We start from the raw sequence: 131,573 nt of genomic DNA, 5'->3' as shown, positions 1-131,573 counted from the left end.
ACACAGAGCTACTAACCATTAAACACACAGAGCTACTAACCATTAAACACACAGAGCTACTAACCATTAAACACACACAGAGCTGCAACCATTAAACACACAGAACTACTAACCATTAAACACACAGAGCTGCAACAAGTAAACACACAGAGCTACTAACCATTAAACACACAGAGCTACTAACCATTAAACACACAGAGCTACTAAACCACAAAACACACAGAGCTACTAACCATTAAACACAGAGCAGAGAGCTACTAACCATTAAACATAGAGCACAGAGCTACTAACCATTAAACACATAACTCTGAGACAGAGCTACTAACCATTAAACACACAGAGCTACTAACCATTAAACAGAGCTACAACCATTAAACACACCAGAGCTAACCATAACCACAGAGCTACTAACCATTAAGCACAGAGCTACTAACCATTAAACGCACAGAGCTACTAACCATTAAGAGCTAACCGTGGCGCACAGAGCTACTAACCATTAAACCAGAGCTACTAACCATTAAACGCACAGAGCTACCCCAGCCATTAAACAGAGCTACTAACCATTAAACACAGAGCAGAGCTACTAACCATTAAAAACACAGAGCTACTAATCATTAAACACACAGAGCTACTAACCATTAAACACAGAGCTACTAACCATTAAGGTATGTGGACACATGCTCGTCGGACATCTCATTCTAAAATCATGGACGTTAATATGGAGTTGGTCCCCCCTTTGCTGCTATTACAGCCTCCTCTTCTGGGAAGGCTTTCCACTAGATGTAGGAATATTGCTGCTATAACAGCCTCACTCCTCTGGGAAGGCTTTCCACTAGATGTAGGAACATTGCTGCTATAACAGCCTCCACTCTTCTGGGAAGGCTTTCCACTAGATGTAGGAACATTGCTGCTATTACAGCCTCCTCTTCTGGGAAGACTTTCCACTAGATGTAGGAATATTGCTGCTATAACAGCCTCCACTCCTCTGGGAAGGCTTTCCACTAGATGTAGGAACATTGCTGCTATAACAGCCTCCACTCTTCTGGGAAGGCTTTCCACTAGATGTAGGAACATTGCTGCTATAACAGCCTCCACTCTTCTGGGAAGGCTTTCCACTAGATGTAGGAACATTGCTGCTATAACAGCCTCCACTCTTCTGGGAAGGCTTTTACACTAGATGTAGGAACATTGCTGTGGGACTTGCTTCCATTCAGCCAAAGAGCATCAGTGAGTCGGGTACTGATGTTGAGCGATTGGGCCTGGCTCGTAGTCAGCGTTCCAATTCATACTAAAGGTGTTTGATGGGGCTTAGGTCACTCAGCAGGCCAGTCAAGTTCTTCCACACCGATCTCGACAAACCTTTTCTGTAAGGACCTCGCTTTTTGTGCATGGGGGCGTTGTCATGCTGAAAGAGGCCTAGCCCAAACCGTATTAAAACAGACCCAGACCATTATTCCTCCTCCACCAAACTTTACAGTGGGCACTATGCATTTCGGATAGGTAGTTCTCCTGGCATCCGCCAATCCCAGATTTGTCTATGGAGATTGCATGGCTCTGTATTATACACCTGTCAGCAACGGCTGTGGCTGATGTAGTGTGGCTCCACTCATGTGAAGGGTCTTCACATACTGCTGTAGATACAGTGTATCTTTAGTACAACATTGGTTACGTTTAGAGAGCAACTGCAGTTTCAAAACAAAACACGATATTGTACAATTTGGACGTAACTTCACCCATAGATCTTGGAGGATTGCATGATATTGTATATGAAACGTATGCACCTAGTTTAACCCAGAAGAAGCCACGTGCACAACGCAGACAGAGGAGCTCAGAATGTTCCTGGAACAGAGACTTGTTCAGGTTCAGTCGTCATGAAGCACCTCACCTGTCTGCGTGTTAGTCCATGATCCTCTGTCCGGTTACATCAACATCATAGAAACGTATTATTACCATGGCATTATAGCAGACTAGCCTCCCTGGGCTCGTAACACACGAGACTAATCATGTCAAATCTTTCTGTTCCATATATGTAAAGGGATCTGATTCCATCTGTTGATGTAGCCTAGGACATTTCACAAGGCTCATATATCTTGTGTAAAAACACTGGTTTAAGTGTTTAAAAGAAGGTTAAAACATCATATTTATGCATACATGTCTCAAAGTTAACATTTACGGAGGTTTAGAATATGTTTCATTTTAATTTTTGTCGATCTGGCAAAGGGACTGGGAAGGTATTGACGCTGGAACCGCCTGTGCTCCTAACCCTGGGTGTGTGTTTTGTCACTGCTCTGTTGTAATCTACAGGACTACCGGGTAACCAAGACAACCAGTTATCCCATGTAAACAACGGCTCTCTGCACGTCTCACATGTACAACTCGTTATGCTGTGGGGTTTCTACAGGGCCACTGAGCTGGAGGGATGAGGGGAGGGGAGGAGGAGGAAGAGTGTGTGGAGGGAGATAATAAACTGGGTTCAACTCTGACTCCTGCCCCCTCCCAGAGGGGAGTATGTTTTAATGGTTGTGCTACGTGTCGTGTGGAGCGTGCTGCAGCGTGAGGGAGGCTGGCCAGCCACTAGTCATTGGGATGTTCCTCCAGATAGAGAATAACTTACACTGAAGCCATGCGTGTAGGAAAGAGCCATTTCGTAGAACGGTCAACCTGAGCATCTACAAATAACAAAGTGTGTGGTTTCCAAATGAAACCATGTTCATAATTATACTTTAGGTCTAAATGTTGGAGTTCAGACTTTGTTTTAGAAAGTCTATGTAAGAAATGGTATGAATTCTGACCATTACAGAGTAGGATACACAGTCTCAAAGGCTTTTCAGTCAATCATGTTTCATTTATTTAAGAAAGGGTTCACAGAGCTTGTTTTCAGCTCACAGCAGCCCCCATGTTTCATTTATTTAAGAAATTAGGTACGGTGCTTTGTTTATTAGGTACGGTGCTTTGTTTATTTACGGTGCTTTGTTTTTATTAGGTACGGTGCTTTGTTTATTAGGCACGGTGCTTTGTTTATTAGGCACGGTGCTTTGTTTATTAGGCACGGTGCTTTGTTTATTAGGCACGGTGCTTTGTTTATTAGGCACGGTGCTTTGTTTATTAGGCACGGTGCTTTGTTTGTTAGGCACGGTGCTTTGTTTATTAGGCACGGTGCTTTGTTTATTAGGTACGGTGCTTTGTTTATTAGGCACGGTGCTTTGTTTATTAGGCACGGTGCTTTGTTTATTAGGCACGGTGCTTTGTTTATTAGGCACGGTGCTTTGTTTATTAGGCACGGTGCTTTGTTTATTAGGGTACGGTGCTGTTGTTTATTAGGTACGGTGCTTTGTTTATTAGGCACGGTGCTTTGTTTATTAGGCACGGTGCTTTGTTTATTAGGGCACGGTGCTTTGTTTATTAGGCACGGTGCTTTGTTTATTAGGCACGGTGCTTTGTTTATTAGGCACGGCTTTCAGAAAGTATTCAGCCCCCTTGACTTTTTCCACATTTTGTTACATTACGGACTTATTTTAAAATAAAACCCCATAATGACAAAGCAAAAATAATATAAGTATTCAGACCCTTTACTCAGTACTTTTGTTGAAGCACCTTTGGCAGCGATTACAGCCTCGACTCTTCTTGGGTATGATGCTACAAACTTGGCACACCTGTATTTGGGGAGTTTCTCCCATTGTTCTGCAGATCCTCTCAAGCTCTGTCAGGTTGGATGGGGAGCGTCAATGCAAAAAATAAAGAACGCCTTTCAGCCTGTTTTCAGCACACAGCATGACATCACAATCTGATCTGATTATTCTGACCAATGACCAGTTATCTTTTTTTGCATATGTATCCTCCTACTCTTACCCTACGGCAGTGTTTTTTTAACTAGGGGTCGCCTGATTTGAAAATGGGGATTGATTGCCCTCGGTTCATAGAACCGGGGGTTAAGTCCGTAACCTTCAGTAGCCGCTAGATGCGGTTGTCATGAACAAAGCCGTTTCTGTTTTCTTCCTACATATGTGGCTCTATCTTTTATAAAAGGTTTAAGTTACAAAATATTATGAGCCCATCACTGAAAGATCAGACTCTAAGGAACATGTGTGTGTCTGTCTCCCTCTACGAGCCACGCAGGACTCATTAGAACAGAGGACAAGACCTACATCAGACTGGGAAGGAAGTACAATCATCTTCCCAACGCCTTTCTGGTTCATTTCAGTCACTTAGTTCAAACCATACTTCCTTCAGTTGTAAATACTATCAATAGTACTGTCGGACTCATTTGTAATAGACTGTCATAGCTGTTGAGCACATCACTCTTTCACATGGTGGGGGTTATGAATTATATTACAATTGGGATTGTGAAAGCGGCTAATTATATTACAATTGGGATGTGAAACGGCTAGCTTAGTGTAACGGATGTGAAACGGCTTAGCTTAGTTAGCGGTGGTGCTGGTGTAACGGATGTGAAACGGCTAGCTTAGTTAGCGGTGGTGCTGGTGTAACGGATGTGAAACGGTGGTGCTGGTGTAGCTTAGTTAGCGGTGGTGCTGGTGTAACGGATGTGAAACGGCTAGCTTAGTTAGCGGTGGTGCTGGTGTAACGGATGTGAAACGGCTAGCTTAGTTAGCAGTGGTGCTGGTGTAACGGATGTGAAACGGCTAGCTTAGTTAGCGGTGGTGCTGGTGTAACGGATGTGAAACGGCTAGCTTAGTTAGCGGTGGTGCTGGTGTAACGGATGTGAAACGGCTAGCTTAGTTAGCGGTGTTCGCGCTAAATAGCGTTTCAATCGGTGACGTTACTTGCTCTGAGACCTTGAAGCCACGGCTTTTGTGGAGCGATGGGTAACGATGCTTCGTGGGTGACTGTTGTTGATGTGTGCAGAGGGTCCCTGGTTCGCGCCCGGGTATGGGCGAGGGGACGGTCTAAAGTTATACTGTTACACAGGCATCAACATCCAGAGTTGAGTTTCTGGGCTCTAGAGTCTAGACCACTCAACTCAGAACCTCCAAACCAGTTCCGCTGTGTGTTTTCATTGTTCTCTTATCAGGGACTCATTTAGACCTGGGACACCAGGAAGGTGATTCCCCTTTAATCAGGGACTCATTTAGACCTGGGACACCAGGAAGGTTTCATTTAGACCTGGGACACCAGGAAGGTGATTCCCCTTTAATCAGGGACTCATTTAGACCTGGGACACCAGGAAGGTGATTCCCCTTTAATCAGGGACTCATTTAGACCTGGGACACCAGGAAGGTGATTCCCCAGGGACTTTTTGAATCAGGGACTCATTTAGACCTGGGACACCAGGAAGGTGATTCCCCTTTTAATCAGGGACTCATTTAGACCTGGGACACCAGGAAGGTGATTCCCCTTTAATCAGGGACTTTTAATCAGGGACTCATTTAGACCTGGGAAACCAGGAAGGTGATTCCCCTTTTAATCAGGAAGACCCCTCATTTAGACCTGGGACACCAGGTAGGTGATTCCCCTTTAATCAGAGACTCATTTAGACCTGGGACACCAGGAAGGTGATTCCCCTTTAATCAGGGACTCATTTAGACCTGGGACACCAGGAAGGTGATTCCCCTTTAATCAGGGACTCATTTAGACCTGGGACACCAGGAAGGTGCAATGAATTACCAGGTAGAACAGAAGAGCAGCAGGCTCTGGACCCCTGGTCTAGATGATCCTATCTGCCATCATGGCTGTGTAGGTAAATATATTTAAATGTGTATCATCAAGCCCACATGATCAGACTGAGCATGGCCAAAGGAGGCTCAGGGAAAATAAATGATAAAACATATATTTGGAGTTATTTTCACACAGTGAGCTTTTAAATCTACAATTAAAAGACTGCATGGGGGCATGTACTAGAAAAACATATTTGTGCATCAATAGGTTCATTTAGGGTGTGTGGTGTCTGGCTTGTCTTGTCTACTATTCAGGCTTCCTGTTAGGGTGTGGTGTCTGGCTTGTCTACTATTCAGGCTTCCTGTTAGGGTGTGGTGTCTTCCTGTTAGGGTGTGGTGTCTACCTGTCAGGGTGTGGTGTCTGGCTTGTCTACTATTCAGGCTTCCTGTTAGGGTGTGGTGTCTACCTGTCAGGGTGTGGTGTCTACCTGTCAGGGTGTGGTGTCTACCTGTCAGGGGTGGTGTCTACCTGTCAGGGGTGGTGTCTACCTGTCAGGGGTGGTGTCTACCTGTCAGGGGTGGTGTCTACCTGTCAGGGGGTGGTGTCTACCTGTCAGGGGGTGGTGTCTACCTGTCAGGGGGTGGTGTCTACCTATAATTATGCAATTCTAAGGTTCTGCAACTTCCGTTGACATTTTTTTTTTTTAACATTCCAAATGATTTTTATTTGAATGTCTATTTTAGACTGTAACATCAATAACGGAGGGTGTAATAACGGGAGTGTGTGTGGGTCACCTTCCTAGGTCTAATCGTGAGGGACAGTTAATGTTGGCATGAGTAATGGTATCACGTTCTTAAGTGTCAGGACTAATCATCTCCTTCCAAGGCAATCATCATAATGTTTCTGTTCTGTTGTCTAGGCGATGGTGGCGTGTTACCCAGGCAACGGGACCGGATACGTACGCCATGTGGACAATCCGAACGGAGATGGGCGATGTGTCACCTGTATATACTACCTAAATAAAGACTGGGACACCAAGGTACATTACTGTCTCCAGTTATACTGAAATGAACCCTCTAGCACAGAGACTGAGATACCACTTCCGGCGCCGACAGAGATGGCCGCCTCGCTTCGTTCCTAGGAAACTATGCAGTGTTTTGTTTTTTTACGTGTTATTTCTTACATTGGTACCCCAGGTCATCTTAGGTTTCATTACATACAGTCGAGAAGAGCTACTGAATATAAGATCAGCGTCAACTCACCATCAGTACGACCAAGAATATGTTTTTCGCGACGCGGATCCTGTGTTCTGCCTTTCAAACAGGACAGCGGAATGGTTCCCATGCAGCGACCCAAAAAAACGACACCGAAAAAGAGGGAAACGAGGCGGTCTTCTGGTCAGACTCCGGAGACGGGCACATCGTGCACCACTCCCTAGCATTCTTCTCGCCAATGTCCAGTCTCTTGACAACAAGGTTGATGAAATCCGAGCAAGGGTAGCATTCCAGAGGGACATCAGAGACTGTAACGTTCTTTGCTTCACGGAAACATGGCTCACTGGAGAGACGCTATCGGAGGCGGTGCAGCCAGCGGGTTTCTCCACGCATCGCGCCGACAGAAACAAACATCTTTCTGGTAAGAAGAGGGGCGGGGGCGTATGCCTTATGGCTAACGAGACATGGTGTGATGAAAGAAACATACAGGAACTCAAATCCTTCTGTTCACCTGATTTAGAATTCCTCACAATCAAATGTAGACCGCATTATCTACCAAGAGAATTCTTTTCGATTATAATCACAGCCGTATATATCCCCCCCCAAGCAGACACATCGATGGCTCTGAACGAACTTTATTTGACTCTTTGCAAACTGGAATCCATTTATCCGGAGGCTGCATTCATTGTAGCTGGGGATTTTAACAAGGCTAATCTGAAAACAAGACTCCCTAAATTTTATCAGCATATCGATTGCGCAACCAGGGGTGGAAAAACCTTGGATCATTGTTACTCTAACTTCCGCGACGCATATAAGGCCCTGCCCCGCCCTCCTTTCGGAAAAGCTGACCACGACTCCATTTTGTTGATCCCTGCCTACAGACAGAAACTAAAACAAGAGGCTCCCACGCTGAGGTCTGTCCAACGCTGGTCCGACCAAGCTGACTCCACACTCCAAGACTGCTTCCATCACGTGGACTGGGATATGTTTCGTATTGCGTCAGATAACAATATTGACGAATACGCTGATTCGGTGTGCGAGTTCATTAGAACGTGCGTTGAAGATGTCGTTCCCATAGCAACGATTAAAACATTCCCTAACCAGAAACCGTGGATTGATGGCAGCGTTCGTGTGAAACTGAAAGCGCGAACCACTGCTTTTAATCAGGGCAAGGTGACTGGTAACATGACCGAATACAAACAGTGCAGCTATTCCCTCCGCAAGGCTATCAAACAAGCTAAGCGTCAGTACAGAGACAAAGTAGAATCTCAATTCAATGGCTCAGACACAAGAAGCATGTGGCAGGGTCTACAGTCAATCACGGACTACAAGAAGAATTCCAGCCCAGTCACGGACCAGGATGTCTTGCTCCCAGGCAGACCAAATAACTTTTTTGCCCGCTTTGAGGACAATACAGTGCCACTGACACGGCCTGCAACGAAAACATGCAGACTCTCCTTCACTGCAGCCGAGGTGAGTAAGACATTTAAACGCGTTAACCCTCGCAAGGCTGCAGGCCCAGACGGCATCCCCAGCCGCGCCCTCAGAGCATGCGCAGACCAGCTGGCCGGTGTGTTTACGGACATATTCAATCAATCCCTATACCAGTCTGCTGTTCCCACATGCTTCAAGAGGGCCACCATTGTTCCTGTTCCCAAGAAAGCTAAGGTAACTGAGCTAAACGACTACCGCCCCCGTAGCACTCACTTCCGTCATCATGAAGTGCTTTGAGAGACTAGTCAAGGACCATATCACCTCCACCCTACCTGACACCCTAGACCCACTCCAATTTGCTTACCGCCCAAATAGGTCCACAGACGATGCAATCTCAACCACACTCCACACTGCCTAACCCATCTGGACAAGAGGAATACCTACGTGAGAATGCTGTTCATCGACTACAGCTCGGCATTCAACACCATAGTACCCTCCAAGCTCGTCATCAAGCTCGAGACCCTGGGTCTCGACCCCGCCCTGTGCAACTGGGTACTGGACTTCCTGACGGGCCGCCCCAGGTGGGGAGGGTAGGCAACAACATCTCCACCCCGCTGATCCTCAACACTGGGGCCCCACAAGGGTGCGTTCTGAGCCCTCTCCTGTACTCCCTGTTCACCCACGACTGCGTGGCCACGCACGCCTCCAACTCAATCATCAAGTTTGCGGACGACACAACAGTGGTAGGCTTGATTACCAACAACGACGAGACGGCCTACAGGGAGGAGGTGAGGGCCCTCGGAGTGTGGTGTCAGGAAAATAACCTCACACTCAACGTCAACAAAACTAAGGAGATGATTGTGGACTTCAGGAAACAGCAGAGGGAACACCCCCCTATTCACTTCGATGGTACAGTAGTGGAGAGGGAAGTAAGTTTTAAGTTCCTCGGCGTACACATCACAGACAAACTGAATTGGTCCACCCACACAGACAGCATCGTGAAGAAGGCGCAGCAGCCCAGAAATTCGGCTTGTCACCAAAAGTACTCTTCTACTTCTTCTAAAAGCAAACTTCTACAGATGCACAATCGAGAGCATCCTGGCGGGCTGTATCACCGCCTGGTACGGCAACTGCTCCGCCCACAACCGTAAGGCTCTCCAGAGGGTAGTGAGGTCTGCACAACGCATCACCGGGGGCAAACTACCTGCCCTCCAGGACACCTACACCACCCGATGTTACAGGAAGGCCATAAAGATCATCAAGGACATCAACCACCCGAGCCACTGCCTGTTCACCCCGCTATCATCCAGAAGGCAAGGTCAGTACAGGTGCATCAAAGCTGGGACCGAGAGACTGAAAAACAGCTTCTATCTCAAGGCCATCAGACTGTTAAACAGCCACCACTAACATTGAGTGGCTCCTGCCAACAACACACTGACACTGACACTGACTCAACTCCAGCCACTTTAATAATGGGAATTGATGGGAAATTATGTAAATATATCACTAGCCACTTTAAACAATGCTACAATACCTTATATAATGTTACTTACCCTACATTATTCATCTCATATGCATACGTATATACTGTACTCTATATAATCGACTGCATCCTTATGTAATACATGTATCACTAGCCACTTTAACTATGCCACTTTGTTTACATACTCATCTCATATATATATACTGTACTTGATACCATCTACTGTATCTTGCCTATGCTGCTCTGTACCATCACTCATTCATATATCCTTATGTACATATTCTTTATCCCCTTACACTGTGTATAAGACAGTAGTTTTGGAATTGTTAGTTAGATTACTTGTTGGTTATTACTGCATTGTCAGAACTAGAAGCACAAGCATTTCGCTACACTCGCATTAACATCTGCTAACCATGTGTATGTGACAAATAAAATTTGATTTGATTTGACCAAGGTATTAAATATTACTGTCTACAGTTATACTGAAATGAACACTAGCACAGAGACTGAGATACCAAGGTATTAAATATTACTGTCTACAGTTATACTGAAATGAACCCTCTAGCACAGAGACTGAGATACCAAGGTATTAAATATTACTGTCTACAGTTATACTGAAATGAACCCTCTAGCACAGAGTGTGAACAAGATCCTTTGGGTTTGACCAGAGCCAAGTAGGGAATAGGGTGAGCTAGGACACATGCCCGGCATCCTGAATGGGACTGGTGTTTATTGATCTCTAGTTTGTGGTCAGGTGTCTGGTGTTTATTGATCTGTAGTTTGTGGTCAGGTGTCTGGTGTTTATAGATCTGTAGTTTGTGGTCCGGTGTCTGGTGTTTATTGATCTCTAGTTTGTGGTCAGGTGTCTGGTGTTTATAGATCTGTAGTTTGTGGTCAGGTGTCTGGTGTTTTATTGATCTCTAGTTTGTGGTCAGGTGTCTGGTGTTTTATTGATCTCTAGTTTGGTCAGGTGTCTGGTGTTTATTGATCTCTAGATGTGTGTAGAGAACAGCCTATCATATCGTAGTATTAACATGTGTGTAGAGAACAGCCTATCATATCGTAGTATTAACATGTGTGTAGAGAACAGCCTATCATATCGTAGTATTAACATGTGTGTAGAGAACAGCCTATCATATCGTAGTATTAACATGTGTAGAGAACAGCCTATCATATCGTAGTATTAACATGTGTAGAGAACAGCCTATCATATCGTAGTATTAACATGTGTGTAGAGAACAGCCTACCATATCGTAGTATTAACATGTGTGTAGAGAACAGCCTATCATATCGTAGTATTAACATGTGTGTAGAGAACAGCCTATCATATCGTAGTATTAACATATGTAGAGAACAGCCTATCATATCGTAGTATTAACATGTGTGTAGAGAACAGCCTATCATATCGTAGATGTGAAAGGTTGAATGCGAGTCTCTGGGTTCTTTTATCCAAACTAACTCTTTTCCTGTTAGATTATTCTTCTGATTGCTCAGCAGGAAAGACCGTTCCCACGCCGCTTCCTATCCACAGCTCTCCTCCCTAAGTCCTCCACCACTTGAGTGTCCCAAATGGCACCCTATTCCCTAGACTGTCACTTCTTGGTCAACAGTAGTTCATTCTTAAGGGACTAGGGAGCCATTTGGAACACAGACCCAGAAGGTGGAACGGTCTTTTTTCTCTTTTCTAGTTCCATGTTTGTAACTGATTCAGCCGTAGGTCCTTTAAATGGCCTTCTCATCCTTTCAAACAGTTTGTTGCTCTTAGTGCTGCTATGATCTGTCTGTAGTCAAACCCATTTATTTTAACTTGTAGTCAAACCCATTTATTTCTATAGCAGAGTACTAAATACATGTGTCATCTGTCATTCTATTGTTGTGGTCTGTTCTAGGAACATGGGGATATTTTGATTGATTGTTTGATTGATTGATATGTTCTGTTCCAGGATCATGGGGGTGTTCTGCGTATCTTCCCAGAGGGTAAAGCTCAGTTTGCCGTATATCGAGCCTAAGTTTGACCGGTTGCTGTTTTCTGGTCAGACAGACGGAACCCACACGAGGTCCAGCCCGCCCACGCTATCAGGTTAGTACCTTACCTGGTCAAGTTAAACTAACTAAAATAACAACCTGGTCAAGTTAAACTAACTAAAATGTAACTAACTAAAACACCTTTATAACACATCTTATAACACACCTTTATAACACACCTATATAACACACTTTTATAACGCATCTTATAACACACCTTTATAACATACCTTTATAACACACCTTTATAACACACCTGTATAACACACCTTTATAACACCTTTATAACTTTTCTTATAACACACATTTAACACACCTTTATAACTTTTCTTATAACACACCTTTATAACTTTTCTTATAACACACCTTTATAACACACCTTTATAACACACCTTTATAACACACCTTTATAACACACCTGTATAACACACCTGTATAACACACCTTTATAACACACCTTTATAACTTTTCTTATAACACACATTTAACACACCTTTAACTTCTTATAACACACCTTTATTACACACATTTATAACACACCTTTATAACTTTTCTTAACACACCTGTATAACACAACTTTATAACACACCTTTATAACTTTTCTTATAACACACCTCTATAACACACCTGTATAACACACCTTATAACTCATCTTATAACACACCTTTATATCTTTTCTTATAACAACTTTATAACTCACCTGTATAACACCCGCTCAACCCTCAGCCACCCTCAACTCACAAACAGCTTATAACACACCCTCACCTGTATCACCTGTCCAGAACTTGGTCTATTATCTCTGGTGTCTCCCTCCCAGAGATGTCAATTCTGACCTCTTCTTCTCCAGGTATGCCATCACAGTGTGGTATTTTGATGCTGATGAGCGAGCCAGGGCTAAAGAGAAATACCTAACAGGTAAACCTCTTACTATGAGGATATCACTGTATGTACCGTAAAACTTTCATTAATTGCCCAGGCATTTATTTAATTCAATGATTGAACACAACAGGCGCTTATTAGAGACAGGCTTCTATTTGAGACCAGCGCTTATTAGAGACAGGCTTCTATTTAGAGACAGGCTTCTATTTAGAGACAGGCTTCTATTTAGAGACGGGCTTCTATTTAGAGACGGGCTTCTATTTAGAGACAGGCTTCTATTTAGAGACCGGCTTCTATTTAGAGACCGGCTTCGATTTAGAGACCGGCTTCGATTTAGAGACCGGCTTCGATTTAGAGACCGGCTTCGATTTAGAGACCGGCTTCGATTTAGAGACCGGCTTCGATTTAGAGACCGGCTTCGATTTAGAGACCGGCTTCGATTTAGAGACAGGCTTCGATTTAGAGACAGGCTTCTATTTCCTTAAAGCACATAACTTTTTCTCAATAAAATGTTGAAAAGACCAACCTACTGTTTATTGTTACCAGTATAAACATTATAATAACACTATTATTATCTATCGCAGATCAGACTTACAAAGACTAGGCTGTCTATCATACACCCATGAATTTAATGTTGCGTTTTCTTTTTGGTGGCGCCATGGCAACGATGACATAAAAAAAAATTACAAATGTTTTTAATGCACATGCCTGTGGAAATATAATAATTGTGTCCATGGTAACCTGGTAAACACTTTATTTCGACCCTGTGTTTATTTGAAACAGCCGTTTATTGCTGAAATGTGTGCCGATGCCCAGCTTTTAAAAGGGACAGGCGGCTGTTTGAGACTCTGCGTTTAATTCAAGTTTTATGTTAAACACCTTTCCACAAACCTGACAAGTGAGAATCATCTCACTGTCAGCCCCTACTCTAAGTCTGACTCTCTGACTCTCTGTCTGTCTCTGTGTGTGTCTGTCTGTCTCTGTGTGTGTCTGTCTGTCTCTGTGTGTGTCTGTCTGTCTCTGTGTGTGTCTGTCTGTCTCTGTGTGTGTCTGTCTGTCTCTGTGTGTTTCCAGGAGCTGGAGAGAAAGGAGTGAAGGTGGAACTGAACAAACCATCAGACCCCAGCTAGTGAGAGAGGAGAGCGGAGAAAAAGAGAGAAGAGAGGAGGGGAGGAGACCAGAGGAGGGAGGGGAGAGAGGAGGAGACAGGAGGAGAGGGGAGAGGAGACACCCCATCTACCAGCCAAGACCCCCCTCCAGCCATGAAGTGCTAATCCCTGAGAAAGGGAGAGGCCTAAACCAAGAGAGAGGGTGTAAGCGTAAGAGAGAGGATTTCTTTACGTTTTCTGGAGCTCTACGGGTGGACTGATTCCACAACTGACCTTGAATGTCATGACGTCACAGTACTGCAAGGAGAGACTGTCCCTTCTCTGCTTGTGGCCCAAAGGGGACCCTATTTCCTACGTAGTGCACTAGTGACCAAAAAATAGTTGCTCAATGGAGAATATCCATTGAACTAGCTTTTTATTCCAGGACTAAGCTATGGGCCCTGGTCAAATGTAGTGCACTCTGTAGGGATCACGGTTCCATTTGGGACAGAGGCGGTGGCTTTTTGTTGAAGAGAATGCTGAGAAAAAAGAAGCTGCCATTTAGAGAACGCTTTGAGCTTCAGGATCCAACTGACCCCTGAGAGACTGTTATTCTGTTGTCTTTTACCATGTTCTGGTATTGAGCATCAGGATCCAACTGACCCGTGAGAGACTGTTATTCTGTTGTCTTTTACCATGTTCTGGTTTTGAGCTTCAGGATCCAACTGACCCCTGAGAGACTCTGTTGTCTTTTACCATGTTCTGGTTTTGAGCATCAGGATCCAACTGACCCCTGAGAGACTCTGTTGTCTTTTACCATGTTCTGGTTTTGTGGTTGATTCCTTAAAGGTACAGAGTCCATACTGACGAACTCTGAGTTAACCGTATTGCGAGTGCGTCTCGGAAGCAAGGCTTCTAATTGGGACAGCTAACTTAGTTTTAAAAGGTTTAAGGGTTCATTCAGAGTTCGTAAGTATGGACCCACTGTGTTTTGCTTGTTGTGTTGATGCTGTTTACAAGGAATAAGCTGTTTTAAGCTTTTTGTTCAATGAGCTTGTGGAGGTTTTTTAATTAAATGAGGAGAGATCTCAATTAAAATAGTTTTTGGTAACATGAGAGATCTCAATTAAAATAGTTTTCGATAACATGAGGAGAGATCTCAATTAAAAAAGTTTTTGATAACATGAGGAGATCTCATTTTTAAAGGTTTTTGATAACATGAGGAGAGACCTCAATAAAAAAATTTGGAAACGTATTTTTGTCATGTTTTATGTATCTTTAGTCACTGCACAGTGAAGTGCCTCTCTCCCTCTTCCCTCCCTCTCCCTCTCTCCCCCTCCTCTCTCACTCTCCCTCCTCTCTCGCTCTTCTCTCGCTCCTCTCTCCCTCTTCTCACCTCTCCCTCCTCTCACGCTCTTCTCTCGCTCCTCTCCCTCCCTCTTCTCCACGCTCTCTCCCTCCTCTCCTCCCTCGTCTCGCTCTCTCCCTCTCGCTCTTCTATAAGCTCCTCCCCCTCTTCTCACGCTCTCTCCCTCTCTCCTCGTCTCTCGCTCTCTCCCTCCTCTCACTCTCCCTCCTCTCTCGCTCTTCTCTCTCTCTCCCCTCTTCTCCCTCTCTCCCTCTCTTCACGCTCTCTCCCTCCTCTCCCTCCTCTCTCCCTCCTCTCTCCCTCGTCTCTCGCTCTCTCCCTCCTCTCACTCTCCCCCTCCTCTCGCCTTCTCTCGCTCCTCTCTCCCTTCTCACGCTCTCTCCTCCTCTCCCTCCTCTCCCCTCTTCTCTCGCTCTCTCCCCTCGTCTCTCGCTCTCTCCCTCGTCTCTCGCTCTCTCCCTCTTTCTCTCTCTTTGATATGCAACAAATGATGCTTGGTTGATGACATACTGTACCAGTAGGAGTTCCTCAGTTGTCCCGTTCTGCCCCTTCAAAGGTAGAATCAAGAACTTGAGCTCACTGACTTTCTGGGAACATACTGTAGTCAGCTCCATCACAATCATGGAATGAAAGATGTCATTTGTTCAGAGAAGTGAAATGATGTTCATGTGAACTAATCGAGTCCACCAATACCAGCTAACAGTTTTAATGTAGTTTAATGTACTGAGGATAATAGCGGACGATATTGCCACTCCCCTTTTTTGCCATATTTTCAATTTAAGCCTACCAAAAGTGTGTCCCCTCAGGCCTGGAGGGAAGCAAAATTAATTATGCTACCTGAGAATAGTAAAGCCCCTTTACTAGCTCAAATAGCCAACCAATCAGCCTGTTACCAACCCTTAGTAAACTTTTGGAAAAAATTGTGTTTGACCAGATACAATGCTATTTTACAGTAAACAAATTAACAAACTTTCAGCACGCTTATAGGGAAGGACACTCAACAAGTACCTACACAAATAAAAATAAGCTTTTTTTAAAAATCTGTATTTAACCATGCAAGTCAGTTAGAAAAAAAATCTTATTTACAATGACGGCCGACCCCAGCCAAACCCTATCCACGCTGTGCCCTCCTATGGGACTCCCAATCACGGACGGTTGTGATACAGCCTGGAATCGAACCAGGATCTGTAGTGACGCCTCTAGCACTGCGATGCAGTGCCTTAGACCGCTGCACCACTCAGAAGCCCCTTGACAATTACTGTGGGGGCTGTCTTGTTAGACTTCGGTGCGGCTTTTGACATTATTAATCAGTCTACTGCTGGAAAACGTATGTGTTATGGCTTTACACCCCCTGCTATAATGTGGATAAAGAGTTACCTGTCTAACAGAACACAGAGGGTGTTCTTTAATGGAAGCCTCTCAACATAACTGGTAAAATCAGGAATTCCTCAGGGCAGCTGTCTAGGCCCCTTCCTTTTTCCCATCTGGCTCAAATTGGAGGAGAGATTGACTTCATAACTACTGGTATTTGTGAGAGGTATTGACATGTTGAATGAACCGAGCTGCCTGTTTAAACTACTAGCACACAGCTCGGACACCCATGCATACCCCACAAGACATGCCACCAGAGGTCTCTTCACAGTCCCCAAGTCCAGAAGAGACGATGGGAGGCACACAGTACTACATAGAGCCATGACTACATGGAACTCTATTCCACAGTACTACATAGAGCCATGACTACATGGAACTCTATTCCACAGTACTACATAGAGCCATGACTACATGGAACTCTATTCCACAGTACTACATAGAGCCATGACTACATGGAACTCTATTCCACAGTACTACATAGAGCCATGACTACATGGAACTCTATTCCACATCAGGTAACTGATGCAGCAGTAGAATCATGTTTAAAAAAAACATAAAAATACACCTTATGTAACAGCGGGGACTGTGAAGCAACACAAACATAGGCATAGACACATGTATACACACACATGATAACATACACACTATACACATACGTACACATGGATGTTGTGTTGTAGATATGTGGTAGTGGAGTAGGGGCATCAGGGCACACACTTACTGTGTTGTGAAATCTGTTATGAATGTTTTTTTAAATGTATACCTGACTTAATTTTGTCGGACCCCAGGAAGAGAAGCTACTGCCTTGGCAGGAACTAATGGGGATCCATAATAAACCCCAGGAAGATTAGCTGCTGCCTTGGCAGGAACTAATGGGGATCCATAATAAACCCCAGGAAGATTAGCTGCTGCCTTGGCAGGAACTAATGGGGATCCATAATAAACCCAGGAAGATTAGCTGCTGCCTTGGCAGGAACTAATGGGGATCCATAATAACCCCCAGGAAGAGTAGCTGCTGCCTTGGCAGAAACTAATGGGGATCCATAATAAACCCCAGGAAGATTAGCTGCTGCCTTGGCAGGAACTAATGGGGATCCATAATAAACCCAGGAAGAGTAGCTACTGCCTTGGCAGAAACTAATGGGGATCCATAATAAACTCAGGAAGAGAAGCTGCTGCCTTGGCAGGAACTAATGGGGATCTTTAATAAATACAATTACAAAGTATATATTAATTACAAAGTATATCTTAATTACAAATGTGAAACCATTTTGAGTTCCAGAGAGGCACAGTCAAATAGTGTAAAATAAGTGTAAAATAAGTACTTTAATATTATACAATACAATATTTTTATGAAGCACAAAATGTGATTTTAAAGTAAAAAAGAAGCACTTAATATAATACATGTTCTGTCCATATCTCATTTCTAGTATAGTTAATACAGTATAATTATAAGGGCACAGGGTGGGACCCAGATACAGACACGGAAGGTAGATGGTTTGAGTCTCTGATATTTATTATAATCCAAGGGGCAGGCAAGAGAATGGTCGTGGACAGGCAAAATTATCATAACAAGGTCAGAGTCCAGGAGATACAGAGTGGCAGGCACGCTCAAAGTCAGGGCAGGCTTGAGGTCAGGGCAGGCAGTATGGTCAGGCAGGTGGGTTCAGAGTCAAGGCTGGCAAGGGTCAAAACTGGGAGAACTAGCAAAAGAGAGATAAGAAAAAGCAGGAGCACGGAAATAACACGCTGGTTGACTTGACAAAACTAGACAGACAAACAGGGAACACAGGAATAAATACCCAGGGACTAATGAGGAAACAGGTGACACCTGGAGGTGGGTTGAGACAATCACAAAGACTGGAGAAACAGATCAGGGTGACTGGGGTGTCGGCGGTGAAAATCAGCTATGAGGTCTGGGTCCAGGATGTCTTTAGCGGGAACCCAGCACCTCTCCACCTCTCCTCCGGGCCATAACACTCCCAGTCAACCAGGTACTGGAAACCCCTGCCCCCTGGTCGAACCCTCAGGAGGCGTCTCACCGTGTACGCTGGCTGGCCATCGATGACACGGGGAGGGATGGGCCTAGAAACAGAAGACACATGAATGTGAGACAAGAGCTTAATCCTGGACACGTGAAAAGTAGGGTGAACACGGTAGGGTGAACACGGAGGGTACGGTTTAACAGCAGTGGGACTAAGGACTCTAGAAATGGGGAAGGTCCCAAGTGGACAACCATACCCTCTGCCCGATACGATAGCAGGGAGCCGGAGTCCGGTGGTGATCCGCTTGTCGAAGAGCCGACCGAGCTCTTTTCCAGGTACGCCGACAGCAGCGGACGAACATATGGGCTGAAGGTATGTTGACCTCAACTTCTTGCTCTGGGAAGAGTGGAGGCTAATACCCCATGGGGCATACGAAGGGGAGAGTCCAGTAGCTGAGCAGTAGCTGAGCAGGGGAGAGTGTATATTCCAACCAGACCAGTTGCTGACTCCAGGTGGTGGAGTTACTGGAAACCAGACACCGGAGTGCCGTCTCCATATCTTGATTGGCTCGCTCCTTCTGGCCGTTGGATTAAGGACAGGCTGGCAGAACCCCTGATTACTGAATGTAACAATAGTGGTCCTAAAACGGAACCTTGAGGAACACCTAAATTTACAGTTGATTTGTCAGAGGACAAACCATTCACAGAGACAAACTGAGATCTTTCCGACAGAAGCTTTTTTTTTGTGTTGTATTTTGAGACATGCTTGAGTAAGATAAGTAGCCAATAGGTAGAGGGTAGCATAATTTGTCTGATTCTCTGTAATAATGGTATGGGAATAATAATGCATTTTATTTTGTAAAGTGGTTTCTTGTCAAACACATTTTAAGTCACCTCCTTGACAAGTTGATAAACAGGTTCATGTCAAGCCCTGCATGTTTTTTCCAAAAGTCTCATGGAATGTTGGCCTACATTGAACACCACACATTGGCTGCTGATGTAGGCTGAATGATAGAACAGCTATTACCATGTTAAAATTACCATGTTATGTAATGCATTTTCTCCATTGTTTTTGATGGTAGGCATTATGATCAAATAGTCACAGTAGCCTACTTGGCCACAGTTAAAACTAATTTAAAGTGGGTACAGCCTCAGCGTTCACAGTAAATGCTGGAAACAACATTCAAGGTTGTGCTCAGCAGACCTGAAATGTGTTCAGTGACAGAAAACAATTTGAGGGAACAATGGTTGAGCTGAAGGACTAAAAACAAACAACAGATAACTCATGTAAAACTATCTGTAAAATGTATATAGTATGTATAAACTGGAAGTAGAAATCTAAATATTGTTGTCCGTTAGTTTAACCCAATTAAGTGATGGGTGGTAGGGATAGGGTGGTAGGGATAGGGGTGGTAGGGATATGGGTGGTAGGGATAGGGGTGGTAGGTTATAGGGGTGGTAGGTTATGGGTGGTAGGGATAGGGGTGGTAGGATAGGGGTGGTAGGTTATAGGGGTGGTAGGTTAGGGGTGGTAGTATAGGGGTGGTAGGATAGGGGTGGTAGGATAGGGGTGGTAGGATAGGGAAAATAATAAATAAGAGAAATATATTTAATTAGTTTACTCCAATTAGGATAGGGGTGGTAGGATACGGGAAAATAATAAATAAGGAAAATATATTTAAATATATATATATATATTTAATATATATTAAAAATAATATTACAAATACTTACAAAAAATATATACGGGAGTTTGGAAATTATGCAGACATTTACATTGATAGAAGCCACAATCTATCTGCAATATTAAAGCTGACTGTCACGCCCTGGTCTTAGTATTTTGTGTTTTCTTTATTTATTTGGTCAGGCCAGGGTGTGACATGGGTTTATTTTGTGCTGTGTTTATGTATGGGGGTTTTCGTAGGTTTTGGGATTGTGGCTTGGTGGGGTGTTCTAGCAAAAGTCTATGGTTGTCAGGCGGTTCTCAATCAGAGGCAGGTGATTCTCGTTGTCTCTGATTGGGAACCATATTTAGGCAGCCATATTCTTTGAGTGTTTCATGGGTGATTGTTCATGTCTCTGTGTGTGTTAGCACAAGATAGACTGTTTAGGTTTTCACGTTCCGTTTGTTGTTTTTTTGTTTTGTTCGTTTTTTCTTCGCTATTAAACATGTATCTAAATTACCACGCTGCATTTTGGTCCGACTCTCTTTCGACGGAAGAAAACCGTAACAGAATCACCCACCACAACAGGACCAAGCAGCGTGGTGACAGGCAGCGGCAGCAGGAGCTACAAAGTTTAGAGTATACGACTTGGGAGGAAATAGACAGGTGGGCGGTCGACCCAGAGAGAGTGCCGGAGCCCGCCTGGGATTCGCTGGAGCAGTGCGAAGAGGGCTATAGGAGAATGGAGTCGAAGAGACATGCACGGTGGCGCAGAAGGAAGCCCGAGAGTCAGCCCCAAAAATGTCTTGGGGGGCTCAGGAGAGTGTGGCAGAGTCAGGGTTCAAACCTGAGCCAACTCCCCTGTTTATCGTGAGGAGCAGCGATCACAGGACTTCTGGACGTGGGAGGAGATATTGGACGGAAAAGGACCCTGGGCACAGCCTGGAGAATATCGCCGCCCCAAAGAAGAACTGGAGGCGGCGAAAGCGGAGAGGCGCTGGTATGAAGAGGCAGCACGGCGACGCGGATGGAAGCCCGCGAGTCAGCCCCATAAATTTATTGGGGGGCTCAGGGAGAGTGTGGCAGAGTCAGGGTTCAGACCTGAGCCAACTCCCCCTGTTTATCGTGAGGAGCCAAGGAGGAGACCAGAACCAGTGCCGGTGTTGGAGGTGAGTGAAGCAGAGACTGTGAAGGAGTTAATGGGGAAAGTGGAGGAGAGAGTTATGAGGGAGTTGCTAGGTTGGTGCTTTAGATACAATATTCGCCCGACGGAGCTTGTCGGGGATTTGATGGCACCTGGGTCAGCGCTCCATACTCGTCCTGAGGTGCGTGTTAGTCGGCTGGTGAAGAGTGTGCCAGCCTCACGCACTAGGCCTCCTGTGTACCTACCTAGCCTTGCACGTCCTGTGCCAGTCCTGCTCTCAGGCTCTCCAGTACACCTTCACGGTCCGGTCCATCCGGTCCATCCTTCACACACCAGTCATCCGGTGGCAGCTCCTCGCACCAGGCTTCCTGTGCGTGTCCTCAGCCCAGTACCACCAGTGCCAGCACCATGCACCAAGCCTTCAGTGCGCCTCGCCTGTTCAGCGCTGCCAGAGCCTTTCTCCTCTCCAGCGCTGTCGGAGTCTCCCGCCTGTTTAGCGCTACCAGATCCTTCCTCCTCTCCAGCGCTGCCGGAGTCTCCCACCTGTTTAGCGCTGCCAGAGCCTTCCTCCTCTCCAGCCCTGCCGGAGTCTCCCGCCTGTCTAGCGCTATCAGAGCCTTCCTCCTCTCCAGCGCTGCCGGAGTCTCCCGCCTGTTTAGCGCTGCCAGAGCCTTCCTTCTCTCCAGCGCTGCCGGAGTCTCCTGCCTGTTCAACGCAGCCAGAGCTGCTAATCTGCATGGAGAAGCCAGAGCTGCCAGTCTGCATGGAGAAGCCAGAGCTGCCAGTCTGCATGGAGCAGCCAGAGCTGCCAGTCTGCATGGAGCAGCCAGAGCTGCCAGTCTGCATGGAGCAGCCAGAGCTGCCAGTCTGCATGGAGCAGCCAGAGCTGACAGTCTGCATGGAGCAGCCAGAGCTGACAGTCTGCATGGAGCAGCCAGAGCTGCTAGTCTGCATGGAGCAGCCAGAGCTGCTAGTCTGCATGGAGCAGCCAGAGCTGCTAGTCTGCATGGAGCAGCCAGAGCTGCCAGTCTGCATGGAGCAGCCAGATCCACCAGTCAGCCATGATCTTCCAGATCCGCCAGCCAGCCAGGATCTTCCAGATCCGCCATTCAGCCAGGATCCGCCATTCAGCCAGGATCCACCATTCAGCCAGGATCCGCCAGTCAGCCATGATCTTCCAGATCCGCCAGTCAGCCAGGATCCGCCAGTCAGCCATGATCTTCCAGATCCGCCAGTCAGTCAGGATCTTCCAGATCCGCCAGATCTGCCACCACCAGCTAGCCAGGATCTGCCAGAGCCTACTACCACCAGCTGCCTCTGAGTTTCCTCTCAATACTGGGCTTCCTCTCGGTACTAGGCATCCTCTCAGTGCTGAGCTTCCCTCAGTGCCGAGCTACCCCTCAGTCCCGAGCTTCCCCTTAGTCCCGAGCTTCCCCTTAGTCCCGAGCTTCCCCTCAGTCCCGAGCTTCTACCTCAGTCCCGAGCTGCCCCTCAGTCCAGTGGGGTCCTTGGTGAGGGTTATTAGGCCAAGGTCGGCGGCGAGGGTCGCCAATCAAAGGACGCGTTACAGGGGGACTAAGACTTGGTTGGAGTGGGGTCCACGTCCCGAGCCGGAGCCACCACCGTGGACAGACGCCCACCCGGACCCTCCCCTATGGGTTTTACTGTGCGGCCGGGAGTCCGCACCTTGGGGGGGGGGTTCTGTCACACCCTGGTCTTAGTATTTTGTGTTTTCTTTATTTATTTGGTCAGGCCAGGGTGTGACATGGATTTATTTTGTGTTGTGTTTATGTATGGGGTTTTTCGTAGGTTTTGGGATTGTGGCTTAGTGGGTGTTCTAGCAAAGTCTATGGTTGCCTGAGGCGGTTCTCAATCAGAGGCAGGTGATTCTCGTTGTCTCTGATTGGGAACCATATTTAGCAGCCATATTCTTTGAGTGTTTCGTGGGTGATTGTTCCTGTCTTTGTGTTAGTTGTCACCAGATAGGCTGTATAGGTTTTCACGTTCCGTTTGTTGTTTTTGTTTTGTTTGTTTTTCTTCGCTATTAAACATGTATCTAACTTACCACGCTGCATTTAGGTCCGACTCTCCTTCGACGGAAGAAAACCGTAACACTGACCTACCCCTAAAAATTACACCAGCTGGGTCAGCCCCGTGGAGGAGTCCCAGGTCCAGCAGGCCAGGGGGGCAGGCAAGCCCCAGAAGTCAGCTCCCTGGTGCCCTGTGTGGACGTCCAGAAATGTACGCATGCATGATTGTACATATATGACACAGCAGGTGTTCAAACTCTAGAACCCAGTTCATACATTTTAATATAAAAAAGGATTTTATTAAACAAAACTATGCTACATTTTTATCTCTGAGACCTGAAGGATGACAAATCAGAGCAAGATTACTGAATGTAAGTACATTATTTACCTTCAGAGGTGAATGTATCAAACCAGTTGCCATGATAAAGGTTTTTGTTGTCGTGCACTCTCCTCAAATAGCATGGTATTTTTTCACTGTAATAGCTACTATACATTGGACAGTGTAGTTAGATTAACAAGAATGTAAGCTTTCAGCCCATATAAGACATGTCTATGTCCTGAGAAATGTTCTTGTTACTTACAACCTCATGCTAATCACATTAGCCTACGTTAGCTCAACCGTCCGGGGGGCACCGATCCCATAGAGGTTAAAGAAGGATTTTTAAGCATTGAGACAATAGAGGCCTGGATTGTGTATGTGTGCCATTTATAATTAGTTGTATTATACATTATTACTATTATTAACAATTATTATAATTATATATTAGTATATTATTATTATTATATTACCTGTCAAGAAAAAAGATTTCAGTGCCTTTGAACAGGGTATGGTAGTAGGTGCTTTGTGTTAGAGTGTGTCAAGAACTGCAACGCTGCTGTGGGAAGCATTGTTGTCAACTTGGGCCAGCATTCATGTGGAACGCTTTTGACACCTTGTGGAGTCCATGCCCTCTTGAATTGAGGCTGTTCTAGGGGCAAAAGGGGTGCAACTCAATATTAAGGTGTTCCTAATGTTTTGTATACTCAATGTATTTTACTATAATATTATTATTATTATTGTTATATATTCTATGCATTATTATTAATACATTATATATTATAATTATTAATATTAGTATTACTATTCTTATTATTATATTACTATGATAATGATTACTATTATCATTATTTATATTATATTAAGTATTATTATTACTATTATTATAATTATTACTATTATTATTTATTTATTTACTATATGCAGTACCATGTAATTATTATTATTATTACCATTATTATTATTATTATTAATTTTATATTATTATTATGATAATGATTACTATTATTATTATATTATTATGTGTCACGCCCTGGCCTTAGTATTCTGTGTTTTCTTTGTTATTCTGGTTAGGCCAGGGTGTGACGAGGGTGATTTATTGTGTTCGTGTTGTCTAGGGGTTTATTAGATTAATGGAGTTGTGTTCAGTTTAGTTGTCTAGGTAAGTCTATGGTTGCCTAGAGTGGTTCTCAGTCAGAGGCAGGTGTTTATCGTTGTCTCTGATTGGGAACCATATTTAGGCAGCCATATTCTTTGGGTATTTTGTGGGTGATTGTTTCCTGTCTTTGTGTTTACTGCACCCGATAGGGCTGTTTCGGGTTTTCATGTGTCTTGTTTTGTATATGTGTTCATGTTTGAGTTTTCCTATTAAAACCATCGACACTTACCACGCCGCATATTGGTCCTCTGATCCTTCTCGCCTCTCTTCTTCAGACGAAGAGGAGGAAAACCGTGACATTATGATAATGATTACTATAATGATTATTGTTTATATTATATATTATTTATATTATATATATATATATATATATATATTATTATTACTATTATCTATTATCATTCTATTATCATCTATTATTATAATTATATTACCTGTCTCCCACTCTGGGCTTATACTGGATGAAGTCATCACTGTGGGCTCTGGTAGCCATAAAGAAGAGGGACTGGGTCTTACTGAGGTCAGAGAAGAACCGGAGACACAGAGTCATGTTGAAGAGGATCTTGTTGTGAAGAGGACTCCGATGTAATTACTTTGGATGTAATGTAAGTCACCTTAGTTGTAATGTAATGACTGATATGTGGTTGTTTATCCTACCTTAGTTGTAATGTAATGACTGATATGTGGTTGTTTATCCTACCTTAGTTGTAATGTAATGACTGATATGTGGTTGTTTATCCTACCTTAGTTATAATATAATGACTGATATGTGGTTGTCTATCCTACCTTAGTTGTAATGTAATGACTGATATGTGGTTGTCTATCCTACCTTAGTTGTAATGACATATGTGGTTGTCTATCCTACCTTAGTTATAATGTAATGACATATGTGGTTGTCTATCCTACCTTAGTTATAATGTAATGACATATGTGGTTGTCTATCCTACCTTAGTTATAATGTAATGACTGATATGTGGTTGTCTATCCTACCTTAGTTATAATGTAATGACTGATATGTGGTTGTCTGTCCTACCTTAGTTGTAATGACATATGTGGTTGTCTATAATTGTAATATAATGACTGATATGTGGTTGTCTATCCTACCTTAGTTGTAATGTAATGACTGATATGTGGTTGTTTATCCTACCTTAGTTGTAATATAATGACTGATATGTGGTAGTCTATCCTACCTTAGTTATAATATAATGACACATGATCCTATGTTGTAATGACATATGTGGTTGTCTATCCTACCTTAGTTATAATGTAATGACTGATATGTGGTTGTCTATCCTACCTTAGTTATAATGTAATGACATATGTGGTTGTCTATCCTACCTTAGTTATAATGTAATGACATATGTGGTTGTCTATCCTACCTTAGTTATAATGTAATGACATATGTGGTTGTCTATCCTACCTTAGTTATAATGTAATGACTGATATGTGGTTGTCTGTCCTACCTTAGTTGTAATGACATATGTGGTTGTCTATCCTACCTTAGTTATAATATAATGACTGATATGTGGTTGTCTATCCTACCTTAGTTATAATGTAATGACTGATATGTGGTTGTCTATCCTACCTTAGTTATAATGTAATGACTGATATGTGGTTGTCTATCCTACCTTAGTTATAATGTAATGACTGCTATGTGGTTGTCTATCCTACCTTAGTTGTAATACAATGACTGATATGTGGTTGTCTGTCCTACCTTAGTTATAATGTAATGACTGATATGTGGTTGTCTATCCTACCTTAGTTATAATGTAATGACTGATATGTGGTTGTCTATCCTACCTTAGTTATAATGTAATGACTGCTATGTGGTTGTCTATCCTACCTTAGTTGTAATACAATGACTGATATGTGGTTGTCTGTCCTACCTTAGTTGTAATATAATGACTGATATGTGGTTGTCTGTCCTCCCTTAGTTGTAATATAATGACTGATATGTGGTTGTCTGTCCTACCTTAGTTATAATATAATGACTGATATGTGGTTGTCTGTCCTCCCTTAGTTGTAATATAATGACTGATATGTGGTTGTCTGTCCTCCCTTAGTTGTAATATAATGACTGATATGTGGTTGTCTGTCCTACCTTAGTTATAATATAATGACTGATATGTGGTTGTCTGTCCTCCCTTAGTTGTAATATAATGACTGATATGTGGTTGTCTGTCCTACCTTAGTTATAATATAATGACTGATATGTGGTTGTCTGTCCTCCCTTAGTTATAATATAATGACTGATATGTGGTTGTCTATCCTACCTTAGTTATAATATAATGACTGATATGTGGTTGTCTGTCCTCCCTTAGTTGTAATATAATGACTGATATGTGGTTGTCTATCCTACCTTAGTTATAATGTAATGACTGATATGTGGTTGTCTATCCTACCTTAGTTATAATATAATGACTGATATGTGGTTGTCTATCCTACCCTTAGTTATAATATAATGACTGATATGTGGTTGTCTATCCTACCTTAGTTATAATATAATGACTGATATGTGGTTGACTGTCCTCCCTTAGTTGTAATATAATGACTGATATGTGGTTGTCTATCCTACCTTAGTTATAATGTAATGACTGATATGCGGTTGTCTATCCTACCTTAGTTGTAATGTAATGACACATGTGGTTGTCTATCCTACCTTAGTTATAATATAATGACTGATATGTGGTTGTCTATCCTACCTTAGTTATAATATAATGACTGATATGTGGTTGTCTGTCCTACCTTAGTTATAATATAATGACTGATATGTGGTTGTCTATCCTACCTTAGTTATAATATAATGACTGATATGTGGTTGTCTATCCTACCTTAGTTGTAATGACACATGTGGTTGTCTATCCTACCTTAGTTGTAATGACATATGTGGTTGTCTATCCTACCTTAGTTATAATATAATGACTGATATGTGGTTGTCTATCCTACCTTAGTTATAATATAATGACTGATATGTGGTTGTCTATCCTACCTTAGTTGTAATGACATATGTGGTTGTCTATCCTACCTTAGTTATAATATAATGACTGATATGTGGTTGTCTATCCTACCTTAGTTATAATGTAATGACTGATATGTGGTTGTCTATCCTACCTTAGTTGTAATGACACATGTGGTTGTCTATCCTACCTTAGTTGTAATGACACATGTGGTTGTCTATCCTACCTTAGTTGTAATATAATGACTGATATGTGGTTGTCTGTCCTACCTTAGTTATAGTATAATGACTGATATGTGGTTGTCTGTCCTCCCTTAGTTATAATATAATGACTGATATGTGGTTGTCTATCCTACCTTAGTTGTAATGACACATGTGGTTGTCTATCCTACCTTAGTTATAATATAATGACTGATATGTGGTTGTCTGTCCTCCCTTAGTTATAATATAATGACTGATATGTGGTTGTCTATCCTACCTTAGTTGTAATGACACATGTGGTTGTCTATCCTACCTTAGTTATAATATAATGACTGATATGTGGTTGTCTGTCCTCCCTTAGTTATAATATAATGACTGATATGTGGTTGTCTATCCTACCTTAGTTGTAATGACACATGTGGTTGTCTATCCTACCTTAGTTATAATATAATGACTGATATGTGGTTGTCTATCCTACCTTAGTTATAATGTAATGACTGATATGTGGTTGTCTATCCTACCTTAGTTATAATATAATGACTGATATGTGGTTGTCTATCCTACCTTAGTTATAATATAATGACTGATATGTGGTTGTCTATCCTACCTTAGTTATAATGTAATGACTGATATGTGGTTGTCTATCCTACCTTAGTTGTAATATAATGACTGATATGTGGTTGTCTATCCTACCTTAGTTATAATATAATGACTGATATGTGGTTGTCTATCCTACCTTAGTTGTAATATAATGACTGATATGTGGTTGTCTGTCCTCCCTTAGTTATAATATAATGACTGATATGTGGTTGTCTATCCTACCTTAGTTGTAATGACACATGTGGTTGTCTATCCTACCTTAGTTATAATATAATGACACATGTGGTTGTCTATCCTACCTTAGTTGTAATGACACATGTGGTTGTCTATCCTACCTTAGTTGTAATGACACATGTGGTTGTCTATCCTACCTTAGTTGTAATGACACATGTGGTTGTCTATCCTACCTTAGTTGTAATGACACATGTGGTTGTCTATCCTACCTTAGTTGTAATGACACATGTGGTTGTCTATCCTACCTTAGTTGTAATGACACATGTGGTTGTCTATCCTACCTTAGTTGTAATGACACATGTGGTTGTCTATCCTACCTTAGTTGTAATATAATGACTGATATGTGGTTGTCTGTCCTACCTTAGTTGAATATAATGACTGATATGTGGTTGTCTATCCTACCTTAGTTATAATATAATGACTGATATGTGGTTGTCTATCCTACCTTAGTTATAATATAATGACTGATATGTGGTTGTCTATCCTACCTTAGTTATAATATAATGACTGATATGTGGTTGTCTATCCTACCTTAGTTGAATATAGTGACTGATATGTGGTTGTCTATCCTACCTTAGTTATAATATAATGACACATGTGGTTGTCTATCCTACCTTAGTTATAATATAATGACACATGTGGTTGTCTATCCTACCTTAGTTGTAATGACATGTGGTTGTCTATCCTACCTTAGTTGTAATGACACATGTGGTTGTCTATCCTACCTTAGTTGTAATGACACATGTGGTTGTCTATCCTACCTTAGTTGTAATGACACATGTGGTTGTCTATCCTACCTTAGTTGTTATACACATGTGGTTGTCTATCCTACCTTAGTTGTAATGACACATGTGGTTGTCTGTCCTACCTTAGTTATAATATAATGACTGATATGTGGTTGTCTGTCCTACCTTAGTTGTAATATAATGACTGATATGTGGTTGTCTGTCCTACCTTAGTTAAATATAATGACTGATATGTGGTTGTCTATCCTACCTTAGTTATAATATAATGACTGATATGTGGTTGTCTATCCTACCTTAGTTATAATATAATGACTGATATGTGAATGTCTATCCTACCTTAGTTATAATATAATGACTGATATGTGGTTGTCTGTCCTACCTTAGTTAAATATAGTGACTTGATACCCTCTGGATAAGAGTATAGTGAATTGAATATATCTTACCCTCTGGATAAGAGTATAGTGAATTGAATATATCTTACCCTCTGGATAAGAGCGTCTGCCAAATGACCAGAATGTAAATGTATTTCTCTATCCACAGGTCTTACTGCATCCTCCGTTATTCCACCTCTTTGGGGTCTTTGGCTGCCGCTGTATTGTTAATGATCACGACCCCTTCTTCTTCTTACCTTCTTGGTGACTGGGGGGCTGTATTGTTAATGATCACGTGTGCCCATGGACTTCTTAACTTCTTGGTGACTGGGGGGGGCAGTATTGAGTAGCTTGGATGAATAAGGTGCCCAGAGTAAACTGCCTGCTACTCAGCCATTAAAGCTGGAATATGCATCTAAACCTGTTTGAATGATGTCTGTGAATATAACAGATCTCATATGGCAGGCGAAAACCTGAGAAAAAATCCAACCAGGAAAAGGAAAATCTGAGGCTGGTCGTTTTTCAACTCATTACCTATTGAAGATACAGTGGGATATTGGTCATGTTGCACTTTCTAAGGCTTCCACTAGATGTCAACAGTCTTTAGAAACTTGTTTGAGGCTTCTATTGTAAAGGAGGGGCTCATAAGGGCTCTTTGAGTCAGTTATTGTGGAACTGGGATTCCTGGGAGTGCATTCTGATGAAGATCATCAAAGGTAAGTGAATATTTAAAATGCTATTTCTGACTAATGTTGACTACACAACATGGCGGATATTTCTTTGGCTGGTTTGGTCTCTGAGTGCCGTACTCAGATTATTGCATGGTTTGTTTTTCCGTAAAGTTTTTTCAAATCTGACACAGCGGTTGCATTAAGGAGAAGTTTATCTAAAGTTCCATGTATAATAGTTGTATCTTTTATTCATGTTTATTTTGAGTGTTTCTGTGAATTGATGTGGCTCTCTGCAAAATCACTGCATGTTTTAGAACTACTGAACATAACACGCCAATGTAAAATTAGATTTTTGGATATAAATATGCACTTTATCGAACAAGACATACATGTATTGTGTAACATGAAGTCCTATGAGTGTCATCTGATGAAGATCATCAAAGGTTAGTGATTAATTTTATCTATATTTCTGCTTTTTGTCACTCCTCTCTTTGGATGGAAAAATGGCTGTGTTTTTCTATGACTTGGTGGTGACCTAACATAATCGTTTGAGGTGCTTTCGCTGGAAAGCCTTTTTAAAATCAGATACAGTGGCTGGATTAACGAGAATTGTATCTTTAAAATGGTATAAAATACTTGTATGATTGAGGAATTTTAATTATGAGATTTTTGTTGTTTTGAATTTGGCGCCCTGCACTTTCACTGGCTGTTGGCGTGGTGGGACGCTACCGTCCCGAATATCCCAGTTAACATACTTATGTTAATATGTACTAGAGGTCACCTCTTCCCTTCAGTTTATCTTAATATGTACTAGAAGTCAACTCTTCCCTCTCTCTCTCTATCCCTCCCTGCCCCTCCATCTATCCCTCCCTGCCCCTCCCTCTATCCCTCCCTCCCACTCTCTATCCCTCCCTCTCTCTATCCCTCCCTCTCTCTATCCCTGCCTCCCCCTCCTCGCCCTACCCCCTCTCTATCCCTCCCTATCCCCTCTTTCTCTCTCTCTATCCCTCCCTATCCCCTCTTTCTCTCTATCCATCCCTCCCTCCCCCTCCTTCCCTCTCTGTCCCTCCTTCCTTCTCTTTCTCTCCCTTTCACCCCTTCTCTCTATTCCTCCCTACCCCCTCCCTCTCCCTACCCACTCCCTCTCTCTTTCTCTCCTCCTCCTCCCTCTCTCTATCCCTCCCCCTCCCTCTCTCTATCCCTCCCTCTCTCTATCCCTCCTCCTCCTTCCCTCTCTCTCTCCCTCCCTCCCCCTTCTTCCCTCTCTATCCCTCCCTCTCTCTATCCCTCCTCCTCCTCCATCTCTCTCTCCCTCCCTCCCCCTTCTTCCCTCTCTCTATCCTTCCCTTCTTGCCAGGATTTACAATAATTGTTTGTACAATATCAAAGTACAATAAATATTAAATGATTATGAGACATTTTATGAAACATATGTTATGTTGAATTTGACTGATAGACAGGTGGCAGCACTGCTCTGGGCTGACAGTCATCTTTAACTGACTGATAGACTCTGGGCTGACATAGTCATCTTTAACTGACTGATAGACTCTGGGCTGACATAGTCATCTTTAACTGACTGATGGACTCTGGGCTGACATAGTCATCTTTAACTGACTGATGGACTCTGGGCTGACATAGTCATCTTTAACTGACTGATGGACTCTGGGCTGACATAGTCATCTTTAACTGACTGATAGACTCTGGGCTGACATAGTCATCTTTAACTGACTGATAGACTCTGGGCTGACATAGTCATCTTTAACTGACTGATAGACTCTGGGCTGACATAGTCATCTTTAACTGACTGATCGACTCTGGGCTGACATAGATCTTTAACTGATAGACTCTGGGCTGACATAGTCATCTTTAACTGACTGATAGACTCTGGGCTGACATAGTCATCTTTAACTGACTGATTTGGGCTGAATAGTCTCTTTAACTGACTGATAGACTCTGGGCTGACATAGTCATCTTTAACTGACTGATAGACTCTGGGCTGACATAGTCATCTTTAACTGACTGATAGGCTCTGGGCTGACATAGTCATCTTTAACTGACTGATAGACTCTGGGCTGACATAGTCATCTTTAACTGACTGATAGACTCTGGGCTGACATAGTCATCTTTAACTGACTGATAGACTCTGGGCTGACATAGTCATCTTTAACTGACATAGAGTCATCTTTTAACTGACTGATAGACTCTGGGCTGACATAGTCATCTTTAACTGACTGATAGGCTCTGGGCTGACATAGTCATCTTTAACTGACTGATAGGCTCTGGGCTGACATAGTCATCTTTAACTGACTGATAGACTCTGGGCTGACATAGTCATCTTTAACTGACTGATAGACTCTGGGCTGACATAGTCATCTTTAACTGACTGATAGACTCTGGGCTGACATAGTCATCTTTAACTGACTGATAGACTCTGGGCTGACATAGTCATCTTTAACTGACTGATAGACTCTGGGCTGACATCTTTAGTCATCTTTAACTGACTGATAGGCTCTGGGCTGACATAGTCATCTTTAACTGACTGATAGACTCTGGGCTGACATAGTCATCTTTAACTGACTGATAGACTCTGGTCATCTTTAACTGACTGATAGACTCTGGGCTAGTCATCTTTAACTGACTGATAGACTCTGGGCATGACATAGTCATCTTTTAACTGACTGATAGGCTCTGGGACTCTGACATAGTCATCTTTAACTGACTGATAGACTCTGGGCTGACATAGTCATCTTTAACTGACTGATAGACTCTGGGCTGACATAGTCATCTTTAACTGACTGATAGACTCTGGGCTGACATAGTCATCTTTAACTGACTGATAGACTCTGGGCTGACATAGTCATCTTTAACTGACTGATCGACTCTGGGCTGACATAGTCATCTTTAACTGACTGAACGACTCCAGCCTGCAGATGGCAGCACTGCTCTGGGCTGACATAGTCATCTTTAACTGACTGATAACTCTGGGCTGACATAGTCATCTTTAACTGACTGAACGACTCCAGCCTGCAGATGGCAGCACTGCTCTGGGCTGACATAGTCATCTTTAACTGACTGATAGACTCTAGCCTGCAGATGGCAGCACTGACATAGTCACTTTAACTGATTGATAGACTCTGGGCTGACATAGTCAACTTTAACTGACTGATGGACTCTGGGCTGACATAGTCATCTTTAACTGACTGATAACTCTGGGCTGACATAGTCATCTTTAACTGACTGATAGACTCTGGGCTGCAGATGGCAGCACTGCTCTGGGCTGACATAGTCATCTTTAACTGACTGATAACTCTGGGCTGACATAGTCATCTTTAACTGACTGATAGACTCTAGCTTGCAGATGGCAGCACTGCTCTGGGCTGACATAGTCATCTTTAACTGACTGATAGACTCTGGGCTGACATAGTCAACAGGGAGCTGTTGTATACTGTTACTGTTGTCATTTGTGTGCAGCCAGTCCTCTGTGTTGGTCTGTCATCTAACTGCAGGCTCTTCACAGTGGAGACATGTGCTGTCGTATTCCACATCAGGCTTGTTGTTCAGGGTTGTTGCTAGGTGAAACAATAATACTCTATTTATCCACCAGACTTAACAGTTAACCATCTCACACATTACGGTTAATGTCATTACTGCAAGCACTATTTACTACAACCATTCAAAGTATTCTCAATCTGAACTTTTCATGTATTGTTAATGCCAATTACATCTGTATTGTTAATGCCAATTACATCTGTATTGTTAATGCCAATTACATCTGTATCGTTAATGCCAATTACATCTGTATTGTTAATGCCAATTACATCTCTATTGTTAATGCCAATTACATCTGTATTGTTAATGCCAATTACAACTATATTTTCAATGCCAATTACATCTCTATTGTTAATGCCAATTACAACTATATTGTTAATGCTAATTACAACTATATTGTTAATGCCAATTACAACTATATTTTTAATGCCAATTATATCTGTATTGTTAATGCCAATTACAACTATATTTTTAATGCCAATTATATCTGTATTGTTAATGCAAATTATATCTGTATTGTTAATGCCAATTACAACTATATTTTTAATGCCAATTACATCTGTATTGTTAATGCCAATTACATCTGTATTGTTAATGCAAATTATATCTGTATTGTTAATGCCAATTACAACTATATTTTCAATGCCAATTACATCTCTATTGTTAATGCCAATTACAACTATATTGTTAATGCTAATTACATCTGTATTGTTAATGCTAATTATATCTGTATTGTTAATGCTAATTACAACTATATTGTTAATGCTAATTACAACTATATTGTTAATGCTAATTACAACTATATTGTTAATGCTAATTACATCCTTATTGTTAATGCTAATTATATCTGTATTGTTAAGGCCAATCACAATTCCAGACTAGTATGAATGTTGTACTTCTGTAAAGGACTTGGATTGATTGGATTGATGGATTGATTGTCGTTACACTTGATCCATGTTTCATGGTCTGTTTCTGCTCAGACATCAAGCAGAAATGTGGCGACAATATGCTGACTCTGTCAGGACTAAATGTCTTTTCAAACAGGCTATGATCCTTGGGAAAGGGCTGAAGAGACAGATTCCTGTCTGACCACATGTATGGACTGTATTCAGTGGCTTTCTTTACGAGTGGTTCTCAGAGTGCAGGTTCCCAGCAGTGGCTATCACAGACTGTTGCTGGTAGGGTCTTGAAGACAGACAAAAACATCTTCAACCTATAGATTTAGAATGTGTTACATCTATAGATTTAGAATGTGTTACATCTATAGATTTAGAATGTGTTACATCTATAGATTTAGAATGTGTTACATCTATAGATTTAGAATGTGTTACATCTATAGATTTAGAATGTGTTACATCTATAGATTTAGAATGTGTTACATCTATAGATTTAGAATGTGTTACATCTATAGATTTAGAATGTGTTCCACCTATAGATTTAGAATGTGTTCCACCTATAGATTTAGAATGTGTTCCACCTATAGATTTAGAATGTGTTCCACCTATAGATTTAGAATGTGTTCCACCTATAGATTTAGAATGTGTTCCACCTATAGATTTAGAATGTGTTCCACCTATAGATTTAGAATGTGTTCCACCTATAGATTTAGAATGTGTTCCACCTATAGATTTAGAATGTGTTACATCTATAGATTTAGAATGTGTTCCACCTATAGATTTAGAATGTGTTACATCTATAGAATCAGATTTTGTTCCACCCATGTAATGTGTTCCATTTTTAGAACCTTTATTTAACTAGGCAAGTCAGTTAAGAACAAATTCTTATTTACAATGATGGCCTACCCGGGCCAAACCCGGACGATGCTGGGCCAATTGTGCAGCGCCCTAAGGGACTCCCAGTCACGGCTGGATGTGGTGCAGCACTGGATTTGAAACAGGAACGGCAGTGACAGCTCTTGCACTGAGAGGCAGTGCCTTAGACCGCTGCGCCACTCAGGAGTCCCATCTATAGAATTAGAATGTGTTCCACCTATAGAATTAGAATGTGTTCCACCTATAGAATTAGAATGTGTTCCACCTATAGAATTAGAATGTTCCACCAATAGAATTAGAATGTGTTCTACCTACAGAATTAGATTGTTCCACCTATAGAATTAGAATGTGTTCCACCTATAGAATTAGAATGTGTTCCACCTATAGAATTAGAATGTGTTCCACCTATAGAATTAGATTGTTCCACCTATAGAATTAGAATGTGTTCCACCTATAGAATTAGAATGTGTTCCACCTATAGAATTAGAATGTGTTCCACCACACTGTCCTAAAGCACAATCAAGGTGTTTTATAAAATAGTTTTTTATTATGGAGACTCCAATGTGAGAGAGGATTGTAAAGACCAGAACACATGTACAGTACATCTCCTCCCTCAGCAAAGATAACTAATGCCTATGAACCATTTTAGCTGCTTGTGTTAAAAACATGAAAAGGAGACATTGGGAATATAAATGGATACAGATTAGGAAATAGCTGTAAATGAATTATTGCATACGTCATACTTCTAAACAGTCAACATGTTTTTAACACAGTGAATTCAGGTAATATTCTGATGGACTGTACAGTGCAATTCAGCTCTTAGCTGCCAATGTTGTACACCTTGATTATAAACCTTTTTACATATTCATATTTCTTTGTGCAAGTTATGTATGCCCCCTAAGACCATCATCTCAATACTTACTGCCCTTTAGAAAATATGTTGACTTTATTTATCAAAACAGTAGAAAATAGAATGAATAAAGTCCTTGATGATATTCACCCCCGTGTCTCGACCCGAGGCCCTCGGGTGTGAGGTCATCAGTGTAGGCGTGTGCAAAAAAGAGACAGGGCCAACAGGAAGACTTCAAAAAGAGCTCCGGACCAATCAATAGGAGCTCTTGTAAAAGTTCCGGACCAATCAGAGCTCTTAAATAAGGTTCAGGGCCAATAGAAAGTCTTCAATAAGGGTTGAGCTCCTCTGGGGGCAGGGCTGTGCTGCTGCTGCAATCATAGCTGTCTGCTGTCAAACTGAGGACAAAGACAAAACAAGCATTACATTCCTGGGCCCATATTCACAAAGTCTCACGGTAGGAGTTCTGATCTAGGATCAGTTTTGCCCTGTAAGATGAAAAAGATGGACAGGGAGATCTGATCCTAGATCAGAACTTCTACTAATTGAGATGCGGTGTCAGTATGTATCTAAGCTCTATTGGAAAGCCCGGTCCTTGCTTCTCCACAGTCACGGTCCTCACTTCGATATTAAAACGTGTAATACCTGACAGCAGCATGTGTGTATTTGTGTTCACCTGGTTGTCTGTGTTTTTAATGTCCCTGGTGTGTGACTGTGTGATCACACGCTGCATAGCCAATGTGAGTAAGACCTTTAAACATTCACTAGGCCACAGAGTCAGACGGATTACCAGGATGTGTACTCAGAGCATGTGCTGATCAACTGGCTGACAGAGTCTGTAATTCCTACATGTTGCAAGTAGAACAAGAACACTAAGGTAACCTGGCTAAATGACAACCGTCCGGTAGCACTCACATCTGTAGTCATGAAGTCCTTTGAAAGGCTGGTCATGGCTCATGGCATTATCCCAGAAACCCTAGACTCACTCCCTACACTCTAACCACTAGGCTACCTGCCGCCTCTACACTCTAACCACTAGGCTACCTGCCGTCCCTACACTCTAACCACTAGGCTACCTGCCGTCCCTACACTCTAACCACTAGGCTACCTGCCCCCCCTACACTCTAACCACTAGGCTACCTGCCGCCTCTACACTCTAACCACTAGGCTACCTGCCGTCCCTACACTCTAACCACTAGGCTACCTGCTGACCCTACACTCTAACCACTATGCTACCTGCCGTCCCTACACTCTAACCACTAGGCTACCTGCTGACCCTACACTCTAACCACAAGGCTACCTGCCGTCCCTACACTCTAACCACTGTAGGCTACAGTCCAAGCTATGTCTTCCAATGGTGCGACTGCTGTCGGCATCCATTTTTGGACTAACAAATGATCTATATATACAGTATATCACAAAAGTGAGTACACCCCTCACATTTTTGTAAATATTTGAGTATATATTTTCTTGTGACAACACTGAAGAAATGACACTTTGCTACAATGTAAAGTAGTGAGTGTACAGCTTGTTTAACAGTGTACATTTGCTGTCCCCTCAAAATAACTCAACACACAGCCATTAATGTCTAAACCTGTTGTATTCAGCATTTCACTGTAAGGTCTACTACACCTGTTGTATTCAGCATTTCACTGTGAGGTCTACTACACCTGTTGTATTCAGCATTTCACTGTGAGGTCTACTACACCTGTTGTATTCAGCATTTCACTGTTAGGTCTACTACATCTGTTGTATTCAGCATTTCACTGTGTTGTATTCAGCATTTCACTGTGAGGTCTACTACACCTGTTGTATTCAGCATTTCACTGTGAGGTCTACTACACCTGTTGTATTCAGCATTTCACTGTGAGGTCTACTACACCTGTTGTATTCAGCATTTCACTGTGAGGTCTACTACACCTGTTGTATTCAGCATTTCACTGTGAGGTCTACTACACCTGTTGTATTCAGCATTTCACTGTGAGGTCTACTACACCTGTTGTATTCAGCATTTCACTGTAAGGTCTACTACACCTGTTGTATTCAGCATTTCACTGTGAGGTCTACTACACCTGTTGTATTCAGCATTTCACTGTAAGGTCTACTACACCTGTTGTATTCAGCATTTCACTGTGAGGTCTACTACACCTGTTGTATTCAGCATTTCACTGTGAGGTCTACTACACCTGTTGTATTCAGCATTTCACTGTGAGGTCTACTACACCTGTTGTATTTAGCATTTCACTGTGAGGTCTACTACACCTGTTGTATTCAGCATTTCACTGTAAGGTCTACTACACCTGTTGTATTCAGCATTTCACTGTAAGGTCTACTACACCTGTTGTATTCAGCATTTCACTGTGAGGTCTACTACACCTGTTGTATTCAGCATTTCACTGTGAGGTCTACTACACCTGTTGTATTCAGCATTTCACTGTGAGGTCTACTACACTTGTTGTATTCAGCATTTCACTGTAAGGTCTACTACACCTGTTGTATTCAGCATTTCACTGTGAGGTCTACTACACCTGTTGTATTCAGCATTTCACTGTGAGGTCTACTACACCTGTTGTATTCAGCATTTCACTGTGAGGTCTACTACACTTGTTGTATTCAGCATTTCACTGTAAGGTCTACTACACCTGTTGTATTCGGCGCACGTGACAAATACAATTTGATTGTCTGTTGTTCATGTACCTGGCCTGTACGTCCTGAGGGATGATGCTCCATACCAGGTCGTCATCACTGTCATAACGTCGAGGGTTGTCAAAGAAATAGGCCCTGGACGAGAAGACGTGTCCTGGGAGTCCCGTCCCACTCTGGAGAACAACAAAACCAGATATCCGTCAAATTCTTATCATACTAAACCCACTCTGTCCCAGACACAAATCACACCTTGTCACGCCCTGACCAATGAGAGCCCTTGGTTCTCTATGGTGTCGTAGGTCAGGGTGTGGCTAGGGGTGTTCTAGTTCAAGATTTCTATGATACTAAACCCACTCTGTCCCAGACACAAATCACACCTAGTATTAGACTAAAATCACACTAAATGAATAATTTCCATTGAACAAACAAGAAGCTTTTTAGTCTAACTAGGATTAATCTGTGTCCAGGAAACCAGCCTGTAGGGTCAGTGGATAGTACCAGGGTTAGGGGTCAACCTATTTCAATTCCATGTTTCCCTTATTGAAAAGCATTGAAGAACTTTGGAATGAGAGTTTCAGTGCGCTTCCTGACTGGCATTCAGCTGTACTTGACCCTGTATAGAACAGTAAACCCTCTCCTGCCATCGTGCCCTTGAGCAAAGCAGTTGCAAGGAGATCAAGAAAATTGCTGTCCATCCAGGGGCCTTACACTGCTGCTTATCCTGGTCCTCTGTGTGTGTGTGTGTGTGTGTGTGTGTGTGTGTGTGTGTGTGTGTGTGTGTGTGTGTGTGTGTGTGTGTGTGTGTGTGTGTGTGTGTGTGTGTGTGTGTGTGTGTGTGTGTGTGTGTGTGTGTGTGTGTGTACGTGTGTGTACGTGTGTGTACGTGTGTGTACGTGTGTGTGTGTGTATTGGGAAAGACAGAACACGTTTTAACCAATGAACAGTACAGTGTATTGGGAAAGGGGAAACCTACTCAGTTGAACCCATACGTGTCTTCCACATTTAACCCAACGGGGATCTGCCTAATCAACGTCCATGTCATCGGCACACATGCGCACACACACTCCTCACCTTGTCCTGGTGAGGCTGTCGGACCCTGAAGAAGTAGACGACCAGAGAGGTTGGCAGCAGCTCCCAGACAAACAGAATCACCCCAAACACAATGTACCCCGCGTCTCCCAGGGTCGACTGCAGGTCTGCCTGAGACACCACACAGACAGCATGTAGTGTTAGAGTCTGAAGTCAGATAAGCTCAGTATAAACACAGTCAACCACAACATCCTATATAAACTAAGGGCTTCCTCAGTCTGGATCCTCTAGTCTGGATCCTATATAAACTAAGGGCTTCCTCTATTCAGACTGGATCCTATATAAACTAAGGGCTTCCTCTATTCAGTCTGGATCCTATATAAACTAAGGGCTTCCTCTATTCAGTCTGGATCCTATATAAACTAAGGGCTTCCTCTATTCAGTCTGGATCCTATATAAACTAAGGGCTTCCTCTATTCAGTCTGGATCCTATATAAACTAAGGGCTTCCTCTATTCAGTCTGGATCAGGGCTTCTGTCTGGATCCTATATAAACTAAGGGCTTCCTCTATTCAGTCTGGATCCTATATAAACTAAGGGCTTCCTCTATTCAGTCTGGATCCTATATAAACTAAGGGCTTCCTCTATTCAGTCTGGATCCTATATAAACTAAGGGCTTCCTCTATTCAGTCTGGATCCTATATAAACTAAGGGCTTCCTCTATTCAGTCTGGATCCTCTAGGGCTTCCTCTATTCAGTCTGGATCCTATATAAACTAAGGGCTTCCTCTATTCAGTCTGGATCCTATATAAACTAAGGGCTTCCTCTATTCAGTCTGGATTCAGTCTGGATATAAACTAAGGGCTTCCTCTATTCAGTCTGGATCCTATATAAACTAAGGGCTTCTGTCTGGATCCTATATAAACTAAGGGCTTCCTCTATTCAGTCTGGATCCTATATAAACTAAGGGCTTCCTCTATTCAGTCTGGATCTTCTAAGGGCTTCCTCTATTCAGTCTGGATCCTATATAAACTAAGGGCTTCCTCTATTGGATCAGATTCTGGATCCTATATAAACTAAGGGCTTCCTCTATTCAGTCTGGATCCTATATAAACTAAGGGCTTCCTCTATTCAGTCTGGATCCTATATAAACTAAGGGCTTCCTCTATTCAGTCTGGATCCTATATAAACTAAGGGCTTCCTCTATTCAGTCTGGATCCTATATAAACTAAGGGCTTCCTCTATTCAGTCTGGATCCTATATAAACTAAGGGCTTCCTCTATTCAGTGGATCCTATATAAACTAAGGGCTTCCTCTATTCAGTCTGGATCCTATAAAAACTAAGGGCTTCCTCTATTCAGTCTGGATCCTATATAAACTAAGGGCTTCCTCTATTCAGTCTGGATCCTATATAAACTAAGGGCTTCCTCTATTCAGTCTGGATCCTATATAAACTAAGGGCTTCCTCTATTCAGTCTGGATCCTATATAAACTAAGGGCTTCCTCTATTCAGTCTGGATCCTATATAAACTAAGGGCTTCCTCTATTCAGTCTGGATCCTATATAAACTAAGGGCTTCCTCTATTCAGTCTGGATCCTATATAAACTAAGGGCTTCCTCTATTCAGTCTGGATCCTATATAAACTAAGGGCTTCCTCTATTCAGTCTGGATCTAAAACTAAGGGCTTCCTCTATTCAGTCTGGATCCTATATAAACTAAGGGCTTCCTCTATTCAGTCTGGATCCTATATAAACTAATTCAGTCTGGATCTTCTAAGGGCTTCCTCTATTCAGTCTGGATCCTATATAAACTAAGGGCTTCCTCTATTCAGTCTGGATCCTATATAAACTAAGGGCTTCCTCTATTCAGTCTGGATCCTATATTCAAATATAAACTAAGGGCTTCCTCTATTCAGTCTGGATCCTATATAAACTAAGGGCTTCCTCTATTCAGTCTGGATCCTATATAAACTAAGGGCTTCCTCTATTCATTGGATCCTAGTTCTGTCTGGATCCTATATAAACTAAGGGCTTCCTCTATTCAGTCTGGATCCTATATAAACTAAGGGCTTCCTCTATTCAGTCTGGATCCTATATAAACTAAGGGCTTCCTCTATTCAGTCTGGATCCTATATAAACTAAGGGCTTCCTCTATTCAGTCTGGATCCTATATAAACTAAGGGCTTCCTCTATTCAGTCTGGATCCTATATAAACTAAGGGCTTCCTCTATTCAGTCTGGATCTATATAAACTAAGGGCTTCCTCTATTCCTGGATATATAAACTAAGGGCTTCCTCTATTCAGTCTGGATCCTATATAAACTAAGGGCTTCCTCTATTCAGTCTGGATCCTATATAAACTAAGGGCTTCCTCTATTCAGACTGGATCCTATATAAACAGGGCTTCTTCAGGATCCTATATAAACTAAGGGCTTCCTCTATTCAGTCTGGATCCTATATAAACTAAGGGCTTCCTCTATTCAGTCTGGATCCTATATAAACTAAGGGCTTCCTCTATTCAGTCTGGATCCTATATAAACTAAGGGCTTCCTCTATTCTAGTTCTGGATCCTATATAAACTAAGGGCTTCCTCTATTCAGTCTGGATCCTATATAAACTAAGGGCTTCCTCTCTATTCAGTCTGGATCCTATATAAACTAAGGGCTTCCTCTATTCATCTGGATCAGTTCTGGATCCTATATAAACTAAGGGCTTCCTCTATTCAGTCTGGATCCTATATAAACTAAGGGCTTCCTCTATTCAGTCTGGATCCTATATAAACTAAGGGCTTCCTCTATTCAGTCTGGATCCTATATAAACTAAGGGCTTCCTCTATTCAGTCTGGATCCTATATAAACTAAGGGCTTCCTCTATTCAGTCTGGATCCTATATAAACTAAGGGCTTCCTCTATTCAGTCTGGATCCTATATAAACTAAGGGCTTCCTCTATTCAGTCTGGATCCTATATAAACTAAGGGCTTCCTCTATTCAGTCTGGATCCTATATAAACTAAGGGCTTCCTCTATTCAGTCTGGATCCTATATAAACTAAGGGCTTCCTCTATTCAGTCTGGATCCTATATAAACTAAGGGCTTCCTCTATTCAGTCTGGATCCTATATAAACTAAGGGCTTCCTCTATTCAGTCTGGATCCTATATAAACTAAGGGCTTCCTCTATTCAGTCTGGATCCTATATAAACTAAGGGCTTCCTCTATTCAGTCTGGATCCTATATAAACTAAGGGCTTCCTCTATTCTGGATCCTCTATTCAGTCTGGATCCTATATAAACTAAGGGCTTCCTCTATTCAGTCTGGATCATAAACTAAGTTCTGGGATCCTATATAAACTAAGGGCTTCCTCTATTCAGTCTGGATCCTATATAAACTAAGGGCTTCCTCTATTCAGTCTGGAGTCTGGGATCCTATATAAACTAAGGGCTTCCTCTATTCAGTGGATCTATATAAACTAAGGGCTTCCTCTATTCAGTCTGGATCCTATATAAACTAAGGGCTTCCTCTATTCCTATATAAAACTAAGGGCTTCCTCTATTCAGTCTGGATCCTATATAAACTAAGGGCTTCCTCTATTCAGTCTGGATCCTATATAAACTAAGGGCTTCCTCTATTCAGTCTGGATCCTATATAAACTAAGGGCTTCCTCTATTCAGTCTGGATCCTATATAAACTAAGGGCTTCCTCTATTCAGTCTGGATTCAGTCTGGATCCTATATAAACTTCCTCTATTCAGTCTGGATCTTCTAAGGGCTTCCTCTATTCAGTCTGGATCCTATATAAACTAAGGGCTTCCTCTATTCAGTCTGGATCCTATATAAACTAAGGGCTTCCTCTATTCAGTCTGGATCCTATATAAACTAAGGGCTTCCTCTATTCAGTCTGGATCCTATATAAACTAAGGGCTTCCTCTATTCAGTCTGGATCCTATATAAACTAAGGGCTTCCTCTATTCAGTCTGGATCCTATATAAACTAAGGGCTTCCTCTATTCAGTCTGGATCCTATATAAACTAAGGGCTTCCTCTATTCAGTCTGGATCCTATATAAACTAAGGGCTTCCTCTATTCAGTCTGGATCCTATATAAACTAAGGGCTTCCTCTATTCAGTCTGGATCCTATATAAACTAAGGGCTTCCTCTATTCAGTCTGGATCCTATATAAACTACTTCCTCTATTCAGGGATCTTCCTAAGGGCTTCCTCTATTCAGTCTGGATCCTATATAAACTAAGGGCTTCCTCTATTCAGTCTGGATCTATATAAACTAAGGGCTTCCTCTATTCAGTCTGGATCCTATATAAACTAAGGGCTTCCTCTATTCAGTCTGGATCCTATATAAACTAAGGGCTTCCTCTATTCAGTCTGGATCCTATATAAACTAAGGGCTTCCTCTATTCAGTCTGGATCCTATATAAACTAAGGGCTTCCTCTATTCAGGGATCTTCTAAGGGCTTCTCTATTCAGTCTGGATCCTATATAAACTAAGGGCTTCCTCTATTCAGACTGGATCCTATATAAACTAAGGGCTTCCTCTATTCAGCTTCCTCTATTCAGTCTGGATCCTATATAAACTAAGGGCTTCCTCTATTCAGTCTGGATCCTATATAAACTAAGGGCTTCCTCTATTCAGTCTGGATCTGGATTCCTATATAAACTAAGGGCTTCCTCTATTCAGTCTGGATCCTATATAAACTAAGGGCTTCTAAGGGCTTCTATTCAGTCTGGATCCTATATAAAGGGCTTCCTCTAAGGGATCTTCTAAGGGCTTCCTCTATTCAGTCTGGATCCTATATAAACTATTCAGTCTGGCTTCCTCTATTCAGTCTGGATCCTATATAAACTAAGGGCTTCCTCTATTCAGTCTGGATCCTATATAAACTAAGGGCTTCCTCTATTCAGTCTGGATCCTATATAAACTAAGGGCTTCCTCTATTCAGTCTGGATCCTATATAAACTAAGGGCTTCCTCTATTCAGTCTGGATCCTATATAAACTAAGGGCTTCCTTCCTATTCAGTCTGGATCCTATATAAACTAAGGGCTTCCTCTATTCAGTCTGGATCCTATATAAACTATTCAGTCTGGATCCTATATAAACTAAGGGCTTCCTCTATTCAGTCTGGATCCTATATAAACTAAGGGCTTCCTCTATTCAGTCTGGATCCTATATAAACTAAGGGCTTCCTCTATTCAGTCTGGATCCTATATAAACTAAGGGCTTCCTCTATTCAGTCTGGATCCTATATAAACTAAGGGCTTCCTCTATGGATCAGTCTGTCTGGATCCTATATAAACTAAGGGCTTCCTCTATTCAGTCTGGATCCTATATAAACTAAGGGCTTCCTCTATTCAGTCTGGATCCTATATAAACTAAGGGCTTCCTCTATTCAGTCTGGATCCTATATAAACTAAGGGCTTCCTCTATTCAGTCTGGATCCTATATAAACTAAGGGCTTCCTCTATTCAGTCTGGATCCTATATAAACTAAGGGCTTCCTCTATTCAGTCTGGATCCTATATAAACTAAGGGCTTCCTCTATTCAGTCTGGATCCTATATAAACTAAGGGCTTCCTCTATTCAGTCTGGATCCTATATAAACTAAGGGCTTCCTCTATTCAGTCTGGATCCTATATAAACTAAGGGCTTCCTCTATTCAGTCTGGATCCTATATAAACTAAGGGCTTCCTCTATTCAGTCTGGATCCTATATAAACTAAGGGCTTCTATTCAGTCTGGATCCTATATAAACTAAGGGCTTCCTCTATTCAGTCTGGATCCTATATAAACTAAGGGCTTCCTCTATTCAGTGGATCTGGATTCAGTCTGGATCCTATAAAACTAAGGGCTTCCTCTATTCAGTCTGGATCCTATATAAACTAAGGGCTTCCTCTATTCAGTCTATTCAGTCTGGATCCTATATAAACTAAGGGCTTCCTCTATTCAGACTGGATCCTATATAAACTAAGGGCTTCCTCTATTCAGTCTGGATCCTATATAAACTAAGGGCTTCCTCTATTCAGTCTGGATCCTATATAAACTAAGGGCTTCCTCTATTCAGTCTGGATCCTATATAAACTAAGGGCTTCCTCTATTCAGTCTGGATCCTATATAAACTAAGGGCTTCCTCTATTCAGTCTGGATCCTATATAAACTAAGGGCTTCCTCTATTCAGTCTGGATCCTATATAAACTAAGGGCTTCCTCTATTCAGTCTGGATCCTATATAAACTAAGGGCTTCCTCTATTCAGTCTGGATCCTATATAAACTAAGGGCTTCCTCTATTCAGTCTGGATCCTATATAAACTAAGGGCTTCCTCTATTCAGTCTGGATCCTATATAAACTAAGGGCTTCCTCTATTCAGTCTGGATCCTATATAAACTAAGGGCTTCCTCTATTCAGTCTGGATCCTATATAAACTAAAGTCTGGATCCTATATAAACTAAGGGCTTCCTCTATTCAGTCTGGATCTATATAAACTAAGGGCTTCCTCTATTCAGTCTGGATCCTATATAAACAGTCTGGATCCTATATAAACTAAGGGCTTCCTCTATTCAGTCTGGATCCTATATAAACTAAGGGCTTCCTCTATTCAGTCTGGATCCTATATAAACTAAGGGCTTCCTCTATTCAGTCTGGATCTTCTAAGGGCTTCTCTATTCAGTCTGGATCCTATATAAACTAAGGGCTTCCTCTATTCAGTCTGGATCCTATATAAACTAAGGGCTTCCTCTATTCAGTCTGGATCCTATATAAACTAAGGGCTTCCTCTATTCAGTCTGGATCCTATATAAACTAAGGGCTTCCTCTATTCAGTCTGGATCCTATATAAACTAAGGGCTTCCTCTATTCAGTCTGGATCCTATATAAACTAAGGGCTTCCTCTATTCAGTCTGGATCCTATATAAACTAAGGGCTTCCTCTATTCAGTCTGGATCCTATATAAACTAAGGGCTTCCTCTATTCAGTCTGGATCCTATATAAACTAAGGGCTTCCTCTATTCAGTCTGGATCCTATATAAACTAAGGGCTTCCTCTATTCAGTCTGGATCCTATATAAACTTCCTCTAAGTCTGGATCCTATATAAACTAAGGGCTCTCTATTCAGTCTGGATCTATATAAACTAAGGGCTTCCTCTATTCAGTCTGGATCCTATATAAACTAAGGGCTTCCTCTATTCAGTCTGGATCCTATATAAACTAAGGGCTTCCTCTATTCAGTCTGGATCCTATATAAACTAAGGGCTTCCTCTATTCAGTCTGGATCCTATATAAACTAAGGGCTTCCTCTATTCAGTCTGGATCCTATATAAACTAAGGGCTTCCTCTATTCAGTCTGGATCCTATATAAACTAAGGGCTTCCTCTATTCAGTCTGGATCCTATATAAACTAAGGGCTTCCTCTATTCAGTCTGGATCCTATATAAACTAAGGGCTTCCTCTATTCAGTCTGGATCCTATATAAACTAAGGGCTTCCTCTATTCAGTCTGGATCCTATATAAACTAAGGGCTTCCTCTATTCAGTCTGGATCCTATATAAAAACTAAGGGCTTCCTCTATTCAGTCTGGATCCTATATAAACTAAGGGCTTCCTCTATTCAGTCTGGATCCTATATAAACTAAGGGCTTCCTCTATTCAGTCTGGATCCTATATAAACTAAGGGCTTCCTCTATTCAGTCTGGATCCTATATAAACTAAGGGCTTCCTCTATTCAGTCTGGATCCTATATAAACTAAGGGCTTCCTCTATTCAGTCTGGATCCTATATAAACTAAGGGCTTCCTCTATTCAGTCTGGATCCTATATAAACTAAGGGCTTCCTCTATTCAGACTGGATCCTATATAAACTAAGGGCTTCCTCTATTCAGTCTGGATCTATATAAACTAAGGGCTTCTCTATTCAGTCTGGATCCTATATAAACTAAGGGCTTCCTCTATTCAGTCTGGATCCTATATAAACTAAGGGCTTCCTCTATTCAGTCTGGATCCTATATAAACTAAGGGCTTCCTCTCTGGATTCAGGGCTTCTGGATCCTATATAAACTAAGGGCTTCCTCTATTCAGTCTGGATCCTATATTCAAACTAAGGGCTTCCTCTATTCAGTCTGGATCCTATATAAACTAAGGGCTTCCTCTATTCAGTCTGGATCCTATATAAACTAAGGGCTTCCTCTATTCAGTCTGGATCCTATATAAACTAAGGGCTTCCTCTATTCAGTCTGGATCCTATATAAACTAAGGGCTTCCTCTATTCAGTCTGGATCCTATATAAACTAGGGCTTCCTCTATTCAGTCTGGATCCTATATAAACTAACTAAGGGCTTCCTCTATTCAGTCTGGATCCTATATAAACTAAGGGCTTCCTCTATTCAGTCTGGATCCTATATAAACTAAGGGCTTCCTCTATTCAGTCTGGATCCTATATAAACTAAGGGCTTCCTCTATTCAGTCTGGATCCTATAAACTAAGGGCTTCCTCTATTCAGTCTGGATCCTATATAAACTTCCTTCCTCTATTCAGTCTGGATCCTATATAAACTAAGGGCTTCCTCTATTCAGTCTGGATCCTTATAAACTTCCTCTATTCAGTCTCTATTCAGTCTGGATCCTATATAAACTAAGGGCTTCCTCTATTCAGTCTGGATCCTATATAAACTAAGGGCTTCCTCTATTCAGTCTGGATCCTATAAACTAAGGGCTTCCTCTAAATCCTATATAAACTAAGGGCTTCCTCTATTCAGTCTGGATCCTATATAAACTAAGGGCTTCCTCTATTCAGTCTGGATCTGGATTCTAGGGCTTCCTCTATTCAGTCTGGATCCTATATAAACTAAGGGCTTCCTCTATTCAGTCTGGATCCTATATAAACTAAGGGCTTCCTCTATTCAGTCTGGATCCTATATAAACTAAGGGCTTCCTCTATTCAGTCTGGATCCTATATAAACTAAGGGCTTCCTCTATTCAGTCTGGATCCTATATAAACTAAGGGCTTCCTCTATTCAGTCTGGATCCTATATAAACTAAGGGCTTCCTCTATTCAGTCTGGATCCTATATAAACTAAGGGCTTCCTCTATTCAGTCTGGATCCTATATAAACTAAGGGCTTCCTCTATTCAGTGGATCTGGATTCAGTCTGGATATAAACTAAGGGCTTCCTCTATTCAGTCTGGATCCTATATAAACTTCCTCTATTCAGTCTGGATCCTATATAAACTAAGGGCTTCCTCTATTCAGTCTGGATCCTATATAAACTAAGGGCTTCCTCTATTCAGTCTGGATCCTATATAAACTAAGGGCTTCCTCTATTCAGTCTGGATCCTATATAAACTAAGGGCTTCCTCTATTCAGTCTGGATCCTATATAAACTAAGGGCTTCCTCTATTCAGTCTGGATCCTATATAAACTAAGGGCTTCCTCTATTCAGTCTGGATCCTATATAAACTAAGGGCTTCCTCTATTCAGTCTGGATCCTATATAAACTAAGGGCTTCCTCTATTCAGTCTGGATCCTATATAAACTAAGGGCTTCCTCTATTCAGTCTGGATCCTATATAAACTAAGGGCTTCCTCTATTCAGTCTGGATCCTATATAAACTAAGGGCTTCCTCTATTCAGTCTGGATCCTATATAAACTAAGGGCTTCCTCTATTCAGTCTGGATCCTATATAAACTAAGGGCTTCCTCTATTCAGTCTGGATCCTATATAAACTAAGGGCTTCCTCTATTCAGTCTGGGCTTCCTCTATTCCTATATAAACTAAGGGCTTCCTCAGTCTGGATTCTAGGGCTTCTGGAGTCTGGATCCTATATAAACTAAGGGCTTCCTCTATTCAGTCTGGATCCTATATAAACTAAGGGCTTCCTCTATTCAGTCTGGATCCTATATAAACTAAGGGCTTCCTCTATTCAGTCTGGATTCCTATATAAACTAAGGGCTTCCTCTATTCAGTCTGGATCCTATATAAACTAAGGGCTTCCTCTATTCAGTCTGGATCCTATCCTATAAAACTAAGGGCTTCCTCTATTCAGTCTGGATTCAGTCTGGATCCTATAAAACTAAGGGCTTCCTCTATTCAGTCTGGATCCTATATAAACTAAGGGCTTCCTCTATTCAGTCTGGATCCTATATAAACTAAGGGCTTCCTCTATTCAGTCTGGATCCTATATAAACTAAGGGCTTCCTCTATTCAGTCTGGATCCTATATAAACTAAGGGCTTCCTCTATTCAGTCTGGATCCTATATAAACTAAGGGCTTCCTCTATTCAGTCTGGATCCTATATAAACTAAGGGCTTCCTCTATTCAGACTGGATCCTATATAAACTAAGGGCTTCCTCTATTCAGTCTGGAATATAAACTAATTCAGTCTGGATCCTATATAAACTAAGGCTTCCTCTATTCAGTCTGGATCCTATATAAACTAAGGGCTTCCTCTATTCAGTCTGGATCCTATATAAACTAAGGGCTTCCTCTATTCAGTCTGGATCCTATATAAACTAAGGGCTTCCTCTATTCAGTCTGGATCCTATATAAACTAAGGGCTTCCTCTATTCAGTCTGGATCCTATATAAACTAAGGGCTTCCTCTATTCAGTCTGGATCCTATATAAACTAAGGGCTTCCTCTATTCAGTCTGGATCCTATATAAACTAAGGGCTTCCTCTATTCAGTCTGGATCCTATATAAACTAAGGGCTTCCTCTATTCAGTCTGGATCCTATATAAACTAAGGGCTTCCTCTCTGGATTCAGTCTGGATCCTATATAAACTAAGGGCTTCCTCTATTCAGTCTGGATCCTATAAACTAAGGGCTATTCAGTCTGGATCCTATATAAACTAAGGGCTTCCTCTATTCAGTCTGGATCCTAAGGGCTATATAAACTAAGGGCTTCCTCTATTCAGTCTGGATCCTATATAAACTAAGGGCTTCCTCAGTCTGGATCCTCAGTCTGGATGGATCCTATATAAACTAAGGGCTTCCTCTATTCAGTCTGGATCCTATATAAACTAAGGGCTTCCTCTATTCAGTCTGGATCCTATATAAACTAAGGGCTTCCTCTATTCAGTCTGGATCCTATATAAACTAAGGGCTTCCTCTATTCAGTCTGGATCCTATATAAACTAAGGGCTTCCTCTATTCAGTCTGGATCCTATATAAACTAAGGGCTTCCTCTATTCAGTCTGGATCCTATATAAACTAAGGGCTTCCAGTCTGGATCTATTCAGGCTCTGGGATCCTATATAAACTAAGGGCTTCCTCTATTCAGTCTGGATCCTATATAAACTAAGGGCTTCCTCTATTCAGTCTGGATCCTATATAAACTAAGGGCTTCCTCTTCCTCTATTCAGTCTGGATCCTATATAAACTAAGGGCTTCCTCTATTCAGTCTGGATCCTATATAAACTAAGGGCTTCCTCTATTCAGTCTGGATCCTATATAAACTAAGGGCTTCCTCTATTCAGTCTGGATCCTATATAAACTAAGGGCTTCCTCTATTCAGTCTGGATCCTAATAAACTAAGGGCTTCCTCTATTCAGTCTGGATCCTATATAAACTAAGGGCTTCCTCTATTCAGTCTGGATCCTATATAAACTAAGGGCTTCCTCTATTCAGTCTGGATCCTATATAAACTAAGGGCTTCCTCTATTCAGTCTGGATCCTATATAAACTAAGGGCTTCCTCTATTCAGTCTGGATCCTATATAAACTAAGGGCTTCCTCTATTCAGTCTGGATCCTATATAAACTAAGGGCTTCTCTATTCAGTCTGGATCCTATATAAACTAAGGGCTTCCTCTATTCAGTCTGGATCCTATATAAACTAAGGGCTTCCTCTATTCAGTCTGGATCCTATATAAACTAAGGGCTTCCTCTATTCAGTCTGGATCCTATATAAACTAAGGGCTTCCTCTATTCAGTCTGGATCCTATATAAACTAAGGGCTTCCTCTATTCAGTCTGGATCCTATATAAACTAAGGGCTTCTTCCTCTATTCAGTCTGGATCCTATATAAACTAAGGGCTTCCTCTATTCAGTCTGGATCCTATATAAACTAAGGGCTTCCTCTATTCAGTCTGGATCCTATATAAACTAAGGGCTTCCTCTATTCAGTCTGGATCCTATATAAACTAAGGGCTTCCTCTATTCAGTCTGGATCCTATATAAACTAAGGGCTTCCTCTATTCAGTCTGGATCCTATATAAACTAAGGGCTTCCTCTATTCAGTCTGGATCTGGGCTTCCTCTATTCAGTCTGGATCCTATAAACTAAGGGCTTCCTCTATTCAGTCTGGATCCTATATAAACTAAGGGCTTCCTCTATTCAGTCTGGATCCTATATAAACTAAGGGCTTCCTCTATTCAGTCTGGATCCTATATAAACTAAGGGCTTCCTCTATTCAGTCTGGATCCTATATAAACTAAGGGCTTCCTCTATTCAGTCTGGATCCTATATAAACTAAGGGCTTCCTCTATTCAGTCTGGATCCTATATAAACTAAGGGCTTCCTCTATTCAGTCTGGATCCTATATAAACTAAGGGCTTCCTCTATTCAGTCTGGATCCTATATAAACTAAGGGCTTCCTCTATTCAGTCTGGATCCTATATAAACTAAGGGCTTCCTCTATTCAGTCTGGATCCTATATAAACTAAGGGCTTCCTCTATTCAGTCTGGATCCTATATAAACTAAGGGCTTCCTCTATTCAGTCTGGATCCTATATAAACTAAGGGCTTCCTCTATTCAGTCTGGATCCTATATAAACTAAGGGCTTCCTCTATTCAGTCTGGATCCTATATAAACTAAGGGCTTCCTCTATTCAGACTGGATCCTATATAAACTAAGGGCTTCCTCTATTCAGTCTGGATCCTATATAAACTAAGGGCTTCCTCTATTCAGTCTGGATCCTATATAAACTAAGGGCTTCCTCTATTCAGTCTGGATCCTATATAAACTAAGGGCTTCCTCTATTCAGTCTGGATCCTATATAAACTAAGGGCTTCCTCTATTCAGTCTGGATCCTATATAAACTAAGGGCTTCCTCTATTCAGTCTGGATCCTATATAAACTAAGGGCCTATATAAACTAAGGGCTTCCTCTATTCAGTCTGGATCCTATATAAACTAAGGGCTTCCTCTATTCAGTCTGGATCCTATATAAACTAAGGGCTTCCTGGATCTATATAAACTATTCAGTCTGGATCCTATATAAACTAAGGGCTTCCTCTATTCAGTCTGGATCCTATATAAACTAAGGGCTTCCTCTATTCAGTCTGGATCCTATATAAACTAAGGGCTTCTCTATTCAGTCTGGATCCTATATAAACTAAGGGCTTCCTCTATTCAGTCTGGATCCTATATAAACTAAGGGCTTCCTCTATTCAGTCTGGATCCTATATAAACTAAGGGCTTCCTCTATTCAGTCTGGATCCTATATAAACTAAGGGCTTCCTCTATTCAGTCTGGATCCTATATAAACTAAGGGCTTCCTCTATTCAGTCTGGATCCTATATAAACTAAGGGCTTCCTCTATTCAGTCTGGATCCTATATAAACTAAGGGCTTCCTCTATTCAGTCTGGATCCTATATAAACTAAGGGCTTCCTCTATTCAGTCTGGATCCTATATAAACTAAGGGCTGGATCCTCTAAGGGCTTCAGTCTGGATCCTATATAAACTAAGGGCTTCCTCTATTCAGTCTGGATCCTATATAAACTAAGGGCTTCCTCTATTCAGTCTGGATCCTATATAAACTAAGGGCTTCCTCTATTCAGTCTGGATCCTATATAAAAACTAAGGGCTTCCTCTATTCAGTCTGGATCCTATATAAACTAAGGGCTTCCTCTATTCAGTCTGGATCCTATATAAACTAAGGGCTTCCTCTATTCAGTCTGGATCCTATATAAACTAAGGGCTTCCTGTCTGGATCCTATATAAACTAAGGGCTTCCTCTATTCAGTCTGGATCCTATATAAACTAAGGGCTTCCTCTATTCAGTCTGGATCCTATATAAACTAAGGGCTTCCTCTATTCAGTCTGGATCCTATATAAACTAAGGGCTTCCTCTATTCAGTCTGGATCCTATATAAACTAAGGGCTTCCTCTATTCAGTCTGGATCCTATATAAACTAAGGGCTTCCTCTATTCAGTCTGGATCCTATATAAACTAAGGGCTTCCTCTATTCAGTCTGGATCCTATTAAACTAAGGGCTTCTGTCTGATCCTATATAAACTAAGGGCTTCCTCTATTCAGTCTGGATCCTATATAAACTAAGGGCTTCCTCTATTCAGTCTGGATCCTATATAAACTAAGGGCTTCCTCTATTCAGTCTGGATCCTATATAAACTAAGGGCTTCCTCTATTCAGTCTGGATCCTATATAAACTAAGGGCTTCCTCTATTCAGTCTGGATCCTATATAAACTAAGGGCTTCCTATCCTATATAAACTAAGGGCTTCCTCTATTCAGTCTGGATCCTATATAAACTAAGGGCTTCCTCTATTCAGTCTGGATCCTATATAAACTAAGGGCTTCCTCTATTCAGTCTGGATCCTATATAAACTAAGGGCTTCCTCTATTCAGTCTGGATCCTATATAAACTAAGGGCTTCCTCTATTCAGTCTGGATCCTATATAAACTAAGTCTGGATCCTAAGGGGCTTCCTCTATTCAGTCTGGATCCTATATAAACTAAGGGCTTCCTCTATTCAGTCTGGATCCTATATAAACTAAGGGCTTCCTCTATTCAGTCTGGATCCTATATAAACTAAGGGCTTCCTCTATTCAGTCTGGATCCTATATAAACTAAGGGCTTCCTCTATTCAGTCTGGATCCTATATAAACTAAGGGCTTCCTCTATTCAGTCTGGATCCTATATAAACTAAGGGCTTCCTCTATTCAGTCTGGATCCTATATAAACTAAGGGCTTCCTCTATTCAGTCTGGATCCTATATAAACTAAGGGCTTCCTCTATTCAGTCTGGATCCTATATAAACTAAGGGCTTCCTCTATTCAGTCTGGATCCTATATAAACTAAGGGCTTCCTCTATTCAGTCTGGATCCTATATAAACTAAGGGCTTCCTCTATTCAGTCTGGATCCTATATAAACTAAGGGCTTCCTCTATTCAGTCTGGATCCTATATAAAAGGGCTAAGGGCTTCCTCTATTCAGTCTGGATCCTATATAAACTAAGGGCTTCCTCTATTCAGTCTGGATCCTATATAAACTAAGGGCTTCCTCTATTCAGTCTGGATCCTATATAAACTAAGGGCTTCCTCTATTCAGTCTGGATCCTATATAAACTAAGGGCTTCAGTCTGGATCCTATATAAACTAAGGGCTTCCTCTATTCAGTCTGGATCCTATATAAACTAAGGGCTTCCTCTATTCAGTCTGGATCCTATATAAACTAAGGGCTTCCTCTATTCAGTCTGGATCCTATATAAACTAAGGGCTTCCTCTATTCAGTCTGGACCTATAAAACTAAGGGCTTCCTCTATTCAGTCTGGATCCTATATAAACTAAGGGCTTCCTCTATTCAGTCTGGATCCTATATAAACTAAGGGCTTCCTCTATTCAGTCTGGATCCTATATAAACTAAGGGCTTCCTCTATTCAGTCTGGATCCTATATAAACTAAGGGCTTCCTCTATTCAGTCTGGATCCTATATAAACTAAGGGCTTCCTCTATTCAGTCTGGATCCTATATAAACTAAGGGCTTCCTCTATTCAGTCTGGATCCTATATAAACAGTCTGGATCTGGATCTATATAAACTAAGGGCTTCCTCTATTCAGTCTGGATCCTATATAAACTAAGGGCTTCCTCTATTCAGTCTGGATCCTATATAAACTAAGGGCTTCCTCTATTCAGTTGGATCCTAGTAAACTAAGGGCTTCCTCTATTCAGTCTGGATCCTATATAAACTAAGGGCTTCCTCTATTCAGTCTGGATCCTATATAAACTAAGGGCTTCCTCTATTCAGACTGGATCCTATATAAACTAAGGGCTTCCTCTATTCAGTCTGGATCCTATATAAACTAAGGGCTTCCTCTATTCAGACTGGATCCTATATAAACTAAGGGCTTCCTCTATTCAGTCTGGATCCTATATAAAAGGGCTTCCTCTATTCAGTCTGGATCCTATATAAACTAAGGGCTTCTCTATTCAGTCTGGATCCTATATAAACTAAGGGCTTCCTCTATTCAGTCTGGATCCTATATAAACTAAGGGCTTCCTCTATTCAGTCTGGATCCTATATAAACTAAGGGCTTCCTCTATTCAGTCTGGATCCTGGATCCTATAAACTAAGGGCTTCCTCTATTCAGTCTGGATCCTATATAAACTAAGGGCTTCCTCTATTCAGTCTGGATCCTATATAAACTATAGACATATGCAGCGTTTAACATGAATTACATATGTTGATAGATAGGGAGAGATGTTGAAGGATGTGGGGACAGGGAGAGATGTTGAAGGATGTGGGGACAGGGAGAGATGTTGAAGGATGTGGGGACAGGGAGAGATGTTGAAGGATGTGGGGACAGGGAGAGATGTTGAAGGATGTGGGGACAGGGAGAGATGTTGAAGGATGTGGGGACAGGGAGAGATGTTGAAGGATGTGGGGACAGGGAGAGATGTTGAAGGATGTGGGGACAGGGAGAGATGTTGAAGGATGTGGGGACAGGGAGAGATGTTGAAGGATGTGGGGACAGGGAGAGATGTTGAAGCATGTGGGGACAGCAGACTGGGACAGGGAGAGATGTTGAAGCATGTGGGGACAGGGAGAGATGTTGAAGGATGTGGGGACAGCAGACTGGGACAGGGAGAGATGTTGAAGCATGTGGGGACAGGGAGAGATGTTGAAGGATGTGGGGACAGGGAGAGATGTTGAAGCATGTGGGGACAGGGAGAGATGTTGAAGGATGTGGGGACAGGGAGAGATGTTGAAGCATGTGGGGACAGGGAGAGATGTTGAAGGATGTGGGGACAGCAGACTGGGACAGGGAGAGATGTTGAAGCATGTGGGGACAGGGAGAGATGTTGAAGGATGTGGGGACAGCAGACTGGGACAGGGGAGATGTTGAAGCATGTGGGGACAGGGAGAGATGTTGAAGGATGTGGGGACAGCAGACTGGGACAGGGAGAGATGTTGAAGCATGTGGGGACAGGGAGAGATGTAATCTGTCCGTAAACACTCCAGCCAGCTGCTCTGCACCTGTTCTGAGGACGAGACTGGGCCGGCGGCGAGGGTTAACACGCTTAAATGACTTAGTCACCTCTTATTCAGAGCCACTTACATGAGCAACTAGGGTTAAGTGCCTTGCTCAAGGGCACATCAACAGATTTTTCATGTGTTCTGCTCGTGGAATCAAACCAACGTCCTTTCAGTTATTAACCACTAGACCCCCTTCAACCTTGATTAGAGGAATTATGTGTGTCGTGACAAAAATGTGCATCTTTTTGGTCCCCAGGACCAGGAAAGACACTGTGGTACAGTATTACCTGGTCAGATACATTGTACCAGTCGTAGTCGAAGGAGTTGATGCTCTTAACGTTGGTGAGGGCCAGAACCAGCAGGTTGTAACAGGCTCTGGATGTGTACAGCAGGGTGACTGTGGCTCCTATAGCTGTCACCTGGCACAATGAGGTTCCCTGGGAAATAAAACACACTGTCTCAGATAGCAATAGTTTTAGCTTTGTGTGAATCATAGAACCTGGTCCCAGATCTGTTTGTGCTGTCCTGACATCTCCTATGTCTTTATAGAGCATGTCAGGTCGTCTGGTCCCAGATCTGTTTGTGCTGTCCTGCCATCTCCTATGTCTTTATAGAGCATATCAGGTCGTCTTGTCCCAGATCTGTTTGTCCTGACATCTCCTATGGTCCTCAACGAGTAGGTCAGACAGTACCAATTAATCTGGGACCAGGTTAGAGAAGCTGGTACACGTCAACTACCCAACTGTGCCATTTGATTCTCGATGCTCACACAGCCGTGTCTACAGCAGCACACTCAGCAGGGCGCGGGGCAGGCACTCGTCATGTGTAAGCAAGTGCACTCACTCAATTCAATTCAAGGGGCTTTATTGGCATGGGAAACATATGTTAACATTGTCAAAGCAAGTGAGGTGGATAATATACAAAAGTGAAATAGACAACAAAAATGAACAGTAGACATTACACTCACAGAAGTTCCAAAATAATAAAGACAGAACAAATGTCATAACGATGTACAAATGCTTAAAGTACAAAGATACTCAAATACACGCTAAACAAGTATTATGATTACCAGATACTCTAATACACGCTAAACAAGTAGTATGATTACCAGATACTCAAATACACGCTAAACAAGTAGTATGATTACCAGATACTCAAATACACATGTATTTAAACCAAGGATTGGTGTGTGTGTACATCTCTTACCTTGGACTCCAGGTAGATATTAGCCAGGGACATCTTGGCGATCTTGTAGAGGCAGAGGGAGAGGGAGATGGCACACAGGACAAACAGTGTATCGTTGATGGCTACTCTGATCAGTACAATGGTCTGGGTCTCCGTGGTGCTCATCCTCACTAGCAGGGCACAGGTCAGGTTTACTACCAGGAAGACCATACTGATGGACAGGAAGAGGAGGTACAGGGGTAACCTGGGGGACAGGAAGTAACATTGTTAGAGGTCAAAAGTGAAGGAAGGGTGTAGAGGTCACAATCAATCAATCAAATTGATTGATTGGTAATGTTGTCACCAAACGCTTTACAGTAACCCAGCCTGAACTCCAAAGAGGAAGCAGAGCAGAAGACAGAGGACAGAGGGACTATAGAGTATAGAACAGTAAGGTTCAGAAGACAGAGGACAGAGGGACTATAGAGTATAGAACAGTAAGGTTCAGAAGACAGAGGGACTATAGAGTATAGAACAGTAAGGTTCAGAAGACAGAGGGACTATAGAGTATAGAACAGTAAGGTTCAGAAGACAGAGGGACTATAGAGTATAGAACAGTAAGGTTCAGAAGACAGAGGACAGAGGGACTATAGAGTATAGAACAGTAAGGTTCAGAAGACAGAGGACAGAGGGACTATAGAGTATAGAACAGTAAGGTTCAGAAGACAGAGGGACTATAGAGTATAGAACAGTAAGGTTCAGAAGACAGAGGGACTATAGAGTATAGAACAGTAAGGTTCAGAAGACAGAGGGACTATAGAGTATAGAACAGTAAGGTTCAGAAGACAGAGGACAGAGGGACTATAGAGTATAGAACAGTAAGGTTCAGAAGACAGAGGACAGAGGGACTATAGAGTATAGAACAGTAAGGTTCAGAAGACAGAGGACAGAGGGACTATAGAGTATAGAACAGTAAGGTTCAGAAGACAGAGGACAGAGGGACTATAGAGTATAGAAGAGTAAGGTTCAGAAGACAGAGGACAGAGGGACTATAGAGTATAGAACAGTAAGGTTCAGAAGACAGAGGACAGAGGGACTATAGAGTATAGAACAGTAAGGTTCAGAAGACAGAGGGATTATAGAGTATAGAACAGTAAGGTTCAGAAGACAGAGGACAGAGGGACTATAGAGTATAGAACAGTAAGGTTCAGAAGACAGAGGGACTATAGAGTATATAACAGTAAGGTTCAGAAGACAGAGGGACTATAGAGTATAGAACAGTAAGGTTCAGAAGACAGAGGACAGAGGGACTATAGAGTATAGAACAGTAAGGTTCAGAAGACAGAGGGATTATAGAGTATAGAACAGTAAGGTTCAGAAGACAGAGGGACTATAGAGTATAGAACAGTAAGGTTCAGAAGACAGAGGACAGAGGGACTATAGAGTATAGAACAGTAAGGTTCAGAAGACAGAGGGACTATAGAGTATAGAACAGTAAGGTTCAAAAGACAGAGGGACTATAGAGTATAGAACAGTAAGGTTCAGAAGACAGAGGGACTATAGAGTATAGAACAGTAAGGTTCAGAAGACAGAGGGACTATAGAGTATAGAACAGTAAGGTTCAGAAGACAGAGGACAGAGGAGGGACTATAGAGTATAGAACAGTAAGGTTCAGAAGACAGAGGACAGAGGGACTATAGAGTATAGAACAGTAAGGTTCAGAAGACAGAGGGATTATAGAGTATAGAACAGTAAGGTTCAGAAGACAGAGGACAGAGGGACTATAGAGTATAGAACAGTAAGGTTCAGAAGACAGAGGACAGAGGGACTATAGAGTATAGAACAGTAAGGTTCAGAAGACAGAGGGATTGTAGAGTATAGAACAGTAAGGTTCAGAGGACAGAGGGACTATAGAGTATAGAACAGTAAGGTTCAGAAGACAGAGGGACTATAGAGTATAGAAATGTAAGGTTCAGAAGACAGAGGGACTATAGAGTATAGAACAGTAAGGTTCAGAAGACAGAGGGACTATAGAGTATAGAACAGTAAGGTTCAGAAGACAGAGGGACTATAGAGTATAGAACAGTAAGGTTCAGAAGACAGAGGACAGAGGGACTATAGAGTATAGAACAGTAAGGTTCAGAAGACAGAGGGACTATAGAGTATAGAACAGTAAGGTTCAGAAGACAGAGGGACTATAGAGTATAGAACAGTAAGGTTCAGAAGACAGAGGACAGAGGGACTATAGAGTATAGAACAGTAAGGTTCAGAAGACAGAGGGACTATAGAGTATAGAACAGTAAGGTTCAGAAGACAGAGGGACTATAGAGTATAGAACAGTAAGGTTCAGAAGACAGAGGACAGAGGGACTATAGAGTATAGAACAGTAAGGTTCAGAAGACAGAGGACAGAGGGACTATAGAGTATAGAACAGTAAGGTTCAGAAGACAGAGGACAGAGGGACTATAGAGTATAGAACAGTAAGGTTCAGAAGACAGAGGACAGAGGGACTATAGAGTATAGAACAGTAAGGTTCAGAAGACAGAGGGACTATAGAGTATAGAACAGTAAGGTTCAGAAGACAGAGGACAGAGGGACTATAGAGTATAGAACAGTAAGGTTCAGAAGACAGAGGGATTATAGAGTATAGAACAGTAAGGTTCAGAAGACAGAGGGACTATAGAGTATAGAACAGTAAGGTTCAAAAGACAGAGGGACTATAGAGTATAGAACAGTAAGGTTCAGAGGACAGAGGGACTATAGAGTATAGAACAGTAAGGTTCAGAAGACAGAGGGACTATAGAGTATAGAACAGTAAGGTTCAGAAGACAGAGGACAGAGGAGGGACTATAGAGTATAGAACAGTAAGGTTCAGAAGACAGAGGACAGAGGGACTATAGAGTATAGAACAGTAAGGTTCAGAAGACAGAGGGATTATAGAGTATAGAACAGTAAGGTTCAGAAGACAGAGGACAGAGGGACTATAGAGTATAGAACAGTAAGGTTCAGAAGACAGAGGGACTATAGAGTATAGAACAGTAAGGTTCAGAAGACAGAGGGACTATAGAGTATAGAACAGTAAGGTTCAGAAGACAGAGGGACTATAGAGTATAGAACAGTAAGGTTCAGAAGACAGAGGACAGAGGGACTATAGAGTATAGAACAGTAAGGTTCAGAAGACAGAGGGATTATAGAGTATAGAACAGTAAGGTTCAGAAGACAGAGGACAGAGGGACTATAGAGTATAGAACAGTAAGGTTCAGAAGACAGAGGGATTATAGAGTATAGAACAGTAAGGTTCAGAAGACAGAGGGACTATAGAGTATAGAACAGTAAAAAGGTTCAAAGAGACAGAGGGACTATAGAGTATAGAACAGTAAGGTTCAGAGGACAGAGGGACTATAGAGTATAGAACAGTAAGGTTCAGAAGACAGAGGGACTATAGAGTATAGAACAGTAAGGTTCAGAAGACAGAGGACGGAGGGACTATAGAGTATAGAACAGTAAGGTTCAGAAGACAGAGGACGGAGGGACTATAGAGTATAGAACAGTAAGGTTCAGAAGACAGAGGACGGAGGGACTATAGAGTATAGAACAGTAAGGTTCAGAAGACAGAGGGACTATAGAGTATAGAACAGTAATTAAAACAGTTATTAAATCGTACCTGTATTTCAGAAGCTCTGGTGCATGTTTCGATTTTGCCTTAAACACAACCTGTAGAAAGACAAATGTCCTTTAAACCTCATATATATTCTACTGTATCGCATGTTCTGTGTTTCTCTGTTGAAAGGGATGAAAAAAACAAGGCTTTCTCACTTCTGCTTTCTCTCTGTCCTGAAGACACCAAACATTCCTTTGAAACCTCTGGGTTCAGAATAGCTGAGTTCAAAGAAGTAGAATGGCCTTAAGCTACAGTTGCTCAGTTACAGTTGCTAGGCATCACAGCAGTACCAGTTGGAGTGTCTCTTGACCCTGCTAGAGCCACTAACATCTGCTAGAGCCACTAACATCTGCTAGAGCCACTAACATCTGCTAGAGCCACTAACATCTGCTAGAGCCACTAACATCTGCTAGAGCCACTAACATCTGCTAGAGCCACTGACATCTGCTAGAGCCACTAACATCTGCTAGAGCCACTAACATCTGCTAGAGCCACTAACATCTGCTAGAGCCACTGACATCTGCTAGAGCCACTAACATCTGCTAGAGCCACTAACATCTGCTAGAGCCACTGACATCTGCTAGAGCCACTGACATCTGCTAGAGCCACTGAATGATACAAGTAATGCTTCTGTTGTAGGAGTGAGACATGTTCCTAGTCTTCAAACTAACTCCCTTTCTCTCCCACCAAACATCTCATCCCAACTCTCTTTCTCTCCCACCAAACGTCTCCAGTCTGAGCAGGTCCTTTAGCCACAATAGGACTCCAGTCTGAGCAGCACAATGATGAGTCGTAAAGTGTTCTGTAGTCTAATTCAGTTTATGGAGCGTTTCACAAGCCAAGCTTTGAACAAATCCTAAACTAGACAAAACTATGTTGCATCTCTTTGCTCCGGCGTCTGTGTCTGACTGCTGTGCCAAATGGTGGCCTTCACCCCTGACCTCTGACACCTTACCTCTCAGAGAGACACGCACTAACCGTACTATTTGTGATGTAAAATTAGTATGTACTATGTCGTATGCTTATTAGTCATAGTAAGATATAATTAGTATGCTAAAGGTTCCCGGATGTTGTTCTACATCTGTCAAAATACGAAATATACAAGCATTGGACACATTTCCTTGCTTTTATGGCCCATAATGCAATTCTTCAGAAAATGGGTGTGGCTTCACAACATTTTCAGATTTGAAGAAAATAGCGGAAAATATGCAACGAGAGCTAATTATGACAAATGTTAACAAAATGTTGAGTAATGTAATACTGTAATGACTTTTCAAATAAGTTACACATTATGTTGTTGGCTGACAGTTTGTTAGCTACTGCTGTCCTTATGAACCGCAAAGCATATCATTACAGCAGTAATCAGTATGTATATTACTGGTATGTTAGCTAGATCCCTAACGCTAGTTGTCTACTAATACATCGAACTTGCCAGTATATTAACTATAGGATATCTAACTAACTACCCAACGTTTATTGACATGATTATTTACGTCATTCTTAGCTAAGTGGTATAGTTGTTGTGCGTTCTCAATGGACATTCGGGTGCGTTTGTAAATTCTACTCTGATTTCAGAGCACTCTTGTCTGAGTGCCAGAGCGCAGAATAACTGATGAATTCATGAACGCTCAACACCGGTGTCAGTAAAGGTCTGCAAAAAATATTAATTCAATTCTTGCCAGCATTACAGTTACAGTCACCAATGCTCTGGATAACATGAAAACAGCCTAGCCAGCTCTGCTAGGGCGAGTAAAATGGTCAGAGTGAAGTGTTCTCTCATTTATGTCTGGAAATAGTTAGCAGGTTAGCCAGTTAGCAGGTTAAACTGGGTAGCCAGTTTGCTTGACTGCCATTGTGAGGTCAGAATGCTCAGATCAACCCTACTCCTCGGCCAGAGCGTCCAGTGTGGCTCTGAACACTCTGAATTTACCTAAGGGCAATCTGACAACGCCTTTGAATTTACAAACGCCCAGAGCGCATTCTGGCAATCCAGAGTGAATTTACAAACATACCCATGGTCGTAACATGTCTAGCTAGTCATTTGTTATGCTATCAAGCTAGCAAGAGGTTGCATAGCAACAGCATCAACTTCAGGTAGACAGGTGAAGCTAGTACGCTCAGCTGAAAGAATACCGTTCATTTACAGTATACTAAAATGAACTAATAGTCAGGGGAGGATTTTAGATCTTGGTGAGGCAAACAGTTTATTTTTATTTCTATGCAAAGCCACTACACAACACTACACAACACTACACAACACTACACAACACAACACTACACAACACAACACTACACAACACAACAACACACACTAAACAACACAACACTACACAACACAACACAACACAACACTACACAACACAACACTACACCACACAACACTACACAACACTACACAACACAACACAACACTACACAACACAACACAACACTACACAACACAACACTACACAACACTAAACAACACAACACTACACGACACAACACACCACTACACAACACTACACAACACAACACTACACAACACAACACTACACAACACAACACTACACAACACAACACTACACAACACTAAACAACACAACACTACACAACACAACACTACACAACACTAAACAAAACACAACACTACACAACACTACACAACACAACACAACACTAAACAACACAACACTACACAACACTACACAACACAACACTAAACAACACAACACTACACAACACTACAAAACACAACACTAAACTACACAACACTACACAACACTACACAACACTAAACAAAACTAAACAAAACTAAACAACACAACACTACACAACACAACACTACACAACACTAAACAACACAACACTAAACAACACTACACAACACAACACAACACTACACAACACAACACAACACTAAACAACACAACACTACACAACACTACACAACACAACACTAAACAACACTACACAACACTACAAAACACAACACTAAACTACACAACACTACACAACACAACACTACACAACAACACTACACAACACTAAACAAAACTAAACAACACAACACTACACAACACAACACTACACAACACAACACTACACAACACTAAACAACACAACACTACACAACACAACACTAAACAACACAACACAACACTACACAACACTAACACTACACAACACAACACAACACTACACAACACTAAACAACACAACACTACACAACACTACACAACACAACACTAAACAACACAACACTACACAACACAACACTACACAACACAACACAACACAACACTACACAACACTAAACAACACTAAACAAAACAACACAACACTACACAACACAACACTACACAACACAACACTACAACACTACACAACACTACACAACACTAAACAACAAAACTAAACAACACAACACTACACAACACTACACTACACAACACTAAACAACACAACACTACACAACACTACACTACACAACAATACACACAACACAACACTACACAACACAACACTAAACAACACAACACTAAACAACACTAAACAAAACTAAACAACACAACACTACACAACACAACACTACACAACACTAAACAACACAACACAACACTAAACAACACAACACTACACAACACTACACAACACAACACTAAACAACACAACACAACACTACACAACACTACAAACACAACACTAAACTACACAACACTACACAACACTACACAACACTACACAACACTAAACAAAACTAAACAACACAACACTACACAACACTACACAACACTAAACAACACAACACTACACAACACAACACAAACACTAAACAACACAACACAACACTACACAACACTACACAACACAACACTAAACAACACAATACAACACTAAACAACACAACACTAAACAACACTAAACTAAACAACACAACACTACACAACACAACACTACACAACACAACACTACACAACACTAAACAACACAACACTACACAACACTACACAACACTAAACAACACAACACTACACAACACAACACTACACAACACAACACAACACTACACAACACAACACTACACAACACTAAACAACACTAAACAACACAACACTACACAACACAACACTACACAACACTACACAACACAACACTACACAACACAACACTAAACAACACAACACTAAACAAAACTAAACAACACAACACTACACAACACAACACTACACAACACTACACAACACTAAACTACACAACACAACACAACACTAAACAACACAACACAACACTACACAACACTACACAACACAACACTAAACAACACAACACAACACTAAACAACACAACACTAAACAACACTAAACAAAACTAAACAACACAACACAACACTAAACAACACAACACTAGACAACACTAAACACTACACAACACTAAACAACACAACACTAAACAACACAACACAACACTACACAACACTACACAACACAACACTACACAACACAACACTACACAACACAACACTAAACAACACTACACAACACTAAACAACACTAAACAACACAACACTACACAACACTAAACAACACAAGACTACACAACACTACACTACACAACACTACACTACACAACACTACACAACACAACACAACACTACACAACACAACACTACACAACACAACACTACACAACACTAAACAACACAACACAACACTACACAACACAACACAACACTACACAACACTACACAACACAACACTAAACAACACAACACTAAACAACACAACACTACACAACACAACACTAAACAACACTAAACAACACAACACTACACAACACAACACTACACAACACTACACAACACTAAACAAAACTAAACAACACAACACTACACAACACAACACTACACAACACAACACTACACAACACTAAACAACACAACACTACACAACACTACACAACACAACACTAAACACAACACAACACTACACAACACTACACAACACAACACTAAACAAACAACACAACACTAAACAACACAACACTAAACAACACTAAACAAAACTAAACAACACAACACTACACAACACAACACTACACAACACAACACTACACAACACTACACAACACAACACTAACACAACACAACACAACACTACACAACACAACACAAACAACACAACACAACACAACACACAACACAACACACAAACACACAACACTAACACAACACTAAACACTAACACAACACAACACTACACAACACAACACAACACTACACAACACAACACTACACAACACTAAAACAACACAACACAAACAACACAACACTACACAACACAACACTACACTACACAACACTACACCACACAACACAACACTACACAACACTACACAACAACACAACACAACACAACACAAACAACACAACACTACACAACACAACACTACACAACACAACACAACACAACACTACACAACACAACACACAACACTACACAACACTACACAACACTACACAACACAACACTAAACAACACAACACAACACTACACAACACAACACTAAACAACACAACACTACACAACACTAAACAACACAACACTACACAACACTAAACAACACAACACTACACAACACTACACAACACAACACAACACAACACTAAACAACACAACACTACACAACACAACACTACACAACACAACACTACACAACACAACACAACACTAAACAACACAACACTACACAACACTACACTACACTACACAACACTACACAACACAACACTAAACAACACTAAACAACACAACACTACACAACACAACACTACACAACACAACACTAAACAACACTAAACAACACAACACTAAACAACACTAAACAACACTACACAACACAACACTACACTACACAACACTACACAACACAACACAACACTACACAACACAACAACACAACACTACACAACACTAAACAACACTAAACAACACAACACTACACAACACTACACAACACTAAAAAACACAACACTACACAACACTACACAACACAACACTAAACAACACAACACAACACTAAACAACACAACACTAAACAACACTAAACAAAACTAAACAACACAACACAACACTAAACAACACAACACTAGACAACACTAAACACTACACAACACTAAACAACACAACACTAAACAACACAACACAACACTACACAACACTACACAACACAACACTACACAACACAACACTAACAACACAACACTAAACAACACTACACAACACTAAACAACACTAAACAACACAACACTACACAACACTAAACAACACAAGACTACACAACACTACACTACACAACACTACACTACACAACACTACACAACACAACACAACACTACACAACACAACACTACACAACACAACACTACACAACACTAAACAACACAACACAACACTACACAACACAACACAACACTACACAACACTACACAACACAACACTAAACAACACAACACTAAACAACACAACACTACACAACACAACACTAAACAACACTAAACAACACAACACTACACAACACAACACTACACAACACTACACAACACTAAACAAAACTAAACAACACAACACTACACAACACAACACTACACAACACAACACTACACAACACTAAACAACACAACACTACACAACACTACACAACACAACACTAAACACAACACAACACTACACAACACTACACAACACAACACTAAACAACACAACACAACACTAAACAACACAACACTAAACAACACTAAACAAAACTAAACAACACAACACTACACAACACAACACTACACAACACAACACTACACAACACTACACAACACAACACTACACAACACAACACAACACTAAACAACACAACACAACACAACACTACACAACACAACACAACACAACACTAAACAACACAACACAACACTACACAACACAACACAACACTACACAACACAACACTACACAACACTAAACAACACTAAACAACACAACACTACACAACACAACACTACACTACACAACACTACACCACACAACACAACACTACACAACACTACACAACACAACACAACACAACACTAAACAAACACAACACTACACAACACAACACTAACACACAACACAACACAACACAACACTACACTACACAACACTACACAACACACACAACACTACACAACACAACACTAAACAACACAACACAACACTACACAACACAACACTAAACAACACAACACTACACAACACTAAACAACACAACACTACACAACACTAAACAACACAACACTACACAACACTACACAACACAACACAACACAACACTAAACAACACAACACAACACTAAACAACACAACACTAACAACACAACACTACACAACACAACACTAAACAACACTAAACAACACAACACTAAACAACACTAAACAACACTACACAACACAACACTACACTACACAACACTACACAACACAACACTAAACAACACTAAACAACACAACACTAAACAACACTAAACAACACTACACAACACAACACTACACTACACAACACTAACAACACAACACTACACAACACAACACTAAACAACACAACACAACACTACACAACACAACACAACACTACACAACACAACACAACACTAAACAACACAACACAACACAACACTACACAACACAACACTAAACAACACAAACACTACACAACACTAAACAACACTAAACAACACAACACTACACAACACTACACAACACTAAAAACACAACACTACACAACACTACACAACACAACACTAAACAACACAACACTACAACACTACACACACAACACTACACAACACTACACTAAACAACACAACACAACACTACACAACACAACACAAACAACACTACACAACACAACACTACACAACACAACACAACACTAAACAACACTAAACAACACAAACACAACACTACACAACACTAAACAACACTAAACAACACAACACTACACAACACAACACAACACTACACTAAACAACACTACACAACACTAAACAACACAACACTACACAACACTAAACAACACTACACAACACTAAACAACACAACACTAAACAACACTACACAACACTACACAACACAACACTACACAACACTACACAACACAACACTACACAACACTACACAACACACATACAACACAACACAACACTAAACAACACTACACAACACTAAACAACACAACACAAACAACACAAACACTACACAACACTAAACAACACAACACTACACAACACAACACTAAACAACACAGCACTACACAACACAACACTACAGAACACAACACTAAACAACACAACACTAAACAACAAACACTAAACAACAGAACACTAAACAACACTACACAAACACAACACTAAACAACACAACACTAAACAACACAACACTAAACAACACAACACTACACAACACAACACAACACTAAACAACACTACACTACACAACACTACACAACACTAAACAACACAACACTACACAACACTAAACAACACAACACAACACTAAACAACACTACACTACACAACACTACACAACGCTAAACAACACAACACTACACAACACTAAACAACACAACACTACACAACACAACACTACACAACACTACACAACACAATACTAAACAACACAACACTACACAACACTACACAACACTAAACAACACAACACAACACTACACAACACTAAACAACACAACACTACACAACACAACACTAAACAACACTACACTACACAACACTACACAACACTAAACAACACAACACTACACAACACTAAACAACACAACACTACACAACACAACACTACACAACACTACACAACACAATACTAAACAACACAACACTACACAACACTACACAACACTAAACAACACAACACTACACAACACAACACTAAACAACACTACACAACACAATACTAAACAACACAACACTACACAACACTAAACAACACAACACTACACAACACAACACTAAACAACACAACACTAAACAACACAACACTACACAACACAACACTAAACAACACTAACAACACAACACTAACAACACAACACTAAACAACACAACACTACACAACACAACACAACACAACACTACACAACACTAAACAACACAACACTACACAACACAACACTAAACAACACAACACTACACAACACAACACTACATAACACAACACAACACAACACTAAACAACACAACACTACACAACACTAAACAACACTAAACAACACAACACTACACAACACAACACAACACTACACAACACTAAACAACACAACACTACACAACACAACACTAAACAACACTACACTAAAAACACTACACAACACTAAACAACACAACACTACACAACACTAAACAACACAACACTACACAACACAACACTAAACAACACTACACTACACAACACTACACAACACTAAACAACACAACACTACACAACACTAAACAACACAACACTACACAACACAACACTACACAACACTACACAACACAATACTAAACAACACAACACTACACAACACTACACAAACACTAAACAACACAACACTACACAACACAACACTAAACAACACTACACAACACAATACTAAACAACACAACACTACACAACACTAAACAACACAACACTACACAACACAACACTAAACAACACAACACTAAACAACACAACACTACACAACACAACACTAAACAACACTACACAACACAACACTAAACAACACAACACTAAACAACACAACACTAACAACACAACACAACACAACACTACACAACACTAAACAACACAACACTACACAACACAACACTAAACAACACAACACTACACAACACAACACTACATAACACAACACAACACAACACTAAACAACACAACACTACACAACACTAAACAACACTAAACAACACAACACTACACAACACAACACAACACTACACTAAACAACACACTACACAACACTAAACAACACAACACTACACAACACTACACAACACTACACAACACTACACTAAACAACACAACACAACACTACACAACACAACACTAAACAACACAACACTACACAACACAACACAACACTACACAACACAACACAACACTAAACAACACTAAACAACACAACACTACACAACACTAAACAACACTAAACAACACAACACTACACAACACTAAACAACACAACACTACACAACACTAAACAACACAACACAACACTACACAACACAACACTACACAACACTACACAACACAACACAATACTAAACAACACAACACTACACAACACTAAACAACACAACACTACACAACACAACACAACACTACACTAAACAACACTACACAACACTAAACAACACAACACAACACTAAACAACACAACACTACACAACACTAAACAACACTACACAACACTAAACAACACAACACTAAACAACACTACACAACACTACACAACACAACACTAAACAACACTAACAACACTACACAACACAACACTACACAACACAACACTACACAACACTACACAACACAACACTACACAACACAATACTACACAACACTAAACAACACAACACTACACAACACTAAACAACACAACACTACACAACACAACACTACACAAACACTAAACAACACAACACTAAACAACACTAAACAACACAACACTACACAACACTAAACAACACAACACTAAACAACACAACACTACACAACACTAAACAACACAACACTAAACAACACAACACTAAACAACACAACACTACACAACACAACACTACAGAACACAACACTACACTAAACAACACAACACTACACAACACTAAACAACACAACACAACACTACACAACACAACACTACACAACACTACACACACAATACTAAACAACACAACACTACACAACACTAAACAACACAACACTACACAACACTAAACAACACAACACTACACAACACTAAACAACACAACACAACACTACACAACACAACACTACACAACACTACACAACACAACACTAAACAACACAACACTACACAAACACTAAACAACACAACACTACACAACACTAAACAACACAACACAACACTACACAACACAACACTACACAACACTAAAAACACAACACTACACAACACTACACAACACAACACTAAACAACACAACACAACACTAAACAACACAACACTAAACAACACTAAACAAAACTAAACAACACAACACAACACTAAACAACACAACACTAGACAACACTAAACACTACACAACACTAAACAACACAACACTAAACAACACAACACAACACTACACAACACTACACAACACAACACTACACAACACAACACTACACAACACAACACTAAACAACACTACACAACACTAAACAACACTAAACAACACAACACTACACAACACTAAACAACACAAGACTACACAACACTACACTACACAACACTACACAACAACACTACACAACACAACACAACACAACACAACACAACACTAAACAACACAACACTACACAACACTAAACAACACAACACAACACAACACAACACAACACAACAACACACAACACTACACAACACAACACTAAACAACACAACACTAAACAACACAACACTACACAACACAACACTAAACAACACAACACAACACTACACACACAACACAACACTACACAACACAACACTACACAACACAAACAACACTAAACAACACAACACTACACAACACAACACTACACTACACAACACTACACCACACAACACAACACTACACAACACTACACAACACAACACAACACAACACTAAACAACACAACACTACACAACACAACACTACACAACACAACACAACACAACACTAACTACACAACACTACACAACACTACACAACACTACACAAACACAACACTAAACAACACAACACAACACTACACAACACAACACTAAACAACACAACACTACACAACACTAAACAACACAACACTACACAACACTAAACAACACAACACTACACAACACTACACAACACAACACAACACAACACTAAACAACACAACACTACACAACACAACACTACACAACACAACACAACACTAAACAACACAACACTACACAACACTACACTACACTACACAACACTACACAACACAACACTACACAACACACAAACAACACAACACTACACAACACAACACTAAACAACACAACACTAAACAACACTAAACAACACTACACAACACAACACTACACTACACAACACTACACAACACAACACTACACAACACAACACTAAACAACACAACACAACACTACACAACACAACACAACACTACACAACACAACACAACACTAAACAACACAACACAACACAACACTACACAACACAACACTAAACAACACAACACTACACAACACTAAACAACACTAAACAACACAACACTACACAACACTACACAACACTAAAAAACACAACACTACACAACACTACACAACACAACACTAAACAACACAACACTACACAACACTACACTACACAACACTACACAACACTACACAAACAACACAACACAACACTACACAACACAACACTAAACAACACTACACAACACAACACTACACAACACAACACAACACTAAACAACACTAAACAACACTAAACACAACACTACACAACACTAAACAACACTAAACAACACAACACTACACAACACAACACAACACTACACTAAACAACACTACACAACACTAAACAACACAACACTACACAACACTAAACAACACTACACAACACTAAACAACACAACACTAAACAACACTACACAACACTACACAACACAACACTACACAACACTACACAACACAACACTACACAACACTACACAACACAATACAACACAACACAACACTAAACAACACTACACAACACTAAACAACACAACACTAAACAACACAACACTACACAACACTAAACAACACAACACTACACAACACAACACTAAACAACACAACACTACACAACACAACACTACAGAACACAACACTAAACAACACAACACTAAACAACACAACACTAAACAACAGAACACTAAACAACACTACACAACACAACACTAAACAACACAACACTAAACAACACAACACTAAACAACACAACACTACACAACACAACACTAAACAACACTACACTACACAACACTACACAACACTAAACAACACAACACTACACAACACTAAACAACACAACACTACACAACACAACACTAAACAACACTACACTACACAACACTACACAACGCTAAACAACACAACACTACACAACACTAAACAACACAACACTACACAACACAACACTACACAACACTACACAACACAATACTAAACAACACAACACTACACAACACTACACAACACTAAACAACACAACACAACACTACACAACACTAAACAACACAACACTACACAACACAACACTAAACAACACTACACTACAAAACACTACACAACACTAAACAACACAACACTACACAACACTAAACAACACAACACTACACAACACAACACTACACAACACTACACAACACAATACTAAACAACACAACACTACACAACACTACACAACACTAAACAACACAACACTACACAACACAACACTAAACAACACTACACAACACAATACTAAACAACACAACACTACACAACACTAAACAACACAACACTACACAACACAACACTAAACAACACAACACTAAACAACACAACACTACACAACACAACACTAAACAACACTACACAACACAACACTACACAACACAACACTAAACAACACAACACTACACAACACAACACAACACAACACTACACAACACTAAACAACACAACACTACACAACACAACACTAAACAACACAACACTACACAACACAACACTACATAACACAACACAACACAACACTAAACAACACAACACTACACAACACTAAACAACACTAAACAACACAACACTACACAACACAACACAACACTACACTAAACAACACTACACAACACAAACACACAACAACACAACACTACACAACACTACACAACACTACACTAAACACAACACAACACTACACAACACAACACTAAACAACACAACACTACACAACACAACACAACACTACACAACACAACACAACACTAAACAACACTAAACAACACAACACTACACAACACTAAACAACACTAAACAACACAACACTACACAACACTAAACAACACAACACTACACAACACTAAACAACACAACACAACACAACACTACACAACACAACACTACACAACACTACACAACACAACACAATACTAAACAACACAACACTACACAACACAACACAACACTAACAAACAACACTACACAACACTAAACAACACAACACAAACAACACAACACTACACAACACTAAACAACACTACACAACACTAAACAACACAACACAAACAACACTAAACACTACACAACACAACACTACACAACACTAAACAACACTACACAACACAACACTACACAACACAACACTACACAACACTACACAACACAACACTACACAACACAACACACAACACAACACTAAACAACACAACACTACACAACACAACACAACACTACACAAACAACACTACACAACACTAAACAACACAACACTAAACAACACAACACTACACAACACTAAACAACACTACACAACACTAAACAACACAACACTAAACAACACTACACAACACTACACAACACAACACTAAACAGCACTACACAACACTACACAACACAACACTACACAACACAACACTACACAACACTACACAACACAACACTAACAACACAATACTACACAACACTAAACAACACAACACTACACAACACTAAACAACACAACACTACACAACACAACACTACACAACACTAAACAACACAACACTAAACAACACAAACACTACAACAACACAACACTAAACAACACAACACTAAACAACACAACACTACACAACACTAAACAACACAACACTACACAACACAACACTAAACAACACAACACTACACAACACAACACACAGAACACAACACAACACTAAACAACACAACACTACACAACACTAAACAACACAACACAACACTACACAACACAACACTACACAACACTACACAACACAATACTAAACAACACAACACTACACAACACTAAACAACACAACACTACACAACACTAAACAACACAACACTACACAACACTAAACAACACAACACAACACTACACAACACAACACTACACAACACTACACAACACAATACTAAACAACACAACACTACACAACACTAAACAACACAACACTACACAACACTAAACAACACAACACAACACTACACAACACAACACTACACAACACTACACAACACAATACTAAACAACACAACACTACACAACACTAAACAACACAACACTACACAACACAACACTAAACAACACAACACTAAACAACACAACACTACTCAACACAACACTAAACAACACTACACAACACAACACTACACAACACAACACTAAACAACACAACACTACACAACACAACACAACACTACACAACACAACACTACACAACACTAAACAACACAACACTACACAACACAACACTACACAACACAACACTAAACAACACAACACTACACAACACTAAACAACACAACACAACACTAAACAACACAACACTACACAACACTAAACAACACAACACTAAACAACACAACACTAAACAACACAACACAACACTACACAACACAACACTAAACAACACAACACTACACAACACAACACTACACAAAACATTCATTGCACTATAACGGTGACAAACGGTGCCCACAAACTGTTAGGGCCTACATAAAGCTGTCCCAACAGCAGTCCAAACACCTTACCACTGCTACACTATCAGCGGAGCCTTGTCTGGCAGCGAAACAGTTCATTCAGCCTCATTTACTGCCTTCAAAAAAACATAGTTGATATGGCTGACTTACTTCAACAAATGTTGTTTCTAATGACAATTGAGATGTACAAACTATGGCATAAGGGGACGACAAGCGGATAAGAGGCAATACGTAATTTTAATTAAGACATTAATGATCGAGCTAGGATGGACGTAGTCAATTTAACTATTTGTTCAGCACTTTTGAAATATACAGCGAACAGAATTCAGAACCTGGGCCGTTCTTACAGTATTCTTCCTGTACACCAAGTCAGAACCATAGGATAAATAAAGGGGGCATATAAACAGACAATGAAAGCTCTTACAATATTCAATGATTACATTTCTCTAAAACAGGCTATAGGCTACGTGTGCACCACCAAGTCAGAACAGTAGGCAAAATTATGGGGGGAAAAGTGACCAAATTATGAGGGTGAGGCACATGGGCTTACTACACAACATACACTTAGTATTACTTTCTTAGCTACAGACAGTATACATATACCCCTGGCATATTACCACATTTATGGAGCAGCTTACAATACATGTTTGGACTCACTTTGTACAGGAAGATGGCGCGGCGGTCCTTTGTGGGCAAATTTTGTAATCAAACTTTGTTGTCAAAGTCTGTCATTCTCCGGATTTATGGTGCTTTCAAGACAACTGGGAACTCTGAAGAAAACAAGGTCGAATCATAACTTCAGTGATCTTAAGGTCAGCACTCTAGAAAGAGGCTTGAGTCCCCTACTTGGAATTCCGAGTTGGATGACTGTTCAAAATGAATTTTCCCAGTCGGAGCTGTTTTTCTTTCAAAGTTCCCAGTTGACTTGAACTCACTGAAGTCTTATTTTCCAGTTCTGAGTTTCCAGTTGTTTTGGACACGGCAGAAGTCATGCTGGATTGACAGCAAGGCCAATGTTGAATGTTTATCTTCTTTAACCTTGGAAAAGATACCCTTAAACCCAGACTTGGGACCACACACCCACTCCACTGAATAGCAGGCTAGTAATTGCTTTGCAATGCTTGCAGTAAGCCACTGATTCCTTCCAAACCACTCATTGTTGCGATTTCCAACTTGTTGTGTAATGTTTATGTCCAACAGTTGATGAGCACCAATACGTTTTATCTATAATTTCTCTTAATTATTTATCTTCATATGACAAGGATTTTCCAGCAGATTGTCGACTTGATTCATGATGATGACTGCTAGCTTACTAGCTAAGATTTTGAAATTATGGTGTTGACATGATCAGTCCAATCAAAGCTGCTGTAGATATAACGTGATTTGATGTAAATTTATCTGTGGCCAATGACCTTGAGCCTCCGTGGATGGGCACGTCTAATGCAACTCTATGGCAGCACCCAAGGGGCTTGAATTTTTGAGTTCTACCCTTAGATTTTGCGGTGACATGGTGTCCCCATGAGTGACAGAACGCTGAGCCAATCACAGCGCAACTAGAGAACATTACCAACCCCTACGCTCAGTATTTTCCACTGGCTGTCCCACCACCACAGAAAGCAGATCTAGGCTGAAACACCTGCATTTTGGAGCTGCCTCAGTCAGGAAAGCACTGAGCTAGGCTGAAACACCTGCATTTTGGAGCTGCTTCAGTCAGGAAAGCACTGAGCTAGGCTGAAACACCTGCATTTTGGAGCTGCCTCAGTCAGGAAAGCACTGAGCTAGGCTGAAACACCTGCATTTAGGAGCTGCCTCAGTCAGGAAAGCACTGAGCTAGGCTGAAACACCTGCATTTTGGAGCTGCCTCAGTCAGGAAAGCACTGAGCTAGGCTGAAACACCTGCATTTTGGAGCTGCCTCAGTCAGGAAAGCACTGAGCTAGGCTGAAACACCTGCATTTTGGAGCTGCCTCAGTCAGGAAAGCACTGAGATAGGCTGAAACACCTGCATTTTGGAGCTGCCTCAGTCAGGAAAGCACTGAGCTAGGCTGAAACACCTGCATTTTGGAGCTGCCTCAGTCAGGAAAGCACTGAGCTAGGCTGAAACACCTGCATTTTGGAGCTGCCTCAGTCAGGAAAGCACTGAGCTAGGCTGAAACACCTGCATTTTGGAGCTGCCTCAGTCAGGAAAGCACTGAGCTAGGCTGAAACACCTGCATTTTGGAGCTGCCTCAGTCAGGAAAGCACTGAGCTAGGCTGAAACACCTGCATTTTGGAGCTCCCTCAGTCAGGAAAGCACTGAGCTAGGCTGAAACACCTGCATTTTGGAGCTGCCTCAGTCAGGAAAGCAAAGAAGAGACCAAGTCTGCAGGTGGCTTTATTGACTCAATTATGTTGATGATTTTTTTTACATTGTTTGCAAACTGATATGTGACACGTATTAATGCCAAAATAACATGCAAAACTGTGGGTCGCCACTGCTAATAGTATATAGTATGCCGTATACAGTATGTTGGTATGGGTTTTGGAACACAGCTATGGTCTCATCTCTGGCCTCAACAACCTACAACTTGACTGGTCTCATACATGTGGATCTGCTCCACTTGTAACAGTGTTGCTTCCTGTCTGCCCAGAGCTGGGCTGAAAACAGAGACCGTCGGCACACAACAACACTCGCCACCCATTCTTGAGTCACAGTTGACGTCACTGCACGATATCGATAGATTTGCTACCAGTGCGCCATAGTTAACTAGCTAGCTATTTCACATGGACTACATTCACCTGTGCTAAAACAGAGGCAGGATCCACACAGAGACAGGGTGTACTGACTCAACTGTGCTAAACTCACCTGTGCGAAATAGAGGTTCATAAGGCTGAGGGTGAAGAACTGCAGGCATACAGGGTAACAGTAGAGCAGCCAGAAGGTGAATGGTCCCAGTGTGTTGGCTGTCACAAAGTTTCTGAAGTAGAAGGAGAAGAGGACGGCCCTCAACGCAGCCCACAGCAGACACAGGAAGAGAAACACTGTCTGGTAGCTGAACCTCTTGTGTTTGTAGCGCAGCACCATCCACAGCTGTAGATAGATGAAGAGGAACAGCAGGGAGTAGAAGACAGTGTAGACCACAGTGAGACCTAGCTTCACATAAGGGGGTACAGCCGGGGTCAAGGTGGGGGGTGGTAGGGACTCGTTGGTACCCAGGGGAGACAGGAGGGATAGATCCCTCACCTGGGCCTCCATGACCACCTGGTCTGGCTGGTTCTCACTTGGTTGCCCCTGGATCTCCTAGGTACAGTGGGGGCCTCTCCTTCTCTCCCTGGCTGGTTTTACCAGGGTTTTCCCTGGATCTCCTAGGTACAGTGGGGGCCTCTTCTTCCCTCCCTGGCTGGTTCTCACTTGGCTGCCCCTGGATCTCCTAGGTACAGTGGGGGCCTCTCCTTTCCTCCTCTTCTTTCTTCCTTCTCTTCCTCTCCTTCGGTGCACTGTAGTGACGGTTCCTCCTCTCACGAGCCGTCCTCTGTCTCTCTCTTTCAGCCTGGGCTACAGCACGACAACACAGACACAGCTCTCTCTCTTTCGCCTAACAGAGCAGGAGGCAGAGAGCGAATGCGCAGAGAGAAATGTGTGAGTGAATGGGGGTGTCAGGCTCTAAGAGGAAAGAAAAGAATGGAGGGCGAATGGAGGAGAAGAGGAGAGGTGGAGGAGGGGGTATAAAGAATAACAAGCTAGACTTCCTGCAGCAGGGAGAGGAGAGCCGAGCCAGTGGCTGAACGCTGAGGCACATGATCTGTGTGGAGAATGAGGTGTTTATCAGGCAACAGGCTGGAGGCTGGGTCTGTGGGCAGGAAGCTACAGTTACAGTACAGTAGGCTGTGCTGGACTTTGAGTTTAGAGAGAGAAGAGAAGTGGGGAGAGAGGAAGAGGGCAATCCATTCCCTGGTTCATTACGCTGTACGCTACGTAGTCAGCTGACGCAGGCTACTGTACCTTTAACCCTGGACTGGAGCTTCCCACCACTGACTGACTGAACCCCTGGGACTGGAGCTTCCCACCACTGACTGAACTCCCCTGGGACTGGAGCTTCCAACCACTGACTGACTGAACTCCCCTGGGACTGGAGCTTCCAACCACTGACTGACTGAACTCCTCTGGGACTGGAGCTTCCAACCACTGACTGAACTCCTCTGGGACTGGAGCTTCCAACCACTGACTGACTGAACTCCTCTGGGACTGGAGCTTCCAACCACTGACTGAACTCCTCTGGGACTGGAGCTTCCCACCACTGACTGAACTCCCCTGGGACTGGAGCTTCCAAACACTGACTGAACTCCTCTGGGACTGGAGCTTCCCACCACTGACTGACTGAACCCCTGGGACTGGAGCTTCCAACCACTGACTGACTGAACTCCTCTGGGACTGGAGCTTCCAACCACTGACTGAACTCCTCTGGGACTGGAGCTTCCAACCACTGACTGAACTCCTCTGGGACTGGAGCTTCCCACCACTGACTGACTGAACCCCTGGGACTGGAGCTTCCAACCACTGACTGACTGAACTCCCCTGGGACTGGAGCTTCCAACCACTGACTGACTGAACTCCTCTGGGACTGGAGCTTCCAACCACTGACTGAACTCCCCTGGGACTGGAGCTTCCAACCACTGACTGACTGAACTCCCCTGGGACTGGAGCTTCCAACCACTGACTGACTGAACTCCCCTGGGACTGGAGCTCCCAACCACTGACTGACTGAACTCCCTGGGACTGGAGCTTCCAACCACTGACTGACTGAACTCCCCTGGGACTGGAGCTTCCAACCACTGACTGAACTCCTCTGGGACTGGAGCTTCCAACCACTGACTGACTGAACTCCCCTGGGACTGGAGCTTCCAACCACTGACTGAACTCCTCTGGGACTGGAGCTTCCAACCACTGACTGACTGAACTCCTCTGGGACTGGAGCTTCCAACCACTGACTGACTGAACTCCTCTGGGACTGGAGCTTCCAACCACTGACTGAACTCCCCTGGGACTGGAGCTTCCAACCACTGACTGAACTCCCCTGGGACTGGAGCTTCCAACCACTGACTGAACTACCCTGGGACTGGAGCTTCCAACCACTGACTGAACCCCTGGGACTGGAGCTTCCAACCACTGACTGACTGAACCCCTGGGACTGGAGCTTCCAACCACTGACTGAACTCCCCTGGGACTGGAGCTTCCAACCACTGACTGACTGAACTCCTCTGGGACTGGAGCTTCCAACCACTGACTGACTGAACTCCTCTGGGACTGGAGCTTCCAACCACTGACTGAACTACCCTGGGACTGGAGCTTCCAACCACTGACTGACTGAACTCCTCTGGGACTGGAGCTTCCAACCACTGACTGACTGAACTCCCCTGGGACTGAAGCTTCCAACCACTGACTGACTGAACTACCCTGGGACTGGAGCTTCCAACCACTGACTGACTGAACTACCCTGGGACTGGAGCTTCCCACTACTGACTGACTGAACTCGGAGCCGCCCCAGATCGGATGGCTTTATTATCATGAAGATAATATTTTGTTTCACAAAGCCAACCAAACATGTATTTGTTGTGCTCTTATGTCTCTCTGTTTGTGTGATTCCGGTTCTATTGTGGTTGCAGTAGAACATTTATTACATAGAACCTACTTTGCTTTCAGGGTTCTGTACTGACTCAGTCTAAGCTGCTCTCCAAGACTAGACTTAATGTGTCCGGGAAACCGGCCAGATGAGTTCCAGAGGCATGACCAGGAGCAGGGGAACTCGGACCAGGGGACTGTGTTAGTGGGAGGGTCTCTCTCCAACCCAGAGTGCTTTGGGCTGTCCAGAGAGTACAGAACGCTAGCAGGAGCAGGGTTTGTTACGGTTGGTATATTTTCGTGTCACAGGACGACAGGGGCATGTGAATGTCAGGACAGTCATGGTCTACAGGTCAGTTTAAATGACCTTTGACTCGGTCAGTAAATGTTTACTGTCTCAGAAACGTTCATTGCTCAGACGACAGACAGCAGGAATGAGGCCCTGGTCATTCATTTTCCTGCGCTCGTATAGACACTCAAGGTCTCCCTACCAATTGGCACTTTCTTCCCTTCGTATTTTTTGTAATTGTATTTATTATGGATCCCCGTTAGTTCCTGCCAAGGCAGCAGCTACTCTTCTTGGGGTTTATTATGGGTCCCCGTTAGTTCCTGCCAAGGCAGCAGCTACTCTTCCTGGGGTTTATTATGGATCCCCATTAGTTCCTGCCATGGCAGCAGCTACTCTTCCTGGGGTTTATTATGGATCCCCATTAGTTTCTGCCAAGGCAGCAGCTACTCTTCTTGGGGTTTATTATGGATCCCCATTAGTTCCTGCCAAGACAGCAGCTACTCTTCCTGGGGTTTGTTATGGATCCCCATTAGTTCCTGCCAAGGCAGCAACTACTCTTCCTGGGGTTTATTTTGGATCCCCATTAGTTCCTGCCATGGCAGCAGCTACTCTTCCTGGGGTTTATTATGGATCCCCATTAGTTTCTGCCAAGGCAGCAGCTACTCTTCCTGGGGTTTATTATGGATCCTCATTAGTTCCTGCCAAGGCAGCAGCTACTCTTCCTGGGGTTTATTATGGATCCCCATTAGTTCCTGCCAAGGCAGCAACTACTCTTCCTGGGTTTATTATGGATCCCCATTAGTTCCTGCCACGGCAGCAGCTTCTCTTCCTGGGGTTTATTATGGATCCCCATTAGTTCCTGCCAAGGCAGCAGCTACTCTTCCTGGGGTTTATTATGGATCCCCATTAGTTCCTGCCAAGGCAGCAGCTACTCTTCCTGGGGTTTATTATGGATCCCCATTAGTTCCTGCCAAGGCAGCAGCTACTCTTCCTGGGGTTTATTATGGATCCCCATTAGTTCCTGCCAAGGCAGCAGCTACTCTTCCTGGGGTTTATTATGGATCCCCATGAGTTCCTGCCAAGGCAGCAGCTACTCTTCCTGGGGTTTATTATGGATCCCCATTAGTTCCTGCCATGGCAGCAGCTACTCTTCCTGGGGTTTATTATGGATCCCCATTAGTTTCTGCCAAGGCAGCAGCTACTCTTCCTGGGGTTTATTATGGATCCTCATTAGTTCCTGCCAAGGCAGCAGCTACTCTTCCTGGGGTTTATTATGGATCCCCATTAGTTCCTGCCAAGGCAGCAACTACTCTTCCTGGGTTTATTATGGATCCCCATTAGTTCCTGCCAAGGCAGCAGCTTCTCTTCCTGGGGTTTATTATGGATCCCCATTAGTTCCTGCCAAGGCAGCAGCTACTCTTCCTGGGGTTTATTATGGATCCCCATTAGTTCCTGCCAAGGCAGCAGCTACTCTTCCTGGGGTTTATTATGGATCCCCATTAGTTCCTGCCAAGGCAGCAGCTACTCTTCCTGGGGTTTATTATGGATCCCCATTAGTTCCTGCCAAGGCAGCAGCTACTCTTCCTGGGGTTTATTATGGATCCCCATGAGTTCCTGCCAAGGCAGCAGCTACTCTTCCTGGGGTTTATTATGGATCCCCATTAGTTCCTGCCAAGGCAGCAGCTACTCTTCCTGGGGTCCGGCAAAATTAAGTCTGTTATACAATTTTAAAAAACATTACAATACATTCACAACATATTTATCAACACATTAAGTGTGTGCCCTCAGGCCCCTACTCTACATATCTACAACACATAATCCATGTGTATGTGTGTGTATAGTGTGTATGTTATCATGTGTGTATGCATGTGCACTACTATAAAAGGGCCCTATGCACAGCCTCAAACAAACTGTTTAGTATACCAGCCACTGGGGTAGTTAGATTAAAAAATATGTACCAGCCACTGGGGCAGTTAGATTAAAACATATATACCAGCCACTGGGGCAGTTAGATATAAGATATATACCAGCCACTGGGGCAGTTAGATATAAGACATATACCAGCCACTGGGGCAGTTAGATATAAGATATATACCAGCCACTGGGGCAGTTAGATATAAGATATATACCAGCCACTGGGGCAGTTAGATATACGATATATACCAGCCACTGGGGCAGTTAGATATAAGATATATACCAGCCACTGGGGCAGTTAGATATAAGATATATACCAGCCACTGGGGCAGTTAGATATAAGACATATACCAGCCACTGGGGCAGTTAGATATAAGATATATACCAGCCGTCTTTTTACCAGCCAAAATATATAATTACACAAAGAAATACAAAAAAACAGATGAGCATGCTTAGTAATGTTTCTAATACAATAAATGTATTACTAGTAAGAAGTAATGTGGTATTTTTCTCAATGTAGTTGAATATTATGTACCTTAGTGTTTTAACCAAAATATCCCAGAGGAACATGCTCAGCTGCCCCTTTAAGGTTACCTCGCAGATTGACTGTGTCATCCTCAAGTGTGCGACATTATCTCTTCTCTAGCAGTGGAAGGAAACCTAAACGGCGAACAGCAACCTAGTTTATGAAGAAGACTATGTAAATAGAAACACAGGGACAAAGTCTCACTTAAGTAGAGTTTCGAGTAAATTAGACCAACTTTTATGCTTGCACGCATTGCTTCTAAAAACGAGTCTTTCAACACGTAACTCACAGTGTTGCTGCGCGATGCGGGATATCTATAACGTTAGGATTCACATTCTTTGTTCGTTACCAGCATGAAACAAAACGACACAAATAGTGAGAAAACAGCTACTGCAGCATTTATTTACCTATAAATCACAACGCGTACATGTGGCCATACTTGACTTGACTATTGTATGAAACGCCCACACTGTAGAAGCCAATGCCAAGACCTACTACACACATTTGGAAGGCGGCAGGCGTTCATTTTAGGTTCTGGCCCTTTGGGCCTTGGTCAAAAGTAGTGCACTATATAGGGAATATGGTGAGGGCCCTGGTCAAAAGTAGTGCACTATATAGGGAATAGCATTTGGCATCGATAGTTTCTGTTAAGAGGGATTACCCATTTTATTTACATACTGTTAGGACATCCAGAACTGTAAAGAGAACAGTTCGGTTCTGATTAGCTCTATGCAGGTTAATAAAGAATCACATACACTATATTTATCAAGTATTTTCCAGTTGTTCACTGAAGAATTGCGACATCTCTTAGATTTACACAGCAGATGTGACTCATACTGTACAAAATCATGTGTCTCTACTGTCTACTAACTGTTGACAGGAAGATGTGTTTTGAAACCATATGTCCCAAATGGCACCATATTCCCTATCTAGAGCACTACTTTGACCAGGGCCCTCACCATATTCCCTATCTAGTGCACTACTTTAGACCAGGGCCCTCACCGTATTCCCTATCTAGTGCACTACTTTAGACCAGGGCCCTCACCATATTCCCTATCTAGTGCACTACTTTAGACCAGGGCCCTCACCGTATTCCCTATCTAGAGCACTACTTTAGACCAGAGCCCTCACCATATTCCCTATCTAGAGCACTACTTTAGACCAGAGCCCAAAAGGACTATATAGGGAATAGGTTGCCATTTGGGACAATGGGGGTGCACCCTTCCTCTTTAATGTTGCATTTATAAACAAGACAACGGCTGTGGTCCAACAAAAACATGAGGGGAGACAGAGAGACAGAGAAAACGGGAGAGAGAGAGGGGGAGGGGGAGGGAGAGAGAGGGAGAGAGAGAGGGAGGGAGGAGAGAGAACGGGAGAGAGGAGAGAGACAGAGAGAACGGGAGAGAGGCGAGAGAGGAGAGAGAGAGAACGGGAGAGAGGAGAGAGAGTGAACGGGAGAGAGGAGAGAGAGAGAACGGGAGAGAGGAGAGAGAGAAATGGGAGAGAGGGAGAGAGAGACAGAGAGAACGGGAGAGAGGCGAGAGAGACGGAGAGAACGGGAGAGAGGGAGAGAGAGAGAACGGGAGAGAGAGAGAGAGAGAACGGGAGAGAGAGGGAGAGAGGAGAGAGAGTGAACGGGAGAGAGGAGAGAGAGAGAACGGGAGAGAGGAGAGAGAGAGAATGGGAGAGAGAGGAGAGAGAGACAGAGACAGAGAGAGGCGAGGGAGAGATACAGAGAGAGGAGAGAGAGACAGAGAGGAGAGAGGGGAGAGGGAGGGAGAGAGGAGAGAGAGTGAGACAGAGAGGGAGGGAGAGAGGAGAGAGAGTGAGACAGAGAGGGAGGGAGAGATACAGAGAGAGAGATTTTGCCCTTGTGTCCACAGTTTTCGATCCATTTTTTGAAAATCCTATCAGTTTTCCACGTTTACGTCATCACATAGATTTAGTTGTTGTTGAAATGACGTGGAAACAACGTTGATTCAACAACAAAAATTGCCCAGTGGGAGTGGACTGGTTCCCAGGCACCATGGCAGCCCTGTGGTGCCTTGGCGACTCATAAATAACTGGCTGACCGTTACAGGACATTATTGACCTCAGAATGATGTCAACTCAATCAGACGGGTTCCAACGTCACCATAACGTCTCAGTGTAACTTCACTATTTAGCCACAGTGACTGTAAACAATCTCAGCATCTTGGCTTTGATTGATGTTATTTAAAAAATATTCTACTCTTGAGTCTCACAAACCATCTCAGAAAAGGCTCTAGGAATCCTGTTAAAACCTGCTTTAAAACCACAACAACAGCTTCCCAGCTCAGAGTAGGTTGATGTTAAAACACTGTCCAGACAAAGTCTGCGCCAGGAGTGAAATCAGCCCCTGAAAGTTTATCTCAGCTGGTAGTCACGACAGTTTGAGGTACCACAAAGGAAAGATGATGACGCTCATTGACAATGTTGAAAATTGATAATCATGATGAGACATCAGCTGCTGTGAACTCTATCACACTTCCGAACCACAGTGAAAGTGACTTCAAATGGTGCAATGGTAAAACGCTGGATCTAATTATTGCCAAATATGTTAGCATGCATAATATAAACATATATAAATATATAATAAAATAATACATACATATATAATAAAAATATAATCAATTAATTAATTAATTAGTACCAGTCAAAAGTTTGGACAAACCTACTCATTCAAAGGTTTTTCTTTATTTTGAATATTTTCTACATTGTAGAATAATAGTGAAGACATCAAAACAAGGAAATAACACATATGGAATCATGTAGTAACCAAAAAAGTGTTAAACACATCAAAATATATTTTATATTTGAGATTCTTCTGAGTTTATTTCTTCACCTCGTCAGTCTGACACCTTTTCGGGGCGTGACACAATTTATAAGAGATAGATTCTCTTATACCTCCTAAAATCACATTCCTATCTTTAAAAAGTAATGTCAGAATTGTTCATATTATAGGCACAACGTTAAGGATGGAGACTTCATACCTGTAGTGTAAATACTTTTCAAGTTACAGTATTTCCTTGATAACCTTTTTAATGACATCACAAAATAAAACCCAGTATGACTTTAGCTCCCCACTGACAATACCCCACATTCTTATGTTAGAATTATTGTTCCGGTATTCACATTTGACCGTTAGAGCTTTGGTGGGAAAACTGTCTGTGAAACAAAGAACATTCCTTGAGTCAAATACTGGAGGGGGAGATAAAGTCTCCTTCTGTAATTTATGACAGGGTGTGAAGTGCCCCCCCTGGTTATTATCAGCAGCCCTCCCCCTGGTTATTATCAGCAGCCCTCCCCATGGTTATTATCAGCAGCCCTCCCCCTGGTTATTATCAGCAGCTCTACCCCTGGTTATTATCAGCCCCCCTGGTTATTATCAGCAGCCCTCCCCTGGTTATTATCAGCAGCCCTCCCCTGGTTATTATCAGCAGCTCTACCCCTGGTTATTATCAGCCCCCCTGGTTATTATCAGCAGCCCTCCCCTGGTTATTATCAGCAGCCCTCCCCTGGTTATTATCAGCAGCCTCCCCTGGTTATTATCAGCAGCCCCCCCTGGTTATTATCAGCAGCCCCCCTGGTTATTATCAGCAGCCCCCCTGGTTATTATCAGCAGCCTCCCCCTGGTTATTATCAGCAGCCCCCTCCCTGGTTATTATCAGCAGCCCTCCCCTGGTTATTATCAGCAGCTCTCCCCTTGGTTATTATCAGCAGCCCCCCCATGGTTATTATCAGCAGCCCCCTGGTTATTATCAGCAGCCCTCCCCATGGTTATTATCAGCAGCCCTCCCCTGGTTATTATCAGCAGCTCTACCCCTGGTTATTATCAGCCCCCTGGTTATTATCAGCAGCCCTCCCCTGGTTATTATCAGCAGCCCTCCCCTGGTTATTATCAGCAGCCCCCCTGGTTATTATCAGCAGCCCTCCCCTGGTTATTATCAGCAGCCCCCCTCCAGTTATTATCAGCAGCCCTCCCCTGGTTATTATCAGCAGCCCCCCTGGTTATTATCAGCAGCCCTCCCCTGGGTATTATCAGCAGCCCCCTCCAGTTATTATCAGCAGCTCTCCCCCTGGTTATTATCAGCAGCTCTCCCCCTGGCTATTATCAGCAGCCCCCCTGGTTATTATCAGCAGCCCTCCCCCTGGTTATTATCAGCAGCTCTCCCCCTGGTTATTATCAGCAGCCCCCCTGGTTATTATCAGCAGCCCCCCGTTATTATCAGCAGCTCTCCCCCTGGTTATTATCAGCAGCCCCCCTGGTTATTATCAGCAGCCCCCCTGGTTATTATCAGCAGTCCCCCTCCAGTTATTATCAGCAGCTCTCCCCTGGTTATTAGACCGTGTCTGTGTTCCTCGACCTAGGTTAGGCAAAACTAAACATGGCGATGTTCGCCTAAGCAATCTCACTAGGATAAAGATCTCCTCCATTCCTGTCATTATTGAAAGAGATCATGATCCCTCACATCTCAAAATAGGGCTACTTAATGTTAGATCCCTCACTTCAAAGGGCATTGGACAAACCATATACACGGTGTCCAATACCACCCGATGTGGCGTTGATTCGTGTAAAGTTGATTGCAAATGCCATATGGCAAATGCCAGTTGTAACACTTCAAAAATCAAACAGGTGGTGAATGCGCTCCACCTTGGTTTTTCATATTGCAAATGCAACCCAAGTCAACATCCAAATGCAAAATTTTGAAAAAGTGAAATTTTGTTCACAAACTTATCACCCCCCCAAAAAGTGCTTTCTGGACCGTTTTTCGAAATTCTTTCGATTTTTTTGTCAATTACACATGTGCAAGAACTGTATGAATATACTTTTGTCCAATTTTATTATCTTTTTTTATTTTTTTTTATTACTTGCGCATAAGGCACATGTTTTGTCCATTTGCAATATGATTTCATAGGAAGTCAAAAGTCAAAAATAGCAAAATTTTATAAAAAACTTTACACACCCTTAAAAAAGTGCTTTCTGGACCGTTTTTCTAAATTCTTTAGATTTTTGTGTCAATTACACATGTATAAGAACTGTATCAACATACTTTAGTCATATTTTATTATCATCATTTTTTTTATTCATTACTTGCGCATAAGGCATATGTTTTGTCCATTTGCAATATGATTTCATACGAATGCAAAAGTCAAATATAGCAAAAATGTATAAAAAACTTCACACACCCTTAAAAAAGTGCTTTCTGGACTGTTTTTTGAAATTCTTTCGATTTTTGTGTCAATTACACATGTATAAGAACTGTATCAACATACTTTAGTCATATTTTATTATCATCATTTAAAAAAAATTGTTTAACTTGTGCATAAGGCATATGTTTTCTCCATTTGGAATATTATTTCATAGGAAGTCAAAAGTCAAAAATAGCAACATTTTATAAAAAACTTCACACACCCTTAAAAAAGTGCTTTCTGGACCGTTTTTTGAAATTATTTTGAATTTTGTGTCAATTACACACGTATAAGAACTGTATCAACATACTTTAGTCGTATTTTATTGTCATTATTATTATTATTATTTTTTAACTTGTGCATAAGGCATACGTTTTGTCCATTTGCAATATGATTTCATAGGAAGTCAAAAGTCGAAAATGTGAACTTTAAAAAAAAAACTTATCACCCTCGTAAAAAAGTGCTTTCTGGACCGTTTTTCGAAATTGTTTAGATTTTATGTCAATTAATCATGTGTAAGAACTGTATGAATATACTTTTGTAAAATGTTATTATCATAATTTTTTGTTTTTACTTGTGCATGAGGAATATGATTTGTCAATTTGCAATATGATTTCATAGGAAGTCAAAAGTCAAAGTCAAAAGTCACTTTTTTGGGGGGCCAAATGCCATAAGAAATTTGACATGCTCAAAAATCCTTTAGAAATGCAAAATTGACTGGCCCGATGAACTCGGGATGACCGGGCAGTGATAGTTGTTCTCTTCCATCACTCGTTGTGTTGATTTCATCATGTCCATTTGGTGATGTTTTTTTCACTATTGAATCATATTGCAAGTGCACGTGCATTTGCAATATGTTTCAATGGGCATTCACCATCACGAATTTGTCATGCTCAAAAATCATGCAGAATTGCAAAATTGACTTACCTGATGAACACAGGATGGCCGGGCATTGATAGTGGGTCTTCTCCATCGCTCGTTGTGTTGATTTCATTATTTCCATTTGTTTATGTTTTCTCACTTTTGCAAAGTCACTGTGCATTTGCAATATGGTTCAATGGGCATTTACCATCACAAATTTGTCATGCTCTAAAAATGAAATTGACTGGCCCGATGAACTCAGGATGGCTGGGCAGTGATTCTGGTTCATCTCAATCGCTCGTTAGGGTTGATTTCAGAATGTCACTTTGGTGATGGTACCTCACTGTTTAAACATATTGCAAATGGACAAGAGTCACCAGCAAGTCACCGTCCATCAGTCAATTAGAGATCATTCTGACACCAAACTGATACAAACTGACACCAAACCCACTTTTTCCAACTCATTTAGTTGCCATCTATCACATACTTCAGAGCTGGCCCAAAATTCACAACGCCTTCGGTTCAAACCACACAAAAACCATAAAACACATAGTTACGTTCTAGCTGCGGGTCCATTTCTGATGTTATGTGTAGGCCTAGCTGAGGTGACCCCGAATCCCAAGTTTCGGCTCGATAGGTAATTTGGTGTCCGAGCAAGACCCTAATTGGTGCTGAAGATCCACTTTTTTCCATGACTTGCTACGGGGTCCTTGAATGAGCTATCGGACAGAAACGTTGGGGTCTGTCTATATGGGCCAAGGCGGTCATAATACACCTAGTCTTGCGACTCTGGGACATTTCTAAATGTCGTCATTTTCGTGATGCAAAAATGAATTGAAGTCATTGCAAATGTACGAGGCTGTTTCTCGGTCCGAGAACCTTCTAGCGCCACGTAACTCACCACGCACTATCGACCTAAGGTCTAGAACAGGTTTCTAAAGTTTGGGAACTCTAGGTCTGACGGTTTTTAAAAGTTCCAACAAGGTTAACTAATGCAGGCAGTGTATGTCTCTACGCACCCCAATGTGTCCCTCCTTCCAAGCTGTGTGTGTGTGTGATTTATTTTTCCTTTGAAATTTTATGGGAAAAATGACTGATTTACAGTTCATGGGGGTTGCCTAATCACACATATGAAGTTTTGGACAGATCTGACTTTTTTAACCCTTCGAAACAGCCCCTGAGACACCAATTATGGCACTTCCGGTTGGCACAGGAAGCTATAAGTCAACACATATCCTCATTGGGGTATGCTTTTACAGAATCCTGAGTTTTAAGTCTTTACGTTAAGAATTGACTGATTTACACAGGGTTGAATGAACTATGTCTATCAAACTGCAGGCAGGGTATGGATATACACTTTTAGGGTGATTTGAACCACTTCCGGTTGGTCCAGGAAGCTTAGAATCAACACAGGTAGACCTCATATTGGCCTGATGGACTGTTACCGAAGACAGGTTCAGACGGCATTCATAACCCATATAGGCTTCAGGTTGAATTTAGGGGTGAAGGCAATGTATTCCTATGAGGAGAGAAGTCAATGCAAACTGTTTGATGTAAACACCTTCTTTTAACTGTTAAGGGTTAATGCCACAAGGTCAAGGTTAGGCTTGCACGGATCGGGAGGACCTTAGGAACGTACCTGAGGTCGAATTGTGTTTCTCAACCTAACGGTTCTCACACTGTCACCCAAAAGCAAATGACATTGTGGGGCAGGCTTCATTTTGGGCCTACTTTTCTAATGGTCGCTGCGCTTAGACCGAGCGAGCTACGGTCAAGCGGGATATCTCGTTGAACTCGGCACGGCCTAGGGATTATGGTAATGCCATTGCCTGCTCTCTGTGTCTTTTAGCACCGCACTTTGTCACTCCATCCTTGCTGTGTGTGTGTGTGAGAGCTTTTCTTTGACATCTGTTGGGAGAAATGACTGATTTACAGTTCAGGAGGGTTACCTAGTCACACATATGAAGTTTTGGAAATATTTGACTTTTTTAACCCTTCAAAACAGACAGTGTGACCCAATTAAAGGCACTTCCGGTTGGCACAGGAAGCTATAAATAAACTCATATCCTGATTGGGGTATGCCTATACAGAATCCTGAGTTTTAAGTCTTTACGTTAAGAACTGAGTTATTTACGGAGGGTTTAGTGAGTGTGTGTTATTTCAGAAAATCATAGAAAATCACAGAAATCTCGCAGAGCTCCGCAGCACACTTTAAAAAGATTCGTATGAACACCCTGCAACTGTAACTGTAACCAATTTGTCATTGTAAGATTTCTCTTAAATGACGATAGATAAATGGCTGGTTCTTTTTTTATTGACACCGGAGGCTCCTTGACTTTGACGTGAAGTGGAAAAATAATTTCTCTATTTTCATTTTGGACCTTTAATCCCAGAGAAATGGCCATAACTCAAAAACCGTCGAGGCCTAGACGCCATCTTGTTCGGGACCAACTGCCCATTATCCCAAACCTACGCTCACCAAGTTTCGGCTTTGAAATATTTTCAGTTTTGGAGATAAGGCCCCGTCGTGATTCGTGATGTTTTGTCCAATTACAATATGATTGCTTATGCCCTCTTGTGGGATTTTTCGGGACAGCGGAAAAATGACCAAAATTTGATTATTTTATAAAACGGAAACTGAATGTCCGAGAAAGTTCATTTGATGACTTCCCGGTAGGTCCGGCCCTGCCGCTCGGCCCGACGCCGTCCGCGAATTTTACAAATGTTTTCGGACGTCTCGTAAGGGACCGTACATTTGCAATATGGACTTTCTCACTAACCATACAGCAAATGTCAAAATGTTCCCTTAAGGTCTGTCACAGTCATACTCTGGACCTAGTTTTGTCCCATGGAATAAATGTTGTGGATCTTAATGTTTTTCCTCATAATCCAGGACTATCGGACCACCATTGTATTACGTTTGAATCGCAACAAATAATCTGCTCAGACCCCAACCAAGGAGCATCAGAAGTCGTGCTATAAATTCTAAGACAAGACAAAGATTCCTTAATGCCCTTCCAGACTCCCTCTGCCTACCCAAGGACATCAGAGGACAAAAATTAGTTAACAACCTAACTGAGGAACTCAATTTAACCTTGCCCAATACCCTAGATGCAGTTGCACCCCTAAAAACTAAAAGCATTTGTCATAAGAAACAAGCTCCCTGGTAAACTGAAAGTACTCGAGCTCTGAAGCAAGCTTCCAGATAATTGGAATGGAAATGGCGCCACACCAAACTGGAAGTCTTCCGACTAGCTTGGAAAGACAGTACCGTGCAGTACCGAAGAGCCCTTACTGCTGCTCGATCATCCCTATTTTTCCAACTTAATTGAGGAAAACAAGAACAATCCAAAATTGATTTTTGATACTATCGCAAAGCTAACTAAAAAGCAGCATTCCCCAAGTGAGGATGGCTTTCACTTCAGCAGTAATAAACTCATGAACTTCTTTGAGGAAAGGATCATGATCATTAGAAAGCAAATTACGGACTCCTCTTTAAATCTGCGTATTCCTCCAAAGCTCAGTTGTCCTGAGTCTGCACAACTCTGCCAGGACCTAGGATCAAGAGAGACACTCAAGTGTTTTAGTACAAAATCTCTTGACACAATGATGAAAACAATGTTGGCCTCTAAACCTTCAAGCTGCATACTGGGCCCTATTCCAACTAAACTACTGAAAGAGCTGCTTCCTGTGCTTGGCCCTCCTATGTTGAATATAGAATATGACTTTCGCGAAGCGGATCCTGCGTTCTGCCATTCACCCAGGACAACGGAATGGATCCCAGCCGGCGACCCCAAAAACGACTTCGAAAAAAGGGGAAAACGAAGCGGTCTTCTGGTCAGACTCTGGAGACGGGCACATCGTGCACCACTCCCTAGCATTCTCCTCGCCAATGTCCAGTCTCTTGACAACAAGGTTGATGAAATCCGAGCAAGGGTAGCATTCCAGAGGGACATCAGAGACTGTAACGTTCTTTGCTTCACGGAAACATGGCTCACTGGAGAGACGCTATCGGAGACGGTGCAGCCAGCTGGTTTCTCCACGCATCGCGCCGACAGAAACAAACATCTTTCTGGTAAGAAGAGGGGCGGGGGCGTATGCTTTATGGTTAACGTGACGTGGTGTGGCCACAACAACATACATGAACTCAAGTCCTTCTGTTCACCTGATTTAGAATTCCTCACAATCAAATGTAGACCGCATTATCTACCAAGGAAATTCTCTTCGATTATAATCACAGCCGTATATATTCCCCCCCAAGCAGACACATCGATGGCTCTGAACAAACTTTATTTGACTCTTTGCAAACTGGAATCCATATATCCAGAGGCTGCATTCATTGTAGCTGGGGATTTTAACAAGGCTAATCTGAAAACAAGACTCCCTAAATTTTATCAGCATATCGATTGCGCAACCAGGGCTGGAAAAACCTTGGTTCATTGCTATTCCAACTTCCGCGACGCATATAAGGCCCTGCCCCGCCCTCCTTTCGGAAAAGCTGACCACGACTCCATTTTGTTGATCCCTGCCTACAGACAGAAACTAAAACAAGAAGCTCCCGCGCTGAGGTCTGTTCAACGCTGGTCCGACCAATCTGATTCCACACTCCAAGACTGCTTCCATCACGTGGACTGGGATATGTTCCGTATTGCGTCAGACGACAACATTGACGAATACGCTGATTCGGTGTGCGAGTTCATTAGAACGTGCGTTGAAGATGTCGTTCCCATAGCAACGATTAAAACATTCCCAAACCAGAAACCGTGGATTGATGGCAGCATTCGTGTGAAACTGAAAGCGCGAACCACTGCTTTTAATCAGGGCAAGGTGACTGGAAACATGACCGAATACAAACAGTGTAACTATTCCCTCCGCAAGGCAATCAAACAAGCTAAGCGTCAGTATAGAGACAAAGTAGAATCTCAATTCAACGGCTCAGACACAAGAGGTATGTGGCAGGGTCTACAGTCAATCACGGATTACAAAAAGAAAACCAGCACCGTCACGGACCAGGATATCTTGCTCCCAGGCAGACTAAATAACTTTTTGCCCGCTTTGAGGACAATACAGTGCCACTGACACTGCCCGCAACTAAAACATGCGGACTCTCCTTCACTGCAGCCGACGTGAGGAAAACATTTAAACGTGTCAACCCTCGCAAGGCTGCAGGCCCAGACGGCATCCCCAGCCGCGCCCTCAGAGCATGCGCAGACCAGCTGGCTGGTGTGTTTACGGACATATTCAATCAATCCCTATCCCAGTCTGTTGTTCCCACATGCTTCAAGAGGGCCACCATTGTTCCTGTTCCCAAGAAAGCTAAGGTAACTGAGCTAAACGACTACCGCCCCGTAGCACTCACTTCCGTCATCATGAAGTGCTTTGAGAGACTAGTCAAGGACCATATCACCTCCACCCTACCTGACACGCTAGACCCACTCCAACTTGCTTACCGCCCAAATAGGTCCACAGACGATGCAATCTCAACCACACTGCACACTGCCCTAACCCATCTGGACAAGAGGAATACCTATGTGAGAATGCTGTTCATCGACTACAGCTCGGCATTTAACACCATAGTGCCCACCAAGCTCGTCATCAAGCTCGAGACCCTGGGTCTCAACCCCTCCCTGTGCAACTGGGTACTGGACTTCCTGACGGGCCGCCCCCAGGTGGTGAGGGTAGGCAACAACATCTCCACCCCGCTGATCCTCAACACTGGGGCCCCACAAGGGTGCATCCTGAGCCCTCTCCTGTACTCCCTGTTCACCCACGACTGCGTGGCCACGCACGCCTCCAACTCAATCATCAAGTTTGCGGACGACACAACAGTGGTAGGCTTGATTACCAACAACGACGAGACGGCCTACAGGGAGGAGGTGAGGGCCCTCGGAGTGTGGTGTCAGGAAAATAGCCTCACACTCAACGTCAACAAAACTAAGGAGATGATTGTGGACTTCAGGAAACAGCAGAGGGAACACCCCCCTATCCAGATCGATGGAACAGTAGTGGAGAGGGTAGTAAGTTTTAAGTTCCTCGGCGTACACATCACAGACAAACTGAATTGGTCCACCCACACAGACAGCATCGTGAAGAAGGCGCAGCAGCGCCTCTTCAACCTCTGGAGGCTGAAGAAATTCGGCTTGTCACCAAAAGCACTCACAAACTTCTACAGATGCACAATCGAGAGCATCCTGTCGGGCTGTATCACCGCCTGGTACGGCAACTGCTCCGCCCACAACCGTAAGGCTCTCCAGAGGGTAGTGAGGTCTGCACAACGCATCACCGGGGTAAACTACCTGCCCTCCAGGACACCTACACCACCCGATGTCACAGGAAGGCCACAAAGATCATCAAGGACAACAACCACCCGAGCCACTGCCTGTTCACCCCGCTATCATCCAGAAGGCGAGGTCAGTACAGGTGCATCAAAGCTGGGACCGAGAGACTGAAAAAACAGCTTCTATCTCAAGGCCATCAGAGTGTTAAACAGCCACCACTAACATTGAGTGGCTGCTACCAACACACTGACTCAACTCCAGCCACTTTAATAATGGGAATTGATGGGAAATGATGTAAAATATATCACTAGCCACTTTAAACAATGCTACCTAATATAATGTTTACATACCCTACATTATTCATCTCATATGTATATGTATATACTGTACTCTATATCATCTACTGCATCCTTATGTAATACATGTATCACTAGCCACTTTAACTATGCCACTTTGTTTACATACTCATCTCATATGTATATACTGCACTCAATACCATCTACTGTATCTTGCCTATGCCGCTCTGTACCATCACTCATTCATATATATTTATGTACATATTCTTTATCCCCTTACACTTGTGTCTATAAGGTAGTAGTTTTGGAATTGTTAGCTAGATTACTTGTTGGTTATTACTGCATTGTCGGAACTAGAAGCACAAGCATTTCGCTACACTCGCATTAACATCTGCTAACCATGTGTATGTGACAAATAAAATTGGATTTGATTTGATTTGATAATAAACGGCTCTCTACCCACCGGATGTGTACCAAACTCACTGGAAGTGGCAGTAATAAAGCCTCTCTTGAAAAAGCCAAACCTTGACCCAGAAAATATAAAAAACTATCGGCCTATATCGAATCTTCCATTCCTCTCAAAAAAAAATTTAAAAGCTTGGCCCTCCTATGTTGAACATAATAAACGGCTCTCTATCCACCGGATGTGTACCAAACTCACTAAAAGTGGCAGTAATAAAGCCTCTCTTGAAAAGGCCAAACCTTGACCCAGAAAATATAAAAAACTCTCGGCCTATATCGAATCTTTCAATCCTCTCAAAAATTTTAGAAATGGCTGTTGCACATCAACTCACTGCCTTCCTGAAGACAAACAATGTAAACGAAATGCTTCAGTCTGGTTTTAGACCCCATCATAGCACTGAGACTGCACTTGTGAAGGTGGTAAATTACCTTTTAATGGCATCAGACCGAGGCTCTGCTTCTGTCCTCGTGCTCCTAGACCTTAGTGCTGCTTTTGATACCATCGATCACCACATTCTTTTGGAGAGATTGGAAACCCAAATTGGTCTACACGGACAAGTTCTGGCCTGGTTTAGATCTTATCTGTCGGAAAGATATCAGTTTGTCTCTGTGAATGGTTTGTCCTCTGACAAATCAACTGTACATTTCGGTACATTTCCTCAAGGTTCCGTTTTAGACTAGATCACTATTGTTTTCACTATATATTTTACCTCTTGGGGATGTCAATCGAAAACATAATGTTAACTTTCACTGCTATGCGGATGACACACAGCTGTACATTTCAATGAAACATGGTGAAGCCCCAAAATTGCCCTCGCTAGAAGCCTGTGTTTCAGACATAAGGAAGTAGATGGCTGCAAACTTTCTACTTTTAAACTCAGACAAAACAGAGATGCTTGTTCTAGGTCCCAAGAAACAAAGAGATCTTCTGTTGAATCTGACAATTAATCTTGATGGTTGTACAGTCGTCTCAAATAAAACTGTGAAGGACCTCGGAGTTACTCTGGACCCTGATCTCTCTTTTGACGAACATATCAAGACTGTTTCAAGGAACACTTTTTTCCCATTTACATAACATTGCAAAAATCAGAAACTTCCTGTCCAAAAAACATGCAGAAAAATTAATCCATGCTTTTGTTACTTCTAGGTTAGACTACTGCAATGCTCTACTTTCCGGCTTCCCAGATAAATCACTCAATAAACTTCAGTTAGTGCTAAATACGGCTGCTAGAATCCTGACTGACCAAAATTTGATCATATTACTATAGTGCTAGCCTCCCTACACTGGCTTCTTGTTAAGGCAAGGGCTGATTTCAAGGTTTTACTGCTAACCTACAAAGCATTACATGGGCTTGCTCCTACCTATCTTTCCGATTTGGTCCTGCCGTACATACCTACACGTACGCTACAGTCACAAGACGCAGGCCTCCTAATTGTCCCTAGAATTCCTAAGCAAACAGCTGGAGGCAGGGCTTTCTCCTATAGAGCTCCATTTTTATGGAATGGTCTGCCTACCCATGTGAGAGATGCAGACTCAGTCTCAACCTTTAAGTCTTTATTGAAGACTCATCTCTTCAGTGGGTCATATGATTGAGTGTAGTCTGGCCCAGGAGTGGGAAGGTGAACGGAAAGGCTCTGGAGCAACGAACCGCCCTTGCTGTCTCTGACTGGCTGTCTCCCCTCTCTCCACTGGGATTCTCTGCCTCTAACCCTATTACAGGGGCTGAGTCACTGGCTTACTGGTGCTTTTTCATGCCGTCCCTAGGAGGGGAGCGTCACTTGAGTGGGTTGAGTCACTGGCGTGATCTTCCTGTCTGGGTTGGCGCCCCCCCTTGGGTTGTGCCGTGGCAGAGATCTTTCTGGGCTATACTCGGCCTTGTCTCAGGATGGTAAATTGGTGGTTGAAGATATCCCTCTAGTGGTGTGGGGGCTGTGCTTTGGCAAAGTGGGTGGGGTTATATCCTTCTTGTTTGGCCCTGTCCGGGGGTATCTTCAGATGGGACCACAGTGTCTCCTGACCCCTCCTGTTCCAGCCTCCAGTATTTATGCTGCAGTAGTTCATGTGTTGGGGGGCTAGGGTCAGTTTGTTATATCTGGAGTACTTCTCCTGTCTTATCCGGTGTCCTGTGTGATTTTAAGAATGCTCTCTCTAATTCTCTCTTTCTTTCTCTCTCTCGGAGGACCTGAACCCTAGGACCATGCCTCAGGACTACCTGCCATGATGACTCCTTGCTGTCCCCAGTCCACCTGGCCGTGCTGCTGCTCCAGTTTCAACTGTTCTGCCTGCAGTTATGGAACCCTGACCTGTTCACCGGACATGCTACCTGTCCCAGACCTGCTGTTTTCAACTGTCTAGAGACAGCAGGAGCGGTAGAGATACTCTTAATGATCGGCTATGAAAAGCCAACTGATATTTACTCCTGTGTGCTGACCTGTTGCACCCTCGACAACTACTGTGATTATTATTATTGGACCATGCTGGTCATTTATGAACATTTGAACATCTTGGCCATGTTCTGTTATAATCTCCACCCGGCACAGCCAGAAGAGAACTGGCCACCCCACATAGCCTGGTTCCTCTCTAGGTTTCTTCCTAGGTTTTGGTCTTTCTAGGGAGTTTTTCCTAGCCACCGTGCTTCTACACCTGCATTGCTTGCTGTTTGGGGTTTTAGGCTGGGTTTCTGTACAGCACTTTGAGATATCAGCTGATGTAAGAAGGGCTTTATGAATTAATTTGATTTGATTTAGACCACTGTGATACAGCCTCTCTCTCTGCTACCTCACGGCAAGCTGTACCGATGCACCAAGTCTGGAACCAACAGGACCCTGAACAGCTTCTACCCCCAAGCCATAAGACTGTAAATCGTTAGTTAAATAGTTAGTTAAATAGTTAGTTAAATCGTTAGTTAAATTGTTAGTTAAATAGTTAGTTAAATAGTTAGTTAAATTGTTATTTAAACAGTTAGTTAAATCGTTAGTTAAATCGTTAGTTCAATAGTTAGTTCAATCGTTAGTTAAACAGTTAGTTCAATAGTTAGTTCAATCGTTAGTTCAATCGTTAGTTCAATCGTTAGTTAAACAGTTAGTTAAACAGTTAGTTAAACAGTTAACCAAATAGCTATCCGGATGATCTGTATTCATCCTATTTGCACTAACTTTGAACCACATTCACATACACTGATGCTACAGACCTGTCTGCCACTTTATTCATAGTTATCAATTACCTCGTGACCCTGCACATTGACTCTGTACTGATAACCCCTTGTATATAGCCTGGTTATCATTACTCATTGACTCTGTACTGATAACCCTTGTATATAGCCTAGTTACCATTACTCATTGACTCTGTACTGATAACCCCTTGTATATAGCCTGGTTATCATTACTCATTGACTCTGTACTGATAACCCCTTGTATATAGCCTAGTTATCATTACTCATTGACTCTGTACTGATAACCCCTTGTATATAGCCTGGTTATCATTACTCATTGACTCTGTACTGATAACCCCTTGTATATAGCCTAGTTATCATTACTCATTGACTCTGTACTGATAACCCTTGTATATAGCCTGGTTATCATTACTAATTAACTAGTTGCTAATAACCCCTTGTATATAGCCTGGTTATCATTACTAATTAACTAGTTGCTAATAACCCCTTGTATATAGCCTGGTTATCATTACTAATTAACTAGTTGCTAATAACCCCTTGTATATAGCCTGGTTATCATTACTGATTAACTAGTTGCTAATAACCCCTTGTATATAGCCTGGGTATCATTACTAATTAACTAGTTGCTAATAACCCCTTGTATATAGCCTGGTTATCATTACTAATTAACTAGTTGCTAATAACCCCTTGTATATAGCCTGGTTATCATTACTAATGAACTAGATGCTGATAACCCCTTGTATATAGCCTGGTTATCATTACGAATTGACTCTGTACTGATAACCCCTTGTATATAACCTGGTTATCATTACTGATTAACTAGTTGCTAATAACCCCTTGTATGTAGCCTGGTTATCATTACTAATTAACTAGTTGCTAATAACCCCTTGTATATAGCCTGGTTATCATTACTAATTAACTAGTTGCTAATAACCCCTTGTATATAGCCTGGTTATCATTACTAATTAACTAGTTGCTAATAACCCCTTGTATATAGCCTGGTTATCATTAATAATTAACTAGTTGCTAATAACCCCTTGTATATAGCCTGGTTATCATTACTAATTAACTAGTTGCTAATAACCCCTTGTATATAGCCTGGTTATCATTACTAATTAACTAGTTGCTAATAACCCCTTGTATATAGCCTGGTTATCATTACTAATTAACTAGTTGCTAATAACCCCTTGTATATAGCCTGGTTATCATTACTAATTAACTAGTTGCTAATAACCCCTTGTATATAGCCTGGTTATCATTACTAATTAACTAGTTGCTAATAACCCCTTGTATATAGCCTGGTTATCATTACTAATTAACTAGTTGCTAATAACCCCTTGTATATAGCCTGGTTATCATTACTAATTAACTAGTTGCTAATAACCCCTTGTATATAGCCTGGTTATCATTACTAATTAACTAGTTGCTAATAACCCCTTGTATATAGCCTGGTTATCATTACTAATGAACTAGTTGCTAATAACCCCTTGTATGTAGCCTGGTTATCATTACTAATGAACTAGATGCTGATAACCCCTTGTATATAGCCTGGTTATCATGACTAATTAACTAGTTGCTAATAACCCCTTGTATGTAGCCTGGTTATCATTAATAATTAACTAGTTGCTAATAACCCCTTGTATATAGCCTGGTTATCATTACTGATGAACTAGATGCTGATAACCCCTTGTATATAGCCTGGTTATCATTACTAATTAACTAGTTGCTAATAACCCCTTGTATATAGCCTGGTTATCATTACTAATTAACTAGTTGCTAATAACCCCTTGTATATAGCCTGGTTATCATTAATGATTAACTAGTTGCTAATAACCCCTTGTATATAGCCTGGTTATCATTACTAATTAACTAGATGCTGATAACCCCTTGTATATAGCCTGGTTATCATTACTAATTAACTAGTTGCTAATAACCCCTTGTATATAGCCTGGTTATCATTAATAATTAACTAGTTGCTAATAACCCCTTGTATATAGCCTGGTTATCATTACTAATTAACTAGTTGCTATAACCCCTTGTATATAGCCTGGTTATCATTACTAATTAACTAGTTGCTAATAACCCCTTGTATATAGCCTGGTTATCATTACTAATTAGCTAGTTGCTAATAACCCCTTGTATGTAGCCTGGTTATCATTAATAATTAACTAGTTGCTAATAACCCCTTGTATATAGCCTGGTTATCATTACTAATGAACTAGATGCTGATAACCCCTTGTATATAGCCTGGTTATCATTACTAATGAACTAGATGCTGATAACCCCTTGTATATAGCCTGGTTATCATTACTAATTAACTAGTTGCTAATAACCCCTTGTATGTAGCCTGGTTATCATTAATAATTAACTAGTTGCTAATAACCCCTTGTATATAGCCTGGTTATCATTACTAATGAACTAGATGCTGATAACCCCTTGTATATAGCCTGGTTATCATTACTAATTAACTAGTTGCTAATAACCCCTTGTATATAGCCTGGTTATCATTACTAATTAACTAGTTGCTAATAACCCCTTGTATGTAGCCTGGTTATCATTAATAATTAACTAGTTGCTAATAACCCCTTGTATATAGCCTGGTTATCATTACTAATGAACTAGATGCTGATAACCCCTTGTATATAGCCTGGTTATCATTACGAATTGACTAGTTGCTAATAACCCCTTGTATATAGCCTGGTTATCATTAATAATTAACTAGTTGCTAATAACCCCTTGTATATAGCCTGGTTATCATTACTAATGAACTAGATGCTGATAACCCCTTGTATATAGCCTGGTTATCATTACTAATGAACTAGATGCTGATAACCCCTTGTATATAGCCTGGTTATCATGACTAATTAACTAGTTGCTAATAACCCCTTGTATGTAGCCTGGTTATCATTAATAATTAACTAGTTGCTAATAACCCCTTGTATATAGCCTGGTTATCATTACTAATGAACTAGATGCTGATAACCCCTTGTATATAGCCTGGTTATCATTACTAATTAACTAGTTGCTAATAACCCCTTGTATATAGCCTGGTTATCATTACTAATTAACTAGTTGCTAATAACCCCTTGTATGTAGCCTGGTTATCATTAATAATTAACTAGTTGCTAATAACCCCTTGTATATAGCCTGGTTATCATTACTAATGAACTAGATGCTGATAACCCCTTGTATATAGCCTGGTTATCATTACTAATGAACTAGTTGCTAATAACCCCTTGTATGTAGCCTGGTTATCATTACTAATGAACTAGATGCTGATAACCCCTTGTATGTAGCCTGGTTATCATTACTAATGAACTAGTTGCTAATAACCCCTTGTATGTAGCCTGGTTATCATTACTAATTAACTAGTTGCTAATAACCCCTTGTATATAGCCTGGTTATCATTACTAATGAACTAGATGCTGATAACCCCTTGTATATAGCCTGGTTATCATTACTAATGAACTAGATGCTGATAACCCCTTGTATATAGCCTGGTTATCATTACTCATCATGTATTTATTTATACTTTTATTATTATGTGTCATTACTTTTCTATTAGTTCTCTATTTTCTTTATTTCTTAGTTGTTGGGAAGGACCCATAAGTCAGCATTTCACTGTTAGTCTACACCTGTTGTTTATGAAGCATGTGACAAATACATATTTTTTAAATTGTATTTCGTAAATGTGTAATTTTCATAATATTACGCATACTGATATACCAACACACTCGTCACTCCTGTTCAACAACTCATATAAAATCATAATGTAGGTCTGGATTATTTCAGGGTAGATCATATAGAAGTATTTTAACATTATTTCAAATCCAAAGCAGTTGCCTGTCTATGGCGCAGGAACCATTGACTATATTTACATTCTCTCAGTACTACGAATAATAGCTCATATCCCGGTTAAGGTCTTATTCAGAATAAACTGATTTCATGCACCTTTGATATCCCACTCACAACTATCTGTCACACCCTGATCTGTTTCACCTGTCTTTGTGCTTGTCTCCACCCCCCCTCCAGGTGTCTTCCCCATTATCCCCAGTGTATTTACTCCTGTGTTCTCTGTTTGTCTGTTGCCAGTTCGTCTTGTCAAGCTTACCAGCGTGTTTGTCCAAGCTCCTGTTTTTTTCCCTAGTCTCTGTTCTTCTAGTCCTCCCGGTTCTGACCTCTTGCCTTATTTGACACTAAGCCCGCCTGCCTGACCTGGAACCTGCCTGACCTGGAGCCTGCCTGACCTGGAGCCTGCCTGACCTTGAGCCTTCCTGACCTTGAGCCTATCCTGACCTTGAGGCTGCCTGACCATTCAGCCTACCTGACCTCGAGCCTGCCTGACCTTGACCTCAGCCTGCCTGACCTCGTGCCTGCCTGACCATTCAGCCTGCCTGACCTGCCTGAGCCTGCCTGACCATTGACAGCCTGCCCTGCCTGACCTTGAGCCTGCCTGACCATTCAGCCTGCCTGACCTCGAGCCTGCCTGACCTTTCAGCCTGCCTGACCTCGTGCCTGCCTGACCATTCAGCCTGCCTGACCTCGAGCCTGCCTGACCATTCAGCCTGCCTGACCTCGAGCCTGCCTGACCTCGAACCTGCCTGACCATTCAGCCAGCCTGACCTCGAGCCTGCCTGACCATTCAGCCTGCCTGACCTCAAGTTTGCCTGACCTCGAGCCTGCCTGACCTCGAGCCTGCCTGACCTTGAGCCTGCCTGATCTCGAGCCTGCCTGCCGCCCTGTACCGTTTGGAACTCTGACCTGTTTTACGAACTTTTGCCAGTCCACGACCTGCCTCCTGCATGCCCCTTGTTGTTCAATAAATATCAGAGACTCTAACCATCTGCCTTCTGTGTCTGCACCTGGGTCTCACCCTGTGTCATTATACTATCCCTGTATTCATGAATAAACAGAATATTACTAATTTGCCCAGGAACGGAGTAAATTTTAAAGTTTAAAATATTTTCAACATTTTGGTAGGCTATTTGTGAGTCAACTTGTCATCTTTTGTCTTGTCTTCTGTCATTATATGTTGCCCTAGAAGACTAAATCAACCCTTGCTCACCAGAATAATGTCATCATTCGACAGAAGGAATGAATCATCTGTAGGTTTTGTCTTTCATTTCTACTTCTCTCTCGGAGGGAAGACGTTTAGGGTGCGGGGAGATTTCCAGTGCATAATTTACAAACGACATCAGCTGTTGACCGGTTTTAAGTCAATTGAAAGCTGTGAAAATGATCCAACATGTTTCTGATAGTATTTCAGTTTGTCTTGGGGTGGCAGGTAGCCTAGTGGTTAGAGTGTAGGGGTGGCAGGTAGCCTAGTGGTTAGAGTGTAGAGGGGGCAGGTAGCCTGGTTAGTGGGGACGGCAGGTGCCTAGTGGTTAGTAAAGGGGCGGCAGGTAGCCTAGTGGTTAGAGTGTGTAGGTAGCCTAGTGGTTATAGTGTAGGGGCGGCAGGTAGCCTAGTGGTTAGAGTTAGCCTAGTGGTTAGAGTGGGGCGGCAGGTAGCCTAGTGGTTAGAGTGTAGCCTAGTGGTTAGGGGGGGTGGCAGGTAGCCTAGTGGTTAGTGGTTATCCTAGTGGTTAGGGGGGGCGGCAGGTAGCCTTGTGGTTAGAGTGTAGGGGCGGCAGGTAGCCTAGTGGTTAGAGTGTAGGGGGCATGTAGTCTAGGGTTAGCCAGGTAGCCTAGTGGTGGTTAGAGGTAGCCTAGTGGTTAGGGGTGTAGGGACGGGTAGCAGGGTTAGAGTAAAGGGGCGGCAGCCTGGTTAGTGGTTAGAGTGTAGGGGCGGCAGGTAGCCTAGTGGTTAGAGTGTAGGGGCGGCAGGTAGCCTAGTGGTTAGAGTGTAGGGGTGGCAGGTAGCCTAGTGGTTAGAGTGTAGGGTCGGCAGGTAGCCTAGTGGTTAGAGTGTAGGGGCGGCAGGTAGCCTTGTGGTTAGAGTGTAGGGTCGGCAGGTAGCCTAGTGGTTAGAGTGTAGGGTCGGCATGTAGTCTAGCGGTTAGAGTGTAGGGTCGGCAGGTAGCCTAGTGGTTAGAGTGTAGGGGCGGCAGGTAGCCTAGTGGTTAGAGTGTATTGGTGGCAGGTAGCCTGGTGGTTAGAGTGTAGGGGCAGCAGGTCGTCTAGTGGTTAGAGTGTTGAACTTGTAACCGAAAGGTTAAGATCAAATTCCCGAGCTGACAAGGTAAAAATCTGTCGTTCTGCCCCTGAACAGGCAGTTAACCCACTGTTCCTAGGCCATCATTGTAAATAAGAATTTGTTCTTAACTGACTTGCCTAGTTAAATAAAGGTAAAAAATTAAACAGAAATTATATGGTTGAAAGCCTAATATTATAATAGACTGAGGACTACAGTCAGTGTCCAGACTTCAGTTACTATTCCAACTATTACTGTTCCCATCTGAACTTAAAAGGTGCGAAACTGAGCCTGGCAGACTGCAAAAACCAACAGTAAATGGGATAGGAGGTTTACATGCCACAGTATCCCATCTAAGATAAGCATATCCCATTCGGCTCAAAACCGGGATAGGAACATATTCAGGTTATTGTAAAACGGTATATGATGTTTATATACGTCAACTCTAAAACAGAGTACTGGAGTATCCCTAATTATACTGGGACATTGGTGTGCATGTAAACGTGGTCGCTGCCTGGCTGTTTCTTTCTATTACCATGACACCTGCTGGTTAGAACCGCTCATCTTAGATGTCTGTCGACGAGGCGGGACTGATGACTACAGAGGATTCATGCATAGCTTTCATTTTTACCCATAAGAGCAGGAGTAAAATATCTCTATTTTCAGCACTTATGACCAAATGTTGTACTCTGAGACACTTTGTGGATATGGGCCCTGATTTCAAGAAACAGCATTTTGTACGTTTTTTTTTTAAAACTTGAGTTTATTTAGCATTTTGTTACTCTGCATTGTTGGTGAAGGGCTTGTCAGCATTTCAACGTCTACACCTGTCGGAGCATGTGACACATTATTTTTTTAAACTATTTTTTTATTTGCTGTACAAGTTCTGTGACTGACCAGCTGATGGCAACGCTGAACAACCCAAAGCCATGTGGGACAGGAAGTACATCAGATGCTGGAATGGAATGTTGTGGTTTCTGTCAAACTCAGATGTTATTAGAGCTGAAACATATTTGTATTGTCCAACTGAGAGAATAATAGTTTAGATTAGTTTCAGTTTGACGTTTTGTTAGTCGTATGTACGGGATAAGCTATACATCATACAACGAAACGCAGGTTCCTTCTCGTCGATGAGAAACAGTAACAACTAGAAGAATACAATCATAAAGTAAAATGGCAGTAGAATAAACATTTTATTCAACCCTGATTTTACCAGGTAAGTTGACTGAGAACACGTTCTCATTGACAGCATAGTTAATGGGATGAATGAGCCGACAGGATGATGGGGATGATTAGGTGACCATGATGGTATGAGGGCCAGATTGGGAATTTAGTCAGGACACCGGGGTTGACATCTCTACTATTACAATAAGTGCCAAGGGATCTTTAGTTACCACAGAGAGTCAGGACACCCAGTTAACATCTCTACTATTACAATAAGTGCCATGGGATCTTTAGTGACCATAGAGAGTCAGGACACCCAGTTAACATCCCATCTGAAAGACGGCACCCGACACAGGGCAATGTCCCCAATCACTGCACTGGGAACTTATTTTTTTAGACCAGAGGAAAGGGTGCCTCCTACTGGCCCTCCAACACCATCTGGTCTCCCATCCAAGGACCAACCAGGACCAACCCTGTTGAGCTTCAGAAGCAAGCCAGCAGTGGTCTTGACTGCGTTTTCGTCTTTTGAGCTTGTTGTCATGAAATCTATGCAGCCTACTCAATCACTTTTTATAGCTACTGTTTACAGGCCTCCTGGGCCATATACAGTGTTCCTCATTGAGTTTCCTGAATTTCTATCGGACCTTGTAGTCATGGCAGATAACATTCTAATTTTGGGAGAGTCCACAGAGAGAAAGCAGCAGTAAGGGCTCGAGCAGCAGTAAGGGCTCTTCGGTACTGCACGGTACTGTCTTTCCAAGCTAGTCGGAAGACTTCCAGTTTGGTGTAGCAGCAGTAAGGGCTCTTCGGTACTGCACGGTACTGTCTTTCCAAGCTAGTCGGAAGACTTCCAGTTTGGTGGAGCAGCAGTGAGGGCTCTTCGATACTGCACGGTACTGTCTTTCCAAGCTAGTCGGAAGACTTCCAGTTTGGTGGAGCAGCAGTGAGGGCTCTTCGATACTGCACGGTACTGTCTTTCCAAGCTAGTCGGAAGACTTCCAGTTTGGTGTAGCAGCAGTGAGGGCTCTTCGATACTGCACGGTACTGTCTTTCCAAGCTAGTCGGAAGACTTCCAGTTTGGTGTAGCAGCAGTAAGGGCTCTACGGTACTGCACGGTACTGTCTTTCCAAGCTAGTCGGAAGACTTCCAGTTTGGTGTGGCGCCATTTCCGTTCCAATTTTCTGGAAGCTTGCTTCAGAACTCGGGTATTTTCTGTGTACCAGGGAGCTAGTTTCTTATGACAAATGTATTTTAGTTTTTAGGGGTGCGACCGCATCTAGGGTATTGCGCAAGGTTAAATTGAATTCCTCAGTTAGGTGGTTAAATGATTTTTGTACTCTGACATCCTTGGGTAGGTGGAGGGAGTCTGGAAGGGCATCTAGGAATCTTTGGGTTGTCTGAGAATTTATAGCAAGGCTTTTGATAACCCTTGGTTGGGGTCTGAGCAGATTATTAGTTGCGATTGCAAATGTAATAAAATGGTGGTCCGATAGTCCAGGATTATGAGGAAAAACATTAAGATCCACAACATTGATTCCATGGGACAAAACTAGGTCCAGAGTATGACTGTGACAGTGAGTAGGTCCGGAGACATGTTGGACAAAACCCACTGAGTCGATGATGGCTCCGAAAGCCTTTTGGAGTGGGTCTTTGGACTTTTACATGTGAATATTAAAATCTCCCAAAATTAGATTATCTGCCATGACTACAAGGTCCGATAGGAATTCAGGGAACTCAGTGAGGAACGCTGTATATGGCCCAGGAGGCCTGTAAACAGTAGCTATAAAAAGTGATTGAGGAGGCTGTATAGATTTCATGACTAGAAGCTCAAAAGATGAAAATGCAGTCATTTAAAAAAAAATGATATCATAACTGTTAGCAACACCTCCGCCTTTTCGGGATGCACGGGGGATATGGTCACTAGTGTAACCAGGAGGAGAGGCCTCATTTAACACAGTAAATTCATCAGGCTTAAGCCATGTTTAAGTCAGGCCAATCACATCAAGATTATGATCAGTGATTGGTTAATTGACTATAACTGCCTTGGAAGTGAAGGATGTAACATTAAATAGTTTCCTATTTTGAGATGTGAGATATCACAATCTCTTTCAATAATGACAGGAATGGAGGAGGTCTCTATTCCAGTGAGATTGCGAAGGCGTACACCATCATGTTTAGTTTTGCCCAACCTAGATCGAGGCACAGACACGGTCTCAATGGGGATAGCTGAGCTGACTACACTGACTGTGCTAGTGGCAGACTCCACTAAGCTGGCAGGTTGGCTAACATCAGATAGCTTTTCAGATGTTTCTAGTGTTTCTTTCTGACAATGAAATCCATAAAAAAGGAGATGTCAAAGCCCTCTTTAGAAAGGTAACTACCAACTTGATGCACTGGAATGTAAGAGTACGAGAAGGTATGAGTACTGTGAAACTCATAATCACCTTTGTTGCTATTGTGTGATCTCTCCACTTGTCCAAAGCATCATTTGGGTCAGTAAACAGAGAAATGCCTGTTCCAGCGCCAATTAAAGGCCCACTCTGTAATATAAAGATCCACTTCTCGATAGGTCTGCCACACGCTAAACCCACCCATTACGCCCCAACAAGGGTCAATGAGGCTCAAGTTCAACCAATCAGAAGACTCATTATCCCAGCAGGGTAGAGGTTGATACCCACTGCAGTGATTAGCGTATGGCTCGCCTGCAAGCTACAGTGACACAGCTGGTCAGCGGCAAGCCTCAAATGATCAGAGTACGCTACAGTGAATTGGGTTGTGCCAAATGGAACCCTATTCCCTATATAGTGCACTACTTTAGACCAGAGCCCTATTCCCTCTACAGTGCACTACTATAGACCAGAACCATATTCCCTCTATAGTACACTACTTTAGACCAGAGCCCTATTCCCTCTATAGTGCACTACTTTAGACCAGAGCCCTATGGCACCCTATTCCCTCTGTAGTGCACTACTTTAGACCAGAGCCCTATTCCCTACATAGTGCACTACTTTAGACCAGAGCCCTATTCCCTCTATAGTGCACTACTTTTGACCAGAGACATATGGCACCCTATTCCCTACATAGTGCACTACTTTAGACCAGAGCCCTATGGCACCCTATTCCCTACATAGTGCACTACTTTAGACCAGAGCCCTATGGCACCCTATTCCCTACATAGTGCACTACTTTAGACCAGAGCCCTATGGTAGTGCACTACATAGGGAATTGGATGCAATTTGGGACACATATTTACCGTCATATTGTCCTCAGAGGTTGTATAGTTCCTGTGGCAGTAAATGCTCCATGCTCAGATGGCCCCTGGCGTTAGTCCAGGTAGATCCCCAACAAAAGACACATCTCCAGTGTTTGGTGCCCTCGTGAAGGCATTGTGGAGACAGTTGGTTTTAGGGCACACACTGGCCTATATTTACCAGAATTATTGTCTAGCCTACAACACCACACTGCAATGAATAACAGTTTTTGTTTTATTTGTACAACATTCTACTCTAGGCTGTCAACTGCTGTCCAGCCTTTATACAACATTCTACTCTAGGCTGTCAACTGCTGTCTAGCCTTTATACAACATTCTACTCTAGGCTGTCAACTGCTGTCCAGCCTTTATACAACATTCTACTCTAGGCTGTCAACTGCTGTCCAGCCTTTATACAACATTCTACTCTAGGCTGTCAACTGCTGTCTAGCCTTTATACAACATTCTACTCTAGGCTGTCAACTGCAGTGAACATGTCAATTGAATAACGGAGCAGAAAAGCCCCGTGATTTGAATGTTTCGTTCCATTTGGATCCGTTGTGGCTCTACTCTGGACGGTTTATGAGGTCTAGAAAGGGCACAGTGGCAGGCCAGTCTGTCTGTATTCTTACTTCTGATACTGAATGCACTGTCTGTTGCAGATCATCATTCTCCCAAATCATCCTATAACAATGTGTCCACATATACTCCCAGCAGGCCGAGTTAATCAGGAAAGCCTAACATGCACCCTGCTTGACGTATTACCTTTTATGTGTGGCATAACACAACCAGTTACAGGACCCTATAATATCTGCAATGCGGAGAGTGCGGACTGAATCACAGAATCCACATTCGGAAAATTGTCAAGCCAAGCTTTGGATACTGGATTGGGAGGTATTTTCTGTTTGTCCAGATCTACATATTCTATTTGATTGTGGTGTTGAAAACACAAACCAATATATTGAAGTGCCCTAAATCGGTAATCGGTACGCAGTTATGCTTTCATTATTGTTTTAACCTGTCGGTGGACAATTCATTGCATATATTTGATATAATTCAAATCTGATTTCTCCCTAGCTGATCAGTTAAATTGTCAGTCACCGACAGCCACTTAATTCGTTATGCTCACTCAGATATTATATTGACATGCTGTAGTTCATTATAAAATGTGTGGAATTGCATGAAATTAACTTTAAAATAAAAAAATTATATCTCTACAACCCCATGGCAAAATAGATCGAATTGCATGAAATGACATGTAAAACGGCACATTTCTTCTCTACGCCCCATGGCAAAATGTGTAGAATTTGCAGAGGGGTGCCACTAAAATCTTGTTTAGGGCCCCAAAATAGGGGAGAACCGGCCCTGGACACAACTCTCTCTTTGTGCTTAATCTGCTGTGGGGCTTGTTCAGTGCAACAGTCTCTCTGCATCTGCGCTACCCTCTGACTGCTCCACTCCGCGGTCTGTGAAGCTCTAATCATGGGACAGCAGGGGCAAGGATGGCTGTTCTACGCGACCCTTCTTCTGTGGTGGGCAGTGTCTGTGCATGGTCTGACCCGGGCAGAGTTCTTCCCGTTCGGCAAAACCACTGGAGACCACGTTCTGGAACAGGGGAATGACCTGTCGCAACAACTAGCGCTGGATAAACCAGTTTTATTCTACGATGGAAAGTTCGATAACATCTTTGTAAGTTCACCTTTATGTTACTATAATGTGTATGATTGAGTAGCCACCTAAACAGACTACAGAAAAAAGTTGCATGGAGAGAATTCGGTTATAAAATCTACGCATTTATGAGTGTGTTGAGTATGCACCCACGGGATGAATGATTTCCATGGCACAGTTAACATGGGTTCAACATGCTGTCGGTTTGACCGATAGTATTCATTTTTTTTACATGTATAAATGAAATACCATGTTCTGCGTGGATATTCATGAGGTATTTATGTAGGTCGAGGCATATAGATAGAAGTTTGGCAAGTAACACTTTGGCAAATCCTCATACAATATTAATTTGAACAGTTCCTTCAGGAAGTATTTATACCCCTGGATTTATTACACATGTTGTTGGGTTACAGCCTGAATTCAAAATGGATTAGATATTCATTTTTTTTCGCTGACCTACACACAAGACAAAATAAGGACAAAATGAAAACATGTTTTCCGACATTTTTTGCAAATGTATTGAAAATTAAATACAGAAATCTCTCAGTTACACAAGTAGTCACACCCACGAGTCAATAATATGAAGAAGCACACATTTGGCAGCGATTACAGTTGTGGGTCTTTCTGGGTACGGCTCTAAGAGCTGTGAGTCTTTCTGGGTAAGGCTCTAAGAGCTGTGAGTCTTTCTGGGTAAGGCTCTAAGAGCTGTGAGTCTTTCTGGGTAAGGCTCTAAGAGCTGTGAGTCTTTCTGGGTAAGGCTCTAAGAGCTGTGAGTCTTTCTGGGTAAGGCTCTAAGAGCTGTGAGTCTTTCTGGGTAAGGCTCTAAGAGCTGTGAGTCTTTCTGGGTAAGGCTCTAAGAGCTGTGAGTCTTTCTGGGTAAGGCTCTAAGAGCTGTGAGTCTTTCTGGGTAAGTCTCTAAGAGCTGTGAGTCTTTCTGGGTAAGGCTCTAAGAGCTGTGAGTCTTTCTGGGTAAGGCTCTAAGAGCTGTGAGTCTTTCTGGGTAAGGCTCTAAGAGCTGTGAGTCTTTCTGGGTAAGTCTCTAAGAGTGATTACAGCTGTGAGTCTTTCTGGGTAAGGCTCTAAGAGCTGTGAGTCTTTCTGGGTAAGGCTCTAAGAGCTGTGAGTCTTTCTGGGTAAGGCTCTAAGAGCTGTGAGTCTTTCTGGGTAAGGCTCTAAGAGCTGTGAGTCTTTCTGGGTAAGGCTCTAAGAGTGATTACAGCTGTGAGTCTTTCTGGGTACGGCTCTAAGAGCTGTGAGTCTTTCTGGGTACGGCTCTAAGAGCTGTGAGTCTTTCTGGGTACGGCTCTAAGAGCTGTGAGTCTTTCTGGGTAAGGCTCTAAGAGCTGTGAGTCTTTCTGGGTAAGGCTCTAAGAGCTGTGAGTCTTTCTGGGTAAGTCTCTAAGAGTGATTACAGCTGTGAGTCTTTCTGGGTAAGGCTCTAAGAGCTGTGAGTCTTTCTGGGTAAGGCTCTAAGAGTTGTAGGTCTTTCTGGGTAAGGCTCTAAGAGCTGTGAGTCTTTCTGGGTACGGCTCTAAGAGCTGTGAGTCTTTCTGTGTAAGGCTCTAAGAGCTGTGAGTCTTTCTGGGAAAGGCTCTAAGAGCTGTGAGTCTTTCTGGGTAAGTCTCTAAGAGTGATTACAGCTGTGAGTCTTTCTGGGTAAGGCTCTAAGAGCTGTGAGTCTTTCTGGGTAAGGCTCTAAGAGCTGTGAGTCTTTCTGGGTAAGGCTCTAAGAGCTGTGAGTCTTTCTGGGTAAGGCTCTAAGAGCTGTGAGTCTTTCTGGGTAAGGCTCTAAGAGCTGTGAGTCTTTCTGGGAAAGGCTCTAAGAGTTGTGAGTCTTTCTGGGTAAGTCTAATAGTATTCCACACCTGAATTGTGCAACATTTGTCCATTATTCTTTCAAAATTCTTCAAACTCTGTCAAATTGATACTCAGTAATGTTTTAATCTTGAAAAACTCCCCAGTCCTTAACGATTACAAGCATACCCATAGCATGATGCAGCCACCACTATGTTTGAAAATATGGAGAGTGATACTCAGTAATGTGTTGTATTGGATTAGCTGCAAACATAACACTTTTATATTCAGGACAAAAAGTGAATAGCTTTGCCACATTTGTTGCAGGTTTACTTTAGTGCCTTGTTGCAAACAGGATGCATGTTTTGGAGAGAAAATCATCCATCCTCAGTTTTCTCCTATCACATTAAACTCTACCGTTGGCCTCATGGTGAAAATCCCTGAGCAGTTTCCTTCCTCTCCGTCAACTGAGTTAGGAAGGAAGCCTGTAACTTTGTAGTGACTGGGTGTAATAACTTCACCATGCTCAAAGGGATATTCAATGTCAATATTTTTTTTACCCATCTACCAATAGGTGCCCTTCTTTGCGAGACGTTGGAAAACCTCCCTGGTCTTTGTGGTTGAATCTGTGTTTGAAAATCACTGCTCGACTGAGGGACCTAGCTTGTCATAATAGTCCCTTGTGGCTAAGTAGATCCAGTATGGAAATCATTTCTAAGTCACTCTGGATAAGACCGTCCACTAAATGACTAAAATGTCAAAATAAATAAATAAAGGGATTGAATACTTATTGATTAATTAATAAATAATTGATTTAAGATATTTCAGCTTTTCATTTTTCATTAATTTGTAAAAAAATATATAATAATTATTACCCTTTGATGGAAATGTAATCCATTTTAAATTCAGGCTGTAATGTGGAATAAGTGAAGGAGTGTGAATACTTTCTGAAGGAGCATGAGGGGAGTTGATGCAGTACATTCTTTACATAGTCAATACGTTCTATCAGTTGGATTGTGGAATGTGTGTGTGTGTGTGACCCCAAAACATTCCTCTATGTTCCTCAGGTGCTGTTATTGACCATAGAGCCAAAGTCCTGCAAGAATTTTGTTGTGAAATATCTGCCTGCAACCCCCCCTCCACACACACACACACACACACACACACACACACACTCTCTCTCTCTCAGCCATGAGACACCCCCTCCACACATACACACACACATACTCTCTCTCTCAGCCATGAGACCCCCCCTCAGTGGAAATACAGAGTGTATCCAGCTCTATCTGAAGTCATTCTGGGTCAAAACACTGCCCTAATTTTAACACCATGTGCCCAGTGTGTGTGCAGGGCCGGCCCTAGGCATAAGCAACAGAAGCGGTCGCTTGGGGTCCTCGACCGCTAGGGGTCCTCGGCCGCTTGGGGTCCTCGGCCGCTTTGGGTCCTCGACCGCTTGGGGTCCTCGGCCGCTTTGGGTCCTCGACCGCTAGGGGTCCTCGACTGCTAAGGGGTCCTCGGTCACTAGGGGTCCTCGGCCGCTTTGGGTCCTCGACCGCTGGGGTCCTCGACCGCTTGGGGTCCTCGACCGCTAGGGGTCCTCGACCGCTGGGGTCCTCGACCGCTTGGGGTCCTCGACCGCTAGGGGTCCTCGGCCGCTTTGGATCCTCGACCGCTTGTGGTCCTTGACCGCTAGGGGTCCTCGACCGCTGGGGTCCTCGACCGCTAGGGGTCCTCGACCGCTGGGGTCCTCAACCGCTAGGGGTCCTCGACCGCTTGGGGTCCTCGACCGCTAGGGGTCCTCGGTCGCTAGGGGTCCACAGACGCTTGGGGTCCTCAACCTCTAGGGGTCCTCGGTCGCTAGGGGTCCTCGACCGCTTGGGGTCCTCGACCGCTTGGGGTCCTCGGCCACTAGGGGTCCTCGACCGCTAGGGGTCCTCGGCCGCTTGGGGTCCTCGACCACTAGGGGTCCTCGGCCGCCCTCGGACAATTGGGGTCCTCGGCCGCTCCTCGGACAATTGGGGTCCTCGGACACTTGGGGTCCTCGACCGCTAGGGGTCCTCGGCCGCTTGGGGTCCTCGGACAATTGGGGTCCTCGGCCGCTTGGGGTCCTCGGACAATTGGGGTCCTCGGACACTTGGGGTCCTCGACCGCTAGGGGTCCTCGGCCGCTTGGGGTCCTCGGACACTTGGGGTCCTCGGACACTTGGGGTCCTCGACCACTAGGGGCCCTCGGCCGCTTGGGGTCCTCGGACACTTGGGGTCCTCGGACACTTGGGGTCCTCGACCACTAGGGGTCCTCGGCCGCTTGGGGTCCTCGGACACTTGGGGTCCTCGACCACTAGGGATCCTCGGACGCTTGGGGTCCTCAGACGCTTGGGATCCTCGAACGCTTGGGGTCCTCGGCCGCTTGGGGTCCTCGACCGCTTGGGGTCCTCGGCCGCTAGGGGTCCTCGACCGCTAAGGGTCTTTGGTCCCTTGCAATACTTTTTATCAGTTGGATTGTGGAATGTGTGCGTGTGTGATTCCAAAACATTCCTCTATGTTCCTCAGGGGCTGTTATTGACCATAGAGCCAAAGTCCAGCAAGAATTTTGTTGTGAAATATCTGCCTGCAACCCCCCCCCCTCCACACACACACACACTCTCTCTCAGCCATGAGACACCCCCTCCACACATACACACACACACTCTCTCAGCCATGAGACCCCCCATCAGTGGAAATACAGAGTGTATCCAGTGTATCTGAAGTCATTCTGGGTCAAAACACTGCCCTAATTTTAACACCATGTGCCCATTGTGTGTGTGTGTGTGTGTGTGCAGGGCCGGCCCTAGGCATAAGCAACAAAAGCGCTCTCTAGGGGTCCTCGGTCACTTGAGGTCCTCGGTCTCTAGGGGTACTCGGCCTCTAGGGGTCCTCGGTCACTTGAGGACCTCGGTCTCTAGGGGTACTCGGCCTCTAGGGGTCCTCGGTCGCTTGAGGTCCTCGTCTCTAGGGGTACTCGGCCTCTAGGGGTCCTCGGTCACTTGAGGTCCTCTGTCTCTAGGGGTACTCGGCCTCTAGGGGTCCTCGGTCACTTGAGGTCCTCGGTCTCTAGGGGTACTCGGCCTCTAGGGGTCCTCGGTCACTTGAGGTCCTCTGTCTCTAGGGGTACTCGGCCTCTAGGGGTCCTCGGTCACTTGAGGTCCTCTGTCTCTAGGGGTACTCGGCCTCTAGGGGTCCTCGGTCACTTGAGGTCCTCGGTCTCTAGGGGTCCTTCGTCGAGTAGCAGCAGCGTAAAAAAATGGGGTGGGAGGGGTCAATGCAAATAGTCCGTGTAGTCTTTAGCTGTTCAGCAGTCTTTAGCTGTTCAGCAGTCTTATGCTGTTCAGCAGTCTTTAGCTGTTCAGCAGTCTTATGGTGTTCAGCAGTCTTATGGTGTTCAGCGGTCTTTAGCTGTTCAGCAGTCTTATGGTGTTCAGCAGTCTTATGGTGTTCAGCAGTCTTTAGCTGTTCAGCAGTCTTTAGCTGTTCAGCAGTCTTATGGTGTTCAGCAGTCTTTAGCTGTTCAGCAGTCTTATGGTGTTCAGCAGTCTTATGGTGTTCAGCAGTCTTTAGCTGTTCAGCAGTCTTATGGTGTTCAAATCAAATCAAATGTATTTATAAAGCCCTTCGTACATCAGCTGATATCTCAAAGTGCTGTACAGAAACCCAGCCTAAAATCCCAAACAGCAAGCAATGCAGGTGTAGAAGCACGGTGGCTAGGAAAAACTCCCTAGAAAGGCCAGAACCTAGGAAGAAACCTAGAGAGGAACCAGGCTATGTGGGGTGGCCAGTCCTCATCTGGCTGTGCCGGGTGGAGATTATAACAGAACATGGCCAAGATGTTCAAATGTTCATAAATGACCAGCATGGTCGAATAATAATAAGGCAGAACAGTTGAAACTGGAGCAGTCTTTAGCCGTTCAGCAGGTTTATGGTGTTCAGCAGTCTTATGGTGTTCAGCAGTCTTATGGCTTGGGGGTAGAAGCTGTTAAGAAGCCTTTTAGACCTAGACTTGGCGCTCCGGTACCGATTTCTGTGCTGTAGCAGAGAGAACAGTCTATGACTGGGGTGGCTGGAGTCTTTGACATTTTTTAGGGCCTTCCTCTGACACTGCCTGGTGTAGAGTTCTTGGATGGCAGGAAGCTTATCCCCAGTGATGTACTGGGCCGTACGCACTACTCTCTGTAGTGCCTAGCGGTCAGAGGCCGAGCAATTGCCGTACCAAACAGTGATGCAACCAGTCAGGATGCTCTCGATGTTGCAGCTGTATACCTTTTTGAGGATCTGAGGAATTATGCCAAATATTTTCCGTCGCCTGAGGGGGAATAGGCTTTTTCATGCCCTCTTCACGACTGTGTTGGTGTGTTTGGACCACAATGGTTTGTTGGTGATGTGGTCACCAAGGAATTTGAAGCTCTCAACCTGCTCCACTACAGCCCCATGGAAGTCATGGACGTCCCCTAAATGAACGTTACTGTATGTGGTATTGATATCAAAACAAGGAAACTGTTAACTCATTATAATGTAACGTGAAAATAATCTGAACCATCTGGAATCTTCTTCTCCTCATGAACCATATATCAGATTGGCTCCAGATTCACTATTTAGACACATGATTGAACATAAACAAAGATACAGTTGAAGTTGGAAGTTTACATACACTTAGGTTGGAGTCATTAAAACTAGTTTACAAACACTTAGGTTGGAGTCATTAAAACTAGTTTACAAACACTTAGGTTGGAGTCATTAAAACTAGTTTACTTACACTTAGGTTGGAGTCATTACATACACTTAGGTTGGAGTCATTAAAACTAGTTTACATACACTTAGGTTGGAGTCATTAAAACTAGTTTACATACACTTAGGTTGGAGTCATTAAAACTAGTTAACATACACTTAGGTTGGAGTCTAAAACTAGTTTACATCCACTTAGGTTGGAGTCATTAAAACTAGTTAACATACACTTAGGTTGGAGTCTAAAACTAGTTTACATACACTTAGGTTGGAGTCATTAAAACTAGTTTAAACACTAGTTTCATTAAAACTAGTCTACATACACTTAGGTTGGAGTCATTAAAACTAGTTTACATACACTTTTAGGTTGGAGTCATTAAAACTAGTTAACATACACTTAGGTTGGAGTCATTAAAACTAGTTTACTTTACACTTAGGTTGGAGTCATTACATACACTTAGGTTGGAGTCATTAAAACTAGTTTACAAACACTTAGGTTGGAGTCATTAAAACTAGTTTACATACACTTAGGTTGGAGTCATTAAAACTAGTTTACATACACTTAGGTTGGAGTCATTAAAACTAGTTTACATACACTTTTAGGTTGGAGTCATTAAAACTAGTTTACATACACTTAGGTTGGAGTCATTCAAACTAGTTTACATACACTTAGGTTGGAGTCATTAAAACTTTAACATACACTTAGTTTTTAAAACAACCACAACACACATTTCTTGTTAACAAACTATAGTTTTGGCAAGTCGGTTAGGACATCTACTTTGTGCATGACACAAGTAGTTTTTCCAACAATTGTTTACAGACAGATTATTTCACTTATAATTCACTGTATCACAATTCCAGTGGGTCAGAAGTTTACATACACTAAGTTGACTGTGGCTTCAGAAGCTTCTGATAGGCTAATTGACATAATTTGAGTCAATTGGAGGTGTCCCTGTACAAACAATAGTACGCAAGTGTAAACACCATGGGACCACGCAGCCGTCATATCGCCATAGTAAAACAAGTCCTATATCGACATAACCTGAAAGGCCACTCAGCAAGGAAGAAGCCACTGCTCCAAAACCGCCATAAAAAAGACAGACTACGGTTTGCAACTGCACATGGGGACAAAGATCGTACTTTTTAGAGACATGTCCTCTGGTCTGATGAAACAAAAAGAGAACTGTTTGGCCATAATGACCATCGTTATGTTTGGAGGAAAAAGGGGGACGCTTGCATGCTGAAGAACACCATCCCAACCGTGAAGCACGGAGGTGGCAGCATCATGTTGTGGGGGTGCTTTGCTGCAGGAGGGACTGGTGCACTTCACAAAATAGATGGCATCATGAGGTAAGAAAATTATGTGGATATATTGTAGCAACATCTCAAGACATCAGTCAGGAAGTTAAAGCTTAGTTGCAAATGGGTCTTCCAAATGGACAATGACCCCAAGCATACTTCCAAAGTTGTGGCAAAATGGCTTAAGGACAACAAAGTCAAGGTATATGAGTGGCCATCACAAAGCCCTGACCTCAATCCTATAGAAAATGTGTGGGCAGAACTGAAAAAGTGTGTGCGAGCATGGAGGCCTACAAACCTGATTCAGTTACACCAGCTCTATCAGGAGGAATGGGCTAAAATTCACCAACTTATTGTGGGAAGCTTGTGGAAGGCTACCCGAAACGTTTGACCCAAGTTAAACAATATTAAAGGCAATTCTGCCTACTAATTGTGTGTATGTAAACTTCTGACCCACTGGGAATGTGATGAAAGAAATAAAAGCTGAAATAAATCATTCTCCCTACTATTATTCTGACATTTCACATTCTTAAAATAAAGTGGTGATCCTAACTGACCTAAAACAGGGAACATTTACTTAAGGTCTATGTAAACTTCTGACTTCAACTGTAGATTCCTTGCTTGTTCTCCAACTGATCTCATGTCCTTTCTGTGAGCTCCGTTGTTGTTGACCATTCTAATGTTAAACAGTCACAGTAAGGTACATATTGTTGCTCAGAAATGATTTGATATTGGGATAAAACAGCTACATTGGAGCTTTAAAACTGCAATATTTTCTCTGCGCCCCATTGCAAAATATTGCATAAAATTGACTTTAAAATTGACAATAACAATAGCATTTAGCCTGCAAGGTGTGTGGGCCCCCCAACCAAATCTGCCTTACGGACCCCAAAAGGCTAGGGCCGGCCCTGTGTGTTATAACTGTCTCCACCCCCACCATATCCTACAACAGTATTAGAACTGTTGTCTCTCCTGTTCACTCTGGTCAAAGCCCTTGTTATTAGGACATAATAACCTCAGCTCCCCCAACCCTGGAGTGGACTCTGATAGCCCCTCCACATCAGAACCATGGTCCACACAGCCCCTCCACATCAGAACCATGGTCCACACAGCCCCTCCACATCAGAACCATGGTCCACACAGCCCCTCCACATCAGAACCATGTTCCACACAGCCCCTCCACATCAGAACCATGTTCCACACAGCCCCTCCACATCAGAACCATGGTCCACACAGCCCCTCCACATCAGAACCATGGTCCACACAGCCCCTCCACATCAGAACCATGGTCCACACAGCCCTCCACATCAGAACCATGGTCCACACAGCCCCTCCACATCAGAACCATGGTCCACACAGCCCCTCCACATCAGAACCATGGTCCACACAGCCCGTCCACATCAGAACCATGGTCCACACAGCCCCTCCACATCAGAACTATGGTCCACATAGCCTGCACATATCAGAACCATGGTCCACACAGCCTGTCTATATCAGAACCATGGTAGAATAAAGAGCTGTAGAGCAGAACCCTGGGAGAATAAAGAGCTGTAGAGCAGAACCCTGGGAGAATAAAGAACTGTAGAGCAGAACCCTGGGAGAATAAAGAACTGATCCCTGGGAGAATAAAAAGCTGAACCATGGGAGAATAAAGAGCTGTAGAACAGAACCCTGGGAGAATAAAGAGCTGAACCCTGGGAGAATAAAGAGCTGTAGAGCAGAACCCTGGGAGAATAAAGAGCTGAACCCTGGGAGAATAAAGAGGTGAACCCTGGGAGAATAAAGAGCTGTAGAGCAGAACCCTGGGAGAATAAAGAGCAGAACCCTGGGAGAATAAAGAGCTGTAGAACAGAACCCTGGGAGAATAAAGAGTTGTATAGTATGACATGGGGGGCATTCATAGTCTGATGGGGGGCATTCATAGTCTGATTCATAGTATGACATGGGAGGGCAGTCATAGTCTGACATGGGGGAGGGCATTCATAGTCTGACATGGGGAGGCAGTCATAGTCTGACATGGGGGCAGTCATAGTCTGACATGGGGGCAGTCATAGTCTGACATGGGGGGCAGTCATAGTCTGACATGGGGGCAGTCATAGTCTGACATGGGGGGTCATAGTCTGACATGGGGGCAGTCATAGTCTGACATGGGAGGGCAGTCATAGTCTGACATGGGAGGGCATTCATAGTCTGAAATGGGAGGGCATTCATTGTCTGACATGGGAGGGCATTCATAGTCTGACATGGGGGGCATTCATAGTCTGACATGGGAGGGCATTCATAGTCTGACATGGGAGGGCATTCATTGTCTGACATTGGAGGGCATTCATAGTCTGACATGGGAGGGCATTCATAGTCTGACATGGGAGGGCATTCATTGTCTGACATTGGAGGGCATTCATAGTCTGAAATGGGAGGGCATTCATTGTCTGACATGGGAGGGCATTCATTGTCTGACATGGGAGGGCATTCATTGTCTGACATGGGAGGGCATTCATAGTCTGACATGGGAGGGCATTCATAGTCTGACATGGGGGGCAGTCATAGTCTGACATGGGGGCAGTCATAGTCTGACATGGGGGGCAGTCATAGTCTGACATGGGAGGGCATTCATAGTCTGACATGGGAGGGCATTCATAGTCTGACATGAGGGGGCAGTCATAGACTGACATGGGGGGCATTCATAGTCTGACATGGGAGGGCATTCATAGTCTGACGAGGGGGGCATTCATAGTCTGACATGGGAGGGCATTCATAGTCTGACATGGGAGGGCATTCATAGTATGACATGGGAGGGCATTCATAGTCTGACATGGGGGGGCAGTCATAGTCTGACAATGGGGAGCATTCATAGTATTATACTGTAGGCTGCACTGTTCTAGTTCAGCCAGGTCAAGGCCTGCTGCAGACCCTCTGCTGTTGTTTGCCTGGGTTATTGGCCTATCCTGTTGCATGTGGGCTGTTAGTCTCTCTGTGTCCTGATGCAGACCCTGTCTGACTATGTGGGCTGTTAGTCTCTCTATGTCCTGATGCAGACCCTGTCTCACTATGTGGGCTGTTAGTTTCTCTATGTCCTGATGCAGACCCTGTCTGACTATGTCAGTCAACCCGTGTTGTTGCTGATTATTGACAGTTGGTGTTTGTTCTACATTTCAGATCAACACCAATGGGTTCGTTGCCATGGCACAGCCCAGTGCTGAGTCCACATACCTTGGTAAGATGCCCGCCGGGTTCGGCATGATCGCGGCCCTGCACGGCGACCTGGATACTGGTGACGGCGTGGGTAAGGTGTACTACCGTCAGGATGCTAGCCCAGCCACCCTGCGGCAGGCTGCAGAGCAGATTAACAGGGCTTTTCCAGAGGACGATGAGGTGAGAGAGAGAGAGATGGAACATTTGTTTTACTTTAACCAAGACATTGTACAACTGGCAATAAGCTGAATTGCGAGTACAATTTACATTGTAAAAATATTTAACTAAAACGCTAAACAAAATACATACTGTTAGTCTAAGCACTGAATGAATTAAAGTAGCTGTTACTTGTGTTTACTAGGTGGAGCCGGAACACGCGGTGGTCGTCACCTGGGTAGATGTGGCTTCCAGGCAACACCATGACCACAGCAGAGGAGACGGACTGGAGAAACAGGTGAGATCAGAAATACCAGTCACTCAATCAATCAATCAAGTTAATGTATTAATGTGGAAAGAGAGGTTACAAAGTGTTTTAGAGTAGCCCGACCTGGACACCAAAGAGCAGGCAGAAGCAGTGAGTGACATTCTTGTGTCTGAATCTTAACAATGTAACCGTGTTGTAACTCTGTCTTGTAACCTCTCTTTCAACAGAGGAATAGCTTCCAGCTGGTGATAGCGTCAGCTGAGACGACCTCCTATGCCATCCTGCTTTACCCCAGGAAGGGGATGCAGTTTGCCTCCACAGCTGTAGGAGGCAGTAGTCAGGCCATGCAGGCGGGCTTCAGTAAAGGGCTGGTCAAGTACCTGGTGTTCAGCACCCGACAGGGACCGTACTACCGCATCACCACCGAGAGGGAGACCTCTGTCAGGGCGCTAGCAGAGTAAGTACTGGTCTTTTTATAAAAAAAATAACAGGGCAGACATATTGAGACCTACAGTGGCTTTCAAAAGTAATCACCCCTCTTGGCATTTTTCCTATTTTGTTGCCTTACAACCTGGAATTAAAATGGATTTTGGGGGGGTTGTATCATGTGATTTACACAACATGCCTACCACTTTGAAGATGCAACATATTTTTTATTGTGAAACAAATAAGACAAAAAAACAGAAAACTTAAGTGTACATAACTATCCCCCCCCCAAGTCAATACTTTGTAGAGCCACCTTTTGTAGCAATTACAGCTGCAAGTCTCTTGGGGTATATCTCTATAAGCTTGGCACATCTAGCCACTGGGATTTCTGCCCATTCTTCAAGTCAAAACTGATCCAGCTCCTTCAAGTTGGATGGGTTCCACTGGTGTACAGAAATGTTAAGTCATACCACAGATTCTCAATTGGATTGAGGTCTGACTAGGCCATTCCAAGACATTTAAATGTTTACCCTTAAACCACTCAAGTGTTGCTTTAGCAGTATGCTTAGGGTCATTGTCCTGCTGGAAGGTGAACCTCCGTCCCAGTCTCAAATCTCTGGAAGACAAACAGGTTTCCCTCAAGAATTTCCCTGTACTTAGTGCCATCCAAAATTCCTCCAATTCTGACCAGTTTCCCAGTCCCTGCCAATGAAAACATCCCCACAGCATGATACTGCCACCACAATGCTTCACTGTGGGATGGTGTTCCCGGGGTGATGAGAGGTGTTGGGTTTGCACCAGACATAGCGTTTTCCTTGACGGGCAAAAAGCTCAATTTTAGTCTCATCTGACCAGAGTACCTTCTTTCATATATTTGGGGAGTCTCCCACATGCCTTTTGGTGAACACCAAACATGTTTACTTATTTTTCTCTGGCCACTCTTCGGTAAAGCCCAGCTCTGTGGAGTGTACGCCTTAAAGTGGTCCTATGGACAGATACTCCAATCTCCGCTGTGGAGCTTTGCAGCTCCTTCAGGTTTATCATTGGTCTCTTTGTTGCCTCTCTGATTTAATGCCCTCCTTGCCTGGTCCGTGAGTTTTGGTTGGCAGCCCTCTCTTGGCAGGTTTGTTGTGGTGCCATATTCTTTCCATTTTCTTTATAATGGATTTAATGGTGCTTTGTGGGATGTTCAAAGTTTCTGATGGTTGTTTATAACCCAACCCTGATCTGTACGTCTCCACAACTTTGTCCCTGACCTGTTTGGAGAACTCCTTGGTCTTCATGGTGCCGCTTGCTTGGTGGTGCCCCTTGCTTAGTGGTGTTGCAGACTCTGGGGCCTTTCAGAACAGGTGTATATATACTGAGATCGTGTGACAGATCATGTGACACTTAGATTGCACACAGGCAGACTTTATTTAACTAATTATGTGACTTCTGAAGGTAATTGGTTGCACCAGATCTTATTTAGGGGCTTCATAGCAAAGGGGGTGAATACATACAGTTGAAGTCAGAAGTTTACATACACCTTCGCCAAATACATTTAAACTCAGTTGTTCACAATTCCTGACATTTAATCACAGTAAAAATTCCCTGTCTTAGGTCAGTTAGGATCACCACTTTATTTTAAGAATTTGAAATGTCAGCATAATAATAGATAGAATCATTTATTTCAGCTTCTAATTCTTTCATCACAATTCCAAGTGGGTCAGAAGTTTACATACACTCAATTAGTATTTGGTAGCATTGCCTTTTAAATTGTTTAACTTGGGTCAAACATTTCGGGTAGCCTTCCACAAGCTTCCCACAATAAGTTGGGTGAATTTTGGCCCATTCCTCCTGACAGAGCTGGTGTAACTGAGTCAGGTTTGTAACTCGCTCACACCTTTTCAGTTCTGCCCACACATTTTCTATAGGATTGAGGCCAGGGCTTTGTGATGACCACTCCAATACCTTGACTTTGTTGTCCTTAAGCCATTTCGCTACAACTTTGGAAGTATGCTTGGGGTCATTGTCCATTTGGAAAACCCATTTGCAACCAAGCTTTAACTTCCTGACTGATGTCTTGAGATGTTGCTTCAATATATCCACAGACTTTTCCTCCCTCATGATGCCATCTATTTTGTGAAGTGCACTAGTCCCTCCTGCAGCAAAGCACCCCCACAACATGATGCTCCCACCTCCGTGCTTCACGGTTGGGATGGTGTTCTTCAGCTTGCAATCTTCCCCCTTTTTCCTCCAAACATAACGATGGTCATTATGACCAAATAGTTATATTTTTGTTTCATCAGACCAGAGGACATTTCTACAAAAAGTATGATATTTGTCCCCATGTGCAGTTACAAATCCTGGCTTTTTTTATGGCGGTTTTGGAGCAGTGGCTTCTTCCTTGCTGAGTGGCCTTTCAGGTTATGTCGATATAGGACTCGTTTAACTGTGGATATAGATACTTTTGTACCTGTTTCCTCCAGCATCTTCACAAGGTCCTTTGCTGTTGTTCTGGGATTGATTTGCACTTTTCGCACCAAAGTAAGTTAATCTCTAGGAGACAGAACCTGTTTCCTTCCTGAGTGGTATGACAGCTGTGTGGTCCCATGGTGTTTATACTTGCGTACTATTGTTTGTACAGATGAACGTGGTACCTTCAGGCGTTTGAAAGTTTCTCCCAAGGATGAACCAGACTTGTGGAGGTCTACAATTTTTTTTCTGAGGTCTTGGCTAATTTCTTTTGATTTTCCCATGATGTCAAGCAAAGAGTCACTGAGGTTGAAGATAGACCTTGAAATACACCCACAGGTACTGCTCCAATTGACTCAAATTGTGTCAATTAGCCTATCAGAAGCTTCTAAAGCCATGACATCATTTTCTGGAATTTTCCAAGCTGTTTAAAGGCACAGTCAACTTAGTGTATGTAACTTCTGACCCACTGGAATTGTGATACAGTGAATTATAAATGAAATAATCTGTCTGTAAACAATTGTTGGAAAAACTACTTGTGTCGTGCACTAATTAGATGTCCTAACTGACTTGCCAAAACTATAGTTTGTTAACAAGAAATGTATGGAGTGGTTGAAAAACTAGTTTTAATGTAAACTTCTTATAAACTTCTTATGCACCACTTTTCTGTTTTTATTTTTATAATTTTTTGAAACAAGTCATTTCACTTCACAAATTTGGACTATTACCTGAAATCCAATTAAAATCCATTTAAATTCCAGGTTGTAATGCAACAAAATAGGAAAACTCCATGAGGGGTGATTACTTTTGCAAGGCACTGTAGGTCTCTTTTCCAAATGCGCCCTGTATATACAATATAAATATACACATTATACAACAAATATATACGCTGAGTGTACAAAACATTAAGAACACCTGTTCTTTCCATGACACAGACTGACCAGGTGAATCCAGGTGAAAGATATGATCCTTATTGATGTCACTTGTTAAATCCACTTCAATCAGTGTAGATGGAGGAGAGGAGACACGTTAAAGAAGGATTTTTAAGCCTTGAGACAATTGAGACATGGAGTGTATGTGTGCCATTCAGAGGGTGAATGGGCAAGACAAAAGTTTTAAGTGCCTTTGAACGCGGTATGCTAGTAGGTGCCAGCGCGCACCAGTTTGTGTCAAGAACTGCAACGCTGCTGGGTTTTTCACAATTTCCCATGTGTATCAAGAATGGTCCACCACCCAAAGGACATCCAGCCAACTGGATACGACTGTTTGAAGTATTGGAGTCAACATGAGCCAGCATGCCCCAACGAATAGAGGCTGCGTGTGCAACTCAATATTAGGAAGGGGTCCTTAAGGTTTTATACACTCAGCATATACAGTATATATATATATATATATACACACATTAAAATACAAAAACACAGTCATGGTAAGTTCAAATAAAACTTCACACATGTCAAGCTAGTTTTTCCTAGCCACCGTGCTTCTACACCTGCATTGCTTGCTGTTTGGGGTTTTAGGCTGGGTTTCTGTACAGCACTTTGAGATATCAGCTGATGTACGAAGGGCTATATAAATAAATTTGATTTGATTTGATTTGACATATCACCCAGAAAACATTCCTCCACAAATAGTCAATACTTTAAATCGGCAGAACATCAAGATGAAATGTATTTATCATTTTGTTCCAGCAATACGGTGCTTTAAAACCAAAAGCAGATTTACCTAGCTGGGTGGAGACCCTAGGAACCTCAAGAGTTAACCAATCCTGTGAACAGGTTAGGAACCCCAAGAGTTAACCAATCCTGTGAACAGGTTAGGACCCCCAAGAGTTAACCAATCCTGTGAACAGGTTAGGAACCCCAAGAGTTAACCAATCCTGTGAACAGGTTAGGACCCCCAAGACTTAACCAATCCTGTGAACAGGTTAGGACCCCCAAGAGTTAACCAATCCTGTGAACAGGTTAGGACCCCCAAGACTTAACCAATCCTGTGAACAGGTTAGGTAACTCAGGT

At 42.5% G+C, this 131,573-nt stretch overlaps 2 protein-coding genes and 1 long non-coding RNA gene across 3 annotated transcripts in view; 2 read left to right on the top strand and 1 right to left on the bottom strand.

Moving 5' to 3' along the window:
• Positions 1–11,762: 11,762 nt before the first annotated feature.
• Positions 11,763–14,923, top strand: LOC121840725. The gene is made up of 3 exons (XR_006079860.1): positions 11,763–11,827; positions 12,620–12,687; positions 13,726–14,923. It is a non-coding gene; the product is annotated as an uncharacterized LOC121840725 (long non-coding RNA).
• Positions 14,924–36,401: 21,478 nt separating this feature from the next.
• On the bottom strand, positions 36,402–82,172 carry gpr137ba (G protein-coupled receptor 137Ba). The gene is made up of 7 exons (XM_042305700.1): positions 81,240–82,172; positions 62,434–62,483; positions 58,812–59,034; positions 57,893–58,042; positions 40,444–40,572; positions 39,424–39,545; positions 36,402–37,124 (listed from the first exon to the last, which is right to left on the bottom strand). Exons 1-7 carry the CDS (start codon positions 81,627–81,629, stop codon positions 37,055–37,057), a joined length of 1,134 nt encoding a protein of 377 aa, XP_042161634.1. The 5' UTR covers positions 81,630–82,172; the 3' UTR covers positions 36,402–37,054.
• A 32,774-nt stretch (positions 82,173–114,946) lies between these two features.
• Positions 114,947–131,573, top strand: part of nid1a (nidogen 1a) — a 79,917-nt gene continuing 63,290 nt past the window's right edge. Inside the window, exons 1-4 of the mRNA XM_042305730.1 lie at positions 114,947–115,238; positions 126,221–126,436; positions 126,618–126,710; positions 126,908–127,137. Coding sequence (XP_042161664.1) covers positions 115,032–115,238; positions 126,221–126,436; positions 126,618–126,710; positions 126,908–127,137 — 746 coding nt within the window. The 5' untranslated portion in view covers positions 114,947–115,031. The remainder of the gene's footprint in view (positions 115,239–126,220; positions 126,437–126,617; positions 126,711–126,907; positions 127,138–131,573) is intronic.

Source organism: Oncorhynchus tshawytscha, linkage group LG24, assembly GCF_018296145.1.
Source record: "Oncorhynchus tshawytscha isolate Ot180627B linkage group LG24, Otsh_v2.0, whole genome shotgun sequence".
Taxonomy (NCBI): Eukaryota; Metazoa; Chordata; class Actinopteri; order Salmoniformes; family Salmonidae; genus Oncorhynchus; species Oncorhynchus tshawytscha.
The sequence above is the reverse complement of the archived record's forward strand: the minus strand, read 5'-3'. Positions and strand labels throughout refer to the sequence as shown.

Excerpts from the sequence above, each read along its gene's own strand:
- gpr137ba (XM_042305700.1), bottom strand. The coding sequence starts at position 81,629 with ATGGAGGCCCAGGTGAGGGATCTATCCCTCCTGTCTCCCCTGGGTACC. Across the intron at positions 58,043-58,811 it reads ATATCTACCTGGAGTCCAAG|GGAACCTCATTGTGCCAGGT; the intron begins GTAAGAGATGTA and ends TTTATTTCCCAG. Across the intron at positions 37,125-39,423 it reads CCTCAGGACGTACAGGCCAG|TTTGACAGCAGACAGCTATG; the intron begins GTACATGAACAA and ends CTTTGTCCTCAG.